Source organism: Notechis scutatus, chromosome Z (genome assembly GCF_049901735.1).
Source record: "Notechis scutatus isolate UNSWTSFEM ecotype Mainland chromosome Z, rNotScu1.2, whole genome shotgun sequence".
In the NCBI taxonomy this organism is placed as follows: Eukaryota; Metazoa; Chordata; class Lepidosauria; order Squamata; family Elapidae; genus Notechis; species Notechis scutatus.
The window spans coordinates 134,892,465-135,036,643 of record NC_142025.1 but is presented as its reverse complement, the minus strand read 5'-3'; the positions used below and the strand labels follow the sequence as shown (position 1 = coordinate 135,036,643).

General features: G+C 40.5%; 3 protein-coding genes, 1 long non-coding RNA gene and 1 pseudogene across 4 annotated transcripts; 3 read left to right on the top strand and 2 right to left on the bottom strand.

Moving 5' to 3' along the window:
* The window catches only part of LOC148129314 (uncharacterized), an 8,518-nt pseudogene extending 3,599 nt beyond the window's left edge, over positions 1 to 4,919 (bottom strand).
* Positions 4,920 to 26,343: 21,424 nt separating this feature from the next.
* Positions 26,344 to 70,992, top strand: SHISA7 (shisa family member 7). The gene is made up of 5 exons (XM_087948064.1): positions 26,344 to 26,769; positions 46,833 to 47,472; positions 52,121 to 52,275; positions 68,493 to 68,645; positions 70,127 to 70,992. Exons 2-5 carry the CDS (start codon positions 46,922 to 46,924, stop codon positions 70,753 to 70,755), a joined length of 1,488 nt encoding a protein of 495 aa, XP_087804190.1. The 5' UTR covers positions 26,344 to 26,769; positions 46,833 to 46,921; the 3' UTR covers positions 70,756 to 70,992.
* An 18,226-nt stretch (positions 70,993 to 89,218) lies between these two features.
* UBE2S (ubiquitin conjugating enzyme E2 S) lies at positions 89,219 to 105,651 on the top strand. The gene is made up of 4 exons (XM_026682371.2): positions 89,219 to 89,681; positions 98,324 to 98,471; positions 99,080 to 99,270; positions 104,819 to 105,651. The coding sequence occupies exons 1-4, from the start codon at positions 89,679 to 89,681 to the stop codon at positions 105,107 to 105,109; spliced, it is 633 nt and encodes a 210-aa protein (XP_026538156.1). The 5' UTR covers positions 89,219 to 89,678; the 3' UTR covers positions 105,110 to 105,651.
* A 7,303-nt stretch (positions 105,652 to 112,954) lies between these two features.
* RCVRN (recoverin) lies at positions 112,955 to 124,329 on the bottom strand. Its single transcript, XM_026682374.2, has 3 exons — positions 123,778 to 124,329; positions 115,070 to 115,181; positions 112,955 to 113,180 (listed from the first exon to the last, which is right to left on the bottom strand). The coding sequence occupies exons 1-3, from the start codon at positions 124,156 to 124,158 to the stop codon at positions 113,089 to 113,091; spliced, it is 585 nt and encodes a 194-aa protein (XP_026538159.2). The 5' UTR covers positions 124,159 to 124,329; the 3' UTR covers positions 112,955 to 113,088.
* A 9,613-nt stretch (positions 124,330 to 133,942) lies between these two features.
* On the top strand, positions 133,943 to 140,540 carry LOC148129313 (uncharacterized). The gene is made up of 4 exons (XR_015745666.1): positions 133,943 to 134,301; positions 135,399 to 135,505; positions 137,968 to 138,044; positions 139,748 to 140,540. It is a non-coding gene; the product is annotated as an uncharacterized LOC148129313 (long non-coding RNA).
* Positions 140,541 to 144,179: the final 3,639 nt, after the last annotated feature.

The window sequence follows — 144,179 nt, the reverse complement described above, 5'->3', positions numbered from 1 at the left end:
AGTAATAACATTTTAAATGATGTCAACAACCTTCACTGCTTTCTTTGAAGGACAACATGGAGCTATTCTCAGTCTCCTTCTCAGTTCTTCTGCTTTCTTGCAAATGATAAATTGTTTTATCTCTCTAATTTTGTGCTCGAGGCCAGAGCTAAATTTCCCTATAGTGTAGGATCATGGAGAATTAGTTTTGTTCTAATGTAACTGTAGCTCCCTTGCCAGCCAGCAGAATAATCTGACTGCTGGAACTTCCACTCAACATTCCCTGAGTAAGATATGGCTCTTGGTCATTTACAAAGTTAGATTACAAAGTTCAGATGGAAACTGAACCAAGACTGCAACTAGCATAGATTATTGTGCTCTAGCAGTCTCAGTTTATCTATATATATAAAAGCCACTCACGCATCATCACAAAATAACCACTCACACATCACAAAATCTCCAGAATCGTAAAACCTACAGACTTGAAATTTGGCACCTATGTTCCTCTTGGCTTCTGGGTACTCACTAAGAAAGAATTTTTCAAAATGACCACCAGAGCATTAGTATTTTGTATATTACTATTATTAATACACTCTGATGCTTAGAAGTTCTACTCCCCCTCCCTACCTGAAAAGAGATCTATTCCAAATGCAAAACACAAGCAGAGGAGAGGAGTTTCGGTTTCAGTTTTAGTTTCACAGCAGCAACCAGCTTTAGTACAGAACAATTGAGCTACGCCACGCCCAGGCTCCTTGCTGTCTCCTTCTTGTTCACACAGCAAATACTATTTCAGTTTCCAAACAGCACTCAACTCACTCACACACTGACAGGACGCTAGCCAGATGAATACTGATGGATGACAGAGGTAGAATCCCCTCCCCTTATTTCCCCCCAAAAAAACTAAGCCTGACCACATAGTTTTGTAATGAAGCACGGGTATCGAGCTAATACTGTAGTTTTATATTTTTCCAGGGTGAAGGGAAGTGAAGTAAAAGGAACCAGAGGAAATATCGGTTTCAAAAGGATTTTGTTTTATATTTATTAGGTAACAAGTGTAGCAAGGAATTTTGCACTAGGACTTTTTGTTTTATTGTGCTATGTCAATATGCAATAGATTTTATTTCTCTGTGGAAGTTTAGTAAATGCTCATACTTTGATCTTTTGTGCATACTGTATATCAGGCAAGTATAAGAAGGTACTTCTTTTATGCAGAATATATTTGTGATCTATAATAATAATAATAATTTGGAACCTTTTAGCATCTCTTCTGAGTCCTGCTAGAAAGCATTTCTTTGTAGCAGACCATTGCCATCTTATGGTCTGCATGAAGTATTGTATTCTCTTTCAGAATGTCTATGGAGATTCTCAGTGATCCAGGTCATGGTTGTCCCAAGGGTGCTTTTTCAAGAGGCAACTGGAGTTTCTGGTTTTTCTTTGAAGACATTTCACTTCTTTTTCTGTCTTCTGCAAAGTGGTGGATTTGTAAGCTGTGCAGGTGCAGATAGATAAATTCAACAAGACATCCATAACAAAGTACATTTATTAGTTCATCAGGTATCCTCATAACTCACATTTGTGATGAAGTTCTTCTTTAATGACCAATCCTTTGCATATCTGCCTTATAGGTAAAAGATGGTTATCTCCTAACCCATCTCGTAGTGATAGAAAGCAGCTGCCAGGAGTTAGGGAATTCAGGCAAAAGTGAGGAAAACTCTCCCAACCCATCGAGGGTCAAATTAGTGACCAATCAGGATTACAGATGTGGTCACGTGACATGAACTACATTTCCCAGGATACCTTTAACTACATTTACCATGATGCATTCCCTTAAGGGAACAGCTCATAATTCCTAAGTAACTATCCAATTCCCATAGACTGGCTGGGACAGCACACTCCCCACCTGGAATTGTAAGAGAATAGAAAAAAATTAACTATAAACTAAGATAAGCAGTAAACAGTAATACTATGAATAGCAGATAACTATATAACTAAGACAAACAGTTAGCTATATAACTAAGAAAAACAGTAAACATTAATAAAGCATCAAACAAAGCAAAGCATGCAAAGCTTGAGGTTCAATCTTCAAGTTCAGCCTCTTGGTGTGAGTCTGCTGGTCACCTCTGGTGGCCTTTTAGGGTGTACAGATACTCTTGGTGGCAAAGGTGAAAGTCTGGTGGTCACTTCTGGTGGCCTTTTAGGATTGGAATGGTACTCTTGCTTCCATGGTGTCAAAGGGCACGGGAAGCTGTTGGAAAGGGTGTTGCGGGTATGCCCGTGTAGAGCATCTTATTGGACGTCTAGTGGTTGTTGGCGGCCGTTTAGGGTGTCCTAGCAAAAGTGTACTGATCACCGGCGGCCTTTTAGGCTGGAATGGCATTCTTGTTTTCGATGGTGCTAAAGGGCATCGGAAGACTGTTGGAATGGATGGTGCCAAGGCATTTGCCTGGGTTGGAGCCTGCATCCAATTGACACTGACAATTCCTATGATCCCCCATCCTAGTGGAGATTTGATGGCCACTGGGCCATCTACAGGGCTGTTGACTGACTCGGAGAAGAGAAAGGCGCATGGGGCATTATTTCCCAGCAAGAGTAGGATATCAGCCTACAGATCTAGAGTGGGGAAGAGCCAGATGCTGTAGGTGAGGCATGCTACTTATGACCTCAGGTGTTGCTGACTACGGTCGTTCGGCACCCCATTGCATTCAAACACTGGTGGCAGTGGGAACCGGGAACTTCCATCCAATGACTCTATGCAGCGTCCAGTAGCTCTCCTCCCCGCCGTGCTTCTTGGTCCATGGCACGCTGATACAGTGAAGGGAAGTTCGTCCTGTTGCACCTCAAAGAGGTAGAAGAATGTGGGTCTGGCCAGAGTGCAGGTGCTTTGAGTGTCTATCCACACGTACATTTTCACGGCATCTTCAGGGCGTCCTTGAGGGTACACTTTGGCTAAACAGATGGGAAGACATGAACGAGGGCATGGTGAGTCAGTGCACAGTGCTGTGCAGTTGACACTCATCCTTGGTTTTGGTTGCGGTTTGGCAATCTGCCAAGGAGCCCTGCATGCTTCTGTGTTATGTTGAGGCTCCTTGTTCGAAGGAAGGCTACGAGATCTCTGCAGTGGCGGCTCAGAGTCTGGATGCAACACGGTCAGGTGCTGGTCACTATTGCATAAGTCGCATTGCACCTTGGCTGTGCAGTACTTGGACAAGTGTTTGGATTTGCAACACTTGTAGCAATATTGGTACTCCCTTAGCAACTCTTTTCATTGGGTCAGTGATTTTGCTGCAAACCCAGTGCAGCTGTTCAGCGAGTGACGAGGGTGGTGCATAGGACAAAACTGTATTCTCCTTGTGTTCAGAGATCTAAATTGGGTTGTATCTGATGAGTCCTCTCCCCAACTGTGAGTGGAGGAGTCGATATCAGTTTTATGGACAACCATGAAGGGTCTTTCTTTGGTAATGTGCATAGGGCCTGAGGGCGATATATGGTTGCTGTTGTATCTTCTGTCATTAGGACTAACAGCTCTGAGTCCACGGGCCTGGTGTGTGTTGCAGACTGTCACCTGGTGACACGAATTCTTTAAGAAGTGTGAAGGGTATAAAGCGGTGGTGACCCTTGGCCATGAAGGTGTCAGACAACTGGAGCCACTTTTCAAATAGCACCTGCGGAAGTTTTCGAACAATTTTGTTCTGCGTGTCAACATGATCGAGACAGGTGAGTCCCAGTAAGTTGGGATCCCATTGTGCCATTCTCAGCTGGACAAGTATGTTAGCGAGGTCTATGATCCGGTGAGGCTTGTCAATAGGAATTTTAGGAAAACTGTTGAGGCTATCCAAGAGTGTTGCTTCTACGTCCCCGAAAGTGCCATACAGTTCGTCAAGCCTTTTCCATGATAACCGTAGGGCAGTGGCTGGGTCGTCTAAGTGGGATGCATAAAGTGCCCTTGGTATGTCAGCAGACTGTGGCCCTAGTTATGCTATCAAGTGTCCGATTATTTCATCAGGGTTCAGGCATGCTGCCTGAATGGGGCACAGGAAAAGTTTCTTCCATACTAGATACTCGCCGCCTGGCTTGTCAGAGAATTTGCGAACTCTGTTGGTGTGCAAATTTAGCTTTCCACTTTGTACAGCCAAGTTTCTCCAGTAATCTTCAGCATTTGCTGAGTTGGGAAGAGGTATTGACATAGAGGGTTCTTTCCCTGGATTCTTGTAGGGTGGGTTCAGGTTGTAAGTCAACAACGGGTTGTAGTCTTTCTCCCAGTACTTACAGAGGATGTCGTTCTCCCATACTGAGGATGATGGTCGAGTGTCATGCTGCTGTGTAGGCTGGGCATGGTTACCTTGTGGTGCCTTGGAGCTGGATTGGTGTTGAGGTTGTGGCAGGAATGCTGCTGCTTGTGGATTAAGTGTGGCAGTTGTCGTTGATGGCATGTCGACTCATCGAGAAGTCATTGTAAGCACTGGTGGGCTAAGTTGCTCAGCCAGCAGGGCATGAGACGTTGGAGCAGTGTTGTTGATTCTGGGAAGAGAATCTCGGACCTTAGTACGTACAACATCAGTTGGGGAAGGTTTGCTGTTGGTGGGAAGTGAATCTCATACTTTAGGTTGTACAATGTCAGATCTGTAACTGACATGTGGAGTCTGTGGTTGAGATTCATCCCTGTGCTTCCCTGGTTGTGGGAGACTGTTAGGCAACTGAAGTGGTTCCATCTGCTCGTTTCGAAACGAGTGTTGCTCATTCATGTAGGCCTTGACCCGAGTATCTGGGCTCTCTTCTCCCAAGTCTTCGAGGTCAAAGTTGAGGGAGGCAGTGTTGGCCGCCTTCTGCCATGCTGTGGCCCGTGCTGTTTTCGCTGCCGTCTCTCTTTGTCGTTCGAGTAATTCCACTTGGGCCTGAGCTTTGGCTATCGCTGCTTGTTGATTGGCCTGAGCTTTGGCCATTTCTGCCTGTTGTTTGGCCATTTCTGCTTGTTGATTGGCCTGAGCTTTGGCCATTTCTGCCTGTTGATTGGCCATTTCAGCCTTCTGCTGTATACGTAAATCTGTTGTAATACGTAAATCTGCCTCTGCTGCTGCAGCTTCAACTTGGGCTTTACAGCTCGTTTGGCATAACTTGCTGCTTTGGAGGCCTTAGATGTGCCGCTACAATGGGAGAATGATCTGGAAGGATGGTGAGAGCTGGCAGCAGAGAATTGGTGCGAGACACTAGAACCTGCCTGCGATCTAGCCTATTTGGGATGGAGGGAGGAGGCTTTCTTTGAGTGGTGGGAAGAAGCTGCTTGTGATTGAAGACCTCTATCGGATGTGGTCTTCTCCCTTGGTAGTTGCTTCTCCTGTAGCGCATCGAGGAGCACGGCCTGGAGGGAGTTTTTCTCTTTCCAGATGCAGTCTTCATGTTCTTTGTTTGCCTCCTTGAAGCATTGAATGTGTTCTTGGAGCTCTGGTTCTTCCAGGTTCGACTGTATGTACTTGAGCTTACTTTCACTGTCCCTCCACCGTGTGAGATGCTCCTGTAACTCCTTCTGCATTAGGAAGAGTCTCTTGAGGGGCAACTTGCTTTTGGGGGTGTCACAGATCTTGACCAGCTCCTTCCATGCATTTGCATGATGGAGATACTGCCTTTCCCAATCCTCTCTGAAGCGTGTCACCGCGGGTGAGGTAAGCTTCCTATGTTGTCTGAGGTCATAGGCCTTCTGAGGTTTTGCGTCTTCTCCTGAGGGTTGTTTTGCAAGGCACTAATGACGTCCACAATTTGGCTAAATCAACATTTATTAACTAGTAACTATTAGCTGTACAAGTAACCGTAAGAATAACTGTAACCGTGGTAACCGCAATAGCCATTACTGTTGCGAGTCGGTGGCAAGCACAAGCAATTAACTGACGCGGTCTGACAGCTTGCTTTTATATGACTTGCTGTCAGACTGTTCAGCCAATGGGAATGGACTTCAGTTCCTCCTCAGCTCGTAACACCCCTTCCCACCAGTCAAGTGCATTCATAGTCATTCAGATAGGCGGGGCGTTGTCTATTCCGGTTGGACCTACGCAACTCAGCTTGCCAGGTCATCTGAGAATGATGGCCTGCCAGGCTAACATACAATGATGGAAACATCGCTGGACCCCTCCCCTCTGCTGACTCGGACTCAGATGGAGGAACTTCTAAAGGTAGGTCTTCTCTCCTTGGTGTGTCGGCCACTTCGAGTTCGTGTTGTTGTGTATTAGCTGACTCGCTGTCAGACGGGTCCTCTGATAACTCAGCCCAATGCCTCCTTATCTGGTCTACATGTCGGCGCCAAACTGGGCCATCCAACAGAGTTATTATATAAGATTTTAGGCTGGTAACTGCCTCTATTTTCCCTGGCAGCCACAATGGATTACCTACAAAATTCCACGCATAAACCAAATCCCCCACTTGGAAAACTCTAACGCCACTAAAAGAATTTAAGGGAACATTTGGGGCATAACTGGGGTGGAGTCTGTCCATATGGTTCCTTAACTTTCGGCCCATTAATAACTCCTCTGGGGAACGATTGGTCACTGTGCTGGGAGTAACGTGTTGCATTAGCAGGTACTTTGCCAACTTAGAGTGCCAGTCCTCACCCTCTAATCATCCTAGCACTTCCTTGGCGGCCCTCACAGCCCTCTCTGGTTGACCATTAGATGCCGGGTGATAAGGAGTGACAAGAGCGTACCTTAAGCCCCAGCGTACCAAGAATAACTCAAAGTTCACTGCAGTAAACTGTGGGCCATTATCCGACACTAGGATGTCGGGAAAACCATGGGTTGCAAAAAGGCAATCTAACGCTTTGATGATCATCTCTGATGTGGTAGACTTCATGAGGACCAACTCTACCCACTTTGAATATGAGTCCACAATGATAAGGAAGGTGCGACCTTGAAACGGTCCAGCCAGGTCAATATGGACCCTGACCCATGGTGACTTAGCAGACTCCCATTCCCCGGAAGTAGCTGCTGGAGGTGCCGCTCTAGACATTTGGCATGTATGACATGCCCTAATTCTTGTGGTAATATCAGAGTCTATGCCAGGCCACCAAACATAGCTCCGAGCTAAAGCCTTCATACGGGCTATTCCTGGATGGCCCTCGTGCAAGCTGTTTAAAATCTTAGGTCTGAGGATATTCGGAACTATTACTCTACCTCCCCACAGTAGGCAGCCCTGTTGGGTGGATAATTCATGCTGCTTTGCTCTCAATGGCATAAATGGGGCATCTACAGCCTACTCTGGCCACCCCCTTATCACCCAGTGTAATACCTGTAAGAGAATAATATCATTAGAGGAGGCTTTTGTGATATCTGCGGCCGTAATAGGTAATTCATGATTGTCAATTAGTAGTATAGATGAGGAAGGGGCAGGGTCTATAATTTTGTCTGGCAAAGGGCAACGCCTCAATGCGTCCGCATGTCCTAGGTGCTTTCTGGCCCTGTATTGCAAGGTATAGGAGTATGCAGCCAAGAATAATGCCCAGCGGGTCATCCTAGGGGACAAAATAGGGGGACTTTGTTGGTCGCCAGCCAGGAGAGGTTTGTGGACCATTATTAAATGGAAGTGACGGCCATAGAGGAATTCGTGGAATCGTTTAACAGAGGCAACGGCTGCCAAAGCTTCCTTATCTATTTGTGAGTAATTTCTTTCTGTTGCTTGACAGTCTAATAATCTGTGAAGTGGTTCTGCAATAGAAGCCTTGTGCGGAAGAAATGAGGCATAGAAATTTAGGAGACCTAGAAAGGCCTGCAGCTCCTTTTTGTTGGTAGGAACAGGTGCTTTTTTATGGCTGTAACTTTAGAGTCTGTAGGGTGAATTCCTTGGGCATCAATGCGGTATCCTAGGAAGTCCACTTGGGAAACACCAAATTTGCATTTATCTCTTTTTAATTTGAGTCCTGAGTTCTTGAAGCAAGTGAGGACTTGTCTAAGGCGTTGCAGGAGGTCTTGCTTGTTTTGTGCCGAAATGCTGACATTATCAAAGTATGGTATAACGCCAGGGATACCTTGCAGCAATCGTTCCATAAGGCATTGGAATATACCAGGAGCCACAGATACCCCAAACTGCAAACGTTTACACTTAAACGCTCCCCTATGTGTTACAGTGGTTTGGGCCAGAGCAGTTTTTTCAGTGACAGGCAGCTGTTGATATGCTTGGGCCATGTCAAGCTTAGCAAATATGGTGCCCTTTTCCATTGAATGGAGATGTTGAATTACAGGCACAGGATAAGCGTTAGTGTGCAAGGCCTTATTTAATGTGCTCTTATAGTCCGCACATAATCTGATAGAGCCATCATGTTTAAGAGGGGTCACTATAGGGCAGGGGTGGGCAAACTTTTTGGCTCGGGGGCCGCATTGACTTTTAAAATTTGACAGACGGGCCGGGTCAGCACAAGATTTTTGGGAATCGCCCCCTTCCCCCTCTTCTCCTCCTTCCCCTCCCCTCGGAGGCTCCTCCCCCCTCGGAGGCCCTCTGAGTCAGGAGTTGCTACCGCCGGCGCGGCTCCGCGCGGCTCCAGTCCCGCGTTGCCTCGGGAAGGGAAAGGCAAAAAGGAAGAGCCGCGGTGGTGCTTTGCAATGGGAGCAGCGGCACCGGAGGCTCAGGCTCAGCAGCTCCTGGTTTTGCCTTTTCCTTCCCAAGGCAACGCGGGACTGGAGCCGCACGGAGCTGCGCCGGCGGTAGCAACTCCTGACAGCCCCAGCCGGACACCTGAGCGGAGCCGGGGCGAAACTGCCTCTTGCTGCTGCCGGAGCACCGCTGGGTCGCCTCCTCCAAGCAGCCTGCCCGCCCACCGGGCTTCCCCTCTGCCGCGTGGCTCGGGGCCAGGCGCACGCGCCCGCGAGTTAAAAGGAAGCCGAAAGTTGCTGGGAAGTTGCTCGGGTGCTTGGAGCAGGCTTTTAAAGTGCCGCCCGAGCAAAGTTTAAGCCTGGAAGCCCCGGAAATCCGAGCAACTTCCCAGCAATTTTCAGCTTCCTTTTAACTCGCAGGCGCTCGTGCCTGGCCCGAGCCGCGCGCGAAGGGAAGCCCGGCGGGTGGGCGGGCAGGCTGCTTGGAGGAGGCTCCGGCTTCCCCTCCGCCAGGCGCAAGCGCCCGCGAGTTAAAACGAGCCGAAAGTTGCTGGGAAGTTGCTCCGTTTTCCAGGGCTTTGCAAAGGCAAAGTTTGCAGGCTGGAGCATCTTCCCGCCGAGGAGCGGGAAGGGTTCCGCCGGCGGGGCGGGCGGGCTGCTTAAACTTTGCTTGGGTGGCACTTTAAAAGCCTGCTCCCAGCACCCGAGCAACTTCCCAGCAACTTTCGGCTTCATTTTAACTCGTGAGCGCTCGCGCCTGGCCCCGAGCCGTGCGGCGGAAGGGAAGCCCGGCGGGCGGGTGGGCAGGCTGCTTGGAGGAGGCTCCGGGCTTCCTCTCCGCCAGGCGCGAGCGCCCGCGAGTTAAAACGAAGCTGAAAGTTGCTGGGAAGTTGCTCGGGTGCTGGGAGCAGGCTTTAAAGTGCCACCCGAGCAAACTTTAAGCAGCACGCCCGCCCGCCCGCCAGGCTTCCCCTCCGCCGTGCGGCTTGGGGCCAGGCGCGAGCGCCCGCGAGTTAAAGGAAGCCGAAAGTTGCTGGGAAGTTGCTCGGGTGCTTGGAGCAGGCTTTTAAAGTGCCGCCCGAGCAAAGTTTAAGCCTGGAAGCCCGGAAATCCGAGCAACTTCCCAGCAATTTTGGCTTCCTTTTAACTCGCGGCGCTCGCGCCTGGCCCCGAGCCGTGCGGCGGAAGGGAAGCCCAGCGGGCGGGTGGGCAGGCTGCTTGGAGGAGGCTCCGGGCTTCCTCTCCGCCAGGCGCGAGCGCCCGCGAGTTAAAACGAAGCTGAAAGTTGCTGGGAAGTTGCTCGGGTGCTGGGAGCAGGCTTTTAAAATGCCACCCGAGCAAAGTTTAAGCAGCCCGCCCCGCCCGCCCGCCAGGCTTCCCCTCCGCCGTGCGGCTTAGGGCCAGGCGCGAGCGCCCGCGAGTTAAAAGGAAGCCGAAAGTTGCTGGGAAGTTGCTCGGGTGCTTGGAGCAGGCTTTTAAAGTGCCGCCCGAGCAAAGTTTAAGCCTGGAAGCCCCGAAATCCGAGCAACTTCCCAGCAATTTTCGGCTTCCTTTTAACTCGCAGGCGCTCGTGCCTGGCCCCGAGCCGTGCGGCGGAAGGAAGCCCGCGGGCGGGTGGGCAGGCTGCTTGGAGGAGGCTCCGGGCTTCCCCTCCGCCAGGCGCAAGCGCCGCGAGTTAAAAGCGAAGCCAAAGTTGCTGGGAAGTTGCTCCGTTTTCCAGGGCTTTGCAAAGGCAAAGTTTGCAGGCTGGAGCATCTTCGCGCCGAGGAGCGGGAAGGGTTCCGCCCGGCGGGCGGGCGGGCTGCTTAAACTTTGCTCGGGTGGCACTTTAAAGCCTGCTCCCAGCACCCAAGCAACTTCCCAGCAACTTTCGGCTTCATTTTAACTCGCGGCGTTCGCCGCCTGGCCCCGAGCCGTGCGGCGGAAGGAAGCCCGGCGGGCGGGTGGGCAGGCTGCTTGGAGGAGGCTCCGGGCTTCCTCTCCGCCAGGCGCGAGCGCCCGCGAGTTAAAACGAAGCTGAAAGTTGCTGGGAAGTTGCTCGGGTGCTGGGAGCAGGCTTTTAAAATGCCACCCGAGCAAAGTTTAAGCAGCCCGCCCCGCCCTCCGGGCGGAACCCTTCCCGCTCCTCGGCGGGAAGACGCTCCAGCCTGCAAACTTTGCCTTTGCAAAGCCCTGGAAAACGGAGCAACTTCCCAGCAACGATTTTTTTTCAGGGGCGGGCCGGATTGGACAGACCAATGGCAGCGATTTTTTTTCAGGGGCGGGCCGCATTGGACAGACCAACGGGCCGGATGTGGCCCGCGGGCCGTAGTTTGCCCACCCCTGCTATAGGGGTTTCCCATAGCACATAATCTACAGGCTCCAGGTCCCCTTGGGAGATCAACTCATCAATTTCTGTATCCACTTTTGATTTTAATGCAAAAGGGACACGTCGGGGTTTTAATCTAATAGGAGTTACTGCTGGATCTAACGCAAAAGAAATTGGGGTGCCTACATAATGGCCTAACTGGTTGTTGAAAACGTCCTTAAATTCAGCTAATAGTGTCTCCATATCTTGGTTTTGAGTGCAATGTATACCTGTCACTTTAAGCCCTAAAGCATCAAACCAGTCTAGCCCCATTAAACTAGGTAAGGTGCCTTCTACAATAGTAAGGGGTAATTGTCCCTTGAAGTCCTGAAATTTAATTGCAAACTTGGCTGTTCCTATAACTGGTATGTTATGCCCCTGGTAATCTTTGAGAGATAGTTTGCAAGGTTGAAGCCATTTCTTTGAGATGGTCGGAATCAATCTCTTTAGGGTGCCCAGGACAGTATGGATAGAGATGAACCGGTGTCAATCTCCATTGGACAGTCTTTACCTTCTAATGAGATGGTTACATGAAGTTTATTAATGTTCAGCTGTTGTGGAATATTGTTGAGAGTGTCAGTGGAAGATGCTCTAGTCACAGTAAAACATTCATCCCTTTGTTTTTGGAATCTGTTTGGTGGCTGAGGCTGTGATTGTGGTGTTCTCTTTCCAGATTTGCAGACTCTGGCTATATGGTCCTTTCGCTGGCAATTTAAACAAATAGCGTTTCTAAACTGGCAGACAGGTCTTAAGTGATTACCCCTGCAACTTAAACAAACGATCTGTGTTGTAGGGAGCTGTTGTGGTTTGCTCCTTGGGTTCCAGCCTTTTTGTTGCTGCAGTTGTTGGCAATTGGAGAGGTGATTAACATCTTCGTCATAATCTAATAATTCAACAGGGGCAAAACTCTTCAAAATGAACAGTAGCATTTGGTTTAGCCCCTGGATTGCTAATTGTGCCTTGGATCTCACCCGCAGAGAGATTGGACATCTCAGCAGCTTGAGCCTCTTCAATTTTTTAAAGTGGACCTAGGCTTGGGCTGAAGAAGCTGTCAAAGTTTGTCATTCTTGTCTTTTTTTCCAACTTCAGGCTTCCAGTGGGATGAAAAGGGTTCTGTGAAGGAAGCTCTGGCTTCTGGCACTTTATTTGCAGGAGCTCCCATCCTTTCTGGGCCACTTCATATTTTTCTCCCCCCCCCAACCCCCCTCAAATGTTAAACAAAAGAGAAAACCAGGAAGTTTTGGGTTCCATGCATCACAAAGATGACTGGGATGTTAATTCAAACAAAATGTCACCACCAAACCAAGGTTGTCTACTCTGCTGCTCTATATTAATGTTTTTCAAACTTCAACTTCCAAAATCAGCATTTTGAGGATTGGACTCCGCACATCTTAAAATCGCCAAGTTTGAAAAACTTGGTTCTATATAGTTGGGTAAGTAGCTTATTTGACCTCAGTGGGAGCATCAACATGGAGCATAATATATTGCAGGAACATGTTGACAGAACAGAACCAAAGGAATGCAGTGAGATGAAAGTCATAGCAATATAGGTAGTCTTCAATCTACGAGCACAATTGGAACTGGAACATCCATGGCTAAGCAAGATGGCCATTATGTGAGTCACGCACATTTCATGACCTTTTTGCTGTAGTTGTTAAGTGAATTGCCATGGTTGTTAAATACATTACATGGCCTTAAACAAATTCAGCTTTCCCCATTGACTTTGTGTAAGAAGATGGCTAGGAAGTTTGCAAATAGCAATTACATGACCCCAGGATGCTTCAACCATGAGCCGTGGTAGCGCAGTGGTTAGAATGCAGTATTGCAGGCTACTTCGGCTGGCTGCTGGCTGCCAGAAGTTTGGCAGGTTCAAGATTGACTCAGCCTTCCATCCTTCTGAGGTCAGTAAAATGAGATCCAGATCGTTGGGGGCAATATATTGACTCTGTAAACTACTCAGAGAGCGCTGTAAAGCACTGTGAAGCAGTATATAAGTTAAGTGCTATTGCTATTGTAAATATATACTGGTTGCCGAATTTTGATCATGTGATTGGGAAAATGCTACAATGATTGTAAGCGTGAAGATCAGTTGTAAGTTACTTTTTCCAGCACCATCATAATTTCAAATGGTCGCTAAACTAATGGCTGTAAGACAAGAACTATCTGTACCATATCCTAAAACCATTTCTCACAGTGGTGGCGCAGTAATTAAAATGCAGTATTGCAGGGTGATTTTTGATCCTGACCAGCTCAAAATAGACTTAGCCTTCCATCCTTCCGAAGTCAGTAAAATGAGGATTCAGATTATTGGAGGACAACATGCTGACATTGTAAACTTCTTAAAGAGTGCTGTAGAGTACCATAAAGTAATATATATCTAAGTGTTATTGCTATCAATATCATATCTAAGACTGGGATGAAGTATTCTGTCACAGAGGCACCTGGTTTTGTATATGTGTTTGTGTGCATGGATGTAGGTGTGAAAGGAGTCAGTCTGATAAAAGCAGAAATGTATTGTTGCATTGCAAGCCTTGCCTCTTTTGCACGTGTGGTATAACATCATACAACTGAAAGAGGCAGAATTTGCAAACCAAGAACACAGCACTGTTTTTGTCATTTTGGCCAAACGCAGCAGGAGTTTGCAGATATATTCCTGCTCCTATGTGACTGCTTCTCATGATGTTGCCTTCATCTCATCTTCAGTCCATGAGAGAGACAGGTTTAAACTGTCTTGAGCTGTATTAAAATCATGTTTTGCCCCTTAAGCCAAAGGCAACTCTTGGCCCTTCCAAAGTATGTAAAATCGAATGTACTTTGCGGATGATTGTGTTGTATTGTAGCCAACTGACTCATGGGGTGAGAGGAGAGATTGGTACCTACCAGTGAATAAATAGGCATTCTCCCATCTCTCAGCTCCTAGCAGTTCTCTGCTATTGTTCTTATTTCCCCTCCTGGCAGAAAAAACTCCCTGCAACCTGCCAAACAAGTGTTTGATGGTTATGGAGGGGGCTGCCAGGTGTTGGGAAAAGCCACCTCTTCCCCTTTAGCATGTAACTCTCCTAGGCTGTCAAACAGATGCTTAGTAAACTGTGGGGAGATGTGGGGCTTCAAGAGTGGGTTTAGGTTTTGGGCAGGCAGCCTCTCCTGCATCGATGCACAGAGAGAAACAGGTGAGGAGGTAGGTCAGCTGCCTATCAAAACTCAGCCTCTGGGAAGCAAAAGCCAGAGGGTGGACCAATTGTTTTGCTCACTGTGGCCTGTACATTGGAAATCAGGACACCACCATTGAGGGGCAAGCCAAAAGAGGTCAACAGCTCCAGGCAAAGAAGCCAGTGTAATTTCATGCTGAAATTCAAAAAATTCAAGGATAGATGGTGAGCAATTTAACTCCACCTTCCAACTAAAACTGAAAGGCTTTAGAAGTCATGTTACGTTCCTGTTACTTGATCTGTTCCTTTCCGCAGGAGATTCCGCAATGCTTCTTCCAGAACAGCTCTGCAGCTCTGTGATCCCACCATACTGGCCAAGTTTGAGAGTTTGGGGGTTGAGCTGTGGTGTATTACACCAAAGAAGTCATCTGCCTTTTTTTTCCCCCGCTATAGGGAACCTCTGCAGAACTTGCGGGGTGTTTGTTCCCCATTGTGTGTTTGTGTGTGTGTGTGTGTGTGTGTGTGTGTGTGTGTGTGTTGGTTCTCCTGGCTTGTAAGTTTTAATGCTGGAGTAAATTCTTTAAGGAGAATGAGAGCTTGACTTCACTGAAATGGATTAGATTTTGATTGTTCTCTTCTGCCGGGGAAGAGTGGATATGCAAACGACAGATGAAGCACAGTAAAAATGAAACATGGCCTAGCAACTGAAATAGCACCAGTTCAAAAGTGTTTGAAGCTGTGCAAGGAAGGAACCCCGGGAGGAAGGAGGCAAATTTAGAGCTCATGGAATAGAGTTCCTGAGATATTCCGGTATTTCAAAGGGGAGGGGGTCAATTTATTTTCCAAAACACCAGAGGACAGGACAAGAAACAATGGATGGAAACGAATCAAGGAGAGAAGCAACTTGGAATTAAGGAGAAACTTTCTCACAGTGAGGACAATTAACCAGTGGAACCAGAGGTAGCATTCAGCTGGTTCTGACCAGTTCTGGAGAACTGGTAGCAGAAATTTTGAGTAGTTTGGAGAACCAACAAATGCCACCTCTAACCTAACCCCAACCCATTTGTTCTCTGCCTCCTGAATCCCAGCTGATCTGCTGGGTCTTCTTTTGTTGACCTGCACAGGAGATTCAGCTAGAAAGCAGATTAGTGGGGTGGGGAGGGAATGGAGATTTTGCAGTATCCTTCCCCAGCCACACCTACCAAGCCATACCATGCCCACCAAGCCACACCCACAGAACTGGTAGTAAAAAATGTTGAATCCCATCAGAGTGGTGACAGTTTGCCTTCAGAAGTTATGGGAGCTTCATCACTGGAGGTTTTCAAGAAGAGACCGGACAATCATTTGTTTGAAATGGTATAGGGTCTCCTGCTTGAGCAGGGGGTTAGACTAGAAGACCTCAAAGGCCCCTTCCAGCTCTATTCTGATTGATCTGAAATGTCACCCAGGATTAGATCATTTATGGGGAACGATTTTGTCCACAAATGCAATTGTCTTGAGTTAGGATTGGGATTTCTAAGATTCTCAGGAAAATATTTGTGGGTTCCTTGGTGCTCTCTGAGCTTGGCTATTTTCCTACAGGTGTTTCATTACCCAACCTGGTAACATCATCAGTGCTACTTAGTGTTATCTGGTTGGGTAATTAAATGTCTGCAAGAAAACAAGCAAGATGACAGCATCAAGGATCCCACAGTTTAATCCTGAGCTACAACTAATCTCTTAGGACAGTGCTTGTTGGGTAAGTGCTTGTTGTGTAAGGCACAAGTCATTTTCCATGGATCTCAAGAGTACTGAGAGGTTTAGGAAAGTAATAACTAGGTTGTCCACAAATTTTAGGACTGTCATCAAATTATCTGTTGCAGATGGACTGTCTCTTGCTTAATCTAACAGGGAGAGGAGTGACGTTAGCCTCCGTCGACATCTGTCTGTATGAAAGGAAGTGTTTCTGGGCTGAAAACTTGAAAAGTTTTGAATGGCAAAACATTGAGCTGAATCAAATGGCTTGTCTCAAAAGATTTAAAGCCCCAGCGAATTGATTGGATTTATCCCCATCTTCAGTTTTGTTACTTTCTTCAATTGATTGGCCTACTCAAAAAGCCGCCAAGGAAAAGGCTGGTCTCTTGGGTGTTTCTTCTCCAGAAAAAATCCCCAATATGTTTTTTTTATTTTTTATTTTTATTTATTTATTTTATTTTATTTGTCAATTGCTTACAAGATGATAGGTATAAGTAAAAACATAGTTATGAATACATGGATACGTATAAGAAAAATAAGGAAAAATAGAGGAGGAGGAGGAGGAGGAGGAGGAGGAGGAGGAGGAAGAGAGGAAGCAGAAAGGGAACTGGCACTCAATCCAGGGCAGGCGTTACCTAGGTGTCCAACGCCCACATGCCAATGATGGCAAGAAAATTATCCTTTCAATGAAACTTCCTGCTAAGACTTGCCTACTTTACTTCTCGCTATAGGATCTGCTGCTGTGTGCAGAATTTTCTCATGATGAAAAGAAATGGGAGGAGGGGCTTGTGTTCCCCGCAGAGTCAAAAAGAGCTATGCCCAACACCATCCCTGGGATTGCTTCCCACTCCTGTCCCTATGTAGCTCCTTGTGCCAGCATGGCGTAGAGAAAAGTAGGTAGTGAAAAAGAAAAGGGGCCCTGTTGGTTACCGCGGCACTCCCCATCCCCATGGCAACCAGATGATATTCCTCACACTGGGAAACATCAGCTAATTGAGCCCAATTCCCAGCCCCCTTCCTCCAGGCCGGATAAACTTAGGAATGGGGTTGAAGAGGAGGAGTGGAGGGAACAGGCAGCCACAAAGCAGGAATGCCTTGCCTGGCATCACCATGTGGCTGTTTCTGGGTGGGGGCGGCTGTTTATATGCAGGAAGAATGTCATGAAATGCGATTCTGGGCCTTTCCTGTCTAGGAGAGATGGCTGAAGGCCAGGATTAACAAGAAGAAAAGGAGCTGAAAGGAGAGAAAAAATACAGAAATCTTTGGGAAGGAAAAAAGTGCTGGAAGACAATCTCCATTTGGAGATCTGCAAGGGCAGAACAGAGGTGGTTAGGCTGCAGCCATCCCTCCTCTAGCATCTCAGATAATTAAATCTGAGCATTTAATATATAAATATACAGATATTGGTGCTTTTGCTAAGGTTACCACCCTATGGCCTTCAGAGATGATGATGATGATGACAACGATGACGACGTTGGAAAAAGTGCAAAAAAGGTCATTTTAAGATGATTAAAGACCTGGAGATTAAAACATATGAAGAACGGTTGCAGGAACTGGTATGGCCAGTTTAGAGAAAAGAAGGACTAGGGGTGACAGGATAGCCGTATTCTAATATTTGAGGGGCTTCCACAAAGTAGATGGGGTCAACTCATTTTTCAAAGCACCAGAAGGCAAGACAAGAAACAATAGTTGAAAATTAATCAAGGAGAGTAGCAACCTGGAATTAAGTAGAAACTTCCTTGCAATGAGAACAATTAACCAGGGGAACAGCTTTGCCTTCAGAAGTTGTGGGTGCTTCATCACTGAAGGCTTTTAAGAGACTGGACAACCACTTGTCTGGAGGGGTCTCCTCCTTGAGCAGGGGGTTGGATTAGAAGATCTCCAAGGTCTCATTCAGCTCTATTTTGATTGATTGATTGATGATGATGATGATACCCATTCAGTCGTGTCTGACTCTTGGTGATTCTGTGGGCCAGGTCTCTCCACATCTTCCAATCTTGCACTACTTTTGAATTTTTCTATGCTCTGGCTGGTGTCAGCTTGGATGGTGTCCAGCCACTGTGTTGTCTGATGGGCTAGTTTCCTTTTACTGCTAACTCTCACAATGTAATTGCTTTCTCCAGTGAACTCCTCATGACATGGACAAAGAAATTGAGACCCTCTGGGATCGTTTCAGGCAAAACCTCTGGGTATGGCTGTTCTTCAAGAAAGAGCTTAGGAAGATAATAGATCTCTAATTCTCTCTCTCTCTCTCTCTCTCTCTCTCTTACACACACACACACCACACATATACACATATACCCTCCACACACAGCTCTTTATCCAGTCTAGCAAGAGAAGAAGACTCCCATCAGCTTAAGGCAAGGAGCCAAGCCACCTCTGTGAACATCAGGTGCCCTTTTACCTTCCAAGCTGGTATTTCTCCTGAGGCCGGGCTCTTAAGCGACTGATTTTCTGCATCTCAAGTTTCCTCTGAAATGCCAGGGATGCCAAGTGCGCACAGCCTCTCTTCTACAGCCCTGTGGCACAGTCTCCATTTTTAACAAATGCTCAGAAACCACCAGGGTGATGCTGCTGTTTGAATTCAGCTGTGACTGGAAAACCGAATAGTCCGAATAGCAGGAGCCTTGGCCAAATTTGCTGCATTTGCAGACATAGGACCAACATATGAAGAACAGAGGCCTGCCACATGTGCACTGCGACCCACTTTGCCGATGCACAATCCTACACCAAGATGCTTGCAATCTAATGCAACTTTCACCTTGTCTTTCACATGGCTCCTATAGGTAGGTGATAGGGGAAGAATGTATATATAACCTTCTTCAAAATCCTGGTGAATTTGACATTTCAAAGGAATAGATGCTGCACGAACGAAGGATACGTTGTCCACTAGATTTTGTAAAGAGATACCCAGTTCAGGATAATTATAGAAAAAGGGAGGGGGGAAATGTTGACATTGAAATGGGCCAGCTGTAACAAGTGATCAAGACAAACAATTGTGCTAGTATGAATAACTTGACAGCAAACATACTATATAGCCATGCTATTTCTCTATGTTATTGTTTGGTCTCTGAGTTGCTTAAGGACATGTTTACTACTACCCACCGATTCTATGTTAGCGGAGTTTTTAAAAAGAAGTCTTTTTTTGTTTTACACCCTTTCTTTTGATTTATTCTCCCGTAACACCTGAGGGCAGGACAAGAAGCAGTGGGTGGAAGCATGTCAGAGGGAAATTCAACATGGAACTAAGGAGGAATGTCCTGACACTAAGAACAATTAATCAATGGAACAGTTTGTCTCCTGGAGCTGTGGATGCCCCATTGCTGGAGGTTTCAAGAAAAGATTGAGCAACCATTCGTTCAAGTTGGTAAGAACACTCCTGCTTTGGGTAAGGGGTTGTAATAAAGCCATCCAGGGTGCCTTTATTTATCTATATTTCATATTTCTTAACCATCCATTCCCCTTCCAGCTCTATGATTCTATGATGCTTTCAGCCACTGTTTTCTAATCTCAGCCACTTTAAGATGGATGGTTTCAATGCTGGCTAGGGAATTCTGGGAATCGAAGTCCATCCATCTTACAGTGGCTGAAGTTGAGAAACAAAGCTTTAAATAAAGTAAGGGTCAAGTGAGGATTTGTGTATGAATGTGGGCTTTCAAGTCATCTTGACTCCAAGTGATAGTCTAAACAAACAACATTTTCCAGATATGATTTGCCACAGCTTTCTTCCTGGGGCCCAGAGAGAGTGACCCTCATCCAGTTTCATGACCAAAGCAGGACTAGAACTCATGATCTCCGGTTGCTACCTCAAGTCCTTTAATCGTCACACCAAACCATTGAATACAGGTAGTCCTTGACCTACAACCATTCATTTAGTGACCAAAGTTACAACAGCACTGACAAAAGTGACTTACGATACTCACACTTAACAACTGCCACAGCATCCCCAGCTTGTGTGATCGAAATTCGGATGCTTGGCCACTGCCATCATGTATGACATTTGAAGCATCCCAAGGTCATGTGAAGGTCACCATTTGAAGCCTTCCCAGATGGCATCTAACAAGCAAAGCCAATGGGGGAAGCTGAGTTCCTTTAATGACTGATTCAACAACTGCCTTTTTCAGTATACAGAAATTCGGACCCCAATTTTGGTCATAGGTCAAGGACTACCTGTAATCAGATAGAACTTATGAGACCCTGTATGATACAGTGGTTAAGTTGGTGGACTAGAAGCTTGGAAATCCAGGATATATTTCATTCTCAGGCCCAGAAACCCAGAGGCAATCTCTGAACCAGTGAATCCTTCTCTCTGATGAGGTTTTGTATATATAGATAGTCCTCGACTAAAGTCTAAAGACAGTTGTTAAGTGAGTTTGCTGCATTTTACGACCTTTCTTGTCAAAGTTGTTAAGTGAATCACTGCAGTTGTTAAATTAGCAACACGGTTGTTAAGTGAATCTGGCTTCCCCGTTGACTTTGCTGGTGAGAAGGTCACAAAAGGGGATCACGTGACCCCAGGGCACTGCAACCGTCATAAATATGAGCCAATTACAAAGCATCCGTGTTTGGATCACATGACCACGGGGATGCTGCAATAGTTGTGTGAAAAACAGTCATAAGTGATTCTTTTCAGTGCCATTGTAACTTCAAATGGTCACTAAACAAACGGTTGTAAGTCAAGGCCTACTGGTACCACTTTGAGCTCCCGAAGGAAAGGAAAGAGGTAAAAAATCTAACTGATAAATTAATCTATTTGTTATGTCAATATAATAGCATTCAACCCCTCTTTCATGTTTTCTTTTTCAAAGGCAGGAGTCTTAGATTTGTCTGTACCATTCCATCTGGATTCATGCAGGCTCACACTAATTTGAAAATTAATCTTATCAAATATAAATATAATTTTATTAGTTCTCAGTCAAAAGGGATTCATCGTTCTCCCATCAGCCTGCTGAACGTAGGGATAGAATGTACTTTGGATAGGAAAGGGAGTGTCAGAAATAGGAAAAAAAAAAAAACCAGGTAGTTTCACGCTCTGTGAAATCCCAATGGATTCCTAGCAGATTCCAAGATAATGCAGCAGCCCCCCATAAACAATATGTTCCCATCCCTTCTCTCAAGGAAAGGTCACCCAGTGCCAGTCCGCAGTCACTTTCAACCTCTAATTCTCAAACCTACATATATGCATAAAGGATTGTGTCCGTGTAGGGGTGTATATGTTCGTGTGTCTTTCTGTATGTCTCGTGTGTGTAGGTGGACATTGGTGATTTTTGTTTTATACCTTTCTTTCGATTTATTCTCCCTAACACCTGAGGGCAGGACAAGAAGCAAAGAGTAGAAGCTGTGATTAACATTTATATGTATTTATATGTTAGTGTGTAGGTATATACATATGTATGTTTATAGCATATCTTTATGTGGGTTATGTATGTGTACAGTTTTGAGAGCAGGCAACAGAATTTCATTTTTAATGTGTGCTAAGTTCCACAGGAAAAAAATGTCAATAAAGATTATCTTATTTTTGGAACCAAGGACTGTCACCCTGTCTTGTGGTTTTATTAATTCAATGTGCCAGTGTTGGCATGATCCTTCCCTCTCATTCTGATTTCATTTCTGGGTGCAGAAAACCATCTGTCTGGGGAATTCTGGGAGAAGAAGTCCACACATCTTAAAATTGCCAAGGTTGAGAAACACTGGCTCTGTGACCATTTCAGACCAGTGCTGCATTAGATGCACCATCAATCCGGATGCCCCTTCAACTCTTTCTTGAACCAAGAGCGATAACTCTGAGGATCATGTCTGGTTCTTCGTGGCAAGAGTTATTAGGATTGCATTTGTGCTTTGCGGCTTGATACGAGACTCCTGTAATGCAATTCATGCAACTACTGAAGCAATTATAGCACCAGGCTGCTGGCTAATTCAGGTCCTAACTCAATCAAGGTAATTGCTTATGTGCTGATAAATTTGTACTATATGAAATTTACAACTGCCAGAGATTCTACTGGGTACAATAATTAGTTTTCAATCATCTCTTTTCTCCGTGGGGACTATTTTAAAAAGCAGAGATAATAGTTGTGGAAAGCAGTGTTATTTCTACCTAATATTCTGAAAACTGGTAGATAAATTCTGTGGCTTCCTGATCACTTACCTGGGAGAGAGATACCTGGACCATACATCCTGATCTTTTCTCAGACTATAGGTGCCAACGTTTCTCTCCCTCCCCAGAAATGCACTGTGGTTACAATAATTGGCAGATCATTGAAATGCAACAGGTGAAGTCTCCCCATCATTGGCAGTTCTTCTCCTCTAGGTAACTGGTTCATATGACAAAACTGCTGTGATTGATATGAAGTCTTTTCCTCTAAAGCTGAATCAGTAATTGAAATGTAATTGAAAACCATTATTCCGTATCATGCTCAATCAGACAATATCACATGTCCTCTGTTTATTTTCTTCTCAAGGCTAAACTTTCCTCATTCCTTCTTGCTTCCTTACTAAGATCTATTTCTAGTCCTCTGATTTACTTTTTCCATATAATTTAAGTGATTTTGATTTTGGTTTTCCTGATACCCTCTCCGTTGTTCTAGGCCAGGGCTGTCAAACTACTGGCCTGCAGGCCAGATGCACCATGCGCTAGCCATGCCCAGGCCCGGTTTAGTGAAGGGGGAAAAAGTCCCGATACATCACATGATGGCACCATGATGATGTGAGTTTGACACTCCTGTTCTAGGCTATATATGCCGTTTCTTGGAGATATGGTCAATTTTGCATGTGTCTTTTTTGTGTCTTTAAAAAAACAACAACTAGTGATGATATTGGTTTTTTGGATTCTTTGTTAACTATGTTTCCCAATTAAAACTGTTTGCAACTGAGCTTTTAACACCTGTTTTTTAAGGAACTCCCTCACATTCCCTTGCCAAGGAATTAAAATCATTTTTAAAAGTCTAAAATATGTATTCAATTCATTCCCTAGTCCCTTCAGATCAAGTATTCCCAAACTATGTCATTACTTTCATCATTATTCCTGTGACTACCACTTGGTAGTACTTACTAAGCCTTTCTTATTTGCTGAATCTTCTTTCCGAAAGTTGTCAGCAAGACAAGTGAAAACTTTCCTGGAAGACCCATACTTAGCAAAGATTATTTTCTTAACATAATTTAATTTCTTCTTAAGAAATTAAAGTCCCCATCTTCAGCCCTTGCCTTCTACCAGGATGAACACAATGGTTAGGAGAAAAAGAATCTGACTTTACATTGGCTAGGCAAGTAAAGAGTCTACGACTTTGCTTCATCCCTTCTAACCCAAGGAGCTACTCAACTGATGTTGACAACTTCCCCGGGACTAAAAGCTAAAGAATAGTAGCATCCAGCCTCTGTTGACAAGTGAACTGAGATACAACCCCTGCAATAAAAAATATATATCAAGCAATAAATCCACCTGGTCAAAACACCACCATCTCCCTGTTAAAAAAACAACTTGGTGAAATACTGATGTGGACACAGGAGAACAGGAATTGTTACATTTCTCCAAGCTTCATAGAATTGTAGCATTACAAGGAAGACTTCTGTTGATCTGCAACTGAACTAGAAGTAAATTGGTTCAGCTGCCCAAGGGCAGTGATGTCAAAGAATCCCAGGGGAGCAGATCCAACTTGCAACACTGCTGAAGTCCCTTGTAGGCATGATCCTACAGAGTCCCAAAGATGCTTTTTTCAAGAGGCAGTTGGACTTTCTGATTTTTCTTTGAAGATGTTTCACTTCTCATCCAAGAAACTTTTTCAGTTCTGGCTGGATGGTGGGGAATGGAAGGATGAATGCAAATGAATGCTGGTCAGAGGTGGTATTCAGCAGATTCTGACCAGTTCTGGAGAACCGGTAGTGGATATTTTGAGTAGTTCGGAGAACCGGCAAATGCCACCTCTGAGTGGAGATTTTACAGTATCCTTCCCCTGCCACGCCCACCAAGTCATGCCCACAGAACCAGTAGTAAAAAAAAATGGAATCCCACCACTGATGCTGGTCATTTGCATTATTTTAGCGATTTCATTAAGGTCACCTGGAGGTTTATTTTATCATGGTCACCTGAGTGGTGCAAATTGGTGGGGACCCTTCTTCTCCAGGTGATCTTAACAACCCACTAAAAGAATGCAAATGACCAGCTGTCTGCAAGGAGTATGATCCTTCCATTCCTCACCATTCAGTCAGAGCTGAAGAAACTTCTTGGATGAGAAGTGAAACATCTTCAAAGAAAAACCAGAAAGTCCAATTGCCTCTCAAAAAAAGCACTTTTGGGACAACCATGATTGGGATGGTTGGATGCCTGATGGTTGGATGACTGAGAATCTCCATAGACCATACAGAGGTTACAAAATAGCTGCCATCATTGGGACCCAAAAAGTAGAGATGTGGTGGCGCAGAGGTTAGAATGCAGCACTGCAGGTTAACTCACTGCTCACTCCAGCAGTTCAATTCTGAGTGTCTCAAAGTTGACTCAGCCTTCCATCCTTCCAAGGTAGGTAAAATAAGACCCCAGATTGTGAGGGGAGGGCAAAAGGATGACTCTGTAAATAATTTAAAGAGGGCTGTAAAGCACTGTAAAGTGCTACAAAGCACTGTGAAGTGGTATATAAATCTAAGTGCTATTGTTATATATGCAAGATAGCACAGATTTCATACCGTCAATTCTTCCCCCGTGGTTTTGGCAGATATTGAAAAATTCCTTCTACAAATACAATCTAGTGAAATATCTGGTGATGCAATGAGGCTCCATCACTGAATTTGCCACTGGCTCTTTTGTCTTTTGAAATGCAATCATCTCCTTACTTTTGTAACACTTATGCAACATAACCTTCCAATATTCATCATTCTTCTTCCTTCCAGATTCTCTCGCACAGTGGTGGGGAACCATGGTCCTTTTATGACTTGTGGACTTCCAACTCATTGAGTTGTCCACAAATCATAAAAGGGTCATGGTTCCCCACCCCTGCTCTAGCTTAATATAAGCATCTTCTCATTGTCTATGGAGCTTCTCAATTATCCAGTTCATGGTTGTTCCCCAGATGCTTCTCATCCAAGAAGCATCTTCAGTTCTGAACTGAATAGAACTGAAGAAGCTTCTTGGATAAGAAGCTAAATGTTTTCAAAGAAATCCAGTTATCTTTTGAAAAGCACCTTGGGGGCACCCTTCTTGGTGTGGCACCGATATTATGCAGTGGCTGCTCCCAGAAAACTTGCCTATTCTCAGCTCTTATTAAAATTTAACGACAACCTTATTAACTCTACTTATGCTGAAGTTTATTTATTCTTGCAATTGATGACTCTTTTTCGTTGGATGATTAATAAGCCATTAGTCAATGTTGTTCTTATGAACTGTATCAGTGAAAATGGAGGAGACATATAGATTCTGTTCTGAATGACAGATAGTTATTTTTATCTATAAGATGACTTTGGGTGCATTGTAAAAAGGTAGCATGTAAATTCATTTAAAAAATAGAATGGATTCATATTGTTAAATATGAAGCTATATAAAACAGTAAGCCACTGCAAAATGAAGATGCCCTTTTGTTATTTTAATATATAGTTTCCTTAGGTTCTCATCTCCTTCCACTTTCAGTATAAACACTCCATCTTTACTTAAGGAGATATTCATAGCTCTACCATTTCTTTCAATACTTTTTTATTACATCGAACCTACAATTTCTGATTTCCTAACTCCATCAGTCACAGCAAAACCCTGTTCTTTTGAATTATTTATAGCACATTTGGGGTGGTTTAGTTTATGAATTTTAGAGATTTATTATTTGCTTTTCAAGAAAGCTCAAAATGACAGCAAAACCCTCCCAAAATATGGGGAGGGGGGGTAAGCAGTGTAAGACAGCAACCCAAAAAAGATTGGCAGAAACAAATACAAAACAGTATAAAATCAATCAGCAGAGGAAATAAAACACCATCTGCTTTAAAAGTCTGGGAAAATTACAGAAGAAAAAAAAACTTTGCTGGCATCAAAATTACATTAAAATAGGTGCCAGTTAGTCAGTGACAATCAATATGGATGCAACACCCTTGCTTTTTCAAATTTTGGAGCAAAAGGAAATTTGTGCATGCAGAAATTTACAAGAAAAGCTAAGTCATGCTTTTGTGTGTGTGTGTGTTGTAAAAGAGGAGGTTAAAAAAGACACCAGAACATATATTCAGATGCAAACTGTTTCACTCTTTTCCTCAAATGCAAGTGCTGTTTTTTGTGCATGCAAGAATACATGGGAATCATTCATCAGATCATCCATAGTCAGACGGGAAAGTCCTCGAAAAACCAGTATTTTCAAGGGTTAGGATTATTTCGAGAAAAGTCCAAGCAGCCAGGTATGTTAACTAAAACTCCAGGGTTTCCTGGATCTCCTGCAGCAAACTTTTCTTTTTTCTATACTTTCACAGAGTAGAGACAAGGGGGAGAGCTGAAACGTGGATATATTGGGTCTTCTTTGACTGACAGCTATCCCTGCCCAATCCTAGGCTTTTACATCTTTCTTTCTTTGCCCCATCTTCTGCTGGATGTTCACCGGTTTTGTTAATGAATGCTCTTCCCACTCACCCTTCTCCACTCCTTCGGGACTTGAAAGCAGTTCAGAGGAAGACACGCAGGTTTGAGTGAGGGGCTGCAGTTCCCGTCGAGTGCATTTCCTTCACCAATCAAAACACCTCGCTTGCCTGCCATCCATCCAATGGAATTCCTCGGGCATCTTCTTTAATTCATCCCTTGCATTTCCTTTTCAGAGTGAAATTTCGTTTTTTTAATAGAAAGCACCGGCTTTGGAAGTGGGGTATTTTCCCCCTCCTCATTAAAGTAAAATGCTTCCTTCTTGAAGGTGGAGAGGAACATCTAACATTTCTGGTGCTTCCCCTTGAAATCAAACAGCACTCAGGGGCTGCAGAGGAAAAAAAACCCTACACCACAGGGGAAGTATTTTGAATGGGATTCTTTTTTAACAGATCAAGCAAGGTAAGGTTTTGATTGCTACTCCATACTACTGGGCAACAATATCTTTGATAACCCGGGTTAGGTGTTCTGGGTGTGTCAAAACAGTGTAAGAGAAGGAGACTCCAGAAAGTTAGGTGTAGAAGTATTGGTGGGATGGTGTTACATATCAAGAGTGCCTTCAGATTTGATGATGTATGCTTGCATGTGTCAAAGTTACAAGCAGGTGTCCCCCCCAGAATTTGGGCACACTTATGTGTCTTTGGCACAAAATGCTATCGTTTTGCCTTTGATTTTACTGTCTTCCTGATTAGCAATGTATTTACACAATCAGAACAATGCGCTGTCTCAGTCCTTTTTAAAAAAGAGACTTTGGGAAGAGGAAGGGGGATTATTCAGTCTGTGCTAAAAAGGAGCTGACTATTGCTTTCCGGTACCTATTCTAATGCAGCTACACCCCAGTTTGGTGTATAAGGCAAATTCAGTTGTGGGGGAATTTGAATCAGAGCCGTGACAATGCTGTTGGGATGGTGTAATAGGATGGGATTCCTGATCTAATGTGTATGATGGGACAGTTGTCATTCTGGGGATATTAGCTTTGCATAAGATTATGTCAATATGTGGGGATTTGAGAGGGGGCTGGCTGTGAAATTAATATTTTTCTATCCACTTGTTCATATTTAATTCTCAGTCGAGCGTGATTGTGTATGTTTGTTCTCCTTTTTTATGCCGTTGATCTAGGTAGGTCAATTATTAGATATGCAAATGTGTGAGAGAGGCTTTTTTTTTTTTTTTTGCTGCTTGGGGCTTTTGTAATGTATCCGTATGCCTATGTAAGAGTGTGTGTTGTATTGCTGCAGTTCTGGGCATGTGCCAGTTCCTTTGTGTGGGTATGCATATCAAATCATAAACTGTGCATTACACTTCCTGCTGCTTTGTATCCGCAGCAGCTTGTGTGTGTGACAGGTTGTGAATGTGTTACTTTGTATACTTGTGTGCCTTTCTAATATATTTGAGAGTGTGAGGCAGTTTCAAAAGATTGATACCTGTCCTTTTCACACATGAGAATTTCTGATTATTGTACAAATCTTCCTTACGCAGAGTCACACTCACTGTTTCTCGCATATATGCTGAATGATGATATAAGATGATCTTATATTTCACAGACTGGCAAAGCCAGCACAAATTAAACCATAGAACTACCTTTTATTCCTATCTCCTCACTCCCCCCACTTTGCAACTATCCAGCAGAAAATGGGTGCTAGAAATGAATTTGAAACATACACATGAAAGCAACCATTCATGGCTATTGCTTAATAAGCTTTCATCTACTGAAGCCTGTTTCCTGAGTCTCCATTTGAAAAGGGTTGAGTATGCATATGCATAGACTCTGAATGTATTCTCACGTGTGAATGTACATGTGTGTATGTGTACATCTAGTTATGTTTGTGCTTCAGGCACTAAGATTCCTAGATAATTGCTGTGGGACTATGGGATGGATTGCACAGGTGGGCGTTTGGGCATGTGTAAGAGTACAATGCACGTGGCAGAAATTTGTGCCGATCTGGGTGTTCAAAATGTTCGTGAGTGCATAACGATATACCTGAAGGAAAAATGGGTATCCTCATGATTCTGCATGCTGAGGTAGATTCGTGCTGAGGTAAAAGCAGATTGGTTGTGTGTATGTGAACAAAGCAGCTAAGTAAACCCAGGACCCAGAAGCAGTGACAGATAGCAAAGATAGGCCATCCTTGTTCACAAAATTGTCCCAAGAGGTGGAGGTGTGTTGTGAGGAAAAGTTGTCAGGTGTACCCCAGGTAATTGTGGGCAAAGGGTATAAGAAGATGAAGGGAATATGGAAAGTGAAGCCAAAATAAGATGTACAAGAAAGTAAGACAGTGTGGTAAAACAATAATATGGAACAGGTTTTGAAGAAAATACTATATTAGCTTCCAATAGCTACAAAAGAAGATTTGGGGATGAGATGGTGTCCTGAAGGAAGCAGCCCATCAAACAAATAGTTTTCCTGTGCTTTCTCAAAGGATGTATATTCAACCCCCCCAACCCCGCTTTTTAAAGGGTGATGCAGAAACCTCTTGTCTTTTGAAGTTCCCGTAATGGGTTTATGGAGGGAGAGATTGCTGGAATTGCGAAGAAAGGATGGTAAGAAGGGGGAGGAGAGAATGGACTCTGCAGTTTCCATGGCAATGTTGCCATGGAAACAGCAAGGCTGCCTGGATCAGCCTCTCAGATGAATGAGGACCACTTATAGGGGAAAAGAACAGGAGAAAATGGGGTGGTAAAGGAAAAAAATGAGTTACCCAGCTTTTTGGAAATGGCTACAGGGAATTTTGCAGTGAGTTTCTGAAGTTTTGGTCTAATTTCTGAGGTTCCATTGGTTGGCAGTGGGCTTGTGCATGTACTGATGGAATCAAACTTTTAACACATGACATTTTGGGATATTAGCTGCCTTGCCACTGGAAAAATATGGGTGAAAATAAAAATCTTAATGGCAGAATGTCCATCTAGGCATCAGACCCTAGTTGGTCATATGCATAGCGACCATTGGTCCTTCGTTATAAAGGACAGTTCTTTAATTATTTATTTTCTTGGTTTTGCTTTTGAATTTTCCTCTGTAAAGCAAAGTTATAAACATAAACAACTATTTTTTTATCCTTATGAACCTCTCTCAGATTTGCCCCTTTTTCAAGTTTGTCTTTTATTTTTTCCAAGAAAATACGATCATTGTAGACATATGCCCAATGTGATCTACAGCATTAGAACAGTTTGCAGGTCAATATTTCCAAGATTATCAAATAAGAAATATTCCTGTCTTTGTTCTTCTGGTCAGTTTACTTAAAATCATACAATGCAACAGCCTTTTATAAGATGAAGATTTCTCAAAGTAGGTTTGAACTAAAATTCCCAGAATTCCAATGTGTGTTCAGTGGGGATTCTGGGCCTCATTGCTACTCCAGCACATCTCTAAGGTATCAAAATTCCCTTAGCATTTACTTTGGAGTAGGCTTATGAATAATCTTCTATACAGTTGTACTGATTCAGCTTACAATAGAGCTGTATGAGTAACTGTACCATACATTCTTTTTAGCAAGAGTGGCGGAAGCAAAGATGTCTGAAATTGCTTGTTCTGATAATAAATTACTTCTCTTTTGTAGCCCTAGCAGAAATAAATAGCTTGAGGTGTTTAATGTGCCAATATAGAGTACATCTGATCCATGGGGCAACGAATCTCAGTTGATTTGTAGCTTAACTAAAGTTTGGTTGATGAATAAGTGATAACTATTGATATTAATCAAGGCTATTATTTCAGAATGCACTTTCATGTTTTTTTTAAAGCTCTGTTGTTTAAAGCTCTGTTGTTTATGGTGGGTTTTTCTTTCTTTGTTTTAACAAAATCAAATGAAAAAACATTTTAAAAATAATCTTTTTTTTTTAGAAATAATCAAGTTTGTCTTTTAATTTGCATCCCTTCAATATTTAAAAATAAAAATATATCAAAATATTAGTATAAGAGTATAAATACAGTGAAAAATGCTATTAAATATTAGCAGATTATAGAATAATTCAATATTTTATGTTTATATTTCATGTATTATGGAGACAACATGATTGAGAATATATAGGTAGCAGGAGTTAATAAGAAAGTATAAATTCAAAATCTAGATAGTAACCTGCTAGCCTGCTGCATTCCAGAAATTTTTTTTCTTGTGCTATAAGCATTTAATTGAAAGAGTACAGTTCTCTTTTATACCTCCATGATTTTTTCTAGTATATTATTTGAAACAGCCATCAAAATAAAATTTGCATGTGTGTCTTGAATTAAATTCAGCGCTATTCGCTTACATGTTCCTATGTACCCCAAAATCAGCTAGAGTCACATACAGTACACATACAGTACATAATATGGTTTATTTGGTTTTGTGTCAACATGTTGTGTGAACTCAAGCACTGCGGGTTTTTTAACTATTATATCTTATTCCAAAACCATAGGCAAATCGTGACTTAATCAGATGTAAGCTCACCCATTAACATTCATTTAAAGACTTGGGCCATGTCATGAGCAGATGGATTCGGACTGTATTGACTGGAATAGGACTGTGGTGAGGGACATAATAAACGGATGGTACATCCTAATTATTTAATATGAAATCTTTATTCTCTTAGTCACTATGGTGCTACAAATCCAAATTTTCACCCCAAACATTTTAAGATATTTATTTTAAAATATATAGAAACAGCAAAGATTCCAATCTGCATACAAGTTCGGGAATGTAGAAATGGTGGTAGTTACTGTTAATTAATTAGCCTGAAACACCATAGTGTGTTATTATGAATTGACGTATCTGGTGGGAATCAGTTATTCTAAGGCAGAGAGAACTGTTCTGTAAACGTGAAATAAATGTCCCCAACTTTCACAAAGAAGAGAATAATTGATTTGAAAGGAAGGGAAGGAAAGACCTACTATTTAAACCCCATGATTGCATTATATATAGGCCTAATAGCTCTGTTCTGCAGTAGGCATTTATATGATTTCTTTCTCAGTGGAGCAATTTATCTAACTGCATTGAATTTGCGAAGCTTCTACTATTATCAAATGCAATTTTTGGGCAGTCGATATTTATTGCCTGGTGTGAAGTCTGACAGCTTCTCATTGTGCCTGTGAATTCTCCATTTTTCACATTGCACCTGGCTAATATGACTTGGAAATTGGAAGTGAGAATGAAATGCACTTTCCATGTAATAGCCACAAAAGTCTACTAGGCACACTTTAACTAGATGATGATAATTTCAGATTTGTAATGTACCCGTAATGCCTGAGCATAAGCCACCAATTCAATAGTGTTTTACAGGTCTAGTTAAACCATCCTTTCTCTTGTTAATACATCCCAGAAAGCCCTTATATATATATAAAAAGGAAAGGGACGTTCTCTCTTTGCCTTTTAAGTTCTCATTTGAATAACTCTGACTTTCAACCAGATGGAGAGGAAAAGATAGGCACCTGCTCTATCAAAGAAAAAGCACACAGTGAACTGCACAAAGGCAGACACATATTTCCACACACACACACACACACACACACACACACCACACCACACCACACCACACAACACATGGCTATGTAGGAAAGGAAGTAAGGGAGGAAGTCAAATAAAGATCACATCATACATTGGAATGGACAGAACGCTGATATATAAGACTAAATAAAAATTCATGCAATTAGAAACTCTGGGACATATTGACTTTTTAAAAATCAAAAGTATTTGCAGAAAAATACAGGATGATGCAATGCTATCTTACTTGATATATGTAAAAAGTAAATGTGAAGTAAAAACTAAAGGCATAGATACCATTCACAGAATTGCAGCAAATGCTCATTTTTTCCCTCTCAAATGTCTACCAGAGTATACTGATAGTAAAGAATATTTATAGCTCAGAACTGTGTTGAACTGCGTTGCAGGTCCTTGGTGCTCTCTGAGTTTGGTGGTTTTCTTGCAGACATTTCATTACCAAACTAGATAATATAATCAAAACTCCCACTTCTATCATTGCCACATTTGGGTGTCAAAGGCTTCAGAAAGCACACAAATGGGACAATGGATGACGTTACCCAGATTGGTAATGAAATGTCTGCAAGAAAACCAGCAAGCTCAGAGAGCACCAAAGACTCCACAGTCCACCAGAGTTTTAGGCCATTATAAACATAATCTCAGCTCTATGGTTTAGAAATCAGTACTGCTGTACTCACACTGCAGAGACAAAATGCCAGCAAAAAGGGGGGGGGGCAGAGGAATTAGTTAGTTTTAAATCCTCATAATTGAAAGGAGAAATAATCCAAATTCTGTAAAAAAAGAATTATTCTGAAGAAATTGGACCAAAACTGATGCAAATTATCTGTATGAAGAACCTATGAATTATATCCAAAAGTGGTTCAAAGTTTTGGGTGCCCTTATTTATAAAGCTCTTAATGAGTGAGAAACTGATGTGGGATGAAATAAATAATTTAAAAAATACCCAAGAGAAATCTAATTCTGAATGATATCACTACCCTTGTGTCTCAAAAATGAAGTACTACAAGTGCTTCATCTTCAATGTTACAAATGCCTCTTCATACAGTGTCACAAATGTGAGAATGAGATTCATTGTGAGTAAATTTAAATAACGGAATTCAGGTTTACAAGATGCATTTTGAAGGATAAGAGCAGTCACATTTTTATTTATACAATGCCTAGCAATCTTAATCTGACTTTAGTCACCAAAAAATTTACTAAGCACCAATGTACATGCCGGTACATTAGATCTAAGGGCCAACTGAGGAAAGGTATTTCTTTATTTTGCCTGGTGGAATCTTATTAAGAAAAGAATAATAGAAAATAGCAGTAGAACTTTGCTGCAGTAGATCTATGCCTCATATGTTAACATCTCCAAGTAGGACTGAGATCTCCTAAGTGAAAAGTTGCAAATCCACAACTAGCGTAGATATTGTGTAGTAGACTAACCAAGAATCTGACTTACTATAAGATAAATTCTTATGTTCATATATACTTGATGTTACTGTGTGTGGTTGATTTAAAAGTCACTGGGATGAAATTACGATTTTTGGAAGTATGATATTCTTATTATCTCTACTAGACATAAGAATACAAAATTGCAAAAGTTTTGATTTTTTTTCCTCCCTTATGCAAGTTATATCAGGGTTAAACTATAATCCCGTTAGATGTACTGGTAGGACTTACTGCTCAGTAAACATATAACAGTATATGATCAATGGATCAATTCCATACACAGGTAATCCTCAACTGAACAACAGTTCATTTAGTGACCGTTCAAAGTTACAACGGCGCTGAAAATGTGATTTATGACCATTTAAAGACCTATTTTAGGGGTTATAGCAGAAAACATCCCAACACTGCTGCTATTAATCGAAAACATCCCAACACTGCTGCTATTAATCAAAATCAGAAAGTCATCACACTCCATTGTCTCTGTCCACCCTCAATTCAGTCCCCCAAAGCCATGTTTTCTACAGCTTCCTGAGAGTGTGAGAGCATGGTTCTTTTATTTTCTGGGAAGCCATTCCATAAGAGAAAACTTTCCATAAGATACTGTCCTTCAAATTCCCTCTCCTCACACCTCCCAAGGAATAGAAATTACCAGCAACTCTGCAGGCATGTCTTGAGTAAAGAAATTCTGTTTGAAGTAAGCTGCAAAAAACCAAGTCTATATGTGAAGGTCCCATTGAACTCATTTATTTCTAATGATGCCTATGCACAAGAATCTTCTTAACCAATGGCTATCTTGCAGCTAGGTAAGGGTCAACAGAATTTAAGGGAGATTGGTTTGCTTGTGGATACATAGGGATTCTAGGCTGATTCCTCTTTTAACTCCACCCACAATTTCTGTCACTCCTTCTCCTACATAAGCTAACTCAAAGGTAGCCAAGCCCCAGTAGATCTTTAAAGGTTAACGCTGGTTTCTTGGACTGTACTCAGAATGCAAATGCCGCAAACCAAAGTGTTCCTAGGCAAGCTTCTTAAGACTGCATCTGGGATTGTTTGGCACATTCAGTACTGATGATTTCAGAATTATATCCCAGCATTTATTACTGGCTGGTTGTGCTGTCCCAGCCAGTCTATGGGAATTGGATAGTTACTTAGGAATTATGAGCTGTTCCCTTAAGAGAATGCATCATGGTAAATGTAGTTAAAGGTATCCTGGGAAATGTAGTTCATGTCACGTGGCCACATCTTTAATCCCGATTGGTCACTAATTTAACCCTCCATGGGTAGGGGGAGTTTTCCTCACTCTTGCCTGAACACAGCCTCGTGGTAGCAGCTCTAACCCCTACCTCTACGACTATGGGATAGAAAGATTAATATCATGCAGCAGCTTCAATCATCATGGGGTTGAGGCTCTATCATCTTTTTACTGTTCTGTATCCTGTACAGATGCAGATAGATAAACTCCACAAAACATCCATAAAAAAGTACATTTATTGGTTCATCAGGTATCCTCATAACTCACATTTGTGACAAAGTTCTTCTTTAATGACCAATCCTTTGCATATCTGCCTTGTAGTAAAAGATGGCTATCTCCTAACCCATCTCGTAGCGATAGAAAGCAGCTGCCATGAGTTAGGGAATGAGAAGTGAGGAAAACTCCCCCAACCCATCGAGGGTCAAATTAGTGACCAATCAGGATTACAGATGTGGCCACGTGACATGAACTACATTTCCCAGGATACCTTTAACTACATTTACCATGATGCATTCCCTTAAGGGGACAGCTCATAATTCCTAAGTAACTATCCAATTCCCATAGACTGGCTGGGACCGCACATTGGTGCTGAACACTCCTGAAAAATCCTGAATCATGTCTCTGACAGACATTGGTTTCTGAAAGCAGGAGATGGTGCTATGTCCATTCCTATCACCTCTCTTATGCTTGTGCGTGCGTGCGTGCGTGTGCGCGCACACACACTCACACACACACACACACACACACACACACACACACAGGCATTGCTTGCCAGGGGCCCTTCACAAGCCTGTTTCCTTGATAAAGGCAGTAAGGCCACACGAGCTAGCTACACTGCTGGGGAAACACGTGGGCAGCTATATCAAGGAAGCTCAGGGGGCTCAATAATGCTAGAGATGTTCATTGTAAAATGCAAGCTTGTGATGTCATAGAATGGAATGTGAGATGATCACTCCTGGGTCTTTTGTGCCAGTGGGATGGGGGCAGGTCAATCAACCTTGTATGTGTTGTATTTTTGTTTTCCAGTTTAATCCAGGATTTTCTGCAGTGAAACTCTGAGAAGACTGCTGCAAGATTTTTGTTCCCTCCATAAAAACCTGACCTTTTCTGTAATGCCTTTGGCATAATCCTTTAGTTTTCAGCAGCTGCATCTAGAAGACAGTGTACAATGCTGGGTGCCTCATCTTGCAAAATGTATTGCAAAATTAGAAGAGGGGCAAATGAGGACAACTCTAGTCAAAAGGGGGAGGGGCATGTTTCTGTTGAGGAAAGGATGAAATATACAGGATTTTCTGGCGGAAGCACATATGTGCATCTTCAATACAATTTTACAAATTATTCCTGTGCGTTGCCAGTGTGACAAACCATAAGGTTCTTTTTCTCTCTTTGTTCTGTTGCTGTGGTGGAAAATATATTCTGAAGAACTGGTTCTCTCATTACGCTGAGCTAGAGTGGATGTAAAACATTTAAGATGAACATATTACAACTTTGTATATATGTAAATTTCCTTTGGCAAGATCCACATGTAAGCTACAGACTCTTAAGAGGTGGGAGCACCCAAACTAAATTTGATTGAAATTCCCTTACATCTCAGTCTGATTAAAATTAAATACCATCAATAATAACCACGGCTTGGAACTGTAATTAATAAATTCCCCCTTCTGTCACATTAAAATTCACAATTGTTTAACTTTAGGAGATACTTGGGAGCTTCATCTATTTTTTATGGCCATGCATTGGTTTGATCCCCCGGGAATGTCCGTGTGCTAGAGATATTCTGTGTGCTAGAGATATTCGTTGTAGAATGGAAGATTGTGAAGTCATAAAATGAAATGTGAGCTCATCACTCCTGAGTCTTTTATGCCAGTGGGACAGGGATAGGGATAGGAATAGGTCGAACCTTGTAAGCCCTGTATTAGCACTAACCAATAGCCAGAAATAAGTGACCCAGGGGAGAATAAAAGGACCACTACTTGCATGTGCTCCATGTAAGCTGCTGATGGAAAAAAAGCCCTCTTCTTTATAAGCAAACTTGAAAATACTGTTGACTGCCACAATCATGAAGGGAAAAAAGAGCCAGTTTGGTATAGTGGTTAAGGTACTGGATTAGAAAACAGGAGACTGTGAGTTCTAGTCTTGCTTTAGGTATGAAAGGCAACTGGGTGACTTTGGGCCAGTCACCAGGAGTTCTAGAATCATAGGGTTGGAAGGGACCTTGCCCAACTCTCCCCACCTCAAGGCAGGACCTTATACCATCCCAGTCACATGGTTTTCCAGTCTAATCTTGAAAACTTCCAGTGATGGTGCACCCATAAACCCAGGGGGCAAGCTATTCCACTGATCAATTGCTCTTATTGTCAGAAGTTTTTTTTTATTTCTAGCCTGGATCTGTCTTTGACAAGCTTCCACCCATTATTTCTTGTCCTGCCCTCCAGTGCCTTAGAGAATAAGTCAACCCCCTCTTCCTTGTGACAGCCCCTCAAGTATTCGAAGACATCTATTATGTTCTCTCTTAATCCTTCTTGTCAATAGGGTAGATGTACCTAACTCCCTCGCCCGTTCATCATAGGATTTAGCCTCCAGACACTTTGTCATCTTTGTTGTTTGCTCAACTCCCACCTTAGGCATGAAAGCCAGCTGGGTGCCTTTAAACTACTAGTCACTCCCTCTCAGCCCAACTCACCTTACAAGGTTATTGTTATGGGGAACCTAGGAAGGGGAAAGAAGGAGTATTAGATATGTTCACCACCTTGAGTTATTCGTAAAAATAATAACGACGGAATACAAATAAATAAATAGGATTTTGCAGCTTCCATCTTTTAAGGAAAGTCGATTACTGTACTTATGAGCACCCCCACAAATGCTAAAGGAGCCAGGCCAAAAAAAAAAAACACCCCACTTTGCCTTGAAAACTTCCTTTGTAACACAAATGTTTTCCCTTTTGAAAATTAATATTTGTTTTAACTTATTTGATTTTTTTTTAGGTCACCAATCTCAAACATATGATTCTGGGTCCCTAACAGAGGATTAATAAAAAAAGATAAGAAATCATTAAAAAAAACCAAGTATTTTGAAATGATACTTTTCAGCGTGCAGCTTGATGGAGCCAAACAAAAATTGGTATCTACACATCTGGGGAGCTCAGAATTTTTAAGCAAATCTTCTGATAACCTACTTTTTGAAGAGGCAATCATTTGAGGCAAGTAACTTAGTTTGGTTGGTAGGCTGGCCATTAAAAAGAGAGTTCCCATTTTCCTTAGCCATCACAAAAACCTAAAATCAATCAGTTACAGAATAATCTCCAAACATCTGGAACACTACTTGAATGCCACTGATATTGACCAAATCACCACCAGTCAATTGCAAAGGGCAGTTTTACTTGGAACAGCTTACATCCAGCAATCATATCTCTTAACATCATCAAACAACATCTGCTTATCCCAAGTTCTTGAAAAGAGCTTGATATGTGGATAGAAATGTCAGATCCAGTCTAAACAACTTAAACATTCTTAACTGTTGTTGAAGAGTAACTAATTTAACAAAAGAACTTGAGCAGCCTTTCCTTCGAAGAAAAGGAGTGGCATTAGGAAGCTTTTGCATTTTGGGAGTGGGGTGAAGGGGCAAGTTAAGGATCAGCATTATAGCAATGTGAGTATTAATATTAGAGACAGTGTTCAATGGAAATTGGATACACATAGATGTCAGGATTTCTATATGTTTTTATGATAGTGTATCTTAGAGGGAACCAAGCTGGGGAAAACCAGATTGTGACAATGCTAGTTATTAGATATTAGCATTCCACTAGATATTTAATTGCTGAAACCAATAAAATAGTACATTGTCATTTACAAAGCTAGCAGCATTAGCCTATATTGGCTGTGTTAATTTTACACAATGCATATATATGAGGTATGGAGGTACAGATACACATTTGGATGCACACATACTTTCCAACATTTTCAAGATTGGCACCCGTTCAGCAGTGTGCTTATTTGTGCGTGGGTACAATTGAGATTGGATGTGTGTGTTAAATTTAACATCAGAGATGGATTATTCATGCCAATCGTGCAACTGTTTACTAACAAGATGTTCAAAAGCAATAAAATAGTTTTGAAGTTAATAAAGGGATTGCTGTGGCACTCTGTGGTTTGGGGCTTGCTTTAATACTGTACCAAATATGAGTTGCTGAAGGCCACAGGGGAAGTGAGCAATTGCTATTGAATCCTGCCTACTCTATGGGCTTCTGGGAGGTGGTTGACTATTGTCTTCTGTAAGAAATCAATAGAAAAGAGTAGCTAATGTTCTTTCTTCCTTTATGGCTTTGTTATTTACTGATAGATAAACTAGAGGTTATAATTTTCTACACGTATCAGATCTCAGCTGCAAACATTTGGATGACTTTTAAGTGGTCTCAAAGTGGTCGAGAAAATTACTTCTTATGGCCATTTAGTGGTCATCCAGATTTTTGCCATCAAATGTGGGAACCCTAACCTTTTCCATATTCCACCTGTTATTGATACGCTTTGCCAGAAAGAAGTAAAATAATCTTTGTTTTTATGGCGTCCAAGTGTGGAAGTCCATGACCTCAGAAGACTATTAACTTTTCCTTTGGTATTATGATGTCCACAAAACCATTTTGTATTTTGGCAGCTTATATTATAACCAATCTTCTGATCTTTGATATTAACCCCAGCTCTTTCCCTTTAACTGATTTTAATCTGTGACTTCTGTAATTTAATTTAATTTCATCTCATCTTGCTTTTCTGTTCAACCAAGTATTCCAGAGGCCTAATTAAGCTAAGATTCAAAATATAGAATAAAAAAGGAAGAGGGGAAACAATTAAAATTAATAATAATAATTCATGAATCTTGGATGGTCTCCTAAAAGTTGCCATGTGTAATATATTTGTACAATGTACCTTATATAATAAACCCCAGAAGGTTTTTTTAGTTTTTTTCAATAGCCTAAAACCAATAATTTATAAAAAAAAAATCAGTAGTTTAGTTTTTAAAAAAGGAAAAGCATTAGAACAAACATTCAAAATCTGCTCCCAAAAGAGGTGCTATCCAGAGGTGGTATTCAGCAGGTTCTGACCAGTTCTGGAGAACCGGTAGTAGAAATTTTGAGTAGTTTGGAGAACCAGCAAGTACTACCTCTGACTGGAGATTTTACAGTATCCTTCTCTTGCCACGCCCACCAAGCCATGCCCACCGAACTGGTAGTAAAAAAATTTGAATCCCACCACTGATGCTATCTGACAGATTTTAGAAGAACCATCCTCAGTTCTCCCCAATATAAAGAAAATTCCTCTTTTCAAAAGGAATTTACATCTTAAATGTTAATAAGCCCTTGGTTAAAACAATCTTTGTTATTGTTTCTAAAACTACTCAATTTTAATAAAGTGTGCTGATTAATGAGAAGTATCTTCCTAGCTGATCATTTTAAAAGAATTGTAGCTCCAGAATACAATTTAATTTAATTTACTTTAATTAAAATAACAAATAGTTTTAATTATTTTCTCCAGATTAAACTGGATGCACGTCCTGTTAAAATCATAGGTACAACGGGAAGCTGTCATATCAAGTTTGACTATTAATGCACCAAGTTCAGTATTGTCTGTAAATTATCTGATGCAATGGATGTATGGATGTGAAAATAATGTCTCAATTATCAAGATAGCTGTGTTTGTTGTGAGAATTGCAAATTATGCACCAATGGTTAAAAAAAAATGCAGGAACTAATCCAAGCAATTGCTAGGAATTAAGCTGCCTGACTAAAAGGCATACCCCCCAAACACCCCCCAAAAAGCATTTTTCTGGTATCTTTACTGAAATGGATAGAAATGGAAATGGATAGAGAAATATTAATATGTGCCTATGTTGGTAGGACAGTCATGGTTAGTGTTATTCTATGGCAAGTAATGCATGTCAGAAGATTAAAAACCAACAACAACTGCGTGTATGAGTGTGTTTCTGTCCATAGGGTATATACAATGACAGTTGACTATATAAAAGTAAGTTGAATGCACAGGGAATGGGATAATTAAGAAACACGTGTGGCATAACAAGAAGCAATAGTGTCAAGAATGAATAGCGCTAAATGAATGTGAACTGAATACCAGAGTGAATGACCATTATGAAAAAAAGTACTTTCGAGTTTTTCATATACTGCAGAGAGTATGAATGGAAGATCAAGTTGCAAAGCAAACACATGAATGGGTTGAGAGCAATGAGAAGACAAAGAAAGAAGTGGCAGGGATGAGTTAATGAGACCTTCAGAAGGAACAAGGAGTTTAGAGAACAAAAGGCAATGTAAAGTATGAGGTAGATGAACATAGTGGAAATAAGGATTGCTTTTCAAGCATAGAAAAGTACCTGCGTGTGTGTTTGTGTGTGCATGTACTTGTATGCGTGGGTGTGTTTAATTCTTCTACACTGCCCAGAGTTACCTGGGTAAGATGGGCAACTATTTAAGATGTACAACTAAAAAAGTTAATAAAATGAAAAATTAAGTGCTGTTGGTGTAAACTTCTTTCCTCCTTCCCTCCCTCCCTCCCTTTTTACACTGAAAAGGAACAATGTTATGCTATTTATGTGACACTAGAAATTGCCCTTGTTCTATCATTTTTTTCACCCCTGTCAGGAGATACAGGGGTCATTTATATATAAAACTGGATGGACATTATGGGAACTGAGGCTCTACCAAGTCCTAATAAGGGAGCTCTGGATACTCTACCATATAAATGTATCTACTCATCCATTCCTGATATCACTCCTGATAACTTGAACTCCAGGAAGATATTCATGAAGAGTGTCCAAGCACTCAGGTAGCAACTGTACCTCTAAAAGTACAGTTCATTTGAAAGGATCGTGTTGCAGTAAAATACAGCAATTAAAAATGCAATCAGGAATTTATATGGATGTATCCATACATTTTTGGCTTTTGATTTCAGTGAAGAACAAAAGAAAAAATATGGACGCAATGTTACATTAATATAAGCTAAGGCAATGTCTCTCAACTTTGACCATTTTAAAGAAGTATGGACTTCAACTCCCAGAATTCCTGCTGGCTGGGGAATTCTGGGAGTTGAAGTCTACACTTCTTAAAATGGCTAAAGTTGATAAGCACTGTGTGTGGGCTGAGGTGAGGGGAAAATGAGAATGGGGTAGGCTCCAATAGATCTGCTGCCCTAGTTGTCTCAAAGACCTAAATGGGCTCTACTTAAAAGCCAAGAAAATGTTTGTGTGGGAGATATAAGAGAAACTCTGGGGAAAACTGGAAATGTAGTTCTTTGGCTAGAGGGGGAAAATGAGATGCTGGTAAGATTTCAATTCTGATCCTAATCCCCAGCACATTGCTAAGATTCCACTTTGCTGCCTCATGCAGTGTTTCATTATTTGTGGCAGCCTTTCTCCTCAGTTAAAAGCCAGGAAACCGTTTATGCTTTCAGCTAAAGATATATTTGATAACCATAATGACCAATGACAAGCTGGTTTCCAATTGCAGCTCAAAAAAAAAAAAAAATCACCTTAGCCATAATTGGGCATGTAAAATGTCAGACTATGTCAGGCCATGTAATATTAGTTCAGTATTCCTGTGGCACCTACAATATTGTGCACCCATTTCTTTACTCATTCAAAAGGCCAGCACATTTGTGGTTCCATGAATAAATAGATGTGTTTCATTTCTGCACTTAACTCTCCTTTTTCTCTCTCTCTGGTGGAGCTTATAGTATGGAGCAAATTGCTGATGGCATTCAAGCGAACTCTTTGCTCAATAAAAGTGTGTGTGTGTGTGTGTGTGTGTGTGTGTGTGCGCGCGCGCACACACACACAAAAGGAGTCTTTTTTTACCAGACAATATAAAGAGATGCTGAGATTCTAAAATGAATGCAGAGAAGAGCAATGAAGATGATAAGGGGACTGGAGCAGTGGTGGAATTCAAAGGTTTTTTACTACCGGTTCTGTGGGCATGACTTGGTGGGCATGGCAGGGGAAGGATATTGTAAAATCTCCATTCCCACCCAACTCCATTGGAAGGTTACTGCAAAATCCCATTCCCTCCCCGCCCCACTAACCTGATTTCCAGCTCCATTCTCCTGTGCAGGGCAACAAAAGAGGAGCCAGCCGATCAGCCGGGACTCAATGGGAGGCAGAGAATAGATGGGGGCAGGGCCAATCAGAGCTGGTATTTGCTGGTTCTCCAAAGTACTCAAAATTTCCACTGCCGGTTCACCAGAACTGGTCAGAACCTGCTGAATACCACCTCTGGACTGGAGGCTAAAATATATGAAGAATGGTTGCAGGAATTGGGTATGTCTAGTTTAATGAAAAGAAGGGCCGGGGTGACATGATAGCAGTGATCCAATATTTGAGGGGCTTCCACAAAGAAGAGGGGGTCAACTTATTCTCCAAAGCACCTGAAAGCAGAATAAGAAGCAATGAATGGAAACTAATCAAGGAGATAACCAACCTAAAACTGAGAAATTTCTTGACAGAACAATTAATCAGTGGAACAGCCTGCCTCCAGAAGTTGTGGATGTTCTATCACTGGTGGTTTTTAAGAAGAAATTGGAGGCTTCTGAAGTCCCTTCCCACTCTGTTATTCTGTTTATATATATTATGATGCTAGAGTTTGGTTTCATATTGTTTCATTCTATTTTATAAGTCCCTTGGAGACACTGGTAGTGAGACCATAAAACTACAAAGTAAACGTCTAAACTGAATATATTAGGAGGTGGGGCCCTTGGTTGCTCTTTGAGCTTGCAGCTTCCTTGCAGACATTAAATTATCTGTTTTAGCTTGTTTGTCTGAATTGGTAATTCATTGATCAGGGTAAACAACAGCCTAATCAGGGAACTACCAAGATCACTCCCACCAACACTGACAGGGAAAGCCACTTTGTATATAAACAGGGACTAAACCCTACTCCTTTGTAACACTGATGATGTTACTTATGTGGGTAATGCAATGTCTGCCAGAAAACAGCCAAGCTCAGAGAGAACCAAGGAGCCACACTGTGAACTGCTAGGGAGGGGCCATCTTAATCCACTTCCTACTTACCAGACCGCCCAGGCTCTGCTGCCTCTTTGTCCTCTTGAAAGCAGCCCTCCTTTCTGGGACTCCAGACTACCTTCCATCACAGATCTCTCTCTCTCTCTCTCTCCTATCTGTCTGTCTGTCTGTCTGTCTGTCTGTCTATCTATCTATCTATCCCTGCCTGCCTGCCTGCCTGCCTTCCTATCTATCTATCTATCTATCTATCTATCTATCTATCTATCTATCTATCTATCTATCTATCATCTATCTATCTATCTATCTATCTATCTATCTATCTATCTATCTATCTATCTATCTATCTATCCCTGCTTGCCTGCCTACCTGCCTACCTGCTTATCTATCTATCTATCTATCTATCTATCTATCTATCTATCTATCTATCTATCATCTATCTATCTATCTATCTATCTATCTATCTATCTATCTATCTATCTATCTATCTATCATCTATCTATCCCTGCTTGCCTTCCTGCCTATCTATCTATCTATCTATCTATCTATCTATCTATCTATCTATCTATCTATCTATCATCTATCTATCTATCTATCTATCTATCTATCTATCTATCTATCTATCTATCTATCTATCTATCTATCATATCTATCCCTGCCTGCCTGCCTGCCTGCCTTCCTGCCTATCTATCTATCTATCTATCTATCTATCTATCTATCTATCTATCTATCTATCTATCTATCTATCTCATCTATCTATCCCTGCCTGCCTTCCTATCTATCTATCTATCTATCTATCTATCTATCTATCTATCATCTATCTATCTATCTATCTATCTATCTATCTATCTATCTATCTATCTATCTATCTATCCCTGCCTGCCTGCCTGCCTGCCTGCCTGCCTATCTATCTATCTATCTATCTATCTATCTATCTATCTATCTATCTATCTATCTATCTATCTATCTATCTATCTATCTATCTATCTATCTATCTATCTATGCATCTATCTATCTATCTATCTATCTATCTATCTATCTATCTATCTATCTATCTATCTATCTATCTATCTATCTATCTATCTATCCATCCATCCATCCATCCATCCATCTATCTAGTCAATCATGTTTTAGATAATAGATATAATTAGAAACATGATTAAGAGTACATGAAATGGGTACAAATAACAGGGGACATTAGGACAAGGATGGTGCTTTTATACACACCCCTTTATATGATGAAGTATTGTAGTTAAGATGTCATTTGATTAGGTGACTCCAGAAAAGCATCCTGCTTTTATCTGAGACAAAGCTGTTTGCCCAGGCCTCCTATTTCCCGGAAGAGATTCTGTATATACAGTTGCATTAATCAGGGTGGTAAAATGAAAAGAATTGGAGAGCAGGAACCAAAATTCACTTCTCCAGGTGGTATAAAATGTCAAGGAGGTTCCACTGATTCGTATTTTCTTCTTGAATGAAGGAGGTTGAGAAAGCATAGAAATTTATAATGTCTTGGAATGATCAGTTTGAACAAGAATTACAGGGATATTATCTTGAACCTTCTCTCGGCCTCTTAAGCTTGATTTGACATGTATTTCAGCCACTAGTTGACGTATCTCAGTCAAAGCAACTGAATAAATGACTTGAAAAGAAGCTGGCAAAATGACATTATCCAACATTAAGGACTGTAAGAGAGCTACAAATACTTTCTTAGAAAAGGAAGGAAAAACACAACATATTGAGTCTTATCGTTCAGAATGGATAATACTTAGTGATTATGACGTATGTACATCGTGTGTGTGTGTGTGTGTGTGTGTGTAGTATATATAAACAAAGGTTTGAAGATGATTGAGTTGACTTGATTGACTTGATAAAGAAAACCACATTCATCAAGGCATTTATGAAATAACATCTAGTCTATAATTAAATAGCTTGTAAAGAGGGGGATGATTTAATAGCTTTTCTGTTTTCGAAAATGAATTCTAATTTATCTTTTTTTTTAAAAAAAATGCTTTAATGAGGTGATTTTATTTAAATTATTAATAAATTTTATTCACTTATTTAAAATATCCTGAGCTTCTCTGGGAGCATGAGTGGTAAAGAAACATTTAAATTAAAACTTTGTTTTATTCTGGTGAGCATGCTTATTTCTTTCTTATTGAAGAGTTTGAATTTGAATTGTAATATATTCATTATAGCTTTATTGACCACCTTGAGAACTACTTTAAGTGGAAAGATAGCAAGAGAAATCAATACATTCCACTTCTAATAGAATCTCCCAATGAAATAGACACTATTAGATTCAGATGCTGTTCAGAAATGCAAATAACTACATTTCTGCTTCATGCTATATGGATTTTTAAAAACAGTGATTTGCTGAATAAGCCTCAGTAGCTTGATTTACCTTGATTCATACTGGCTCAGGAATTCTGGGTGTTGATGTCCACAAGTCATAAGAGGGCCGTGGATCCTCACCCCTGACTTATACCATAAGTCATAGCAACTGAATTCAGACATCATGCTAAGATTAAAGCAAATAAACCATGTTGTGCAAAGAGCATAAAATATTCAATTATTATGGAATTTGCTACTGAGAGTTGCTATCCTGATTGTGAGTTGAGTTCAGCCATTCCAAAATGATGCAGTTCAGATTTGTTAAACCAGAATTGTCATCCTTGATGATATCAGGTTGAGGGAACCTAGCATTCATTTTAAGAGATATTGATTTGGAAAATTTCATGAGGGAGAAGCTTATCATCATCAGTTGCTCCTGATGACTCTCTCATAGCTTTCTCCAACCTGATGCCCTCTGATATGCCCTTTGGGAAGGTCCTGATATTTTTGGAAGACACTAGAGAAGGCTAATCTGTGCTATTGGTACAGGTAATCCTTGACTTACAACTGTTGGTTTACTCATCTTTCAAAATTACAACAGCACTGAAAAATGTGACTTATGACCATTTTACGCAGTTAAAACCTTTGCAGCCTCCCCATGATCATATGATCAACATTCAAATGTTTGGTAACTGGTTCATATTTATGACCGTTGCTGTGTGTCCCAAGGTCATGTGATTACCTTTAGTGACCTTCTGACAAACAAAGAAATGGGGAAGCCAAATTCATTTCACCACTGTAGCAAGAAAATGGGGCAAAACTCGCTTAACAAATGTCTCATTTAATAACAGAAGTTTTGGGCTCAATTGTTGTTGTAAGTTTGAGGTCTACTTGTATCACACTGAAGAGCATTTTGCATTCATTCCACCAGGCTTTTCTTAACACTCCTTCCTTTATCTTTATAGGGTTTGCTTCTCTTTTATAAACTTTCTACAAGGTCCATCAAGTTGGCCAGCCTGGCTTGAGCTTCTCAGCCCCATACTTTCCCCCCATCATGCATCAGTTGCTGACGGTCATGCTCTATGCATTCCTTGAAGCCTTGGCTGGGCACACGGCCTTAGCTGTAGTTCAGGCACCACATTATACAAACCAGAGTTGGGGACTGCCCAGCCTCCTAGCCCACCTGAAGCGCTTGACCTCACCAAACTCTAACTCAACCACGAGCACAAGCAGCAGAATCCGGCCCTCTGAAACATGCCAAGGCTACTACGATGTCATGGGGCAATATGATGCGGCCTTCAACTGTACCACAGGAGGTTACCGGTTCTGCTGTGGCACCTGCCAGTACCGCTTCTGCTGTGACGATCGATCCAGGAGGCTGGAGCAAGGGAAGTGCCGTGACAGCCCCCAGTGGTTTGCAACCACCATTGCTGGCACAGCCACAAATGGGCCCGATATACCCAATGGGAGCAAGCAGCAGAGCAACAGTACCGTGTATGTCATCTGCGGCGTCATCAGCTTCACCTTAGCTGTGGGAGTCGGGATCAAGTTCTTTTTCAGCAAAGCCTCCAGGAGACCCCATGGGAGAGAGCTCAATGTGCCCAGGTAAGGATACAAGCTGCAGAGAGGGACCCAGAAGTATTCTCAGTCATTGATGGAGGGTTAGATACTACCCTTTAGTTGCTTCCAAATCTAAAGGGTCTCCAGATTAAGGTTCAATGGTATTTTTACTTGCTGTTAAATCTAAGTGCAAATGGAAACCAGCCTATTGCAAGACAGCCTATTTGTCTAATTTAGGGAGACCAATACTTCCCACTTGAATTACCAGCAGCTTTTTAAGATGTAAGAAAGTGTCTCTTTCACCACATACTATTCAGTTACTTGGACTTGAGACAGTTGACCTTCAACGTTGTGCTCAGTCTCAAAGCTGTAGTCTCTTCCACAAACCAAGAATTTGTAATGGGATATGAGAATAACCTTGAGGAAGAGGTAGAAGAGCTGCAGCCCAGGCAACAGTCAGATAAAAGAAATCTGAGTCCAAAGCAGGAATGGAATTTGAGGAAACATCTCAAAGATGACCCTCTTAGTTTTCTTTGGGGGTAAAGGCAGGGAAGGTGAAAATAAATTCAGTTGCAAGATTCTCTTACCATCAATGTATAATAAAATTAATTTTAGCATTCACAACTTTGATGTCTGTCAGGTCTATTTTGAAGGGCTGAATCAATTTTGCACTCTTGCCTTTATCCTAAAGCAGGGGCGTCCAATCTTGGGAACTTTAAGACTTATGGACTTCAACTTCCAGAATCCTTTAACTATCATGGGTAATTCTGGAAGTTGAAGTCCACAAGTCTTAAAGTTCCCAAGGTTGGACACCCCTGTCCTAAAGAGAATTAGAAAGGATCAAGTTAGTGATGCTTTCTCAAATTCCATTCTGACTCTTCTTTGGGAATAGATATCTCTTTCCTGACCATTGCCTTGTCTGTAGCTCTTCTTCCTACTCAAGGCAATTCTCACAGTCCATTGCAAAATTTAGTTACCTATTCCTGGCTGCATTTTGTTTTCATTTCATATGAGTAAAACGAAAACATGCCTCTTTTAGAAATGTGTAGGCTTATCACTTAATATTAAAACAATTACAATGGAGGGAGCTAATTCTTCTCTCACCACTACCAACCCTTTTTCAGCAAAGATTTGCTTCCAATGTGCACCAGGCTTGGATAGGTGAATTATAGATGGGTGCCTCATATTTTATTGTGCCCCACCTGCCCTCATTTATATGGAAATGTTGGTTGAGATCCATAGATTATTGAATTAACACATTTTCTGAATTACCACAATAAATTGAATCATAACCTAATCATGAAACCATATGTTAAACCATGAAAAATCAAAAACAAACTCCAATCAAAGTTAAAATAGTTGAGCAAAAGTTCTGGAAATGCAGTTGCTGGTGAAAGAGATTGAATGAATTGGCCAAGCTAGGTTCCCATCAACACCAAAGTCTACCAAGATCAAGTGTTTCTTAATCTTGGCAGCTTTAAGATATGTGGGCTTCAGCATCCAGAATTCCCCAGGCAGCTGGTTTCAGGCTGGCTGGGGAATTCTGGGAGTTGAAGTCTACATGTCTACAAGTTGCCATGATTGAGAGACACTAATCTATAGGCTCAGAGAAGCAGGGTTGAAAGAACTAGTATGTTCTAGAGCAAAAACGGATATTCTTGAGATGTATTGAATTATAAATGGTATCATCCCATGTAGCTGTAAATGAAGTTGCAACAGAATGTACCTATATAAGTGGAGATTTGAGGAATATATATACAGTACATTCTAATGATTACACTCATTGTAGGTGAGAGCAAAGCCAACAATTTTTTGCAAACTGAATGGGCTTGCTAGAAAATTCCCCAGAACCTTGTGTGAAGTTCTGTACTACAATATAAAGAGTGATGAAAGTGTCAAGTACCAAGAAAAAATTGATAATTAAAATTCTGAACAATAGACAAGCAGATCTATGCTACAATGGGATTGGATGAATTATTTCTTTGTATTCATTTGAAGTCTTCCAGAGGATAGAGAACAAGTTGCTGTCTCCTTCTGTGGGACAGTATCAAAGAATTGCACAGCAGGTGTCCAAATGCAGTCAGAGACGCTGACCTGAACTTATAGTTTGATATAAATAAATATATTTTACATCAATATATGCAGCAAACTAGATAGTCAGGCACATCACATCATGAGGTAAATTGTCAGATAAATCACAGAACAGCATACAGAGAAGAAAAAGGCAGGAAAAAAATGGAAATTCCCCCTTTACACCCAGCAACCAATCATAATGTAGATTGCCTCATGCAGGAGCCCGCACTCTCTAACCAATCAACTACCACTGTGTGTCCTGGCCCATTATCCACTTTACTATTCCAGCTATTAAATTTAATATCTTAACAGACAGTTCTTCACTTTTGAAGCTGTTCACTTGCCTTCATCTTCTTTTGTCCTCCAGGCAAAATATACTTGCTTGCAGAACATGTCTCCTATACAGGTAGTCAGGGGTGGGACCAGTACGCACCTATTCGCTAGAACCAGTTGTTAACATTCTAAGCAGTTCGGAGAACCGGTTGTTAGAAGAAATTACTGGCCTAATCCTGTAAGGAAGGCAGGAAGGAAACATTCTGGTGTTGCTTACAGAAACTGCCTCTCCATTAACCCTTATTACATTCTTGGCAGGACTAGACTTCCTGTCTCTGGAACTTCTCTGGAGTTTTTTTCCCCTCCTTTGCTGGTACTTTGCTTGTGTGGAGTGACCATTCAAAGTTACAATGGCTCTGAAAAAAGCGACTTATGACCATTTTTCACACCTACAACTGTTGCAGCATCCCCACAGTCATGAGAGGCCAGGGGAGGAGATGCATGCATTGATGTGAGTAATATTGAGTTGGCCACACCCAGCCAATAAAATGACCACCAAGCCATGGCCACCCGGTCACATGACCACCAAGTCACATGCACCATCTAAGCCACGCCCACAGAACAGGTTGTTAAAAATTTGAATCCCACCCCTGTTGGAAGGTTAAAGCAGCAGATACAGATAATCTTTGATTTACAACTATTTGTTTAGCCTCCATTTAAAGTTACAACAGGACTGAAAAAAGTGACTTATATTCCTTCTCCTGCCAACCCCCAGGGACGGACAGAGAGAGAGAGAGAGACAGACAGAGGGAGGCAGGGAGGGAGGGAGGGAGGGAGGGAAAGAGAGAGAGGCAAGAGAGGGAGAGAGAGAGGGAAAGAGAGAGACATAGACAAGAGAGAGGGGGAGGGAAAGAGAGAGAGAGAGAGAAGAGACAGAAATGAGAGAGGGATAAAGGGAGAAAGAAAGAGACACACAGAGAAATACATGTTTAAAAGAAAATAGAAAAATGGCTCTTTGAGTGTTTAAGGTTGCAGATCCTGGGTTAGGCAAACATCATGGTCATTAAGTGAAGCTTGTGGTCATTAAGCAAACACTGGTTATTTAGCAAGTCCATTTTCCCCAATGGGCATTTTTAACTGGAAACCAGGGGGAATTGTTGGAAACTGGCAAAAACATATAAAACCTCAGTTACAAGACTGTGTGGGATGTTGTAACTGGTCATAAGTGTGTGTGTGTGTGAGTGTGTGTGTGTGTGTGTGTGTGCATGCATGGCTGTCAAAATCCCCAAAACAGGTAAACTAGCTCTGGGGAGGTCAGTGTAAATTAGAACACTTGCTAAGCAACTGGCCATTAAGCGAGAATCACTTATATTTGGTTTGCCAGTCACATGGCCTACCTAGCCATGTTCACCCCAGTTACATGACCCACTAGCCACGCCCAGTCAGTCACATGACCACCAGATCACTCCCACCCAGTCACATGACCACCAGGCCATGCCCACAAATTAGGCCACACCCACAGAACCGGTTGCTAAGAATTTTGAATCCCACCCTTGCAGGTAGTCCTCGAGTTACCGCAATTGAGCCCAAAATTTATCTTGCTAAGTAAAACATTTCTTAAGTGCCCAATTTTATGACTTTTCTTTCCAAAACTGTCAAGTGAATTGTTGCATTTGTTAAGTTGGTAACACAGTTGTTAAGTGAATCTGGCTTCCCCATTGACTTTACTTGTCAGAAGCAAAAGAGGATCGCATGACCCCCCGCCCCCTCAGGACACGGCAGCCGTCATAAATATGAGTCACTTGCCAAGCATTTGAATTTTGATTATGTGACTATAGGGATGCTGCAACGGTCAAAAGTGTGAAAAATGGTCAAAAGTCACTTTTTTCAGTACCTTTGAATGGTCACTAAATCAACTGTTGTAAGTCAAGGACTACCTGTATCTTTGACCAAAAGCATTGCCATTCTTTAGAGCTATTCGAATGTGTCTATCGCTTTTTTTCATGGGATGCTTGGGACTGGACACAGTACTAGACATAGAAGGGCTTAGGTCTTGAACTTATTTCCTTTTAAAGCTCCCTTTAATATGTATTTTTGATACAAAACCATTTTGCTACTCTCCTTCCACAACTTAGTGTTCCTTAGTTATATTTAAGTACATGATTTTATGCTGCATCCCATTTAGAGTGGAAATATGAAAGGCATGTATTCGAAGAGTTTTGGTCAAACAATTTTCCCATCAACATGCAGGTGGTTCTCAATGCATGTTCCAGGTTCCTCAACAGAACCCATGTGTACACTTTATGATTTCCCTTCCATGAACATTTGCCTTCTTTTTTCTGGCCAGGGCTTTGGTTGACATTCTCAGGCATCAAGCAGGCACCACCTCATGTTCTGAGCGCAACAACAGCCTTGTGATGAACTCAAACTTTCAAGACAATGGTTCAGCTCGTCCTTCGAAGAATCTGTACAATGCAGTGAAACCTTCTAAAAGTAGCCATGGTAAGAGAATGATATGTGGGGCTGCTGGGTAAGAGAGTGACTTTCAAACTAGCTACTTTATCAGGTAAGCACCTTGTCCAAAGGCAATTTTATAGTGAGGTACTTGTGAACTATTGTTTACTTTGCTGACCTCAGGGGACCAGTGATTTGATGCTGTCACTGGTATTGATCATTTTAAATATTGGGGAAAGGGCTTATTTCAGCAGCAAAAATAATGCTACAACAAATATCTTGCTTCTTCTATTTGCAAATAATAATAATAATAATTATTATTATTATTATCATCCTCCAAAACATACTATGAAATTATATGGTATGATCTAAGAGTGAAGATGCATGCAGTAAGGCAGTATTTTTTCAACATTGGCAACTTGAAGATATGTGGACTTCAGTTCCCAGAAATGCTGACTGGGGAATTCTGGGCAGTTGAAGTCTACCCATCTTCAACTAGCCAAGACTGAGAAACGCTGTAATAAGGGATCTCAAACTCAGGCATAGTAAGGTAAACATCTTGGCCTTTGCTTCTTGGAAATCATTTTCAAGTTCTCGATTAGGCTGCAAAAGTACTGATAAAAATAATTTGCATCAGGAATAGTGTGAGTGATATAGCTTGTTTTCTAAACTAAGAAGAAGCTTTGAACTGGCCAATGGTCAAAAGGATTCTTTTTCCTTTTTATAACACTATAATCAATTTGGCTGTAATACCAAACCATGGTTTGTACAAACTGAGAAATATCCAAGAGTAGGTCATGATATTTGAACCAGCTCCATCTTGCACAGCATGGAAAAGCCATGAAACAAAGATGGAAAACACAGGTTTCAAGAAACATTCTCCTGGATGTTGGTTCACTGTTGAATCAAACATATCATCAAAGAAGTCAAAAAAAGTAAAAGTTTCATTGTTTGTTTGTAGACCTGGCACTACCATGGTTTGAAGTCTAAATTCTGATGAGAACAAATATGGGTTATTAAGATCCAAATGGAAGATCTTTTCAAACCTCTTTGGAAAAAAAAGTTAGATAAATGTTACTGACAGCAGAAACGACAATATATCTACACAATGCAGTACACTTTACTAGAGCCATTGAGACAACTTTTTGCCAACTACCAGCACTCTCCTGCCCCCGTGTTTTGTCTCCATCCTATCTCCAGATCCTTCCCTCTGCAATTTCCCCCTAGGAGTATCTCGTGCTAAGTTCTGCAAGTTGGAGGTTGCGGCGTTTAAATTATATATGTATCAGCAGCAGGAACTAAGCTGCAAAAAACTCACGGGGAAACAGCCTGTTTGCCATGACAACCAATTCTAGCTGTCTGGCTGTCTTTGTGCTGGCTCAAACATTAATATTAGGGTAGTGAAGAGGAGGAGAGAGCTGCATTCAGACACAAAATTGCTCCTTTTCCAGGTGAAAAGGAAAGGAAAGTGGGGTTTTCTGTTCAAGGACATTGCACTTTCTTCTCAGAGATGTTAAGAGTCTAGCCAGTGAATCTTGACCACAATCATTCTAATAGCAAACTCAGATAGTGAATGCAGACAACACTAGCCCAAACAGAGCCACAGACAAACGATAGGAAGGGCATCAGCATGCATAGTTGACCCCAAGTTTTGTAGGAGATAGGAGTGGGGTAATGTAAAATCTGCTATCCAGGTGCTGAAAAACGCCCTGATACTGTTCCTTGTTTTCTGTGTCTTTGTCTTCTCTTTGTCTAACCTATTCACAGTAAGAGGAAAGGGATGAGAGCACCAGACAAGACATGGGAGTCACAGAAAGTTGTCCACTTTTTTTCCTCTCCGCTAAGCTGCATACCTGTTATTTGCTCTGTAAACAGTAGTGTTTAGCTTTAGCTGTGGTGAAAAGAATCCACCAGTGATTTCTGCAGATCACATTCCTGCAGCACGTGCAATCTAGGAAAACAAGTTTCAAAAGGAGACCTAATAAGATAATTTCCCTTTTCAGAGAGTGTTCTGAGCACTGCCATGTTTGGGCACAGACCAAAAGCTGCAAAGAGGAAGACCAAATGCATTTGGGTCCCCTCTGATTTAAAGCAGGAGGGATTGATACCCATATTACAGAGCTGATGCTTTGAAAAACCTGAATGAGATGACCTCTAGTGGCCACCTTCGGGAACATGCAGTGTGGCTCCATGCTTGCATCTCTTTTTTGCCTTGCAGATAACATGCATTACAATTACATCCATTTGAACGTCAACAGCCCTAAGCACCACACAGGCACTCTGGGTAAGTGTCCAGTGGTGTCTGATCCCTAGCTAGCGACTTATGCAAACAGAAAATGCAAACAATGTTGGGAAAGTCCCATCAAATCACTGATTCATTATATACCTTTTCATACATTTATCATTCAATTTACACCCAGAACTGTGTTTGTATGTAAATGGGCCTATATATTCTGCCGCTACTTTTCAGCTAAAAAGTTCCCTAAAGTGTTATAAACATACACAGTCTTTTACAACCACACCCTCACACCAACAGTGTATTTAGGAGTCCTCAATTTTCTGCAATTTATTGGAAGAATAGGAAATTATTGTTGGCTATGGCTAACCAACAAGAATTTACCATAAGGCAGTGCTTCCCAAAGCTAGGTAAATTACTCAAAATTGCGTAAAATTGGTTTTTCTTTGGATAACAACACATGAATCCATTACTGATCACAGCAAGGTCATTTTGCCACATTTGCTAAAACATGTTCAAAAATCTCCCTAAGTATTCCAAATTATGATGAAAAATTAGGGAAATTATAATGGTAATTTAGTGAAATGAGATAAAAATAATTCAGTGATGTTGATTTTATAATTCAGGTAGTCCTTGAGTTACGACCATTCATTCAGCACTTGTTCAGATTTGGATGGTGCTGAAGGAAGGGACTTGCCATTGTCCTTGAAATTCAATAAGACTTTCTGATTTAGGGTAATGAAGGAAAAAGTTTGGGAGGCGCTACGTTAAGGAGAGTTTATATGCTGGGTTTTTGCTTTCATATGCTGTTTTATTTTAAAAAGGAGGCTTAAGAATTCCCCTGGATCAAAAGGTGATTCTGAAATACGCAGTTTAATGCTCTTCCCTTTGTAATGGGGGCGGGTCACCAAATAGAGTAGGCAGAGTTGAATATGGATGTTGAGAATAGAAATCTGGTACAAATTGTGATGGAAAAAAAAAAGACAAAATTGCAATATCATGATCCAAATCTCGGTCTTTTCTATTTGTGACCCAAGGCCAGATGCAAGTACTGTTTTATGTTGTGATCATCATGATCCTTGTTTGTCATTTCCCCTCTTTCGGTTCTCACAGGCACCTGTGATTTGAAGCAGAAAGTTAAATCAGTTATCCAGTTTTGAGGGTTACCATCAAAAAACTTTTGAGAAGTTGAACTTAATTCCTGGAGACTAGACAGACATGTCCATGTTATTTTAAGTAGAGCCTTTTTGGATCAAAGCCCTGGCCAACTGAGTCCTGAAGTCCTTTCTCCCAGTGGCTAACCAGCTGCACAAGGAAGTCCACTAGTCTCCCAGTAGATGGCCTCCAGAGGCAGTTCTACTGTCAACAAGGCAATTGATCCCCATGACTTTCCAGGAATTAGTCCAACCACTTCTGGAGGCTAATATTGGCTGCACCCCATCTTGTGGCAGAAAATTCCAAGGTTGAATTGTATACAGTCAAAAACAAAAGGGGGACATAAGAATGAAATGTATAGTTTTGTACATTTAAATTAAATTATAATTATTTTAAAATTACCTAAAAAAGAAATCAGGTCACCTCAAGACTACAACTAACACGCCCTTGGGTTTAAAAGCATGACATTGGGCTTCGTAAATCTGTTTACTTCCTTTTGCTCTAAATTGTTTTATTAAAACTTCAACCAAATGCTCATTAAGAGACGGCACTACAAAAATGGAAGAAAATTCTATTTTAATAACAATCTTCCTCCAAATGCCCAATGACTGAGTGAGTGCCCCTATAACTACAAAGGAAGAAAAAAAAAGTTAAGGGTGTATGTTTTATGTGTCTACCTTCCTTCACTCTGACAAATTCCTATTCAGACAGACACACACCCAATTATACACTTACGCATAGACACCCACACATGGCTGCATCATGAAATACGATAAGCCAACACATATTAGGAGACAGGAAAAATGAGACAAGGAATATGCAAATTCCTTGGAAGTTGTCTATCTTCACTGACACCCATTCCTGAGGGTGGAGGTCTGATCAATTTCACATCATTGATTTGGTCCAAATGTGGACATTCAGAGGACCAAATTTGGTCTGCCTCTGCTGCCAACTGACTTATCTAAACCAAGCCATGTTTTAAGAAAGGAAACACCATGAAATGACACTACAGTGTAATTTAATATGGTTTAAAATACAAAGAATCTTCAGCCACTCACTCTACCAGGGGGAAATATCTCCCAATAGCTGCCAAAAAATGTTAAGGTTGATCCTGACCAGCCAAAACTTGTTATAGCATGAAAAGGCCAGGTTTTTGTTTTTTTTGGGTAAATTTTATTTGAGTTTTCACAAAAAGAAAGAAATACAAATAAAACATCTTTTTTGAAAGCAGCGTAATCCCGGGTTACATTTCTTCGTACAGACACAAATTCAAGTTCATGCTCATTTTTATATTCTATTCCATATTTTATTACTATTTTACATTTTCTACATGGCTTCTTCCCTCTTTTAATTTTCTCAATTTTATTTTATTTATTTCATCTCAATTCAAATCATTATATTTATATTTTTTGTCTGCCCTGTTTCAATTGTCTATTATCTTTTCCCATTAAACAAAATTTCTCCTGTAGTTACTAATTGGAGTATGACGCCTTTATATCTTTCCCCTAAAGCTGTAACACTTAATATAATACATAACTTCTGTTCGGATTCTGCTTGGTACATTCTTAGACTACACACAGTATTCTTGGAAAGAGAAAAAAGAAAAAGAAAAAATTATAAATGTATATAATTAGGACAACAGTCCATTCCAATTCAATTCTATCATTAATATTAATATTCATTAAAGTCTTAACATTTTTCACATTACTTTTCAATTAAATATCATAATTCTATGGGAACAATTATAAACTTTCCATAGTTAATTCCCCCCCCTCCACTTATCTTTTATAAAACATTGACTAATTAAAATGTTCCCGTTCCTTCCTAATTCAATTTTCTCATTTATTTTATTTCATTTACTTTATTCACAAACATTTCACTAAATTACACCAACTATTTTATCCCTCATTCTAATCATATGTTGTTTCCAATTTTCTAAAGTTATTTCTATTACAAATATAACAATACAATCTTATATACCTTTACAGAATCCCTTTTTCAGTTAGATTTTCACCCATTATCCCTAAATAACTCCTGTTTCTTTATATCTTGCTCCGGACCTTTGTAACTTCCTTTCCTTCTTCCCTCTCTTCTTTTCTCTCCCCTTTTTACCCCTTTGTCTCTCTACCTCTATTTCCCTCTTCTGTATTCCCCTTTTCTGTTGCTTTCCAGTATTATACTTATTTTTTGAATTATTTTTCTTTTCTTTGGTTGTTTTTTTAAGTCTTAAATTCTCCATCCTCTTTCCCCCCCTTTCCTTTTTCTTCCCCACATAGAGTTACTTGTTCATTAAAGATGGCTTCTTCTTTGTCCCAGTCTTCTTGTTTTGCTGTCTTTTCTTGTTGTTTCTCATAGTTCCAGATCTCCATTTCTAAGAATTGAAAAATAAGCCAATAGAACCCTTCCCTTCTTGTGCATCTTCTTTGTACTTTTTAAGTTCCATTTTCAATTCATCCAAAAGTGATGCCATTGTAGAAATTTTTAAACAACCACCTGATTGATTTTAGTCATTCAAATATAATAACCAAAAATCCAAAAGTCACCAAGTAATCCAAATACACGCAAGCTGTTTCTCTTTGCTCTTTCTTTTTTCCCCCACTTTCTCTTCCTGGGGTTACTATTTAGTTGCAAAGTTTCAGTTAAAATGTATCTTTTAGAAGTCTTATTAAAAACTTTACTTTAGATTCTTTTAAAGTCCAGGCAGTCTCCTCCCTCTTCCAGATCTTGCCCTTATTCTTTTTCTCTCCCTTCCTGCTTATAGAAGAAAAAGGTTTTAATGTCCAGAAATTTTTATTGTCCCTTTGGCATTCAGTTATATTTTCAGCTTAATTGCCTATTGATACCAAAGCGGATTTTTCCAATTTCTTAGTCTCTTAGTTGTCAATATAAGAAAGGAGAGAGAAGGAAAAAAAAGCCAAACCTTTCCCTTTTCACTTTCTTTTGCTGCTTCCGACTCTTCTTTGGGAACAATGTTATTTCTTGTAAAATTTAAATTCCAGGGTACCTTAGTTGTTGCTTTTTCAACTTAGCCTGGTCAGCCAAAACTTTCACTTCTTATCTTCCTCCTGCACGTTCTTTTCTGGTTGAGTTCTTCTTTGAGGTGGCCATTTCTGACCACCGCTCCTACTGCCTTCGGGAAAGGGAGTAATGGCCAGCTGAGGAGGAGAGATGCAGCTCTCCTCGACCCTGCTGGCAGTCTCTCCCCTCTTCACCACCTCTATGGGGTGGCTTAGCCCCGAAACCAGCCGGCTCGGGGTGCTCCAGCGGCAAGCCCAGGCAGAAACCGTGCATGATCGCGGATTCCTGTCTGTTGTCGAAGAAGTTCAAACCGGAAGTCCGAAAAAGCCAGTTTTGTATCACTGGAGCAGTGTTTTCTCAATTTTGGCAGCTTTAACTTGTGTGGACTTCAGCTCCCAGAATTCCCTAGCCAATGCTGCTGGGCACTGGGAGTTGAAGTCCACACATCTTTGCCAAGGTTGAGAAAATGCTGCATTGGAGGCTATGTTCATCCAAAAGACCAGGTAGATGCTGGTACAAAACAAAAGGGGCAGAGTTGTGTGTAAACAAGGATCACATAATTTACTTCCTGCCTGCTACTCATGATAGTCACAGAGAATGTGACATGAAAATTTTTATATTCTGTTTTTGCAGCATTGGGAACTGAGTTACGATGGAGATATGAAGAACAAGAATTGCAATCAAACAGATTACAATGGACCTACTATGTAGGTCCAAAGTTGCAGAGCACCATTGTCAATATTACAATAGCTTAGAAATATTACAATTTATCTCCTTCCTCCCCAGCTCCTATTCGAATCCTGAACCACTCTTTGCTACAACTAGCAACTGTGGAGAAAAGAAAAATTTGAGTAGGAAATGGGTTTCAGGAATGATTAAACCCTCCTCCCATCCCTGTAGTACAGGCCTGTATCAAGCCTTCCTATCCTATGCCTTCTTTTTCAGTGGAAAAGGTGTGATGAATGCCAAAAATTGGACACAAACAAATACTTAGGGTAACATGTAGTTTGCCTTTCCTGGAGGGACACAGAACCTATTCTAGCTGGTTTCTGGGGTGAAACCCCCTTTTCCGAAGGCAGAAACAGAGTAAACACTAAATAAGTGTAAATGGTACCAGGGTTTCCATCAGTAAGATAGATGTCAAAAAAGTGCAGATAAAACCACAACACATGTAAAAAAGGCTGGGGCTTTGATTGCATGGTTGTCAACTACCTTGATTTTTTACTCCCTCCTTATGCACATCCCTGGAATGATAGGACTGCACAATCCTATTTATGTTTCTCAGGAATAAGCCTCACTGAGTTGAATATTCAAAGCTACGTGAGTATGATAATAGAGCACAGGCCTTAAATGTCACTAATCTTTTCAGGAATAATGGCAGTTGAGATGTCTTGATTGTTTCCATTTTAAGATGCTATCACCTTGTTGAAGCATCCTGCTAACAGGACATAGAATTATTTCTTAGAATATGCTGGTCTATAACCATAATAAAGATTTTGATTTGATTATTTCTCAGAAGTCGATAATGTGTGATCTTCCACAGCTTAGCTCCTAGCACCATTCTTCACGGCTGATTCTGATCGAAGCTACTATGAGTTTTAGTTTAGCTACATCTGGAAGCTGACATATCCGGTGTAAAAAAGTGAGCTAGGCTTGAAGTCTGTAGTAAAGAGATGGAGTAAAAAACAACAAAAACAGAAATTACAATGGCTTTCAGAGGAAAGACGAGGTGGCACGAACAAAAACACAGAAGTTGGCTTGATAGAATGACCCTTCCTTCATGGCAGTTAGGTTGCAGCTCAGGAATAGAAATTAATCCCAGGTTTGTCTTAAGGTCATTGATCCTGGCAACCAAGTTGTTTTGGCAAAAGGGAAAATGAATCTATATCTCATGTAGCCAAATGCCAAGGCTGGAGGTTTCCTCTGCTCAAACAAAGCTTGTTTCAAAGCAATGGTTTGTACTTGCTAAGCAAGGTGAGAAAACTTTAGCAGTTTCCTGCCTGACCTTTATGCCATATGGAGCTCATTCTTGCACAGCTTGTAGGATTGAGTGCTTCACGCTGAGATGGCCTGGAAGGAATAGACTTCCTCTCTTGCAGCTGAGGTAGTGATTCAGTGACGGCACTGGATGAGACCCAAGGCTGGATTTTGCCAATGCCTTGGGGGTGCTTTTGGGAAAATTGGAGTTTTGGGTATATAGAACTTATTTTGGTTAATCTTTTGAAAACAAGATTGGACCAGCTAACCTTCAGATTATAGAAATAGTCCTTGACCTATGACTGCAATTGAGTCCAAAATTTGTGTTGCTAAGTGAATTTTGTCCCGTTTTACAACCTTTCCTGCCACCACTGTTAAGTGAATCACTGCAGTTGATAAGTCAGTAACACAAGTGAGTCTGGTTTCCCCGTTGGCTCTGCTTGTCAGAAGGTCGCAAAAGGGGATCGTGTGACCTTGAGACACAGCAACGGTCATAAACACAATAGAACCAGTTGCCAAGCATCTGAATTTTGATTATATGATCATGGGGATGCTACAGAGGTCGTAACTGTGAAGAACAGTCATAAGCCACATTTTTCGGGGCCATTGTAATTTTGAACTATCACCAAACGAACTGTCGAGGATTACCTGTATCTTATTTTTAAACAAAGACCAGGGGGTTATAATTCGGTAGGTCTAAACCTGTCTTCCCAAATTTGATGCTCTCCAGGTATGTTCAACATTAATGTTCCATATCTCCAGCTAGCATTTTCAATATTTGTAAATAACATTCACCTATTTTACTGTCATTATCTTATTTTTCTGCCACCAGGTGAAATACTTAAAGCGTTGGCACACAAGCAAGTATCTCCCATATATCCTAGGCTCAGCTTCTTTGATGTGCATTAGCCCAATGAAGGAAACTTGGTGTGTCTCTTTTTTGTCTCTACTTTCTATCGCAGGGGTGTCAAACTGGATTTCTTTGAGGGCCGGATCAGGATTGTAGTTCTCCTCCATGGGTCAGTGAGGTGGGTGGGGAGAGAGACAGGATGGATGCCTCCTTGTCAGAAATTACTCCAAATAACAAAAACTTGGATCGGGAAAACACAGAGATTTTATTTGTAAGGTTAAATCAAAGCTGATAAAAGTTTAAAAGCTGTTTGCAAAGAGCAGTAGGATCTTAGCTTATCTCAACATGAGGTTTGAGCTAAGAACCACACCTTAAGATTTCAATACATTACGTTTTATAGTTTTTCTATCCCGACACCCCCATGCCCCTCCTACATCGGATCCAGTGACTGAGCACAGCTAATCCGAAACGCCTTATGCCGACCACATCATCTCCTTCAACACCTCCCAATGACTACCCATCACATATTTTGCCAACATGGCTTTTTCTTATCTTACTTGTCATTAAGGAATGTCCCTTCAGCAGGGCCTCTTTCTAACGGTCCGACAACAAATATTTATTCCTAACACCACACTTGTGACATATTAATGTTACGTTCAGCCCATCTTCTTAGAACAACATAATGATTATATGCATTTCTAACATATTCACCTATGCAAAGTAAAAGTCTGGTAAACTTAAGCAGATGCTTTGAAAAACAAAATCTAACTTCAATTGTTCAAGGAAGTTAAGGTAATGTTTATCTTCTCCTATTGTCCCCCTAATTGATCACTTTGGTCTTTTGTTATGTCAAATGTGTGTGTGAATTGCTTTGAAAGTTTGAGATACCTACCAATTCCTGGAGGAAATAGGGGTGGCATTACTTGATACAGGAGGATTAATTGATTGCAGGTACATGTTTAACAATGAGTAAATGCATTAGAAAGTATATTTACGTCAAGATAGCAAATGTCTATAGAGCAAATGTCTTCTTAATGCTATACTATACTATTCTCTTCACCTATATTTTATTTTTGAATTTTCTTATTTCTAATATCCCGCAGCACCCTACCAGCCAAAACGGGGTGCGGGGGGGCACATGCAACCTTCCCCGCACTGTTTTGGTCAGAAGAGGCACCGCGGGCCAGTCCTTTGATATTTCTAGGCTGGCCCCATGGACCAGGTCTAAGTACCCTGCAGGCTGGATGTGGCTCAGGGGTCTTGAGTTTGACACCCATGTTCTATCGGAATCTTTCTGAATCTGTGCTGTGCTGTTTGTGTCCTTCCTATAACCTGTTGCTGTTTGATAAGTGGGCTTTGTTCTCTTTGTTTGTTTTAAATTGAAAACAAACCCACTTCTGTGTGAGGATGTCTTATGTACAATAAATAAATGAGTTTCAGACAAACCCTAACAAGATCACAAACTTTGTACTTGCAGTTCACATATAGTAGTCCTTGACTTATGACCATTTGTTCAGTGAAGATTCAAAGTTTTGACAGCCTGGGAAAAGGTTACTTATGACCCTTTCTTGAAGTTATGACCATTGAAGTCATGACCATTTCTTGAAGTTATGACCCATAGAAACGAAATGTGATAGCAATTTGACTGAATGGCAATCTACTCACATTTATGATGGTTGCAACATCTTGAGGTCAAATGATTGCAACTTGTTAGCTTGCTTCCAACAAACAGATCATTGGGGAAACCTGATACTCTTAGCGACCATGTGGTTCATTTAATGACCTCATTATTTGCTTAACGACTGCAGTAAAAATAGTTGTAAATTCAGATTCACTGATTCGGTGACTGAGGTTCCAGTCCCAGTTGTGGCTGGAAGTCGAGGACTATCTATAAACAAATCTGCAGTAGTTTTCCACAAATCAGTTTTTGCAAGCTTATTCAAAACATTTGCTGTGTTCAGTGGAGTGTATGGGATCAAAGCCTTAATGAGGCATTTGCTCTATTTTCTGATAGCCTATTAATAATTTCTTTTTCAAACACTGTTATAATAAAAATAAAAGCAAATGAACAGAAGGCTAAGAGTCTTTGAGCAAATGGGATCACAAGGTATATTGAAAGATAATGTCAGTAATGCTGAGCTTGGATTCAAAAGTATTTCAAGACAAAAGGGGCTATAAGTTTTTTAAAGATGCTCTGTTGCTTTTTCCCTGTTTCCTTCTTCAAAAAAAAAATATATTTGCTAGAGTCAATACTGCTCCTAACAAAATCAATAGGCTTATGATGTCACTGGCTTCATCCATGCAGTCAAGTTCTCAGTTGGGTCATCAATGAGATAAACATTTCTGGTAGTTGACTCTGGATCATCCTCAACTTATCACATTCATTTAGTGACTATTCAAAGTTACAACAGTACTGAAAAAAGTGACATGACCATTTTTTACGCTTAGACCAGGAATGGAACAACTTGCCACTGCCAACTTGTTGCAGTCAACTTGCCATGGCCAATTCACTGCAGGAGAATTTGGCATGGGACAATTTAGCAATTTATTTAATTATTTAAAATAAATAAAATTTATTTTAATTTTTGCCATTCACATTTCATTCTGTCCCTCCTTTTGCATTTTTTCTTTAATTATTCTATTCCACCATTTCTTTGGTATTAGTGTAACTCTTGTCCCACAGCAAGATGTCCTGCAGTGAGTTGGCCATGGTGAATTGTCATAGAACCCTTGCAACACATTGCAGCATCCCCATGGTCACATGATCAAGATTTGGATGATTGGCAACTGGCATGTATTTATGACGGTTGTAGTATCTTGGGCTCACAACGAGCAAAATCAATGGGGAAGCCAGATTCACTTAACAACCGTGTTACGAACTTATCAACTGCAGTGATTCACTTAACAACTGTGCCAATAAAGGTTGTAAAATGGAGTAAAACTCAGTTAACAACTGCCTTGCTTAGCAGTGGAAATTTTGGACTCGGTTGTGGTTGTAAGCCAAGGACTACCTGTAATTAATTGGTAATTAATTGGTCATTTTCATGTACTTTTCTTGGCAACACTGCAGAAGGGTTCTTTCCAACTTCCAGTCTGTTATTTTGGTTCCCTATCCAAGTATGAACCTGTTTTTTTAAATAAAAAAAATGGCATCTAACAGCAGGCATTTTGCAATGATTATTTACTAATTAACAAGCCTAACTGCTAATTATATGATTAATGTCACAGCACTTTTGAATTTAGGAGCTGAAGAGCTGAACAAATCTTCTCTTCTCTCTCCCCCAGACCCATCCTTTCCTATGAGAGGAGGATTCCATTTACTTATAGGCTACTTTCGTGTTGTGGCTGGAATTGGGAACAAGGTGAAGAATAGATGAGTGAAAAAGTGGATAAGGTCTGGGGAGAGAGAAGGGGATGTGTTCATTTATTGGAAGGATAGATGACCTTTGAGGCTGTTAAAGCTGTGCCCTGAAACACAAAGAAAATGGTTCTAAAGGACTAACGCAGGCTTGCTCATCCTAACAGAAATAGTTCAGTGAAAAATATTTTTTAACATGGCTGCTGAGACATTTATAATGAATCACAAAGTTGCAATCATAAATGAAGACCAGTCAGTAAGGAAAGGGGACAAGCAATTTCTCATGCTGAAAAAAAAATGAGTTACTACAGAATCCGCCAGAGGAGACTAGAAAATAGGTAATTAAAAACCAGTTGGTAATGCTGAATTGAGTATGAAAACAGCTGATTTAAAAGGAAAGTTTCACAGCTAGTGCTGAAGAGCCCTGGCACGCTGCACCCCTTGCTAATTTCCCTGGTGGCAAAAGTTATATTGAGTTTTGATTAAAAGCTCCCCTTGAAAGGCCTGTGAATCAAAGCTCTCCTATGGATCAAACTGTCAGATTAGTTCATTGGACCAAATTGAGCTGGTGTTTTTGGATCAATTCAAAGAAATGGAGGATTTATGCTATTGCATGTTCCCTTTTATTAAAGTAAACAGCCGAAGCAGTTTGCTGACTTGAATTGCCCAGTCAACTCACCTCTTTGAATCAAATTGCACATTGGGATGAAGAGCATTTGGAAGCTACAGCTGGTGCTTTCGGAAGCTACAATGGGCAATTTTGGGGCTCCTAGAATGACCCCAATAACAGCACTTCTCTGCGAGCTGCATTAGTTACCAGTCTGCTTCTGAATGCAATTTAAGCAGGCTTGGGCTGTTACCAGTTCGTTGGTTTGGGCGAACTAGTTGTTAACTTTATGGCCAGTTCGGTGAACTGGCAAACCCCACCGCTGGCTGGCCCCGCCCACTGCCCTCCCAGGAGTCCCTGCACAGTCCATTTTGGATCACAGGTAAGTGCAGGGCCCATGCGGATGCTCAGGGAGGGTGAAAAACGGGCCTCCAGAGAGCCTTCGGAGCCAGGGGAGGGCGAAAATGTCCCTCCCGCAGTCTGATTTTGCTCCCAGGGTGGTGCAGGAGGCCGACTAGGCCATGCCCATCATGGCCATGCCCACCCAGCAACCAGGCAAACAACCAGTTAAATTTTTTGAAGCCCACCCCTCAGGGGACGGATTCAAATTTCTTAACAATCGGTTCTGTGGGCATGGCATAATTTGTGGATGTGACTTGGTGGTCATGTGACTGGGTGGGTGTGGCTTGGTGGTCACGTGATAGTAGTGTAATAAAAAATTTCGTTTATGTATTTATGTTTTTAGTATCTCTTCTGCTTTTATGATTAATAAAAACAAAACTTATACTAAAAATTATTAAAAATTAATTTTAAATATTTTTAGTATAGGCTTTGTTTTTATTAATCATAAAAACAGAACAGATATTAAAATAAATAAATGCATAAATAAAAATTATTTTACTATTATTGTTACATGTTAATACTTCTTTTGTTTCTCCTTTGCTTTTTCCTATTAGGAAAAACATGTCAACATGTAACAATAACAGTAGTGTAACAAAAAATCATTTATGTATTTATTTATGTTTTTAGTATCTGTTCTATTTTTATGATTAATTAAAAACAAAACAGATACTAAAAAAAAAAAAATACATAAAGAAATAAAAAAAGCAACTTACCAAACATTAGGCAGGCAAGTTGGCGGCCAGCTACGCTGGGCTTCTCGGTCAGAACTAGTCTTTGGAGCTTGCTTCAGTGAGGACGGCTGGGCGGCCCGGGATTTGGCGCTCAATCGGGGCTAGTGGCGGCAGTGGCAGGAGGAGGTAGGCAACTGGCAGGGCTTGCTGTTTGCCTCCTCGCTCACCAATCGGTGATGGAAGGCCAGGCAGCAACGGTACGGTGGGCCATGGGTGGGAGAAGATGGCGGCCAAGCAAAGATGGCCAAAGATGGGAGCTCGGCGAGGCAGGTAGCAAGGGCGGCTGGGCAGCCTGGGAGTCGGCACTTGACTGGAGCTAGCGGCGGTGGTGGCAGGAGGAGGTAGGCAATCGGTGGTGGAAGGCCAGGCAGCAACAGTGTGGTGGGTCGCAGGGGAAAGATGGCAGCCAGGTGAGGCAGACAGTGTCGACGAGGGCGGCTTGGCAGTCCAGGAGTCATCGGGACTCAACCAGGGCTGGTGGTGGTGGCAGGTGGACGACCGGGGCTTGCTTGGAGGTCTTGCTTTTCAATCCGCATCTTCAGCAATGATAGCCGGGCGAGGCAGGCAGGCTGGGTGAGGCTGGGTAAGTGAGGCTGGGCGGGTGAGGGCAGCTGGTGGTGGTGGTGACCGAAGCTTGCAGAGCCTTCACTCACGCAATCGCTGCCTGCCTGCCTGGCACTGCTGCTGTTGCTGCAAGCCATTGATGGCGGTGGGTGGGAAAAGACAGGAAGCAATGTAGCGCACATGCACTATAAGGAGTGACTGAGCAGGGTGGAATGGGGCGGGTGGGGGGAGAATGCCGTTAACGATTGTTGTGCATGCGCACGATGTCACGCATGTGCGATAAGGACTGACTGGGCAGGGAACGGAGGAGCGGGTGGAGAGGGGCAGAGCCAGCCAGAGGCTGAACCGGTGCAAACTGGTAGAATCCCACCCCTGCCACCCCTGAATTCAAGGTGTTGCTGATCAACGTTAAAGCCCTTCATGGCATGAGTTCAGGTTACTGGAGGAACCATCTCACCCCATGGTATTGGCCCATACCACTTGGGCCAGCAAAGGAGACATGGTGATGTGGGGCCCATCAGCCTTATTATTTCAGCTGGTGGGGTACAGGAGGAGGCCCTCCTCTGCTGTTGCTCCTGTCCTCTGGAACATCTTGCCACCTAATGTGAAATTGGCCTCAACCCTCCTATCCTTTCGTAGAGGGCTAAAGACATGGTTCTGCCAATTGGCCTGGGGCCCCAATGAGGAAACCTCACAGTGGAGGTGGTTGATCGGGTTACGACATATCTACCTCCCCACCCACTCAGGCTCGCCCTCCCCGTGTGCCCTTAGGTTTTAATGTAGATTTTAATTATTTAGTTTATTGAAAAAGATTAAACTATAAAAGGCCAACATATTTAAAAACAAACAGACAAAACCCACAACAAAGAAGACATTAACAAAAATTGCCGTAAAAAGAAACAACATATATGCACATAACATCTTTTGTAATTGAATGCTGATTGGTATAGTGCAACAATTTTGGTTTCCCACCCCTTGCAAAACAATTTTATGTTTTAATTGTAAATATATAGACATATTTTTATGACTGTAAGCCGCCCAGAGTTATTCTATGATAAGATGGGCAGCCATTAAATTTTATTCAGTTAAAAAAAATAGGTTTTATGCATGCTATCTCCAATTTGAAGTGGGTTTTGGGTGTTTTGCATACCTCAATGAGATATCCTTGGACGATCTACACGGAGACCATGAGAATGGAACAGAATGTGAAAACTGCCATCTGGATTCTGCGTCAGAGCAGAATGAAGAAATGACTTCCATTCCAGACTCAAGGGCTAGTGTGAAAGCAAGTAAAGTAAAATGCAGCAAAAATCAAGTCTACGTAGACTAACAGATTTTTTTCTCTAATTTCTCTGCTCCCTTAAAAGACTGGCACATGAATGATACCCCAAGCCATTCCTCAACCAAATACAATACCCTCAGCTGCTCTCGTTCATTTCATAATCTCTCCCATCTGCCTCCATCCTACGAGTCAGCCATCAAGTCAGAACTCAACCGTTACTCCTCACTCAAACGATTGGGTAAGTTGCATTATTTACAAAAGGAACTGAGGAGTAGTTTTTTTTTTATAGAAGGTGACAAACCTTCTTGCAAGACTATTCCTTGGGATTAGTAGCTCTTAATAAGTGATGTAACATATTTCTTCTCACTTATGTACTTGTTTCAAAATCTCAGTCTTTGACTTCTATTCCTTAGGTCCTACCTTTCCACAGTTTTAGAATTTTAGCACCTGAGCCTTAAATTGCCACATTGAAATTCTCCAGATAGTTTGTGTGATTTTTCTGGCCTTTTGTGTAGAAGGAGAGTATAATTTATCATGCCAGAGGGCATTCTGACCAAGATACATATTAGAAATGGTTCCATTCAGATATAAGTGAAAGGGAGTGTGTGTGTAACATGGATGTGTGTTTCTTTTTTCATAACAAAAGAACTATAAATGAAAAATACTCTCTCTCACACACACACATGCCTAGTATATTTCTTTGTGATCAATTGTTTCAAGCAACTTTCTCCTCATTCTTCCTGTGGTAGTGATGGAACCCAGAAAAATGAAGTGAACAAGGAAAATAGTTTTGTGTCTTTGACTTTTCAGTGAGAGCTGCGTTTGAGGAGATCTTGACCTCTGAATTAAGGCATCCTAGTCATTGTTTTAACTTTCTATAGTGCTCTGTAAAAATCTACATTTGGTGCTCTAGAGTATTATGGGATGTTTCCAAAGAGAGCACTGAACTGCCACCAGTTAACTTGCAGCTGTCAACCTGCTGGTATATGAGAATGAGTCGATTGGATGAATAGTACATGCAGTAAGTCCTACAAAGATTTCAATCTCACCAGATTGCTATGAGTTTACCGATCTTTCTATATCAATGGAACAATCCAGTAGATAAATACATACTGCATTCCAATCACATTTAATGTGGCCAGCTAGTATGATCCCTTTTAGACCTAAGCTGTAGGATGGAGGAATACTTCTAAAGTACTGCAATACAATGTAAGGCTCCAGAAATACAAGTAATTCCCAAAAACCTTAGATGCATTTTCCAGAGAGCTCCAGCAACTGTCATCAAACTGCAATTAGTAAGACAGAAAACAGAAATTATGAAATGATTTCATTTTGTTTTACTATAAAATGAAATCAAATCCACATTTGATCTAACCACTGCTTTTTGCATTGTAGTTTCTGGCACAGCTTTTAAAAGCCAAGTGGGACCTTCAGCCCAGAAGACACAGCAGACATCTGCTTCCTAAAGGGATCTATACCTTTGGGATTGTTCCTTCTGAGAGAAGGCAATCTTGCTATAATCTGAGAAAGAATAAAAAGAGAGCCATTGACAGGATATTGTATTCTGTTCATGCTCCTTAAAATGGAAGACATGGCAGTTCTGCACTAAACATAAGCTAACTATCTATGTCTCTAATGTTCCTTTCTCCTGTTTTTAAATCTCACCTGTCCATCTCCCCATCATCCACTGACATCTCACTTTTTCTCCATATTTCTCAGCAGCGGAGAAGGACTTGGATGAATTCTATGCCAAGCGGAGGCACCTTGCTGAGTTGACTCGAGGGACGCTGCCCTTACATGCCATGAAAATGAACTACGATAGGGATAGCTACTCTGAGAAGTCACACAATCCACGACGGGTCATGTCACAGGAACACATCCTTTCAGATGGTGGAAATGGAGGGGGAAGCTACCGCCCATCACATTACGACTACACCATTCCAAGAGATCGTGTCATATCTCACGAGCGCCTTCTCTCCCGGGAAAACTTGCATTCTCAGGAGCACTTGCTTTCTCCAGAGCGTCTCCATCAACATACAGGTCCCTTCCAGGAGATGCACCTGGGCCATCAGAAGGCTCTTTCTCAGACCAATGTCTGTGCCAGTAGCACTCCCATGCTTGACCACCATCACATGATGATGAAAAACTCTCATCCCACGTCCAACAATTCCCCCAAGGCAACTGCTCCTTGGGAGACCAGCAGCAGTAGTAGTAACCAGGCAGCTGCAACCCGGCGCCAAGGTTTTGCATCTAAGAGGCAAAGCACCATTGATCAAGTCCAATTTATCCCGGGGCATCACCCAACCCAACACCTTCCTACTGGCAGCAAGAATGAGGTCACGGTGTGAATTGTCCCTTTTCCCTAACTCAGGTTGATTGGACTTTCCAAGGCCATATTTCTCTCCCTTTTTCTGATCCACCCCACCCTTTATTTGGTGCTCACTATCTTTTCTTGGGGTTTCCCCCCCTTGTTTTAAGTCTTGTGGCCTCCATCTTGGTTGATGTCAAGTCCTAGCCTGGTCTTTGCTAATGGCACTATCACAGTCTTCACTGACTTTTGATTGGGTCCATTTGACCTGCCAGGTCCTGACAATCTTTGATGATGTTATTGGCTGCTGATATTTAATAATATCAGCATTACAGCTCATGTTAAGATGGGAGTATATCAAGGCCTGCTTGGTTTCATAGAAGGCATCAATTGTGCAGTACTAGTCAATTTTTGAAGATGTCAAAATTAGTTGGGTTCATACAATTAATACTGCTACTATAACTTCCTGTGTCTATTGACATTATTGCTGTTCAGGTTTGATGACATCAAGGCTGAATTGATTTTTATTGATCAGGCCTATGGATCCTTCCAAAGCCATGAAGATAGCTTTGCATAAGATCAGTTACTAGGCCCCATCAACCTTTGATTACAATATTAGTTTTGTCCATCAACATTTGATGGCATCATTGCTCTGGGTCTTGTCTCAGATTTTTGAAGACTAAAGACATCACTTGTGGATTTATGAGGTTGGCATCCTTTGCCTCTTACAATTCTAAGCGCTGTGAACATTGCCAATCTTAGTGGATGCTCAATTGACCAAGTGACACCATCAACACCATCAATGGTGTCAACACTGTGGATTCTATCAGCTGCAATTCATATAAGCGCTGTGGGTCGTGTTGACCTTTGATGCCCTCACCATCAACCTCTGATGGTATCAACACTGTGGACTTTTGATGACATCAACACTGTCTGACTTATCAGTGGTAGGTGTTATTGGAGAAAGAGATTTGTTACTGTACTGGTTATGATAGAATACTGTAGGGTATCTCATGTAGGTTCTATAGGGTGATGGGCAAAATCAGTCATGTTGATGTTGGAAGAGGCCATATCAACATTTCATGATAGTACTGCCAATCTTGATAACTAAGAATCCTATCAAGGTTCCAGTGCCTGTCACATCTTGATGATTTCAGCACAATGGACTCAGCCAATAGCTACAGATTTCAAAGTAGCCAGACTTGGCAACGATGTTGACTTTTAGTGATTTCATCACTGTACACCTCACTCATCATTGTTGACATCGCTGACTGTTTTTCAGCTCATCCACTTTGCATGAAGCCATTTCTATGGGGCTTCATCTTTTGGAGCTGGTTAACAACTTGGACCTGGTTCATATCAGCACTTTTATTGGAGACACCTGCCCTTAGTGGTGTACAGATGAAGGTTATTATGATCTTCTGATGATCTAGCTATCGCTTTGCTCATACAGAGGTAAAGTGAATAGATGAGACCCTTCCACCTCTTCCTCTTCCTTCTAGATGTGCTGAAAGAAGGGAACGGTGGCCAACTTATCCTGTTGCCTCCAGTAACAAGTCTGGTCAGTGCTGAAGGTAAAGGAACTGGAGTATCACATAATACACAGCCCTTTGCCACTCTCATTCTATCCTTGTGTTATAACGTGTCCATAACTCTAGATAAAGATGTAGGGCACAATCAAGTCCACCCATTCTGCTGTACATATCTTTATATATTGCTTGCATTCCATCGATTTTTGTAGTGCTTTTTATTTACCTTCCCATTACAGGGGATGTCCATCCATATTGAATTTGTGAGTGTAGTTTTTTTTAAAACTCTGGTATTTCAAATGCGATAATTACAAATAAACTTCATAGTAACCTACCTGCTTTCTTTCCAACTGTGCATCCTCTGTGATGCTCAGAATGCTTTAAAAAAACCCTTTCTACATTACATATTTTGAATGGTCTGTTCATTTTTTAAGCAAACAAAGATGTAAAAAGTATGGCAAACATCCAGTGGGCCACGGTGTTTCTTTAAAAGTAAAAATGTGGAAGATAAAAATGATTTTTAAAAATAAAATCTTCCCCTAACCTTAAATTAGCCCTTTGAAATATATATTTTATTTTGTGGATAATTTTGATAAAAGAATGCTTGCTTGGTTGAAATTTTGCTTTCAGCCATTACTACTTTCATTAGTTTAAAGTAAATATTCATATTCAGGCTTTTCTTAAGCAGATCTTGGGCAGACAATGAGATCTGAATTTTAAATAATAGTTTAATCATCATTGTACTTCTCATATGTATTTCTAATGCAAGAGAAAAGTACACAAGAATTTGTAGGTTGATTACTGTCCAGTGTTGGGAATTATTCTTTGCCATATTGAAAACAGAGGCTACTTCAGATGTATCACTGAACCATATTTCAGCAATATGAGCCTATATGGCTCTATAATTATCAACCTTTCTTCAGTTCCATTCATTCCCTTCAGGACAGCTGGTATAATAATCCCAGACTTGTTTGCTTCTCTTTGAGATTAACCATAGTTTGCCATATTTTCAAAGCAGAGTAACAAACTATTGAGTTGCAAACAACCCAATTGCAGATCATAGTTTATTTGTATTTTCACTCACTAGAGTTTAATGCTTATGTGGCATAATAAATTCAGGCTTAATTGTTAACTATAATAGTGGCATAGATCACACCTAAATCAAGAGTGGCCAAACTAGATGATTATGTACAAAGCAGAGAAACTAGGTAATTTGCTTTGCCAAAGGAAGAGAGATAGAAAGAATGGAATAGATAAGAGAACAATAGTTGTCTTTTTCTTATAATGCTACATGTTGATGTAATGTTATGGTGTATGCAACCATCATTTAAATCTTCTCATTTCCCCTCCCTTGTGAAAGGAATGAGTGTGCAGTACAAACATGGCTTCTTCAAAATCTTGGAAAATATTTTTAAGTGTATAAGTCTGGTATCAAGGATAATGATTTTTTGATGTAATTCCCCTCTCCAAACCCCCATTACAGGTAGTCCTTGATTTACAACCATTAGTTTAGTGACCTTTTTGAAGTTACAATGGCACTGAAAAAAAATGACACGATCGGTTTTCACACGTATGACCTTTGCAGCATCCCCATGGTCATGTGATCAATGGTCATGGGGCAGTTGACAATTGGCTTGTATTTATGACTGTTGCACTATTCCATGATCATGTGCTCACAATTTGTAACCTTGCCAGCAGGCTTCTGATGAGCAAAGTTAATGGGGGAAGTCAGATTTGCTTAACAACCTCATGATTCATTTAGCAGCTTAAATTACTCGCTTAACAACTGTGACAAAAATGGGGCAAAACTCAGTTAACAACTGCCTTGCTTACCATAGCAAGTGAAATTTTGGATTCAGTTGTGGTCGTAAATTGAGGACTGCCTGTACTTTTCTTAGTGTTGATTAAGACTGCCAAACCAAGAGGGGGAGAGGAAACAAACTTTGATATATTGAATGTATATTTATTCATGTGCTCCCCTAAACCATTGATGTTGTTGTTTTTGTGAAAAAAGAATTTTGCTAAAAAAAAGTGTCCAAAGTAAATAAGTCCAAAACCTTGTCAGGATTTGAAGGAAGGCTATCTAGAAGGCCTGGAAAACTTCATTATTTCATAGTCCATTCATTTCTTAAATGTAAATTGATTTTGTTTGTTTGTTCCAGGGCTTTATTTTTATCACTTTATAATCTTCACCAACATATCTTCAATCTTTAATAGTATTTTAATGCTGTCTCTTTTAACTTGTAGGAGGTTAGGGAACCTTGTCCATTTTGAAATAATCTATACTGTTGGTCCCTATTTTCCCACCCACTACCTCCTTCCCTGATGGATTTTGTACATACAACAGGATCAATCTATAATATGGGGTGCTTTAATTTACCTTCTCTTCTTCCTCAGAGGAACCAGATTATGAGCTTGCTATTGTCTAAAGCAAACATGGGGAACGATGGTTGCTTTATGACTTGTGGACTTCAACTCTCAGAATTCCTGGCCCAGGAATTGTGGCATTTGAAGTCCACAAATCAAAAAAGGGCCATTGTTCCCCACCTCTGGTCTAAAGCCATCTATGCTCATTCCTGCCTCATTCTTTCCTTCCCCATCCTGCATTCCTCCTTTCCTCTTCCCAAACTCAAATCAAGGGCTAATGACCCCCATTTTCACCCTTCTTTTGGGGGGTGCTGGTGGGTTATTACATTTTTCATTTCTGAACTTCTTAAATGCAAAACCTTGAGGGAGCAATGGAGGACCTAATTTGCTAAAAGAAACAGAGAAGTTTTCAAATTTGACTTTGGGGATTCTGGAATAATGCTTTAGACAGATATGCAGAACTCCTTTCATCCTTGGGCCAATTTGCACAATTTTCCAATATTAAGAGTGGAGCAGAATTAAAACAATCTTCAGTATTTAGCAAATTGCTATGTTTTCATTGGCCAAGGTTCTTCTTAATCAAGAAAGTTTGAGAGTGGAAGGATACTCATTAATGTCAATTAAAACTTTCTTGTTTAATTCAATCTGTCTTATTGCTTCCTGATAAATGCTATGAAGGGATCGGGAATGAATAGTCCATTAATTTCCTCTTAAATAGCTTATCTTAATTGATCATTATTATTTCCTTTCTGTATTTATCCAGTGCATGTCTGAAGGGACCAAAAATGCCTTTAATTATGGATTCCTTGTCATTGTTTTTGGATTGAACTGCCCATATTTCTCTTTCTTAAAAATACAACAACCAGATAATAATGAGAGGAAACCAGTATTTAAAACTTCACATAAATGACTGATGAATCCTAGTTTCAAAATCTCCAGATCTATCTTCATTCTTATTTAAATCTGATAATCTATCATATAAGTTGAACTAATGGGGTTGTCATTTGATGTGTCATAGAAACCCAACCCTCTGGAATGATTTGTGGGCTAGCATGTTGTGAACACAGCTTAAGCTGTTGTCTAGGACAGTGATCCCCAACCTTTTTGACGCCGCGGCCCGGTACCGGCATCAGCTGGGCGCCGCGCCCGTCCCGGCATCAACTGGGCGCCGCCATCTTTTTGACGAAAAAGTGCTTCCGGTGACCTCACCGAAGCACTTTTCATCAAAAAGATGGCGGCGCTAGCGCTTCCGTGAGCTTTTTCGGGTAGAAATGGCTTTCTACCGGAAAAGCTCACGAGCGCTACGCCGCCATCTTTTTTTGATGAAAAAGTGCTTCTGGTGAGCTTTCTACCCGAAAAGCTCACGGAAGCACTTTTTACCAAAAAGATGGCGGCGCCCAGCAACCAGCAGCCCGGTAAGACTTGTTCCGCGGACCGGCGGTTGGGGACCCCTGGTCTAGGATGAAGCTTGGATCTGCTAGAATAAGAAAAGTAATTAAAATGTTGAATTAGGATTGGAGGGGACCAGGTTCCAATGTCTAGCCAGTCACGTAACTCACTAAATAACCTTGAGGTAGTCACTGTTGCTTAGTCTAACCTACCTTTTTAGTTTTCATGAAATTAAAGTGAAGATGAGGAAAGATTATTCTAGCTTCCTTGGTTTGGGATTGCTTAATTTGTGCAGGAGCTGAAAGTTGTGATTTGTATCTTAATAAGTAAGTACAGTCCACACAGGCTTGGTTAGTTTATCATTCATTGCAATCTGGTACTCTCGGGTCTACTTCTGCTTTATTTTCAGAAGAATGCATATTTCCATTCTGATCTCTTGCTCTAGTTTTCCTGGTGTAGACTGACCTCTGCCATCCTACCACCTCCTCAGAATATGGATTGCATGCCTAGGATAGTGTGAGACAGATGAAGAACACAGGGCACCTTTTGTCTGTGATGGGTTCTTGTATGGAAGGGTTGAATGACTGAACATGATTCCAAAAAGGACATTTGAAGCTCTCTAATCTTACACGTCTAAGAATATTGCTGGCTCAGTCACAGTCTAACTGAAGTTGTACCAGAATCCCACCCCCCGAACAGCTATAGAACTGAAGTATTTTAGTGTCCCATTCTTACATTGATCAAATAATCGCATCTGCTGGCTTTTTTCTCTTCTACAGAGCTTCAGACACCTTGATACTGTTTTCAGTGTGTTGGGTAGACAGAAAGAGGGATTGTCTTCAGGTTAGCTTGGGACACAGACAGAGCACTAGAAACTAGCATCATGAAATTTTCATGAAGAATGGCTTTAGTAATGAGGTATCAGTCAGTCATATCTGGAGAGTTTAAACCATGGAAATTCCCCTTTACCTATGGATAAGGACATGAGAGAACATTTGCTAGTTTTAGTTTAAGAAGCCATAAGATAAAAGCCTGAAATGAACATATGTATGAATTGGGTTTCAGCATCTCAAAAGTTCTTAAATCAAACTTTTTCCCCAGTGTTTTGTTTCTGTGGTTTATTTAAAAAAATGTCTTTCTAAATTTTTCATGCATCACTAGGGCATTTGATCCATTAAAATATGAATGAATCAGATAATCCCAAAGGTGCTTTTTGAAGAGGCAACTGCATTTTCTTTGTTTTTCCTTGAAGACATTTCACTTCTCATCAAAAAACAGTTTTTCACTTCCTGAAGTAATTTCTTGGATGACAAGTGAAACATTGTCAAGGAAAAATAAAGAAAGTCCAGTTGTTTCTTCAAAAAGCATCTTTGGGACAACCATGAAATAGATGACTGAGAATCTCCATAGATACTCCTTTCTGATAATATCTCTATTTAAACCCATCCTCTGAATTCTAGCTCTGTTTGAATACCGAAATTCTGTTAAGAAGGCATTTGCAGAATTGCTCTTCCCAAAAGATAAAACATGGAAGAGACAAATAAGGGGAGTAGAATCTTGTATGTGAGAAAGAATGTGGGATTTAGTTAGGATATGTCTGTTGGATAAAAGTTATTATCAGGAAAAAAATGAATATGTGAAGGAGGTTGACTGGTTTTGTTGTGGGAATGTATGGGGAAAAGTTATTTTTTTTCTCTTTAAGGAACGTGTGAGAGAAATTTGTAAAAGGGGACATGTTATATTTTCTTTTACTGAAAATAAATGAATTACTAAATATGATTTCTTTTCATGTTGGTTGAATGAAGCAAGGATGGCTTTGTCCCCAAAACTAATCTATGTCTCACTCCTTCCATGGCTTCTAGTATTATTTCATGATTTGGGATGAAAATCAAAAATATATTCTAAAGAACACCCACTGTAGTTGAGATTACACACTGAGAAATCTGTTATCCTTTTGAAACTTCTCCCTTAAAGGCATTTTTTCCCTCAGTTTCCCTTACATTTCTTTTAAAGCTGAATTACTGAATTGGTTTCCCTTTCTGCAAATAGGTTGGAAATTTTATATTTGTAAACGTGTTGATTTTTGCATGTACCAGGAATTTTGATCCTTCCTCCTTCTAGAAATGAGTCCATTGTTATAAAATTGGGGTGGCATTTTAATTTAATCCTTCTTCAGATGGATACTTCTTCGCACTAAAATGGATTTGGGCAACTGAGAGCCAGTCTGGGGTAATAACTAAAGATGCTGGGATACAAACTGGGAGGAAATGAATTGCAGGCCTCCCTTAGATAGAAAGGTTTGCTGGATAACTTGGTCTTTCTCAGCTCACCTCACTTCACAGGGTTCTGATTTTAGACAATACAGAGATGTAAGCATTAGATTTGTATGTTATCCTGAGTTCAGCAAAGAATAAAGGCAGGATAAAAAAAATCTAATAAATAAATGTTTTTGATAGTTATGTACAGTGGATAAACTTCTAACAGCCCCTTCTGGGTTGCTTTTCTTCTTGGCATGCATATTCAATAGCTGTCATTTGATTACATTTGTTATTTTTATTAGGTTTGGGTTCTTTGTAGATGAAAAAGAAGAATCATGTAATATATATATATTGAACAGCATCTAAGAATCATTGGTGTCTCTTTATCTTGGGCATCATTTAACAAAGGACTAAAATTAGCCATATGCATGATCATACCAGTAAACCAGATGGAAGCTAAGTAGACATAACCGTATAGATTATAGATGGTTGGGAGGTGATGGTGAATCCAGTAAGCTTGTGATTCCATAGGTGGATTTAACTATTTGTTTAGCACTCTCTTCAACTCCCAAATTCTCCACTTCATCTTTTGTCTTCCTGAAGGTCATGTCTGTCCAGAAAAGTTGAGATTACAATAAGGGGCATGCTGGCATATGCAGTGGTTGCTCAAATCAGTGTATTCAGTGTGCTGTTGGGTTTCTAACAATACCACATAGAGGTTATCTTACAGGGGGTAAATAGTGATTGTAGAGAAATGAGCTCACAATGACTTTTTACCACAATAATAAAAAGGCATTGTTGCAGATCTTTTAACCCCAAAACCTTTGGCAGATGGACGATTACTAATGCTACTAGGCAAGAAATGTTAGGCAGTTTTTCCATCTACTCTTATTAGATGAAGGAAGGTTTGAGCTTGTGTATGGGTGCATAAGTGTATGTACATAAAGATTGGAAGAAGCAGTGGGAAAAGATGGGGAAATGTTTCCATAAATGGAGCAGGGAAAATGCATGTTCAAAGCCTAGAAGTATCTCACTTCTGCACGCTATTGAGCATGAGTATATAACATTAGAACAGGATGTCTTCAGAACAATATGGTGTCTTAAAGGCTAGCTGATTGGCTAGGAGGCTGCTCATGTGCTTGGAGCAGATATTCTTCAATCTGTTTTCACAATACATTTCAAGTTCTTAACATTTGAATATTTCCCTTTGAATTTTGTTTTCTTTTTGCTAATTATGTATTTTCCTAATAACTCCTTCTCCCCTACTATGCACAAACTTTATTTTGCAGCATTTTCACTGGTAAATATTTTTCAGTGATACTGTATCCACCTGAATTAGGCACCATCCTGCTTGCTTCCGGAGAAGCTTTGGATGACAACCACAGCGACCTGTGGGGACAGAAACATAATGATGGTGATCCAGCTTCCTTCTATCAAATGTTTCATGAGTTTTTCTTCAGATTTTAAATGGAAAACATCTCCAAACACTAAAATCACAATCTTCTTTGGTGACTTTCCATTGAAAATAGACTGTTGGTATAAGACAGCTGCTTACCTCTTTTCTTCCTGCCATTGGTTCAGGGGTGCATTAAAAAAAATCCAGATGGTGACCTCAACCATGTGATTGAAGCCCTATCCATGAAACATCTATCATAGTACCTATAAAAACAACAAAGTTTTCATCATGGCATGGCCGCCATTTTGATCTTGTTTATTTCTCCCCATGGACATCCTTGCATTGGTTTGTTCAAAAGGCCCCCAGTAGCCTTCTTCTCCACCCTGGAAAAAAATGAGCTTCCTTAACTGGAATGTAATAGGGCATTTATAGGAAGACAGTTTGGGAAAAGAATAACAAAGAGGACAACATGACTGCTTAGATTCATGTCTAGCCGAGGTGTAGCCATCTCCCTATACTGTCCCCACTTGAAAATGTGTGGCACACAACAATCCAGCCCCTGATTTAGAGTGCAATTCTATACACACTTCACTCAGAAATAATTCTCATAAGGTTTGGTGAGGTTTACTCTTGGAAGAGTGCAAATAGAAGTCCATAACCATAATTGAAGAATACGCAACACTTTTAAAAGCAAACCTATGTGGACATGAATACAAAAATTGAATGGAATCAGCTGTTGGAGCTGCAAGTGATACTCCTTAATATTTGACTTTGTTTTCCCCGGAAGCCCAAAAGTTGATGTTGTTTAAAGACTAGATCCATTTGTTATCAAGTTCCTCTTGAATTGGTGTGATTTCGTTTTCAATAAACCAATGTTTCCAGCTACTTCTTGTGGTTTTTTTCCTCCCCTCCCCCCTGTGTGGTCAACACTACGGTGCTAAAATTCATATCTTTTTGGATTAGTAATTAAAGATTATTTAGACAATGGATTGTTGTTTGCAATAATCCATTTGTCTTGCACCATGAATTGTATTTCTATACTGCTGTAACACACACTGGGTTTCATTATGAAGGAGAGATTTTTGAAACAACATTAAAGATGAGGAAATTGATGATCAATACTGTACATTCATACATGTTTAAGAACTGTGTTTGTATATTTGCTTTTAGACCTAAAACATAATGAAAAAGAAGAGCTGATAATTTGCTTTTTAAATAGGCCATGTATCATTTATAGACAACTTGGTAATTTTATATCTTATCTTAATGGCCTTGTGTTAGAAAGGGACCTTTGAGATTACTGCATATTTTAATTGAGAATAACAACTTTTTTTTTTCCTGAAAAGCATATATAGTGTCAATAATAATAGTGAGGAGGAGGTATAGATAAGTACAGGTCTTTGACTTACATTGTTCATGTAGCAAACATTGAAAGTTACGATGGCACTAAAAATTACTTGCAACTAGTCCTCACACTTATGACCATTGCAGCATCCCCACGGTCACATGATCAATATTTGGTCACTTGGCAACTGGCATGCATTTACAACAGTTGCAGTATCCCAGGATCATGGGATCACCATTTGTGAATTTCCCATCTGGCTTCTGACAAACATGAGGTTAACCACCACAATGTTTATTTCACTGCAATGATTCAATTAACCACCACGGCAAAAGAAAGTTTTAAAACTGAACACAACACATTTAACAACCTTAGCAACAGAAATTCTGGTCCCAATTGTGGATGTAAGTTGAGGACCTGAAGACTTATCAGTAGGCAAACAGAATGATAAGTAAAAGTATCTCTTTAAATATTCCAGAATTCTTATCCAAGGTCATGCTGGCTAGCCCAGACCATCTGCAAATTATACATATCAGTCAGAAACTTTGAAAGTTCTTCCAACTGACAAAGAATTTCCCAAGACCTTTTAGAAACAATTCAGCTTCATCAGGGACCTGAGAAGACTTTCTTAACTGTTCCAGCATCCTGTGGAAATCCAGGATGAGAGACATTCCAAAATTAGCCAGGCAGTTATCTCTCTACATGTAACTTCTTCATCTTTTGGTACTACACAGCTTACATTGGGCATTAAAATTAAATGTTTTGCAGAACTTGGCAGTGGCAATTGGTAAAAACTCAATTCCCTATTCTTCCTGCAATGTTACTTCAAGTCTTCCTCATTTCCTAACTTCAGAGTTCAGATTATATAAGAACAGTTATATTTCTTCCTGATAGACAGCCAAAATTCAAAATCAGCATTTTTAAAAAATCCATCTCTTCACTTCCACAAACCTCAAAAGTGTTGGATGTCTGCCAAATACAGGATTTTCTGACATCACATATTGTAAAGATTTAGGAATAAAAAATGAAAACGTAGTTGCCGTATTTATGCTTCGGGCTGTATTTATGGCACAGAGTCAAGGAAGATGGGTAAAAGCTTAGTTCTTTTTCACAGAGGTATTCCATGTTAATAGATATTGACAGTCATATAATACACATGGTAATCTTAGGTGATAGGGCACATTTTTCTCTCCACACCAGTCATCCTTTAAAGAAAAAAAAAAGTCACATGATAAAATAGCCCTCATCAAACCATGTATATTCAGCTCATGCAATTGACCGGATCTTTATGAAATATTCATATTTGAGATGATCTCTTTTTTAATTCAAATAGGGCAGGTTCTACTAATACCCATCTCCATTTCTCATTAACATGCATGATTATCTCTCTGAGCCAGCAATTTGCATCCATCATCTTATTAATTTTCTTCAGCAGTTTGGCTCAGTTGGGGCTGCACTTGAGATCCCCCTCCTCCCTGCCAGCTTCTTCTTTAATTCATTAATATTCAAACTTGCTTTTAGCAAGCTGTCAAATATAAAACCCCAGGGGTCTGATTAAGTCCCTCGGGATTTCTTGCACAGCCTCTGGCACCTTTTGATATTCCATCTGATGCAGTGATTTACAGAATCAGAAGCTGAGCAAAGGAATGGTTGGCAGAGAAAGGCTGGTGCTCTGGGCATCAACATCTGATCCTTCCCCTTCCCCCTTCAATTGTGCTTAATGCCTATTAAGAAGAGCCTGAATCATGGACAGAAAAATTTGCTGAAGACACCAGCCATGACTGAGCCTGTACCTATAATTGAGAACTTAATTTCTGCTCAGTTTTCCTGTACCCATCTCTCTCACTGCTTCCAACTGGGCACCGGAACTGTTCTCTGTACATTTGTAGTTCACACATTTGACAACGCCCAGGTAAGTGCCAAGATTTTTCCAGATGTAGGTAGCCCCTCTAGAAATGATCCATTTGTCAGAGAAAGACTGTAGGAAGAGAATTGGAAGGAGAAATGGTCCTGAATTAAGGTGGAATTCCATTAACAAACACCCCACTCCTTTGTAAGCATAGAGCGATAGTGCTGGTTAAGTTGATGGGCTGTAGCTTATAAGTATTCACTGTTCTACTTTTGAGGAGGTTAATCATAGCCCTCTTCTGTTAAGAAGTCCTGGTTAATTTACCTTTCATAGCACCAACTAGCAATATTGAGTGGAAAGTCTGGCCAAGTTTTCCATTTCAAATAATACCCAAGAAATGATAAATCAGGAGCATAGTGGAAAATTAGAATGGATAAAATACAGTTAATCCTTGAGTTACGACCACATTTGAGCCCAAAATCTATGTTGCTGAAACAGTTGTAAATTCTGTCCCATTGTATGACTTTTTTGCCACAGTTGGTAAGTGAATCATTACAGTTGTTAAGTTAAAACATGGTTGTTAAGTGAATCTGGTTTACCCATTGATTTGCTTGTCAGAAGGTTACAAAAGGTGATCACATAATCCCGGGACACTGCAATCCTCAAAAATATGAGTCAAGCATTTGAATTTTGATCATGTGACCATGGGAATGCTGCAGCAGTCCTGTGAAAAATGATCATAAATCACTTTTTTCAGTTCCATTGTAATTTCAAATGGACACTAAATGAATTGTTCTAAGTCAGGACTACCTGTATTCGATTCTCTCTCCTTTTCTCTAAATTCGGGCAAGGTAGAAGAGTAACTAAGTGAGTGGCCAACCATGATAATAGCCTGAGTGATACCTTCTACAAAAGGTATCATTTGTAGATGACCAGTAGATGGTTTAAACTATTTCTAATAGTATTGCATTATTCTTAAGATATTACACTTCAAACTTAGGGATGTTTCTGAATTCATCTGTGACAATAGGGGCACAATTAGCTTTGGTGGACCTCTCGCTAACTTTGCCTGGTGCTCAGCTGTGGATCTACTTGAAGAACCTTGCAAATATTACTGTGATGTAGGTAGCCCTGCTCTTGAAGCCAGTACATAAATTTTAAAAAGTTTTGCTGTGGTACGAATACTTAGAATTCATTTCCTGGGCCAGTTAAATAAGTTAACTTAGGAAATACTTCATGGCTTGGGACCATAGTATCTGCAGAAATAGTTATCCTCATAAACCTAAGATCATCTTTAGAAAATCTGTGCCAGGTGCCCTTCCATGGGGAGATGTAATGAGGGGCTGCCCAGAAGTGGGTCTTTAGTAAAAGCCCCCCAGTTTTGGAATGTTCAACCAAATGGTAGCCTCTTCAAGTCCTGCTGGGCTGCTCTATCATGGTGAAGGGAATATTCTTGGGAGGTTAAATAAAATGTGCCAGGAAGGTATGCCAAGGGTATTTATTCCCAGTGTGGAAAGGGAACTTCACGAAGACAGTAGTGTCACTCAAACAGGAAAAGCCCAAAGGGAACATCAGGCCAGCCATAAAACAAACTTACATAGGAAAAGGAATCAAATAAAAGGTACTAAAGAATCCCTATAGACAAAAGCCTAAGTAATTAGGAAAACTAGACAAATAAGAAAAGGAAACCCTTACAAACACAGGACATACCAAATAAGCAAAACAAACAGACAAAAGACACAAAAAAATATAAATTACAAAAGAGACAGACAGGAGATTGCCACAAAACAAATATGAAAAAAAAAACCATTATAAAGCTAAAAGAGATTAGGAAAAACCGATAATACAATTTAACCACCCCACGGAATTTGCCTTCCGCACTCCGCGGAGTTTGCCCTCCGGTGGGAATAAAGACAAACTCAAACAGAATTTGAAACATTAAGCACAAATACAAACCTTCACACGAAATCAACTCACAAAGGGAGAAAAGGGTATAAAAACCAGGGATTTACCATAAGAAGCCAGCTAGCCCAGAAACGCAGACTTCTCGCTGTCCACCGCCTTCCTGAAAAATAAAAAGATCCAGCTTTCAAGCAGTTGTCCGTATCCTTGCGCCGGAGCTCTCCCAGTGGGAAAATCGAATCCTTGGAAGAAAGGCATTTTGACACCTTTCAACACCAGCAGGGTCACCCAAAGTGTGGAAATCATCCTAGTTGCCCAGCTAAAGCAAGCAAGCGCCTACTGTATATTGGAGAGCCGGTACAGGAAGATGCTGGAAACAGAATGATCACTTTAGTAAAATGGCAAAGGCACCAATTCACATTGCTGAGAGGGCAGCAGTGTATACTCATGTTTTTTTTAATCAAGAACATCACATTAAGGGAAAATATAAAATGATTAACAATACAGATAGCAGTTAACTTACAGCAGTTCATTTAGTGACCATTCAAAGTTACAACGGCACTGAAAAGAATGACTTATGAACATTTTCCACACTTAGGACTGTTGCAGCATCTCCATGGTTACACGATCGTAATTCAGACACTTGGCAACTGTCTGATATTTATGAAGGTTGTGGTGTCCTTGAATCATGTGATCGCCTTTTGTGACCTTCTGGCAAGTAAAGTAATTGGGGGAGCCACATTCACTTAATAACCATGTTATTAACTTAACTGTGGTGATCTATTTAACTACTGCGGCAAAAAAGTCATAAAATGGGGCAAAATTTGCTTAACTATTGGTATTTCACTTAGCAACTAAAAGCTTAGGCTCAGTTGTGGTATTAAGTCAAGGATAACCTGTGTAGTCCTAGACCAGTGGTGTCACTCAAGGCCCGAATGTTGGATCCAGCCCGTGGGGTGCTTAGATCTGGCCCACCCTGGAAACAGCAAAGGACTGGCCCACAGGGCCTCTGCCAATGAAAAGGGAGCTTGGGAGTTGGCAGAGGGCTGCAGGAGGATATTGTGGCTGAAAATGGAGCCCGGGAGGGCTTGATGAGTGACACTGAAGTGGCCACACCCACCCTGGCCATGCCCCCTTGGCCCCCCGAGGTCAAACACAACCTCAAATGAAATCGAGTTTGACATCCCTGTGGTAGACCCATCAGGGCAGGTGGCACTCAACAGGCTACTGAGCAGGAGCTGAAATCTCTTGGTTTACTAATGGTGTTTATGACATTACTGGATTAAAAACTTTTGGAAGTCTAATTGCTATATTGCCATACAGGTAGTTCTTGCTTTAACAACCCTAATTGGGATCAGAAACTGTGTTGCTAAGTGAAGAGGTAGCTAAATGGGAAATCATGAGACTGTAACTGCGTTTTCCATCCAGAAAGGAAAATGATCGCAGGTAATCCATGACTTATAACAACAATTGGGACCAGAACTTCCACCACTAAATGAAGCAGTCATTGTGAGCCATCACATGACCATGGCCAATTTTACAAGCAGTTCTTAAGTGAATCATGTGGCTGTAAAATGAACTTAGCTTCCCACATTGATTTTTTGTTAGAAGCCAGCTGGGAAGTGCCTACCATCCCTGTCCTATTGTTTCTTTTATATATTTTTAATTTTTCTTATATGTATCCATGTATTCGTAAGTATGTTTTTATTTATACCTATTATCTTGTAAGCGATTGATAAATAAAATCAATCAATCAATCATATGACTCCAGAATGCTACAACTGTCGTAAATACAAACTGGTTGCCAAGCACCCAAATTGCAATTGTATGACTGAAGACAATTTGCAATGGTTGCAAGTGTGAGAACCCAGATAACAACATGCTATATGATTGTGGAGAGACACTGAGCCCGGCCATTTGCTGGTATGTTGGCTGTTACCAGAAGCACGTACCAATGATTTATTTTTGGCCAATCACAAGAAGGTGGTTTTATTCTGGCAATTTAAATTTTGATCTAGACATGGCAGAAGAAGGGGAAGAACTAATTGCAAGTTACTTTTTAGTGTGTCACAACTGTTGTCACAACAACTGCGAACACAAAAAAAATCAGGGTAAATCAAGGATTGTGGTCAGTTTCAAACTTTCACTTTTGTTTGCCTAACTACTCCCGTCCTTTGGAATTCTTGAAAGCCTGATTACTGTCTTACTCACATGAAAGCAATGCAATTATTCTGATGCTATGCAAACATTACAATACTCACTTGAAATATCTTCCTTTGTGGACATCGAGAAGGGGAGTGAAGCAAGTGATTTGTGTAAGCAATATCTCCTTTAAAAGTCAGTATTTGTAGCTCAGGGTTAAACTGTGGTGTTCTTGGTGGGCTCTGACCGTGGTGGTTTTCTTGCAGATGTTTCATTACCAAACTAGGTAACATTATCAGTGTTAATATGGAGATGGGATTGCTCTCAATTTATAATCTAGTGCAGGGGTGTCAAACTTGCATTGTCGTCACATGACGTATTGGGACTTTTTTCCCCTTCACTAAACTGGGCGGAGGTGGAGCCAGCACGTGATGCATCTGGCCCATGGGTTGTGAGTTTGACACCTCTGTTCTAGTGACTAGCCCTTTTAGTGTTAATAGGAGTGGTCCTGGTTTAGTTGGCTGTTTACTGTTAGCTTTTTTGGCAATTCCTTGATTGGGACTTCCTTTGCTTGCTTCCTTGTTGTTAGTCTAATGTTAATCCTGATGGTAATCTCTGCTCATCTGGGTGTTGCTTGCTAGTGAGGTGTTTAGATCATTTTTGTTCCCCCTTTAGCTTGTTGATTGTCTCTTTTGAATGGTATGCAGATATTGTTTATGCCAATGTACCTGTTAATGGCTGATTTGTAAGAGCCAGACTTCCAGGAATTCTCTGGCATTTTGGACTTGGCTTGATCTGGGAATGGTCACAGATTTTCAGCTGAAACTATGGTTGTCTGTATGTTGTGAAATTATGGAGTTTTCATCATCTGACTTGCCAGTGGGTATTCATGGATGTGCACATTTTTTTCTTTGCCTGACCCTTTCCACTTGCAATCATGTTGGTTTTGATGTGCAATCTATCTTCTTTGCAAGTAGAGAAGAAAAAATATTAGCACAGGACAACATGCACTGACCATAATAGTAATTGTGTGACTGGGATGCTGCAAAGGTCAAAAACTGACCATGTCAGCACCATTGTAATTTTGAACAGTCGCTGAATGAGTGGTTGGTAAACAAGTACTATCTGTACAAGAAAAGGAAGTCTGAAGCTGCAAAAATTATACTGGGAATATGGAATGTAAGAAGTATGAACAGGGAAATCTCAACACAAAGAAAGATTAAATGAACAATTGTAGACATTTTAGACATCAACAAATTGAAATGGACTAGGATTGAACACTTTCAGAACAGATCAAAACTATTAGCACATGATAAACAATGAACAGCATAGCTTTTATACTGTAGATAGGAAAGGTATATTACTTGGTTGGCTACAATACAATCTGTTTTTGATTATTATTAATTAGACTTTACTATGAGCATCATTCATTTTTTTAAAAATTGTTTTTTAAATTAAAATTAAACTAGGAAAGTGGATCTGATAGTCTCAAACTTAAGGTTAATTATATATTATTTAAATGCAAGAGTTGGTCAAAGAATCTTCAAACACCGTGCGATGAACATCTGGCTTCAAGTCTTGCTTTGCATAATTTGTGTTGCTGTGAGATATTAAAAGCTGGGGATGTGCTCCTCAATGTAGCGTAGCAGACAAACGACTTTCGAACTTCATCCGTTTTGCCCTATTGCCGCCCTTCAGGTATTTTAAAATTCAACTCGTCCCATTCCCAAAACGCCCTGAGGATTCTGGGAGTTGTAGTCCCAGCGCACAGGAAGGATGAAGAAATCCTATTCAGAAGGGGAGACACGTGTAAACCCCGAATGGTTGGGCCTGTGCAGTGTTTTGTTTTGTTTTTCCTGTCAATACCTCATAGCATCCCCCACCCTGTGCATTATTATCAGTACTGTATCAACATATTTATTTTTTGTTCTCAGTTTTAATTAGATGCATCTTCTGTCTGGTGGGCGGGATTATTTTTTTCCTTTGACCAATTAAGACCCTGCCCGCTTTGTTTGAATAAGAGGATTAAAAGGCTTTCCTCGTTGGCCACTTTGTCGTCATCCATTGGCTGCACAGCCACCTGAATTGCGATTTCTTACGCGAGCGCCTTTCGGCCACACTTGCATTCTATTGGCAAAGCTTCCCATCAATCGAACGATTTGAAACCCGCCCCACGTTTAAGTCCTTCTTTACAACCGTTAGTAGATGAACCACCTTCCCTTTAAATGCCGCTTTCCCCAAGCGTTCATATTCAAAATCCTCCAATCAAGCTCCATGGTTCCGCCTCCCCACTACGCCTATCCCCATTGGCTGCCGACTGTCGCGGACATTGGTTGTCAACGGTTCTCAGCGAGGAGAGGACCCAAGGAGGGAGGGGAGTCTACCGGACTCCCTCCGTTCTAACGGGCCTGATTGGGTAGCCCGGGTTCTAAAGGGGTGTGGCTGATCTTGACCGAGGGTTATAAAAATCGTTTGTTGGTCAGAGGCCACCCTCCTTAAAGTGAGGGTGGCAGAGTTGAGTTAGGGGTGGGGGGTGTCTCACAGAGGGGAAGCAGGAGGAGGAAGTAGGGGGTTGGCGGGGTAAATAACCTAAATATATATATTTGCAAACTTCCTAAACAAGAAGATCCAGCATCCACTCGAAGGGAGGGCTGTCTGAACCCCCAAGTCAATTAAGGATAGGTTCCTTGATCAGAAGGGATCTAAGTATCGATTAAGGCGCGTATGTGAGCCCTCCAGAGATCAGGGTAAATCGCGCTACTTTGCAACCTCTGTGCAGACCCAACACAATGGTGAGTGGCTTTTAGTGCTGCGTGTACTTGTCCACTTGTTCGAAGTTTGAAGCTTAGTCTCTGGGACTCCCCAGAACTTGGGTGGGTTTACATGAGTAACTTTTTGGGATGTAGGTAAACCTTAACGGATGGTGAACTTGAACTCTTTCCCCAAAGCAGAATCTGGAGAGCTTACATGGTTGTGCTGTTGCAGGCACATGTGCAAGTGCAAAAATCCAATAGCATGGCGTGAGTGTCTTTCTATGACCGAGTCTATTGCTACAGTACTAACTAGGGACCAAAATTGCCAGTTGCTTTGTGCAAGTGGAGTGCGATCTTTGGGCCTCTGGTGAGCACTAGATTTCTACACTGAAAATGTGTGAATAGTTATCAAAGTTTTATTTTGGGACAGGGTGGTATCTTGGATGCACAGCACTTCAGTATTGGATGCAGAGCACTACTGTATGTTGGAAGTTAAATTGAGTAAATGATGTGTGGGGTACATAATAGTATTGCAGGAACATTGGACCCAAATAACTGCTTTTTGAGATGTGGCATGGATGCCAGTTTTTCTGAACATTCTGTTAAAATTTTAGATCTCTGCAGCTGAAATAGTTTGAAGAAGGTTAATGTTTGGTTTAGACACTATGGGCTATCCATAAAGTATGTTATAGGTGTCCTAAAATGAGGACTAATAGATTTGAGAAACAGTTTCTGCTCCAAGGCAGTAATTGTCTTGAATCAAACAGTGCATTTGTCATTTACTCCTATTATTATTATTATAATAATAATTTTTAAAACTCTAGCGTGATTGTGATGTGTTTGGGGCACTGTGCTGGAGTAGCTTTCAAATTTCATTGTATTCGTGGAATGCAATGACAATAAAGGTACTCTATTCTATTCTATCTATTCTATGTCACATTTCAAACCAATGTTTGAAATTACTTTGCTTCTTAATTTCTTTGTTCTAACTTTATTGTTCCCTCTAAGCTCTTCCCCTGAAACATACTTCCCCTGGCGTATCTTATGGTTAGTTCTTATGAAAACATATTTTCTGGAGACTAGAGGATAATATTTTAAAAAACCACAAATACCTATACAGGAAAGTAGATTTCTAACCATTAAAAGGAAAATAGATTTCTAAACACTAACTACATAAATAAGTTTGATTTTTCTGGAATGCAGTGTTATTAGGACAGCTTCTAGCACATCTTTATAGATACAGACTGTCATATGGAAAAATGTTAAAGTGGTGTGCAATTTTCTTTCTTTTTGGCAGGCATCTAGATAACCATATTGTATTTTATATAGTTTATATAGTCACTTCATAAGTCACGGACATAAGACAGGTGCATCATTTCTACCATCATTGGTGATAGGTTGTTGTACTGTAACATTTTTTTTATAGTCGGTCTCTGAAGAAAATCAGATTTTGTGGGCACAAAAGATTCCTAAGGAAAATAAGTAATAAAAAATACTGTTGCTCCAGCATCAATAGTAGCTCTGTAGAGTATCCTTTTCAAGTGTCAAACTCTATATTAAGGTGCTGCTTTTCATTAGTGTAGTTCAAGGCCCCAAGAATGTGTGTAGCTGTATTTACACTTTGGCAAAGGGGTATTTAACATAAACCCACGGTTATTATATTGTAGTAAGTGTTTCCTCACCATCAGACATAATAGCTTTTGTGTCTATGATAATGAATTAATGTGGAATTAAAGATGTAGAAAAGGAGGCCCATGACAGAGATTAACCATGGCTGTTCTTGAAATGGAAGTAGCAAACTTTCAGAGAAAGCAGAAAGGTACAGTAGGCCCTGCTCCTTTCCGTATTCTATTTTCATTTTAAAAACTAGTTTAACCACTTCTCAAAGTGTTAGCCATCAAACATTATTTTGAAAGAGGAATACCATTTCAACTGTCAAAAACATGTAGTTTGTCTTGATTTGTCAGAAAGATTAAAAATGCCAATGTCTGAAATATTTATTTGAGATTCTAGAACTGATAGTGAAATATAGTTGGATGTACCTATGGTGCAAGTGAGATAACTGAGGGCTGTCTATAGTCTGATGTCACAAAGTACAGGAAGTTTCCCTTAGTAACTCTTGTCTTTTATATGCTGTCCATTCAGTGTTTGCAGCCAGGAAAATCCCTTGAATTTTTTGTGATCTTCTTATGATTACATATAATTGACAGGTGTCCAACATTTAGTAAAAGTAAACATGACCACAATTGAGCCCAAAACTTCTGTTGAGACATTTATTAAGTGAATTTTTCCAATTCTGACCACTATTCAGTGTGAGAGATAGGTGGGTACAAGCTGATTTTCTTTCCACTCATCACTGCAATCCAATTTTTGTGTGGTTGGCAGTATGACACATGGATGTCTTAAGTTTTACACTTTCAGATGGTGCTCGTGGTAGCTTGCAATACAGTTGTTAGTAACACAGTAAAGTCCTGTTCAACGGTTGGCCTGGCTGCAGTTTGACTTCCCCCTCCCGTTTTTTTAGGAGTTCAGTGAGGGAGAGGGCAATCTCAGTGCATGGATGAACTAGCGGTAGAAGTCAAGTTTTTTCAAGTTTTTATTTTAAATTTTGTTTTTTTTTTAAGTTTTACACTGAAGTCAGATGTGGGACATTTAAAAACACTATATAAAATCACAGGATGAAATATAGTGCCTGAAAAAGTGACGGATTATGAATACTCTGTATTTGTTTGAAGGAAGAATCTCTTCTCTCAGAGGTGTGCAAAATATTTGGCATTTTAAACATGTGGCATTTAAAATGAGCAAGTGATAGTCTGACTATTTCAAATATTAACTATTATGCAAAATAGTGTGTTTCAAATGGTAAATTACTGTATGTGCCATCCCCTCGTACCCTCTCATCCACACCCGCACAAACAATCCTTTAGTCTCATGGACGTCTCAAGAGGTGAATAATAAATTAAATTGTTTATGATCATTGATTAATAAGAACCTGTGGGACAGATTTAAGTTCAGAATAAGTGATTGACACAAGAAAGAATTTGAAACGTTTTTCCCCTGATTCTAATCCAACACTTTAATACAAGAATAGGGTGCAATTTTGCAGCCTGACAAGCAGCCACTTCACAACATGGAACAGGCAAGTGTAGCACATGACCTCATCACCACATACAACTTTCTGCTAACCAACTATAGCAAGACTTCTTGGATGCACCTCCATTCTAAGCATTGACATCTTACTGATGTCATTGTCAGGAGAAAAGACAGGCATAGTCACTAAGACCATGTGTGGTGCCAAACATTGGACAGATCGCAGGTTCATTGTCTCCAAAATGAAGTCCACGTCTAATCCAAGTGGTGATCACTAGGAAGCAAGACCATGAAAATAATTAATGGGCCCAGGATGAAGAGCCCCAGGATAGTTTCAGCACCGGCTGAAGACTTAAAACTAAGCTTGCTGACCTACATCTTGCTGGCAGTGTTGAGGTTCAATGAGAATGATGAAGAGGTACAGGCTTTACTTCCTGAAAAGCATCGCCTTCGTCTTGTCTATCAGAATGACTTATCAGCTGCCAAGAAAAATGCCTTTATCAGTATGTGTAGAATAGTCCAGAATAAACTGCCCAAAGTACAAGATGCCTGGCTGAGCACCAAGGCAGACAAAGTATAGGGATATGCTGAGGAAAAAAACTTGAAATGGTTCTGTGAAGGCCTTAACACTATCTACAGGTGTCAGTCTCGGGAGTTTGCCCCGCCTCAGTGTACTGTAAAACTCATAACAGGTAGTCCTCAACTTAGTACACAACTGAGCCCAACATTTCTGTTGCTAAGTGAAACATTTGTTAGGTGAATTTTGCCCTATTTAACACCTTTCTTGCCACAGTTGTTAAGTGAATCACTGCAGCTGTTAAAGTAGTAACACGGCCTCCCCATTGATTTTGCTTGTCAGAAAGTCACAAAAACCTAATCACATGATCCTAGCACACTGCAACGGTCATAAAGATGAGTCAGTTTCCAAGCATTCAAATTTTGACCATGTGGCCATGGGGGATGGTGCAACGTTTGTAAGTGTGAAAAACAATCATAAGTCACTTTTTTCAGTGCCATTGTAACTTTGAACGGTCACTAAACGAACTGTTAAGTTGCGGTCTACCTGTGTAGAGAAGGCTCAGATCCTGCAGAGATGAGCTGGACACTTTAGAACCATCCTCAACTGACTAGGTTAACAGTGAGGTGATAAGCAGGATTCCCCAGGTTGACACCAACAAGCTCCATGGATGACCCACAATAGCAGCTGAAGTCACAAGTATCAGCCAGCTTTCCATTGACAAACGCCACCCCTACAGAGGTATATGAAATCAGTGGTCGTCTATTTATAGAGAAAATAATTGAGATATTCCAGTATTTGAAAGCAAGGATCCAGTTCTCAGGAAGTTAAAGGTGCATCCCATTGTATACTTCTCCAAAAGGAAAGGCAATTGACGAGTATGCGATAACCACTGAGGAATCTTGGTCCTCTGCAGAGGTGTGTTGCCAAGGTCAGGAGCAGAATCATGAATTCTATACAACTTTTGTTCACCTCATGAAAGCTTTCGATACCGTCAGTTGCCAAGGCTATGGAGGATCATGGCAAAGTTCAGCAGCCCCACTGTATTTAGTCAGAAATAGATGGTCCTTAATTTATGACCAGTTGCTTAGCGACCATTTGAAATTCTAAGTGACCAATCTGAGGACTTACTGTATTCAAAGATCTGACAGTTCTCTTCCCTCCCCCCTCCATTACCATACTTCAAGCATTCTGGCAACCAAGTTGCATTTATAGATGTTTGCAACATCCTACAGTCACATGACTCCATTTTGTGACAGTTTTGCCAAAACCCGACATTTACTTCCAGTTTTTGGCAAAATCAGCTCACAGCAAACTATGGGTTTCCTTTAATGACTGCCACAACATCTGAGTTAAGACCGTAATGGGCAGGTTCCATTACAGTTTAACTTGACTGTAGTACCGCAATTCCACAATGGCAGGATGGCGAGAGGGTTGGATGGCAGAGAATCCTCCAAGGTATAATGGATGCACCCACCTGCTCCTCATACGCAGAACCCAAAATCACAAAAGGGAGAAATTATAGGCAGCAGACCAGTTTGATTGTCTTGGCAGCAACCTCTCCTCAGGGATGATTAGTTGATACAGAAGTTGACTGTAAAATAGCAAAAGCAAGTTCTGCTTTCAATAGGCTGCACTCTACTGTGTGGGAGCATTGAGGAATTAGTCCAGGAACAAAAGTCCAGAGTCTGCAGAGCCAAAGTACTTGTTACCCTTCTGTGAAAACACAGGCTGGTTATTGAAGGCATGCAGGAAAACTCAACCATTTCCACATGTCCTGGCTTCGCAGAATGTTAGGCATCAGATAATTAAAGTACCAGACATTGAAGTTCTCTCTAGAGCAGAGATTCCCCTCCCTCCTGGTCCATGGACCAGTAGTGGTCCGCACCATGCCAGAAACTGGGCCACTCAAACAAGTGAAGCCCATCCGCGGGATGCAGGCACCTCATGAAACCACACCCACTCTAGTCTTCTCCACCGAACTGGTCCCTAGTGCCCAAATAATTGGGGAATACTGCTCTAGAGCAGGCATGTCCAGCCTTGGCAATTTTTAAGACTTGTGGACTTCAGCTCCCAGTATTTCTCCATTAGACCAGGCCTGCTGAGGAACTCTGGGAGTTGAAGTCCACCAGTCTTAAAGTTGCTATGGTTGGATACCCTGCTCTAGAGCAAATCTACCATCAGTCTACATACAACTGATGAGCCAAGGAGCATCCTTACGCCATATTAGAGCGTACCCAAGCAACTCCCTTTTGAGGAACTCTCTTGAGAAACCTGGAGGACAGGAAGAAAGTTACAAAGATATATTAAAGGCCTCCCTGTAGTTGCCTGACTTTGATCCAACCACCCAGGAACACAGAATCATTCTACCTGGCATGGCCTCATCTGTAATGGCTGTCAAGCTTATGAAGTGAAATGTGCTTTGAAAGCACTACATAACACGAACTGCGCAGATCTAGAGCCACCAGTGCAAACAACTACAGTGTCTACACCTGTTTGCCCAGCATGTGCCAGGACATTGTGCCCTAATTAACATGACCTGTCATCTTTGGGCACATCATACTTAATGTGATTAATGGTGTTGAAGTCTTTATTGATAACAGTGCACAAACAATTGAACACTGACCTCCTTCACTAACCTATTTTTAGGAGAATAATGTTACAATGATTATTATTATTAATTAATTAATGCTCCTACTGCTTTATTATTTACAGGTAGTCCTTGACCTACAGCAGTTCATTTGGTGACTGAAGTTACAACAGCATTGAAAAAAGTGATTTATGATCACTTTTCACATGACCATTGTCGCATCTCCATGGTCATGTGATCAAAATAGCAATGGAAATTTTGTGCTCAGTTGTGGTTGTAAGTCAATGTCTACTTGTATTTAGTAAATTTATGATCACCATTTTAAAGTAGGCAGCTTACAACAACAGCTTTAGTACTATCCAATAATATATATTCTCTTTTTTATTCAGTCCTTTTAAAAAGTTAAGTGAGTTAACATTTCTTAGTGCACAAACTTAACCTTGACCAGAAATGTGGACCGTAACAGAGGGGTCTGTGTACTAGCAAAGTCCTAGGGGTTCAAAAAAATATAGTTAATGTCTATCCATCATTAGAAGTTCTAGTTGCATCTTGGTTTGAAGTTTAGGTGGACTTTTTTGGGATTTCATGGATTACAAATCAGGAATGTAAAATTGGTGAGAAATACTGATTGTGGGCCAACTCTACAAGCATATGAATCACTTCCCATTCTCTTCATGTAATTAGACGCTTATTTGCTATTTAGAATGAGGTATAGTGCTCTTTTGCACCAGTGTTCTTTTAAAGTTTTCATTTTCTTTTCATTAATAAAAAGAAAACATCTAAAATATCCTTGCTCTCCAGTTCACACATAGTTCTCTTGTTAATTATACTGAAACAAGGGCTTCCAATTACAAGAGGCTACTAATTCTCACTTGCTGGAATGAGCAGGTGAGTTTTATAATTAAAAGTTTGTTTAAGGTTGCATGTAAGTTATTTACATGTCTTACAAGATGAGCGGTACAATTTAATAGGTAAAATGAGTTCCCTGGGGTTTGGAGGTGGTAATAATTTAAAAGTAAGATGTTCATAAATAAATTTTGCCTTCCATATATAGATGGTTTTCAACTTAGAACCATAATTGAGTCTGGAATTATGGTTGTAAGTCCTGCTGGTTAAATGGGTTGCCCCATGACTGCCTGATTATACAATCATTTTTAGGCACTCGTTGAACAAATGCAGTGTAAATGCTGCTATTGTTAAGCAAATCCATTGTCCACAATGGATGTTTTTTTGCTGGAAACCAGAAGTAAATACTGACTCCTAGCAAAAGAAAGTTGTAAAATGTGGTCATGTTTTGGGTCCCTCGCTGGCTGCGAGTGCCTAAATGTAATCATGTGACTGTGAGAGGGGCAACCATCAGAACATTGAACCTGGGTCATAAGAAGCTTTGGAGAGGCCTGTCATAACTTCAAATGATCACTAAGTGACCAATCGTAAATCCAAGACCACCCGTATCAGGCAATTTGTTGCTGAGTGTTGATAGGGCAGATTGCATATTGGAAATGGATGTCCCATATTTCATGAATTATTTAGAACTACTACATGGAAAACCCAAATAAACTTGAGAAGTGGCCATGCACATTACTGCTTGGGTGGGTTGCATCCAGATTTCAAGAGTGAAGCATTCTGATTCTTAATCCAAAATGACAAACATGTGGGAAGTGTCATTTTTCCTAATATACTTAGAGATGCAACTCTGGAATAAGATGAGAAAGGGGTCTTCTGACTGAGGGGGGATGATGCTGAAATGGACCTACTGAACCCTCCCTCTGTCCCCCTCTCTATCTCCCTCCTTCCTTCCTTCCTTTCTTGCATTCACAGTAGACAGCTGGAGTTGAGAGTTTATTGGTAGAGATTTTAACAGTCAATTCCTGAATTTACTTTGTAAAGTTGCAAGCTGCCTATTGATATCTTAGATAGACAAGGAACCCGGGAGCAGGTATCCATTCTAATAAGTGAGTAGAATAGAGATGTTATTTCTTTTGAAACAGGTTCTGCCTTCTCCCATCTAGAGGTGGAGGCTCTTGAATCTGTTGGTCTCACTTAATGTTTTTTTTTTATTCCTGAGTCAGTCTTAACTCCTTCAAAAGTGGTAATAGACAAATCCACATCCTAAAGAATTATCCTTAGAGGGTGCATATGAATATAGATAAAATGAAACATTCACTTGAAAATGTATTTTAAAAGTATGCTTTGATCATTTATATCAAACAGCCTTATACATTTGAATAATTAAAATGTAGATTTTAAAAAATCTGTATAAGCTTTGCTTTCATAAGTATTCTTTGAAGAAGACATTGCTGTCCAAAATGTATTAAGTCCAAAGTAAAGATGTTACAGTGTCATGAAAAGTTGTCTTTCTTTTGGGTGTATTTTGGTCAGTGCTGTTTGGAGCATTTTGACCCTTGCTGCATCCAGTAAAATACTCTTTTATATGAGAGCTACATTCTTTCTTTTATTCTCCCATCTCTCTCAATTCTTCAGAATTCCAATGTTGAAAACCTGCCTCCACATGTGATCCGGCTGGTCTACAAGGAAGTCTCAACTCTAACATCAGATCCACCAGAGGGCATCAAGGTGTTCCCCAATGAGGAAGACATTACAGATGTGCAGGTCACCATTGAAGGACCCGGTAAGAGAGGATTACTTGAAAAGGGTTCATTTTGAGGGATTTCTTTTAAGGGTTCCATCTCAAGATTGAACCGTAGTGATTACGCTGCTCTAGTCAAAGAATCAAACTAGAGAAAGCAGCCTGTCTTGAATTATTGGTCAATAGGAAGGAAAAAGTTGGATGTTGGAAATGTGAGCCTTACTCAAGAAGATATTCCTCATACAGATTATATTCCTTCGATTTATGACTGGCCATCATGGTTGTAACTCATGTTGGTTGTAAAGAGAGTCAGTCACATAGCAAACATGATTTCACTTCCTTTTTTGTGTCAGCCATTAAACGAATCTGTGGTCGCTACGTGAATGCCACAGTCATTAAGTGAACCATTGGTTCACCATTGGTATTGCTGAAAATCGGAAATGTTCTGGTTTTTGGCAAAACTGCTATAAAAGGTGATCCCAGGAGATGATCTGGTTGCCGAGTGCCCAAAGTGTAGTCATGTGACCAGAAGGAGCAGCCACTGGAACTTCAAATCTGAGTCCCCTAGATAGCTTCATTGGAACTTTTTGTAAGTCAAGGACCATCGGTGGTGATAAGACCTCTCTTTTTTTCCCCCTTTCCCTTTGTAGAAGGTACTCCTTACTCTGGTGGCCTCTTCCGCATGAAGCTGATTCTCGGCAAAGACTTCCCTGCCAGTCCACCAAAAGGCTACTTCCTGACCAAAATCTTCCACCCCAATGTGGGTGCCAATGGGGAGATCTGTGTCAACGTCCTCAAAAAAGACTGGAAGGCAGAACTGGGCATCCGACATGTCCTGCTGGTAGGTAGTGTTTTTAACTGGGTAGATCCCAGGATGGCAGATAGTGGGCTCCAAAGTAGTTATTTTATTATTCTTCTTAGGCATGTGCAGAAACAATAGGACTACATATACATACAGTCCTCAACTTGCTATCATAATATCCCCAGACTGACTCTCAGTGTACCAGGAAATTTTACAGAAAAAATGTCAAAGAGTATTTGTCCGTGTATCTGTCAACTCAAAACAATGTGGATCATACAGCAAGACAGTGACCCAAAAGCATGTAGACTCGTATAGTCAGAGATGTATAAAGCTGTATAAAGTTAATAGTTTGGAAAGCCTTGACCTTATTTGTTTGTTTATTTAATAAATTTATATGGCCAGCCATCTGATACGTGATTCTGTGTGGCTAACAATTAAAATCAATGGAAATAAAAGCAAATAGCGACCAAGAGTGAAAAAAACCTAAATAACATAATCCTATAAAAATGCAGAAGGATGTGAAGCATGGAGCTCATGTGAAGAGGCCCACAAACATCCCTAACCTAAAGTGTTCTGTGCGGAGGAATAGGCTAAAATTCCTCCAAACCCATGTGCAGTGGACCAATTGACAGCGATTGAAAAGATTTAACTACAGTTATTGCTGCTCAAGGGGACCACACTATACTGAAAGAAAGGTTCACAAACTTTTGCCACATGCCAATATATTGCCTTTGATAGTTTTCATGAATAAACAAATGAACAAGTACTGGCTTAGATAATTGTTTAGCTGGTTTTTCTTTATCTAGTTTTGGGGCTTTTGTAGAGTTAGAGAGCATATTTTACAATATATTTATGTAGAAATAATGACAATTCAAAGGAGTTTGCGAACATTTTAGCGTGCTTATGTGTGACTTTCTTCAATATAGCTCATGGAAAGATTTGGAAAGAGCTACTGAGAAAAAATATTTCCTAAACTATACAGCTAGTCCTTGAGTTCATTTAGTGACCCCTCAAAGTTACAGCATTGAAAAAAATTACTTATGACCATTTTTCACACTTACAACTGTTGCAGCCTCCCCGTGGTCACATGATCAAAATTCAAATGTTTGGCAACTGACTCGTGTTTATGACGGTTGCAGTGTCTAGGATTATGTGATCCCTTTTTCAACCTTCTGACAAGCAAAGTCAGTGAGGAAGCCAGATTCACTTAACAACCACATTAATAACTTAACACACTGCAGTGATTCACTTAACAACTGTGGCAAGAAAGGACATAAAATGAGGCAGAATTCAACTATCTCACCTAGTAACTGAAATTTTGGGCTCAATTGTGGTCAAGTCAAGGACTACCTATATTTTTATTTTTTTTCAAAAAATGTATAGCAAAATGCTCTCAGTTTTGGGAGGCAGAAATGATATTTTGTTTTTCCCACCTAGTTTCCAGATGAAAAAAGCAGAGAATGGGTGTTCAGTATTTACAGACAGCTATTTGGAAGAAATAAAAAAGGAGGACAGGGTTGCATGTAGAAAGAAGCGTTTGAAATAATTTAAGTAGTGTTTTAGTTAAGAGACTTTGTATTATTGAATTAATTTATAAGATGTGGTCTGGTTAATTTCTATGCTGGTCTGTTGCAGCTTTGCCTTTAGGAATGAAGAAGAGTGTAAGTGGTCTTAAACATTTCAAAATGGTGCTTCTGAGCTTTGGTAATTTGTAGATATGTTTGCATTTAATTAAACACTTAAAAGCCACACGAATAATCAACTATAAATTTGTAAGTCATTTGTAAACTGCCAGGCATTCCTGGAGATTCAATGGTATACAAATGTAATAAATAAAAGAAAACCAATAGTCATTGGTGAACTCCATTAAGACCAGCCAACGCAGCTCGCAAAGCTTAATTCCTCATTCTTCCTGCTACTGGTGTGCAACAAGAGGGGAGATTTAAAAAGCCATGTTTTGTCCTTGTCCAACGTTTATCTGGCTTCTTCCAGCACACTTTTCCAAGTCCTGCGTTTTCAGTTCTAAAATCCCGGAGCTAAAACCGAAACGTGGCTTGGGGCCATGGGATGGTGTCATTGTCTGTACAAAGGAAATATATGGCCACCGAAGGCTTGGATTCAAATTTTAGGATTGGAAACAGTAGTGTTGTAGAAGTCATGATGCTCCTCACACTTGATAAGGGAAGAGAGACAGAGGGCTGGTTTAAAACCAATTAGAATGGAAGAAGCTTCTTGGATGAGAAGCGAAACATCTTCAAGGGAAAAGAAACAAAGTTCAGTTGCCTTTTGAATAAGCACCTTTGGGACAACTGTAACCTGGATGACTGAGAATCTTTAAAAACATTTAGCTGATTTTTCCTCAGACTAGAAGGGGTATGGTTTAGTGTGCTATCGCAAACCATGGATGGGGCCCAGTTTCTGGCATGCCACAGCCCAGTGCTAGTTCACAGACTGGGGATTGGAGACCCCTGATCTACCATGTTAGCTGTGTGGTTTCACAAATGAAGTGTACTTTCCTGACAAGATAGATTCTGAAAGGGTAATGCACTTGTGAATGTGCACTTTCTTGTTCCTAGCTAAAATGTTGCATGTTTTATCTTGTTTAACTCTTGATTTTTGCAATTTGTACAGGGGAAATTGTTTTATAGGGGAAATGGAAACTTTTTAAATGTAAAATTGTGTATTCGTTTTTTAAAAAATAGTTGAGAATTACCTTAGTGTATATGGTTGTATGACCAATTATGCTACTGAGGTAAACCTTATTGTTCCAAGAGAGGAAAATGGAGTAGCAAATACCATGTTTCCCCAAAAATATGACCTATCCCAAAAATAAGCCCTAGCCCAATTTTCACGGCTGTGCCTAATGTAAGCCTACTCCAAAAATAATCCACAGTCTAGTTGTACGAGGTGGGGAGAGGCGCAGATGTAAAAATCAAGTTACAGTGGGAGTTCAGGGACTGGAGCTGCCCCAGGCACACCACACTTACTTACCTTAGGATCACCACAGCCATGCCTCCCAAGCTCTGACACCTATCATATAAGACCAGGTTCTTATTTTGGCCCAAAAGAAAATAAGACTGGGTCTTATTTTCAGGGAAACAGGCTAGTATGCCATAGAAATGTAAAGATATGAGGTGAAGAAAAAACATACAGCTAAATGTATTTTACATCAGCATCTCCATGCCATTGGTTTTTGAAAACCATCCTTCCTCCCTCTACATCCATACGTTGCCTTTTGTGTTTTAAACCTGCCAGCTTTGTCTTTTTAAAGCTCTTATCAACTCCTTTCAGCTATAACTTCCTTAATCTTTCCTCTCAACTCAAACTTTCCTCATGCACATTGGTACCTTGATATGCTTTGAAACCCATCAAATTTGGTACTCAACGCATTTTGACGTGAAAATTTTGTCCCAGTACTCATCACTTGTTTAGTACTCAATGCACAAGCTAGAATTTATTGGTGTCACCTGCTTTGTGACTCACTGCCTTATGGGAAAAATTCTTTTGCTACTCATTGTGCCTCCCAGAACCAATTAACAATGAGTACAGGCAGTCCTTGATTTACAATCATGATTGAGCCCAACGTTTCTGTTGCTAAGTGAGACATTTGTTAAGTGAGTTTTGCCTCAGTTTACAATCTTTCTTGCCACAGTTAAGTGGACCACTGCAGTTGTTAAGTTAGTAATACAGTTGTTAAATGAATCTGATTTCTTCATTGACTTTACCTGAACGTCAGAAAGTCACAAAAGATGATCTCAGGACACGGCAACTGTCATAAATATGAGTCTGAATTTTGACATGACCATGGGGACGCTGCAACAGTTGTAAATGTGAAAAATGGTCATGTCACTTTTTTCAGTCCCGTTGTAACTTTGAACAGTCACTAAATGAACTGCTGTAAGTCAAGGACTACTTGTACCAAAGTACTAGTGTACTTGTTTTGTGATTTCATCTTCATCCCTTCTGTATCACTAAACAAATTCTGTGTACTTCATTCCTACAGATCACTCCCTTTTGTATTCAGTCCTCATCCATTCTTGACTCTCTCGATCAATCACACACACACACACACACACACTGCACCTAACTTTAATGTTTGTGCAATTCCATACAATAATCATGCTCTCGAGGTTATCATTTCAGTTCTTTCACCAAACCTTCCTTCCTGGCAACTGGCCAGATACTATCCACTATTTTACTACCAGAGTTCACAAGCTTTCACATTTCTCCAATCATTTCCTCATCTTCAATAAACACTACCAAACTAGGTAGATTCACCTGCTTGCTCATGGTTCTTTTTAAAAATAAATAAATAAAATACACCATTTAAGAATAACCTGCAATAATTTGCCTCGTTTTTCTTGTCAAACATAACTGCCTTGGTTTTTGATGCCTTGATTTTTGGATCAGACTCCTTGGGGTACCATACAGCTTCCTAGCGTTTGCTGCAGATCAATTGTTCTTAGCCACCCAGGTGGCCTTGTCTGCCTACAAAACTGCACGTACATCCACAGCCCCAACCAGTGCGCCTTGAAATGTTGCCGTAAGCATTCTTTGTGTATTCATTTAGAAGTACATTGCGAACTGTAGCTTTATTGCAGTCACTATGATTTGCTGAAAGGGAAAATCGCATTTGCACGTCCCCTGCCTTGTATGGGTAGTACTCGGCTTACAATAGTTCATTTAGTGACAGTTCAAAATTACAGCGGCACTGAAAAAAGTGACTTATGACAGGTTTTCACACTTAACGACCATTATAGATACCCCGTGGTCACATGATCAGAATTTCAAAGCTTGTCAACTAACTCATGTTTATGACGGTTGCAGTGTCCTGGGGCCATGTGATCCCTTGCAACCTTCTGACAAGCAAGATCAATGGGGAAGCCAGATTCGCTTAACAACCATGTTATTAACATTAATAGCTGCAGCAATTCACTTCACAACTGTGGCAAGAAAGGTGACAGTAAAGTGGGGCAAAATTCACTTAATAACTGTCTCGCTAAGCAAGAGAAATTTTGGGTTCAACTGTGGTCATGCATTGAGGGTTACCTGTATAAAGCTGCATTGTGTACCTAGAGGTCTATGTCTTGTTTGGCCAGTGACCATTCCTTCAGGAATCTCTGTTGGGGAGTCAGAAGATCATAAGCTCCTCAAGGGTGGAAGTCAGGCTAGTCCTTGGAAGGAATGGGCAACTGGCCGGTATCTGTCTTCCACTGGCTATGAATGTCTGGCTCTTGCCTGAGGATTCTTCCCTGTTCCCAAAGGTGCTTTTTCAAAAGGCAACTGGACTTTGTTTCCCCTTGAAAACATTTCGCTTCTCATCCAAGAAGCTTCTTTAGTTCTGTGACTGACTTCTTTTTTGTGGCAGCCATTAAGCGAATCTGGTCATTACGTAAACATCCCAGTCAGTCAGAACTGACAAACTTCTTGGAAAAGAAGCGAAACGTCTTCAAAAGAAAAAGAAAGTCCAAATGCCTTTCGAAAAAAAAACATCTTTTGGGGGCCACCGTGACCTGGATGACTGAGAATCTCCACAGATTTCCTCCCTCTTGTAACTCTTCATTTCCTTATTTTGCTTCTGCTCCAGACCATCAAGTGTTTGCTGATTCATCCCAACCCGGAATCCGCCTTGAATGAGGAGGCAGGGCGCCTCCTGCTGGAGAACTATGAGGAGTACGCTTCCCGAGCACGGCTCCTAACCGAGATTCATGCCCAACTCTCCTCTGGCTTGCATACCAAGAACCCTGCTGAGCCTTGCTCGTCTTCGGCAGGTGCTTCCGGGGAAGGTCCCATGGCTAAGAAACACGCAGGTGACAGAGACAAGAAACTGGCTTCCAAGAAGAAGACTGACAAGAAGCGAGCTCTTCGGCGGCTTTAGGGGATTTGGGGGTGGGTGGGTTTGAGGGTCCGAAATAGGTGGGTTGTGGGCATTGGGGGTTCCATAGTACATTTTAAATCTCTCCTCTCTCTTGCTCTGCCACCTTCATTCTGAGGCTGCAGTCCAACTTTGTCTTGCCCTTGTCAGATTTTTCTTCTTTTTAGTCTTTAAGTTATTTAAATTATAAAAGCAGAAAAATCTATTAAATGCCTTTTTTTTCCTAAGGAGGGCTCTTAATGTACGGCTGTGCCATCATATGAAGCATAGCGGGGACCATGTCAACGGTACCTGGTTCCTCTCTTTAAAATGAAGACCTTCTTGAAGCCCAAGAGGGCAGAACTCAGTGGAGGTGGGAAGGGATATCTTTTGCTCTTTGGAAGAAGATTGAAAAAAGCTTGTATTTTCATTTTAAGAGAAGAAAACATCAAGGAGAGAAATTAGTGTGATTTATAAAATGGTACAAGGGAAGGATATGATGACTTCTTAGATTTCACTTTATCAAATTGCTTCATACAAGATAAAGAAAATGTTTCTTCACCTAATACCTGAATCAGAAGTTTGTTGTTATGATTTTTAGATGTGGACATGAGAGCAGGTATATTTTTAGAGGAGAGAATATATGTATCTTAACGACACAGCTCAAAATGAGATTCTTATGTTTCGGGCTTGTGTAGATCTAGATGTTCAGGCAAGGGGAAGCTGGAATGGCTGTTCCGGGAACATTTGCTTGGCTATATGGCAGCTTGCTGGAACTGAGTGATCTCTGTTTGTTGAAGGGCAAGTTCATGCATTTAAAACATGGGTGTCTTAAGCAAAGAAAATGGTCCTCTGGGTCATTTTAGTGCAGGTGATTTTATGATAGCCCTCAGAAGGGCTTCCTGAGAGATGGCTGGCCAGAATTTCACAGTTAAACATTAACTTGCAATGATTAAGCTGATTTGAGAACTTGCTGGCCACAGAAGGTGTAGTTCTGTGCCAGAGGTCCAGGAAAAGATGAGCAGATAGGCCTATAAAAACAACCGATGTTCCTATTTGCCCCATCCAATCAGCGCTGAACAGCATCGGGTAATGTATCCTGCTTAGAAATCTAATATTTATCACACTTGGTTTATTTGTAGAGTGTTTCTGTGTCCATTCAGTATTCAACAATTCAGACCAGACTCTTCGTCATTGCCTACAAGTGCCATCACAGAACGACTCAAAATCTGCTTGCCCCTGTCTTTCTCATTTTATTACCTAGTTTTTACTGATGCTTAAAAACTTTTATATATAAATATTTTGTGGAATTTTTCCAAACCAGCAAGTCCATCGAAGATTTTTTAACCTATTACTTTCTGAAATAAATATCCCATATAAATGGAAACAAATCAATAAAATTAGAATTTCAGTACCATTTATTCAAAATAAAGCAGAGTGTACAGGTTTAGGGTGCTGATTCTTTTGAGATGGGTGACATAAGAGTCAACAGTCACTTCAACAGTGACATGGGTGACATAAATTAATAAACATCTTTATGTATCAAGAGTAGAAGGAGTAGGACTTTTGAGTCTTATCTTCAGTATCAGATTGATAGTGGTGTTTCTCACTGGGAATTCATACAGTCCATGTAGGGATATGACTTCAGTTGTGTCAAGAATGTTGAGGTGATTCCTGGTTTGTCCATTGGAACCTCTTGTCGTCCTGTAACTGCAAAGAAGTTTGTTCATCATGCTTAATTAAGTGTTGTGTCAAGAAGTAAGTATCCTCCCAGTTCAAGCTGGATTCATTTCCAGTTTAAACACGATGTTCCCTTGATCAGGCTCATCTGCATGGGAATAGGTGAAGCATACCAAGAAATCAAAATAATTTTTCTCACCACAGTTTATGCTGATGTATAATGGCAAAAGTTATTTTTGCTACCTAGCTTGCAATGCTTCTCCAAAGGGCCATTGCAGTGCAGGGCCAGAAATAAGCAGCTAAAAGGGTCCCAAAGCAGGAGCCATTGATCAATACATAATGTTGGGTTTTGGGGGGGGAAAAAGATGAGTTTTTCTCAGTCAAATGCAGATCATCCAATGAAAACTGAACCACCTAAGATGCAATAGAAAATGCTTTTCATGCAAAGAGTGATGATGGACACCGAGTTAAATAATTTTAAACTGAGCATATGAGATTTGGTCCCCCAAATTTAAATTTGGGGGGATGGAAACCAGAAGTGATGTAGAAAGGGTGAAGATGTAAAGTTGGGGGATTGTATGGTGAGACTTGATTTTTTTTTTTAATGGTCTTTTAGTGTTCTGTTCTGCATAGTTCCCATTCAAAACAGCTGGAAAAACTCAACTGTACTTCAACAACCATGGATGCTCGGACTTCCCAAAAGTTCAATCTCTGTGCTGCATCCTCCAACCTAGATAGGTTTAAAAAGTAGGGAGAAATACCAGCGGTTCTGCAACTGCAAGATCCAAAAATGTGGATATCTATCTTTCTGAAGGAACGCCTGTATTGAGACCAGGGTTGTTGAACTTAGAGGCCAGCAGATGGCACTGCTGCATTTTGTGTGTATGTGTATACCTGTTTAGTCCAATATTATGCATTTTGAAGGAACTAGAGGTCTAGGCTTTCTACCCTGCAGCAAAACAATGGGGAAAAAATTACATTTCTTAAGAACCTGCTTGGTGCTGTTTTGGAATGCGGTATTGTTTCTCCCACAAATCCTGAGTAGTACAGAAAGCAGTTAGAAACACCAAGAGATCCTTGGCCTAATGAGTCCGTTGCATTGCCTGGAGCCTTAGTTTTAAGCAGCCCAGCCTCTCCAGAGGGTGGGAGTACAAGGGGAGCACAGGTGAGGCTTAGGCCTGGGTGAGAATCCAGCAGTATCAGCTAGCCCGCGTCCATCTCCTATTGGTGTAGGTAGAAAACATTGCAAAGTAATACGGACTTAGCTTATCCTTCTGTCCATGAGTCTCACCTACGCATGAATGTGCCTGTGCATATATGGTCTGCCCTACTATGCATGGTCAGAGCAATAGTTGTCCCACTTGATAGGCAGGGAGGGAGGGGATGTTGACAGACCATAAAAACACTATGGGTATAAATTAGGGGATGGGATTCTTTGCCTTGTAGGGTTGCATTTCTGTCAATCCCCAATTAGATGGATCAGATTAAGAAATCCACTCCATAGGAAGGCTAAAACTGCTCTGATTGACTATAATAACGATCTTCCCAGTATGATTGTACTATACCTCCTGCTTCTTGTATCTCAAGAGAATTTAGGGAGACCTTCATTCATTCAATGAATGAGGTAATGGTTGTTGCATATTTCTAATAAGTTCATCTTCCTTGTTCTCTGCCATTCCCTTGGAAGTCATTTTGTTTCTTTCCCCAGCATCTGTCAGATACTTGTTTGCTTTTCTCCTAGTGACATGGGCAAACGCAAAAGTAAATAAAGGGGGGTGGTGGTGTCTGAAACTACTTCCTGATGGCTTTTTAGATGAATTTTAGGCCAAAGACCATGATTTGTTTGCTCCCATTCAAATGTTCTCCCCTTTAATCCTAGCTCCTTGCTTTTAGGCCCTTTCTCTGGATTACCAAAACCAAGCCTCTAAATCTTGAGTTCAGGATCTGCAATTTTCTTTCTGCACCTCCCAATAACAAAATATCTCTTTTAATTCCCCCCCTCCCCACCATTTAATGAACCTAGAACCTGAGATTTATCTCCTGCTTTCTGAGGCCTACTCAAGGCCATATACTAGTGGTGCTCAAAACCAAACGCTCTTCATGGCCCTACAAATGTATATACTTACTATTATCTAACAGGTGGGCGACTACGGCCTTTTTACAACCTATGTACTTTTAGCTCCCAGAATTCTTGTGCATAGCTGGCTAAGGAATTCTGGGAATTGAAGTCCAAAGGTCATAAATGATCTTCTAAGCCTGCAAAGTAGTCTAGGCTTACCCAAGATCCTCTTAATGAGTTTCTCTCTCCAGTCCTAATTCAAGATTTTTAACTGCTGTTTTCCGTAGGTTTAATCCAATTTCAATGGAAGGTGCTTTGAGCCTGGAACGTGCCCCTTGAATTCATTCATGTACCTTTGAGACCACAAAGGATGAAATAAATTGAAATGAATTCTGGGTAGATTTGAATCTTGTTTGCCATATTTTGGAAATGAAACGCCCATTGTTTGTGCGCTCTTTTAGGGCAAACGCTTATGTTCCATTTTTAGTCTTTCCACCAGGTGGTGCATATGGTCAAAGAAAGGGATGAAGAAGTTTTATTGTATTAATTCTTTCTCAGTTTTTTTTAAAGAGGTGTCTTTGGGCATATGCAAGATGGAGGAAGGAGGAGTGGTAGGAGTGCTGGTGAGGTGGAATTTCAGAGTGGAAAGGATTGGCTTTGTGTTTTCTCTCAACCTTATCTGACCACAACAAGCTCCTTACAACCATATTTACTACGCACAGGCAGATTAGTGCGGATCAGCTCTTAAGTTGCTTACATTTAAAATTCATTGGAGGAAGATGGGACAAGCCTGCTTACTAATTCCTGCCTTACCTATGAAATCTTCCTTGTGTGAGGACAACATAAAGCTTTAGAAAGGCCCAAATTAGGTTAGCAAACAGCATAAACTCAGTCCTTCAAGGGCAAAGGGAAAATAAAAATAAAAGGAGTTGGCTCTCTCCATGTTGAAAGTTTTACTTCTTCTAGATCCTTCAGCTGGAAGAAACTAAAACCAAAAAAAACCTGCCCACATCTGGTATTTGCAACTGCAAGGAAACAACCATGAGCTAAGCTGGTTTGTTTATTTATGTCAGAAGCGTCACAATTAAAATAGGGCATACTCTGACAAATTTAAAATATAAAATTAAGCTGGTGAAAATAAGGCAAAACTACCTTTAACTTCTTTAGATCTGGAAAAGCTTTGCCTGCTAAATTTTGGTGGCTTCTGATGTTGCTGTTGCAGATCAAACTCAGATTGGTTGTGTGAGTGATCCAGTGGTAGTTAGGATAGTAACATTCTTGAGTGTGAATGGCATTTAAAGCAAGGAGAAGCAGAACGTTGAGATCTTGTGGGTCTTTGCTGATGAAGAATGGAAACTAATCCATTTGTGGTGTTTGGGCTCACTGGGTAGCCCAGTTTAAAGGGTTAGGGTTAGAGCTCCCAAGCTGGGTGAAGCCCCCCCCCCCTCAATCAAAATAGATGTTTATGTTCTGAGGAAATACAACATCCAAATGCCTGCAGTTGCAACTGAAAATAGTTGCATTAGGTCCTTCCATGTTGGCCCATGCACTCTCTCTTTGCAATCAACACAGCCTGCTGGGCTGCCTTTCACAAGACGTGATCAATCCTGACAGATTTTATCCCCTTGATGCTGTCCTTGGACAATGTTAGAAGAGGCTGGGGGTGGGGGAATGTAGGTAATCTTTGACTTACGACTACCATTGAGCCCAGAATTTATATTGCGTGAGAAATTTGTTGGGTGAGTTTTGCCCCATTTTACGACTTCTTGCCAGATTTTGTTAAGTGAATCGCTGCAGTTGTTAGTCACACAGCTGTTAAGTGAATTTGGCTTCCCCACTGACTTTGCTTGTCAGAAGGTCACAAAAGGGGATCCCATAACACAGCAACCATCATAAACGTGAGTCAGTTGTCAAGCATCCAAATGTAAATCACATGACCATGGGGATGATGCAACAGTCATAAGAGTGAAAAATTGTCATAAGTCACTTTTTTCACTGCTGTTGTAACTTCAGGCAGTCTCTAAATGAATGGTTGTACATTGAGTGTCTTAATGCCAGGACAGCTAAGCAGAGTTGTCTCAGTCGTGGGCTAGAGATGAGGGGGAGGCAATGTCATCAAGAAACAGGAGGGAAAAAAGGCATTACTGGGTTACGTTTGTGCCATGGTGAGATTAAAGTGGAGAAAGGCACTAAATCAGGAGTATCCAACCATGGCAACATTAAGACTTGTGGAATTCAACTCCTAGAATTCCCCAGTCAGTCATGGGCATAACATGCTGGCTGGGGAACTCTGGGAACTGAAGTCAACAAGTCCTAAAGTTGCCAAGGTTGGATATCATTGCTCCAAGCCTTTTCCCCCTCAACTGGCTGTTTTCCACATGTTTGACACAAGGAGTCCTTCGTCTTCAGCCAGCCCTTTGCCAGAGGATGGGGTGCAGTCCAAGATATCTAGAGGGCACTCAGTTGAGGTAAATTGTCCTAAGAAGCCATCATACAATTTTATTGAGTAGCTTATGGCGTGATTCTATAATAACATAATTTGCATTGTTCCCTAGAAGTGAGCATGGTGCAGCACTATTAAATATTCTGTGATAGGCAGCCCACTGTTGAGATACCTTGCAGCTACCAAATATCCACTGTCAGTTGATTTGTGAATATTCTCCTTGGTGAATATTACTTTCAACTCGGCAGCCTTTATTGAAAAACACACATCGATTTTGAATGTGTCCTATTTTATTACATTAAAGCTCTACACCCACCCCTGAGAAGTAATCCATTTCTTAAATAAACAAGAAATAATGCCAATGTGAGAAATGAAGGGGAAGGAAACAGAAGTGCATAAATATCTCCAGAATGATGGGTATATCCAGGCTACCTGTTCTGCTAAATAAAGCTGGAGGGAAGATTGTCAGTGCACGTTTTAAATGCACCGTTGGGAAGGAAGAGGAAAAGAAAATTAATCTTTAGGAGAGAAGGTTGCCTATGCTGATAAATATTTCACATGTGCAAAAATATCGATCCAAAGAAATATATCAGAATTTAGAAGGTGAATCCCATTGGTGCGAATGCTACTTACTTTTCAGGAAACATATTTTGCAGCTTAGCTGTCAGTTGGGACCGGTAGCATTTAAGGGTGGATCAATGTGGTCTGGTTTTGCAGGTAGTTCTTGACTTAATGATCACAACAGAATTTCCATTGCTAAATAAAATTATTCTTAAGGTAGTCACGCTTGATTTTATGACCTTTTTTTTGGTACAGTTGTGAATCACTGCAATTAATCTCGCAGTCGTTAAGTGAATCTGGCTTCCCTCATTGACTTTGCAACTGAGAAGGTCTCAAATGGTGTTCACGTGATCTCAGGACACTGCAGCTGTCATAAGTCCATGTCAGTTACCATGTGTGTCCGAATTTTGATCACGTGATCCTGGGGATGCTGTGATGGTTGTAAGTGCAAGGACCTGTCAGGTCACTTTTTTCAGTGCCATTGAAACTCTGAATGCTTGCTAAATGAATTGTAAGTTGAGGTTTACCTGTATATGATTTCAACCCTCCAATATAATGTGCTTCTGTATTTGCTGTTTGAAAAATGGCAGCTAGGGACTTCATTGGTAAGTGTGGGCTCTGAAGTCACAAGAAATGGAGAATGGAGCACCGAATGTAGCAAGTTAAGACCTATGATCTTTAGCTTATAAATGCTATTTATGTATTACAGAAGGGAAATGTTTCACTTGTTGTATTTGAGTTTTAAAATAGGTTAGGAGATAGTGGACTAATAGAATATTTGTAACTTGTGATTGAACATTTGCAAATCCCGCTCCCTTCTGCCATAAATGTGATGTTACCTAGTTTGGTAATGAAATATCTGCGAGAAGACCACCAACCTCAGAGAGCACCAAGCACCCTACAGATACTGGACTTTTCAGGTGATTTCTGGAATGAAGAGATCTCAGTCCTGCAGTTTATCATATTGCTATTTTCTTTCTTTCTACAAATAATACAACTCAGGGTCACAGTTTCCAAAACTGCTTTCCATCCTTCTTTGAAAAATTCTAGAAACTGCAAGATTAAATATGGGTTGACTGCGACTGCTAACCGAACTAGTAATGGTACTAGAAGAAGAAAAAAGGAACACTCTTTTGGAGTTGTATTTTGTCTTTCATATGATACACAAATAGAAACATGTATTGAATTCCCCCTAGCTGTTCATTGCATGCCGCTTTTTCACATCCCTGCCTTTTTGCTTCCTGTCCAACTTGGAAGCTCTTATTTATTTTCCTTGGGGGTATACTGGATGAGGCCCATTATTGCATCATTCTTCATCACTCCCTCAATGAACTCCTTTTCAGCAATTTTGTCTGCAAAAACAAAACCAATGCGTACAATTAAATTATTTAGGTAACATGAAATATAAGGAACGGAGCGGGGCAATGGCCTAGTGGTGAAGACTCGTCTCCCACTTGGAAGGTTGAGAGTTTGATCCTAGGTAGCAGCAAATGTTTATTCTCTCACAAACAGAAAATATCTGCTGCGGACTCCATTTAAGTATCAGGAAGGCATCCAGCCAGTAAATGCTCAGCTCTACCCAGTCACCATGAACCCACCCCAAGTTAAAGGGACTACAGGGTCATGAGCTGCAGTGGCACAGTGGTTAGAATGCAGTACTGTAAGCTATTTCTGCTGCCTGCTGGCTGCTTGCAATTTGGCAGTTGAATCTCATCAGATTCAAGGTTAACCCAGTCTTCTGAGGTGGATAAAATGAGGACCCAGATTGTTGGGGACAATATGCTGACTCTAAACTGCTTAGAGAGGGCTGTAAAGCACTGAAGTGGCATATAAGTCTAAGTACTATTGCTATAATTCCCCTCCCCCCAAAAATATAAGGAAGGAATCATTGGGTTCATTGGTAACAAGTAGAGGTTAAGAGATACGTCATACAAATTATTTAAATGCTTTTAAGCCCAGATTGTTTCCTATTTTTTTAAAAAAATAGATCCTGGATTTTAAATCAGTACAGAGCAAGAGGTAATTGAGTGTGCAACAGAAAGTGGAAGATTTTGACAACATCATTTGGAATGAATGTTACAAACATTCCTGTATTAATTTGTGAACATTTGTGATTATGAAACTACAATAGAGCTATCATATCTGGGCTGCAAAATTTCAGATAGCCACTAGATGATAGCAAAATATCTCTTTGCTTCTTTCTCCATCCTGCTATGGTATGTACTGGTCTTTCAGATTCCTGCAGCCCAGATGCTGGTGTAGCTCTCATAATGATTGCTGTCTTGGAGAAAGGCTGTGTAATCTTGGGAAAAAGTATAAAAATAGTTAAGCTTTCCGAATGGAGAACTCTCCTCCCGTCACCCTTTTTCATTCCATGTTATGCACATATTAAATGAAACTCAAAAGTAGGTCAAATTTTAAAAAGATGGTTGGAGCTATGTTGACTATTTTTATTTATTAAATTTATATGCTTAACTGTGGTTTAACTGTGATTAAGCAACCAAGTGGTTACATATAATATGAGAGCTAATTCTTGACTATCCATAATTTCCTGATAGGCCAGAATAGGTTTTTATTGCACAACCCTGGAAATTTATGACAAGGTGAGAGAGAGAGAGAGAGAGGTCTCCCACAGATAAAAGGTGAGAGACCCTTAAAAGGAAAAAAAAATATTACTTTATATATGGTTCAAGCATGTTGGGTTTTTAATGTTTTTAATTGAAGAAATCAGCCAAAATAATTTGAGTCATTAAGTATCTAGATAGCATGCTCAGTAACTATATGTAACCATTCATATCCCGTAATATTTTTATTTATTAGTGCCTAATTGCATTTTCAGGAGGTATGTTTGCCGCAGAATGAATTGTCAGATCATTTGAGTTTAATCTTTTGCACAGACATTGCTTCTAGTTAGCCTGAATTGGTTCTGATCAGAATCCACTTTCCATGTGGGAAATTTGCTTGTTGCTAGAAACATTAATCAAAGGCACTCCTTGTTACCGAAAACAGGTACTCAAGGAGACCACCTTCTCCTGCTCCCATCAAAAGTTTGGATTATGAGAAGAAGACACGGGTTGTAGTCTACTCTTCAACCACTGAGTGGCTTTGGGTTGTCACTCCCTCAGTTTTTAAAGACAAAATAGTCAAAACTATTATAGAACAAATATGCATTGTGTTATATGTAATGTTATACAACTAATAACAATACGTAGTCTGGATAGGAGATGAAAGGCAAATTTACCAGCATCTCCCTTGCCAAAAAATGCCCACATCTTGTCAGCCCGTTTCTGGGGGGTGTTTTCATCGTCAGGCAGGGCTTTCTGTTCTTCTGGAGGAATCATCTTAAATATTGCCTGGCAGGATAAATGGAAACAAAAATTATAGTCAGTCTTTCTCTACAGCTAAGCTTCCTGATATTCTAAATCTTTGCATAGGATATTTGGAGCAACTGACTCTCAGCAATGGATGGCCTACTTGTCAGAGTTGTTGAAGATCCAGGAGCCCTTATCCTCAGCATCTAATCCCTGGCACCTGGTCCTCCATTGGCCCATATTCTCTAAACACCTAGGGACCCCATGGATAAGGTTTCTGAATGTAATCAGAACAGTAGGTTTGAAAATATCTGCCTTGTTTAGAAACTGTAAAGCTTGGGGAATCATCTAAAAGGACAAGTAAATACGAGGGCAAAGGAAGGTAAAAGGCAAGGTGGAAAAAGGAGGAGAGATTGAGTGACTACAGGAAAATGATGGTTTACAAGCATAGACAAAGTACAAGGGAAAGTTTTTTTTTTAAATCACATTTATTTCCCCATGCTCTTGTTTGCAACCCAGACATAGCAAACTCTGGGAAGGAGGTGCTGGCTTTGTATTCCTATGTCATCAGTTTTGTGCACAGGAGTAAGAATTTCCCAGCTCCTGCAGTGAGATTTGAAACTGGGATTCAAACTGGGAATTTTTTCATGCACATTTAGCATAATTACTGCACCACATTGTTTAAAAACTGATGCCTTTGAGTCAGCTGTAGCTTTTAGTGGTTTAATTGGCATGACTTGGAAGTGGTTTGCCATTGCCTTATTCTACTATGTTGAGTTTCCAGAATACTTTGCGAGTTCTTGGTTGGTCACCCATTCAAAAAAACACCCAGAGGACTCGAAGATGTAGCACTTTTCAGTTGAGTTAGGAAAACTGTATTGGCCTATAGTATTGGCCTATAGTTCTCATTAGTTCAAGATAGGATGGCCAACTTCTGGAGAACTTTAGGTCTCTTGCTTCTCATTTAATACTACTAAATCTAGCTCACCTGTGTATTTAATAATGAAACCATAGTCATTCTTTCTATACAGCTAAGCTTCTTGATATTCTAAATCCTTGCATAAGATACCTGGAGCAACTGATAAGGACTCTAGTAAATGTACCATATCTGGGCTGCAAAAATCCAGATGTTCACTAGATGGCAAATAGTTCAGATATCATATGCTTGAGGTAGAAGAGCATCAATGAATCCACGGAGACTTATCTGTATATTTTTACTTATGGCAGACCTTTTCAACTTGATACCTTTTATATGCATGGGTCTGCAACTCTCATAATTCTCAGCCAGCAAAACTGCAAGTTCTCTAATTACATTATAGATGTAAGTTTTGGCAATTATTTCTATGCTGAAGAGCATGAAATATGGATTCTGTATCCCAAAAGCATGATATGGTTTAGCCTGTTCAACAACACCTTTTCATCTTCCAAACTGAATCTTGATGTTGACGGAGATTGATCAGTTAGGGCTGGTTCACTGAAACTTTTCTCTTGCCACCAGTTATCAATATCTGGTTTTTATATGATGCGGTCATGACAGGCAGTAGTGTTGGATTACATCTCCCATCATCATTCATCATTGTTAATCCTGGTAGACGGTAGAATTCTAAAATATCTGATGCCCAGCCATCTGTGATGCCCCTGTTTTTCTGCTGCTCGTCCATAAGACAATTTCAATCAAAAGATGGAGCACATCTGCTTAGGATCTTACTTAGTTATATCTCACTGGAAGGCCTGTTAAGCATGGAGGTCCCTCTAATGGCTGATATTCTAAAAACCTAAATGTTAATGCCTCATCTTATAAGCTTTATTGAGAGCCTTTCGTAGCTCATCCTCCTCCAAGAATGTTGGGAGCAGAATTCCTGAAATGCCCATCTGACCATGCCAGTTCTGGGGAATTTTCTTGATTTACTAAGAACACATCTGGGGAACATTAAAAGACCATTGTCATATAAGCAAAAACAAGAGCTCAATAATATCCGATTACGACTTGGCTGCCCATCTTGAGGTCACCTGAGTTCTTATCCAATCTTATTTCAGTTTATCCTAGACTGAACTTGTAAACCCTTCTCTGATGGAGACTTAAGATTCTTTACATGCAATTTCCCTGCAAAATAGTGCATCTTTTTAGAATTCCCGTCTGCCATTGCCAGCACAAAATCTGCTGGGCTGCTTACGTATTTGCTCTGGTGTTTTGTAAAGCCTATTGAACCTAATCCTGTGTCTTTGATGAAGCAGTCCTACCATACAAAAGATAAATAGGTTTTTTCCACGTTTGCACACAAGCACCCCCCACAGTTCTTTCTTTCTCACTCCCTCTAATTTGTTCTGATAGAGTTGCTAAATTTAAAACTTTGTATTTGTCCTCCTTTCTGTGCTTTGAATTACAGCTTGACACATACAAATTAAGCAGATCAAGTTGTTTTCTTCACACATTTCTATGCCGTTACGCCTTTTATTTCTGCTTATTAAATGCCTGCTGGTGAAGGTGCAGGAAAATGACCTTGAGGGAGATGATAGAATTATGCCAGTTCTGTTGACAATGGGCAAAACAGCTTTTAAATCCACAACAAACTGATAATATTCTGAAGAGGTTCAGATGGACACCTCCCTAATTCACTGAAAGTAAAGGAGGGGGGTAAAACTTAAGATTCTTTTATTATAGCCACTCTCAATAAAAGTCATATTAATCTTGTGGGGGACTTCATGATTTGGTTTGTCTGTAAGGGCTGACACCAACCTCTCCAACAGCAACACTGTGAGGAGGGTTGGGCTGAGAAGAAAGCAGTTGGGCCAAAGATACCTATCTGGTTTCTTTAACTAAGGGAGAATAAAAATTACTAGTTTCTAGTTAAGGACCTTAATCATGGCACTATACAAGTTTAATGCAGTGTTTCCCAATCTTGGGAACTGTAAAACATGTGGACTTCAATTCCAGGATTCCACAGCCTGGCTCTCTTTTGAATTTCTTCGTTGCTTGAAGTGTTCTAAATATGTACACAGGACATATATGTAGTCTGCCACAAACCGCATATACATTTATTTGGGATAAACTACAGCCTCTATGTAGAATGTATTCCTTTTAACACCAAGGAGGCAAGACATTTCTAGTTAAGGGTGATTAATTGCTTTGATCTTATTTTCATTCTTCAAAACCAAATTCCTAGTGCTTACAACTTTTTAGAAGACTACCTGAAGATGTGATAACAATTTCCACTGGCAGGTGACACCAATCTGTTCCTAATGAGATCCAAAAGTTGTAAATCCTGCCTATGAAAAAGATGCCTAATTGATTAAAAACTAGTTTTGTTCTGGTTACATAATGTGAACTTTGGCTTTAGAAAATTGGGAATTTTTGAAGTGCATTATACACACGCACAATGCACAGCCCTGCATATTAATAAACTAGTGTACAGCATTAGCCTGATGTAATACATCACATTAAAATGAAATAAAACTTGGATTCAAACAAGCGGGTGATAAATGTGCAGAGCTTTAGAGATTAACTACTGCACAGCGTAATGTTTCATCTATAAAATGGAACAATACAGGGCTATTTTAAAAGCAGTACAAGTAATAGAGCCTGCCCATCATAGCCCTAAGTCTTGATGGCCATAAAACGGATCATCCACATCACTGACCAATTTTAATGACCTTTTTTGTGGCAATCATTAAGCAAACACCATGATCATGAAGTGAATGCCACACTAAGCAAAACAATGGTTCACTGTGGGCAGGTTTTGCCCAAAAATGGAAGTATGGGCTAAATATTCATAAAACCTAGTCACATGATGAGGGGGAAATGCTACAAACAGCTGTAATAATTTTATTATTGTAAGCCACCTACAGTAGCCACACAACAAAAAAGAGGCAAATAAATTTAATTATTTAGCACCCAAAGTGTGGTCATGTGACTGGAGGGGGATCCAGCTGTCAGAACTACAGAACTAGGACATAAATACCCGGGGGGGGGGGGATTCATTGTAACTTTGAATTGTCACTAAGTCACTAGTCATAAGTTGAGAACTACCTATATATCTTAAGAGAATACTTTGTTCTCAGTTGTGATTGGCTCTGCTGTCTTACTAAACTGAGTTTAAGCAGTTTAACAAATATATACAGAACAGTGAAAATCTTTGGTTCCTTTCTTACTGTTTGACCTCCTCTTTCTCCCTGTTTTCACATAAATGTTCCTTGAAATTTTTCAGGCTTTCTGAAGATTCCTAAGAAGAAAATATTGGACAGAGGCACTTCCAAATTTCAGAGCTTGTGGTCTGTTATTGCTCTCCCAAACTTTTCCTTCCAGATTTCCCTTAAATGCGATTGTGACTAAGAGTTGCATTTTAACTGAAGAATTTTTGAAGAAGTCACTGATTCAACATACTTGTTTGAAAAAAGGAAAAGGAAAGCGAATTTCAAAATCACCATCTCCCAGACGGTCTGCTCTGCCCCATTAAGCAGGGGTGAGGAACGATGGCCCCTTTATGACTTGTGGTGGACTTCAACTCCCAGAATTCCTGAGCCAATGTGATTGGCTCAGGAATTCTGGGAGTTGAAGTGCACAAATCATAAAAGAGCCATTGTTCCTCACCCCTGTATTAGAGCATTTATGGGGCATCTTTTGCAGATCCTGCTACAGATACTTTTAATCTCAGCAATTAATTTGGCTTTTCCCATTGCTGAATAAATTGTTTCTGAAGTTGAGAGTATCCTTAATATACTTCTCAAAGCTTATTTATTTTTTCAGGTTTTCTAACACCATTGTTTTAGCATTTGTTTTTATTGATTATGGTTTAATGTTTACTCTTTTTTTAAAAAAAGTTTTTGTTCTACCTTGTAACCCATCTAAGAACTGATCAAAACAAGCCTAGCTTAAAACATACATGTATATATAGGCAGGTGAGCATATGTCTCATGCCCCTGGCGAAGACTGACTGAGGGAGAGGAGGAACAGCCGACGGAGTGGAAGTGTGGCTCCGGAGGTTGTGGAGGAGGCTGGGGAAGGGCGGAGGCCGGCTGGGCAGTCAGAGGAGGACCCAGGCCCATCCCCTATCCATCCTAGGACACGCAGGGAGGAGAGGATAAGGGAGAGTTATAGTCTACTCGGGAGGAGAGGGCCTTGATCCTCTTCATGGGCTGCAGCTGTGACAACTGAATAAGAGTACGGACCTGCGTACAGGCGAATGCTGGAAACAAAGTGTGGAAATATCTCTAGTTTATGGTTTCTCTCTGAGTTTGGCGTCCTTCCCAGTGTGTGTTATCTGTGGATCTCCTCCAGCCCTTATCTTGCCTGGTTTGTGTTGCTTTTTCCCTTCTTCTTGTAACTGTTTGTGTGGGAGTTTTTTGGCTTCTGTCAAGAATATTCAGAGCTTGGAAGCAAAGTGAAGGAATAAAAGGGGCTTCACCTGTTTTCTGTGACTGTGTTTGTTTTGTATCCATCCTGGGTCGTCACATTATGCACTGAAAAAATATTCTGAGTGGAAGAACAAAATGGACATCTTAATTTGTTATTAGTTTAGCATCCCGTGTATCTGCCAATTGGATATAATCATTGTGATCAAAAACCACTGGCTAAGCTGAGCAGAAAAAAGACAACCCACTTTAAAAGTGATATGAACAGCACATTCCCTTCAGGTAATAGACATCTACAGAAAGTAAAATGTTTGCTGTAAAGTAAATAAATATAAGGATTTATGAATGAATATAAAATTGTTCTTGAAGAATTCTTGCTTTGTCTGAGATGCACGGCGTTGATAGAAAGAAGAATGGGGGTGCCCATAAATATAATTTGTTGTGAGAACTATGGTAACAACTAGTTTGAGGGCCAGCATTGGGCAATCAGGAGACCATGAATTCTAGTCCTGCCCTTGAGGCACGAAGCGAACTGGGTGACTTTGGGCCAGTCCCCCTATCGCAGCCCTAGGAAGAAGGCATATTGCAAACTGTTTCCGAAAAGTGTGGCTAAGAAAACGGGCTAATCTGGGCAGGGGTTAATATGGACTGGAAGGAAACATACAAAATACAAAAAATATTTTAAAAGAATCTGTTATTGACTTGAAGAATTTAGTTTCAGGATTACTTCTATATCAGGCTGCAGCTGAGCTTCAACAGAAGGAGATGAAACAAAGTGTTCAAGTAATTTTAGCATGGAGTTTGTTGGAATTTTCTCTGTGTCCTAAATCAGGGGTCTCCAACTTGGCAACTTTAAGACTTGTGGACTTCAATTCCCTGAATTCCTCAGCCAGCCTGCCCTAAATCAAATGATTGGGAATTGCAATCTCAAATGAGAAAGCCCATTAGAAGACTAGCTAAGGCTTTGTATTGATGGGAAAAAGTATTTTGTAGCTCAAATATTCTATTGATACAAGGCCTTAGGTTTGGATTAAATGATGGTGCTCTCTAAGGTTGGTTGATTTCTTACAGGCATTTCATTATCCAACTAGGTCATAACATCAGTGTCTTGTATTTCAGTTTAGCACTGGGGAGTACAGCTATACACACTCTGAAATAATATGTACAAAACTTTTTCCTTGAAGTAGAAAATTCTCACAACTTGGAAGAAACTAGACTTGTATATTAATTCTACTTAGTACCCCGCTTCCTTAAGTGAAAATCATTCTAGAATGTGTTATTTTAATGCAGTTTAGCCTTGGCTCCAGGAAGGTTGATGGAGCTATATAGTTAGTTTTTTCCAATTTATATCTTTTAAAACTACCCCAGAAGAACATTGGATCCAAAATATGATTCTGCGAATTAATATAAATCTCAGTTCCATTTAGGATTTGATACAATAACTTTGATCATGTAATGTTCCTTTGTAGTTAGTCTCTCTGTCCCAAGTGTGTAATGGAAATATTTGTAATTTATTTCATCAATTTGTTGCAGAGATTACCAAAGCCAGGAAATATAATTCCTCTTCTTTAAGAATAAATAAACAATATAGCATGTTTAAAATAGGACAAATATAGGCAGTCCTTATTTAGCAACTGCCTCATATATCAACCATTCACGATTGCAATGCTGCTGAAAAAATAACTGCGACAAGTCTTCACATGTATGACTTTTACAGGTCAGTAAAAGCAAAGAATAGCTGAAATAAGATCATAAGCACAGTTGTAGTTTCACTTAATGACCATTTTGCTAAATAATTGAGTTACTGGTCCCAATTGCGGTTGCTAAATGAGGACTAACTATAGCAATTTTTCCATATATTGGTCTATTTTTTAATTTACCACTGTTCTCTTTGTTTCTCCCCTCTATGAAAAATAATAGTAGAAATAATTAGGTCTTTGCCTGATCTGAAAAACCAACATGGTCTATGTATTTTTCATGCCTTCATCTTCTCAAAGTCTCAGGAATTTACTCTTCTGGGTGGAATAACAAAATTGAAAGGACTTCACAAAAACTCTGTGGAGAGAATCCGAGTCTTAGGTTCAACATTAATCTTTGATTGCTTTGTCCTTCTGTGGTTTGTGGTGCACAACTGGGAGGGAATCTAGAAACTGGAAAAGTAGAATTAAAATGAATTTCTTTTTCTTTAAAAAAAACAAACGAACCTTTTTTCTCAGAAAGGAGTCAGCAGAAGATGGTTGACACCCAAGAGGGAAAATTATGAGTGGATTCAGAACTATTTCTATTGTAAGAATTGTGCTCATCCTATTAAATAAGCCCAATAGTTTCACCTCTCCGCATTTGGGACAGGCTAATCCATTTGGGTGCAGGAGACAAGTATTAGCCTACGTAATCCATTAATTTACCACCTAGAAATGGATTGAGAAAGTCACACAACCATTAGCCATTATTCCCTCTCGATGATTACAACTGTCTTTATTTTAGCAATGACCCAGCTTCTTATAAGGATGGCAATTTGTATGGCTTGAGTTGGTCCAGGCAGGATGAGACCGGAGATCCAGTTAAGTTGAACAGGACCACATACTTGAATGGAAAGAATTGGATTTTACAAGTTTCCATCTACAAAAGGAGGCTTATTCTAAAGAATGTAATTCAAGGGGAAATGATGCGAATTTCAGAGGGATCAGACAGTAACAGGAAAGAAATAAACTTTTTCCACAAGCTTTCCTCACCAAAACCATTAAGCATGAATACCCACAGTTATCACTGTATTACAGATAGTCCTTGACTTACGACCACAACTGAGCCCAAAATTTGTTGCAAAGTGAAAAATTTGTTAAGTGAGTTTTGCCCCACTTTACAACTCTTCTTGCCACATTTGTTAAGTGGATCACTGCAGTTGTTAAATTAGTAACACATTTGTTAAGTGAATCTGGTTTTCTCCCTTGACTTTGCTTCTCAGAAGTTTGCAAAAAGAGATTCCATGACCCCAGGACACTGCAACCGTTGTAAGTCAGTTGTCAAGCATCCGAATGTAAATCACATGACCATGGGGATGCTGCAACAGTCATAACTGAAAAATGGTCATAAGTCATTTTTTCAGTGCTGTTGTAACTTTGAACGGTCACTAAGAGAACTGTTGTAAGTCTAGGACTATCTGTATTTGCAAGAAGACATTTTCATCACAGATTGGTTAATGTCCAACCCTTAAGGGTTGTCCCCAAGTCCCAACTCCCTGTCCCTTCCACAGAGCACCACCTCCACTTCCCTGAATGTTCTCAGCACTCACGGCAATGATTTCGAGAACTTCATTCTTGCTTATCTCTCCACTGCGGTCTACATCGAAAAGCGAGAAAGCCCATTCCAGCTTAAGGTCAGTCTTGCCAGATGAGGTCAGATGCAGTGCGATGATGTACTCCCGGAAGTCAAGAGTCCCATCATCATTGGTGTCAAAGCTTCGGAAGACATGCCGAGCGTAGACCTTGGGGTCCGAGTTGGGGAAGAAATTGGCATAGATCTTTTCAAAGTCAGCTTTACCGATGCGTCCATCGGGGCATTGTTTTTTGAAGGCGTCATACCATTTGACCAGCTCGTCCTCAGAGTACTTTGTGTTCATTTTCAGATCATCAAGGATCTCCTTAGAGATCATTCCGCTCTTCTTATTTCCCATGGTTTGGTTGGATGCTCACTTCCTAACACTGCTTCACCAATGCTGCTAGAATTAGCCTTTCTCTCTTGCCTCCACTGAGCTAGTGGAAGGGCAGATGACCAGAATACCTTATATAGGCTGCTTGGGATGGACCTTTGAACCTGCTCCTTGCCTCTCCTAATGGTCATGAATACACCAACGCGGATATCACACATATAAAGGGAGAGACTATTTTGGTTGCAACGATCACAGTTTCTCCAAGCTCCTTAGCACAAAGAAAATCAGCTTTAGACATCACTGGCCTATCTGCCCTCCGCCCTCTCAATCCTCCTAGCCTCCTTTAACAGCTCAACTTTATTCAGATGGTGTCAGGCTCAAGATAAGCGTGGGTGCTGGGAATTTTTTTTTAAAAAAACCCTATGAATGGGGAAAGATGGACAGACAGATAGACAGGCCATCTTTGTCACTGATGTGTTGGTCACTAAAAAGCTACTGAAGTATGTTTCAAATAGTACTTTAGGATTTAATTCTAGGAAGGATGGAAGGGAGGGAGTGAGGGAGTGAGGAAGGAAGGAAGGAAGGAAGGAAGGAAGGAAGGAAGGAAGGAAGGAAGGAAGGAAGGAAGGAAGGAAGGAAGGAAGGAAGGAAGGAAGGAAGGAATTATACACCAGGTTAAATTGTTTCCTGTCATCCTATTAGACCCACATGGAAAAATATCAGTAACCAAGAAATAGCTCCCTTTCTATATTTTCAAACTAACAGCTTTTCATTCAGATAAATAGGTGTTGTTTTCAGCAAAGTAAACTTACATACCTAACAGTAACTACACAAAGACAGAGCTATATTTCAGTGCACACAATCAGTTACTGTATACAGGTAGTCCTCGACTTACAACACTTTGTTTAGTGTCCATTTGAAGTTATGATGGCACTGAAAAAAAAGACTTGGGACCATTTTTCACACTTATAACCTCAAACTTATAAACTTTCACACTTATAAAGCAGCATCCCCCATAGTCACGGTATCAAAATTCAAAAACTTGGCAACTGACTCATATTTATGACGGTTGCAGTGTCCCAGGATCATATGATCCCCTTTTGCGACCTGACAAGCAAAGTCAATGAGAAAATTAAGTTACTAACCATGTTACCAGTAGTAACTTAAAATGGGTCAAAATTCATTTAACAACTGTCCCACTTAGCAATAGGAATTTTGGCTTCAATTGTCATAAGTCAAGAACTACCTGTACATGGCTACTCAAGAAATAAAAGAAAGCTTTGTTGGGTGTTTTTTTATGAATGTGTACCACGAGTAATGTAATTACATACATGAACAAGGAGTCCTCAACTTATTACATGGGGACCATAATTTCCACTGCTAAACAAGGTGCTAGTTACTCCTTGAATAGCCATGGAACAACCATGGGAAAAGTTTATAAAATCAGGCATGGTCATAAGTCAAGAACTATCTGCACTTTAGTCTGCATTCATGGGGAAGAAGGGAGTGTAAATGGAATAAAATCTGTTTAGGATTGAATCTCATTAGAGTACAGGCGATAAATCGGGGAGGCTTAAAGCTTCTCATGCTGGATCTAGAATGTTCTTCTCATTGCTTACACTCCTTCTAATATGCCTCTTCTGAAAAACTGCCTGCAACAGCACTTGCCTTATCGTCCCTCTTACAACAGAAAAACAAACAGAGTAACAGTTGGAAGGTATCTTGGAGATCTTCTAGTGTCTAGTCCATACCTCTGCCCTCAGACCATTCTGGACAAATAGGTTGTCCAATATCTTAAGTGTTTGAGCATCCACATTTTTTGAAGGCAAGCTCTTCCACTGATTAATTGTTGTGCCAAGAAATTCCTTAGTTCTAGGTTGCTTCTCTCCTTGATTAATTTCCATCCATTGCTTCTTGCCTTGCCTTCAGGTGCTTTGGAAAATAGGTTGAACCTGTCTTTTTTATGGAAATCCCGGAGATATTGGAACACCACTATCATGTCACCCCAGTCCTTCTTTCCATTAAGCCAGACATGCCAAATTCCCGCAACTGTTTTTCATATGTTTTCAGTCTCCAGTTCCCTTGTGTAGTGAAATCATGTTTCTCTGGCTCTTCAGTTTGGCCAAGAGACATCAAGATATTCACTCCCAAACTTCCCACCTCAATTTCTGTTAAAGCAATTTTTTGAGGTAATATGGCGTAGTGGATAAGAAGAAGCTCTGGGTTCAAGTCATTCTTAGCCACTCAGTCTCACTTAAATGGAAAAAATGGCCCATTTAAACACTCTCTTAGCAAAGCTGCCCCACAGGACTGTTGTAAGAATACTCCCAAAACCAAATGCTAGATGCATGCTACCTGCAAACTTCAAAGCAGGATGAACATTTTACATATAAATAAAACTTGACATACTCAAGAGGTTAATTGCTTTGGTCCACAGCTAATTTGGCTGTCCCTTGCTACCTTCAACCATATGTTCAATCCTCTTTGCCCTTCCAGATCTGTCAGTAAAGCAGTATTAATGTCAAATGAAATTCATCAAGATTCAGTTGAGTGCCTGTACATTTATGTGTGCTTGTGCGCATGTACAGTATATGCAGTAGAGATAAATTTCCTTTGTATTGTGGAAGGGAGAGGAAAAGACAGGAAGAAAACGTTTCCAGTCCCTGTCTCTTTCTCTCCCTCCCTCTCTTTTTCTCTTCCTTCCTCCTCCCCCTTTCTTTCCTCCTTCCCTCTTTCTTCCTTCCTCCTCTCCCTCCCTCCCTCCCTCTTTCTTTCTTTCTTTCTTTCTTTCTTTCTTTCTTTCTTTCTTTCTTTCTTTCTTTCTTTTTCTTTCTTTCTTTCTTTCTTTCTTTCTTTCTTTCTTTCTTTCTTTCTTTCTTTCCTCCTGCTTTCTTTCACCCCTCCCTCCTTCCTTCCTTCCTTTTCTTCCTTCTCACTCTAGTGGCAGTGGGTCCATCCAGCTAGATTGTTCAGAGTTTTGCAGTGTAAATTCAGCGCCAGGAAAATAAACACAGATGGCTGGTGCTTCATTTAGTATATTTATAAACATATTAAGTAAATTTTACAAGCCAGTTGTAGATTTCTCCAACATGGAGCAAACTCAAAACAGAAACAGACATCAGTTTCACTTTAGTTCAGCAGGCAGGCAAGCAAGATACACAGCAGAGAGAAGCAGTTTCATTTTAATAGACAGACTCAGAGCTCAATATAGCTTCAGAGCTGCAGAGCTTAATATATAGCTATGCCTAGGCTACTTCTAGTTTCAGTTTCCAAACAGTCCTCATTGGCTGACTTAGTTACTATGCCTATTCATTGGCTGATCTTGTTATCATGCTCTATTCCAGTTCATGAATATACTCTGACACTCCTCCCTTCATAACTGGAATAGACATAAATCCAATTACCTTTAATATTCTTCAGATACCTGTATCTGAAGACTCACATTCACAGTTCCCTCCAAATACCCGAGAATCCCTTTTTATACTTAATCCAACATAATTGTGCTGATCCCCACCTGCATCCTACAGCTTTGCTACCCTGTGGCAAAGTCATAGATGTGAATACTTCATGTTCTCCCATGGATTTCATTTCTTTGTCCATGGCTTCTTTCCACTTTACTTGTTTAATTTTAGGTAATGCCAATACTTCTTAGAAGTTCCTTGGTTCATACCATACATTACACACTTTAACTTCACTAGCAGAATACCTGTCAGGTGGAATCCCCTTGTTCCTTCACTCTGACCTGCATGGCACTGACTGCCATTGTGTGTCAACCCTCTCTCGCTTATCTTGTTCAGCTTCTCCTCCCTAAACACTGACATCATCACTAAGTGAATTACCATCACTAAGTGAATTACCATCACTAAGTGAATTACCATCTCTAAGTGGATCACTGTCACTAAGTGAATCATTCCACAAATTTGCATCAATTCTGTTCCAATTTTACTCTGCAAAGCTTGCAGACCTAGAAAACACTATTCTTTTGCTCCCATTGCTAAAGCGATAACTCTTTGAGCCTGGCTCATAGCCCACAAACCTGAGCTTTCTAGCCTTTGTGTTTTATTCCTAACTTTCTTCTAATTGCTTTTGGAATATGCACCTACGGATTGCTTCCAAACACCTTTAAATGTGCTTGAGATGGTTTTCTCCCATGTAGCACTGCATATGGAGTATCATTAATGGAGGAACTCCACAACCTATTAATTAAATAATTAGCAGTCAATATGGCTTCACCCCAATATGACTTGCTTAGACCAGAATCCTCTAGCAGTGAGTCCTTCATGGTTTGCAAGACTCCATTCCATCTTTCAGCAACACCATTCTCAGCTGCTGTGTAAGGATTTGTGCATCTGTGTAATATTCCTTACTGTGCCAACCACTGTTGAAAACCTGTTGACATAAATTCTGAACCTCTGTCAGTTTGCAGCTGACATACGTGTTGTTTATACCTTCTTTCTACAAAGCTTACCCATTGCTTAAATTTCTATAGCACCTCTGTTTTACTCTTTAGTAAATAGCAGAACCCAAACCTGCTATAGTCATCTACAATGACCAGCACATACTTAGCTCCTCCTAAACTGGCTTGCATTGGGCCCATCAAATCTATATATACCAGCTCTACAGCTCTTGTTGTCTGCCTTGTCCTACTCTTGCTTACTGGGAATGCCTTGGACTTTGATGTTTTGCATACTGCACAATTCAAATATGCCTTACATCCCTTTAAATGCAATCCTTCTGCATACTGGTCCATTTTTTGAACAACTGTAAAGCTGGCATGCCCAAGCTTTCTGTGCAAAAGATGAAAACATGAATCATGTTTTGCAACATTGCCAAATGTTTGTGCACATTGAACTTTTTGTTCCTGTAACTTATAAAGATTATCATGCTTTATGCCCTTTGCACAGACAATTCCATTTTCCTTTATAAGACACTGCCCATTTACAAATGTAGTCTCAAATCCTTGCTTGTCTAAACTAGAGACACTCAGCAAATTATGTTCCATTTCTGGCACACATAAAACATTATTAAACCTTGTTTCTAAATGTGGAATTTGCACAATGTCTCTTCCAATGTCCAATGTCTCTTTAGCCTTCTTGCCATTTGCCAAGGCTGCTGTGTCTCCAGCAGTTGCATCCATCCTGTAAAACAATTTAGCATTATTAATAATCATTTGACTAGCCCAACTGTCTATTAGCCATTGATCTCTGCTGCTAGAGTTGACTTTTGGTATTGCAATTTGTCCATCAACTTGTCTGTCTTGCATACTGCTTCTTCTGTCTTGCAAACTGTTTCTTCCTTGCAAACAGTCTTTCTTTAAGTGAGTCCTTTCACCACAGATAAAGCATTGTCTCTGTTGTTGGGCTTTCTGCTTAGCTGTAATCTGATATCCTCTGCTGCTCTTCTCTTCTCTGGAGACAGCCATTCTATGGAATTTTCCATTCTGCTCCTTGGGTCCCCTTCTTGGGAATTTCTTCTTGTGGCTAATTAAGCTTTAAGGGCTTCTAAATGCAGCTCCTGCTCTGGTTTGCATTCAAACACAGCAGAAATAATGTCCCAAGTTTCATCTAGGCTGTTCAAAACTAGCAACACTTTCTGAGATTCAAAAATCCTATCCCACGTTATTCTAACTCCACAAAGTTTGTATATGAACAAAATGCTGTTCCACTAAATCTTCTGGCTGCAAACGAGCTCTTTATAACTTAATAATTGTACAATGTTGCATGCAGATGCACTCATATGAACAGTCCTGAATTTATCCCAGACTTCCTTTGCAGTCTTTAAATCAGCTACATTGATAAACTGATCATCTTCTAAACTTAAGATAATGTAAGCAAATGCTCTATCATGCAGCTTCTGATCTGCAGCATTCAATGGTGCTTGGGGTAGATTTTCAACAATATTCCAAACCTCTTTAGCTTTTAGGAAAAATTCCATCTTTGCAGCCCAAATAATATAGTTCTTCTGACCCAAATAGGGTAGAGAGCTCTCTTTAATTTTTTCAGCCATCCTGCAAAGCCTTGTTTCTTACTTTTAAAATAGGCAGTCTCTCAGCTTTAATTACAATTCAGTCTTTTTCTGGGCTTCTGGGCCCATAACCTGTTCAGAGTTTTGCTGGGTAAATTCAGTGCCAGAAAAATAAATACAGATGGCTGATGCTTCATTTAATATCTTTATAAACATATTAAATAAATTTTACAAACCAGTTGTAGTTTCTTCAACATGGAGCAAATTCAAACAGAAACAGACATCAGTTTCACTTTAGTTCAGCAGGCAGTCAAGCAAGATACACAGTAGAGGAGAGAAGCAGTTTTATTTCAAGAGACAGACTCAGAGGTCAACATAGCTTCAGAGCTTAATATATAGCCATGCCTAGGCTACTTCTAGTTTCAGTTTCCAGACAGCCCTCATTGTCTGACTTAGTTGCTATCCTATTCCTTGGCTGGCCTTGTTACCATGCTCTATTTCAATTCATGAATATATTCTGACATAGATGGCCAATGTTTCACTAGAATATAGTTCAGCATATCATCAGCCAACTAAATGGCTTATGTGTATAGAAAGAAGTACAACTAATGTTCAACTTACAATCATTCATTTTGGGTCTGTTCAAAGTTACAATGCCACCAAAGAAAGGAAATTATAGGTAGTTTTCGACTTATGACTACAGTTGAGCCCAAAATTTATATTGCCAAGCAGCACAGTTAAGTGAGTTTTGACCCATTTTAGGATCTTTCTTGCCACCATTGTTAAGAGAATCATTGCAATTATTAAATCACTAACACTGTTTTTAAATGAATCTGGCTTCCCCATTGACTTTCTTTGTCAGAGAATTGCAAAAGGTGATCCCATTACCCCGAGACACTGCAATCATTGTAAAAACATGCCAGTTGCCAAGCGCCCGAATTTGGATCATGTTAGTGACGCTGCAACAGTTTTAAATGTGAAAAACAGTCGTATGACATCTTTTCCAGTGCCGTTGTAACTGCAAATGCTCACTGAATGAATGGTTGCAAGTCAACGACTACCTATATGAGAGATCCTCGCACTTATGACTACTGCAGATCCCCATACTCATGTGATCAAAATTCAGATTCTTGGCGACAGGCATGTATTTACAATGATTGCAGCATCCTAGGGCCATGTGATCATCATTTGCAATCTTCCCAGCTGGCTTCTGATAAGCAACATCAATGGTGAAAGTTGGATTCATGTAGTGATCATGTGATTCACGTATCAACTTCAGTCATTTGATTAACAACTGTGGCAAAACAGGTCATAAAATTGGGCATGACTCCCTCAACAATTGCCTGTCAGGTTTCCAAGTGATGAAACTCATTTAAAAAGAAGTGAGCAAAGTCTATCTGCCAAAACAATTTTTTTTTTATTTAGGTAAGCATCAAATTGGCAAAATTGTTGTAATTCCGGATCTGACACAAACCAGAATTACACCACATAATAATGGAAATTAGAAACAGCCCCAGTTGTCAATTTCAGGCTCGATACCACCTTGCTTAGCAACAAAAAATTGTGGTTCCAATTATGGCTGTAATTTCTGGACTTTTATTTATTTAGCTTATGGTGCATGTTAGCCAGGGATCACCAAGGTGGCTGGCTGCCTCTGTGAAAGGAATTGTTTTGTTCCAATTGTGATTGTAATTTCTGGACTACCTGTAGGCAAGTGACCTTGTAAATCTCTCTCTTTCATTACAACCGGTGAACAGAAATTCTTCTACATTGTAGGAGAAACATCTGTGGATCCATTTGAAACTCCTTGAGGTTCTGCTGACTGATCAGAGCTAAAGACCCAGCCTTTAGATTTCAAATCTCCAACTTGTGGAAACTTCCACACTTAACTATGTGCTAAGGAACTTCTAAATTTGGTGACAGTTTTGAAGCAATAGATGGAAAGTAATCAAGGAGAGAATCAACTTAGAACTACAGAGAAATTTCCTGACAATTAAAATAATTAATCAGTGGAATGATACAGTTCTACAGAGGAATTATTAAGTCTATCATCTGCACCTCTATAACTGTCTGGCTTGGTTCTGCAACCCAACAGGAAAGACACAGACTTCAGATAATTAGGACTGCAGAAAAAACAATTACTACCCGCCTGGCTTCAATTGAGGACCTGTATACTGCACAAGTTAAAAAGAGGGCTGTGAAAATATTTACAGACCTCCTCACATCTCAGACATAAACTGTTTCAACTCCTTCCCTCAGAACAACGCTATAGAGCACTGCACACCAGAACAACTAGACACAAGAACAGTTTTTTCCCGAAAGCCATCACTCTGCTAAACAAATAATTCACTCAACACTGTTCAACTATTTACAAAGTGTGCACTACTATTACTGTTAATCTTCTCATCACTCTTTATCACCCATCCCCTCCCACTTGTGATTGTAGGAGTGTAACTTTGTCGCTTGTATCCTTACGATTTATATTGACTGTTTCCTAATATGATTTGATTGCTTATTGTACCCTATGACTATTATTAGGTGTTGTACCTGATGATTCTCGACTCTTGACGAATGTATCTTTTCTTTATTTATACTGAGAGTATTTACACCAAGACAAATTCCTTGTGTGTCCAATCACACTTGGCCAATATTCTATTCTATTCTATTCTATTCTATTCTATTCTATTCTATTCTATTCTATTCTATTCTATTCTATTCTATTCTATTAAGTTGTAGGATCTCCAATACTGGAGGTTTTTAAGAAGAGACCGGACAGCCATTTTTCTGAAATGTTATAGGGTCTCCTGCTTGAGCAGGGGGTTGGACTAGAAGACCTCCAAGGTCCCTTCCAACTCTGTTATTCTGTTATCTCCTTGCTTACAGCTTTACAAAACCTCCAACATGATCATAGTTCTAAAGCTAGATTTGCAAACATCTTAGATAATTCAACTTCATTTCCACATTCTACAAAAATTAGGATGTGATTTATTCCGCAGGTTGTGAGAACAGGGAGCAAAATGAAGCAGATGAAATCCCAGATGTAAGTTCAGGTCTCTGGAATTTCTAGATTTGATCTGGGATCTGGTTTATACCTGATCAGCCAGAACCAGATCATAAGCAGAAAACAGGGGGTTCTATTGTAATTTCAAACTGTTGCTAAACTATTGGGCCTAAATCAAGGACTACGCATATGGAGTTGGAAGGAACAGTGATAATCTAGTTAAGTTCCAAACCATTTTAACCAGAGGTGTCCAATTTCGGCAACTTTAAGACTTGTGGACTTAAACTCCCAGAATTCCCCCAGCCATCCCCTTGATTTAAATCATCCTTGTGAAGTGGCTGTTAGGATCCTTAATAATCCTCCAGAGAGGAAGAGTTCACCAATTCCATATCTCAAATCCTTGCCTTTGCTGTACAAATCTTACCATCAGAAAGGTTTTTTCGGCCTAGTATCTAGGCAGCTGTAACTTTTACCCATTACTTCAGTCTCCCCAATGGCCGTCTCACCTCACTCAGGCCAGGCCCAACAAAAATGAAAAAATGGTACCTTTTTATAAAGTTTAAGATGAAATTCAAACCATACTGCTAACTTTTATTCTTTTTCTATTTAACATTTCTGCCCTTTTCACTCACTCCACCTTTTCCACCGAGAGCTTTAAATCTGGATGCAGCTTCTATATTCTAAAGTCACTTGGTGCTCAGACTGTTTTCTTCAGCTCCGAAGAATTCGTGGAAGCTTATCAGGGGCTCTCTCAGAAGAATGTCAATTTACATTTATAAATTACAGGTTATTGAATGGAGTCCGCCAATTTATTTACAGCACTCTCTGGCTGGCTGGGTGTGTACCTACAGTGGACAATGTGCTCCATTCCTCTCTCTGTGTATTGTATCCAAGTTTCTCTGATGGCCACTAAAGTTACAGGAACTCCTTAATTGCCACCTTATCAGTCCATCATCCGTATTCCAGGATGATTGACACAGAAACCAGGGTGGGGGAGCCGGGAACCAAATTTAAGATCTGCAGCAGCAGCAGCAGCAACAGCAACAGCCAGGCTGGCAGGAGAGACCAACTGAGTTTTGTCTGGTGCTGAGTTGAGTGGAATCCAAAGAAGACAGAAAGCAGGATCGTGACTAGGCGCGAAGGATCCGGAACAAATGGGAGGGAGATAATTTATCTACAAGGAATACTGACTTGTAGCTAAGGTGAGTAAGAAAGAGATGGACAAGAATTTGCTTAGGAGTTATCCTAAGATTTGCACATCGCAGCAAAGGTTACCCTCCAAATTGGGCTGCTATTGTATCAGGGTGTGTGTGTGTGTGTGTGTATGGCTCATAGGTTGAAGATGCTGGACAGCTGACAGCTCAGGTTTGAGACCTGAGCTCTGTGCAATGGGGTGAGCTCCCATTACTTGCCCCAGCTCCTGCCCACCTACCACTTCGAAGCATCTGAATGTGAGTAGATAAATATGTACCACTTCCGTGGGAAGATAACAGTGTTCCTTTGACGTATAGCCATGCTGGCCACTTAATCAGGGTAATTGTCTTCAGATAACGATGGCTCTTCAGCCAAGAAACTGAGAGGAGCACCATGCCCTCGAGTTGAACATGGAAATTTTTACCTTAATATATCCAAGGGGAATGGTTATCGAGGGGTAAAATTAAGTTAATGGTACCCATTCTGCCCTTTAGCTCTTTCTGACAACTTTACAAAAGGTGTGAGGGTGGGAGGATGTGTTTGATCTTGAAGATTTTGTGGCATGCTGGTGTGATCACACTTTTGGTACTTCTCTGCAAATGAAAGGGATGGGGAGGGGGAAATGTGTTTAACTTACTTTTCAGTGCAAAAAACATACCCAGTTCTGGATTTTCGAACCCAAATGCAGCCTTTGTTTGAAATGTCCAGGTCTCCAAATTTTGCGGTGTACTTTGCCAACTGTTAAAAAAAATGTGGATTCAGGAAATGTCTATACAAAATGCATAGTATCATGAAAATAATATACGCGGTTGCATAAATTAGGAAAAACATTTGCCCCAAATACGTACATTAGGCAACATTGCAAGTAAAATATGGTTGTTCGGATGTTGGCTCATTTGAGGATATTTCAAATTGAACATCCCACTGAACTATAAAGTTTTGGGCCAGTTAATCTCTTTCAGAGCAACCTGTTTTATAGGATGGTTATTAGGACAATATAAATAGAGTCATTTGGGGTAGTGGTTAAGGCACTAGGTTAGAAACCGGGAGACTGTGAGTTCTAGTCCTGCCTGAGGCAGAAATCTAACCAGTCACTCTCTTTCAGCCCTAGGAAGGAGGCAATGTCATACCATTTCTGAAAACCTTGCTAAAAAAAAAAACCTGCAGGCACTTATTCAGGCAGCTGCCAGGAGTAAAAAAACTGTCTTGAAGGTACAATCAATCACTCAATCAATCAATAATAAAATAAAAGATATATAAATAAGGAAGGCATCTTTTAAACCAGCTTGATCTATTTGTAACATCATGAAATACTGAAACTGACAGATCCTCTAATATCAAGTAGATGATACCCATTCTAATACCCACTAGATCCTCTTGGATTTTGTTGTTTCTATGATAGTACAATGAGAGTTAATGTGATCAGTTGTTGAACTGGGCTCATCATTCTGATGCCAGCATTGTGTTTACTTTCTGTACTACAAACTCTATATTTTTGATGATGGCACTGCAAATGAGAATATATTTTTTTCTGCAGAAGTCAGCTCACTTTTCCCTTTTCCCTTGGGTTTCAGCGGATGTTCTATGTTGCTTAATTTTACCCTTACATAATTATCTGCCAGTATCATGGAAGGAGTAAACATTTTAATTTTTAACCCCTTAAGACACAATTTTTAAAGGTTTTTTGCAATAGTGGTTTGCAGTTCTGATAGTTGCTTTTATTATTTATACGTGTTAGCTATTTGTGCAGAGAGTATTTAGGCATTGCAGGCAATTACAGTATTTCAAATATAGCAATTGCATGATGAAAATACAAATATAGGTTTCTTTTTTTTTTCAACGTCAGTCTGAGAATACTTTAAAAAAATCCTTAAACTGAATTACTACTGCTTACAAAAAATCAAATATGCAGCTGTCCATCAGTGCATCAACTTGCCTCAAAAATATTACTTTACTGACTCGGTCTGTAATATAGCTATCAAGGACTTCCTTTTATTTGCTTTATTTTTTCAGATGAACGCCCTACACAATTAGGTTGCTAATTAACTAGAAGTAAAAATAAACAGGCAATCTTGAACATTCACCTCAGACAACAGTGGAAAGTGCAGAATTAAGCTAAATCCTCTGAGAAGGATTTGCAAAATCTAAATTTAATATCTGCTAATGGCTGTCACTGTGATTGTTCCGAATCCAGAACTTTTAAATTTTTTGACTATTCCTCTTTATTTCCAGCATCCTTTTTGTTGGGGCAGTTATGAATTCAGTCTTTTGTCTTTTAAAAGCATTGTTTTCCGTTTGCAACCATGAATTTCTGTTCACAGGCCAGGTGAGGCTTTAAAAAAAATAATCCCTGGCCTGTTGTCAACTTTCTTCCATAACTTCATCTATCTTCCTGGCTTTTCTTTTAAAACAAAACCTCCACAGTTTCCCTTGGGAAGGAATGGATCCCACACCAGGTTGCAATCTCAGCTGAAAAGATTATTGAATAATGTCATCTTGAGCTCCTCTCTGGCAGAAAAAAGCAATTTTCTGTCCTGTCTCCTCCTCCCATCTCCCAAATCCCTTCTGATGATAATTTATCTCTCGTCCATTGCTGAATAAACTTATTACATGTATCCACTCAGCTTGTCCAAACATTTTGATGGTTAGCTAGACAGACCAAAGGCAGACATATATCCTGCGTGTGTGGAAACATTTTCAATACACAGTCTCCAGCTTGGAAAAACAAATGCGACCCACACAAATAAAATCTGGAAATACAATAAGCGGGGGTGTTGAAAATGCTTCCAGCCTCCTTTACAACGCCACGCTTGATTCTTCTCGTGCTTAATGGGGGGAAAAGTTTTGATTTGCCTGAGCTAAGTATGCCTTATATGTTATTCTCTAGAAATATTGAACCACTGTGGTACTCTTCTGCCTGGGGATGCCTGAAGTTGTAGTTTAGGTATCAGTTTGAGGAAAGCTTCTTGGAGTCGATATCTTTAAACTTGCTTCTGAAAGATTAAAATTGCACAATGTATGTCAGATCCTTTCATGGATCGCATTGTAGAAACGGGCCTCCAATAAATAGTCTTACGAATTTCCTATCTTTCTTTTCCTGACCTAAAGCGAATAGCTTAAAATCCATCAGCATATTACACTCTGTCTAGTTCAGTATTTTCTAATCACGGCAACTTCAAAACATGTGGACTTCTACTCCCAGGATTCCCTAGCTGAGGAATGCTGGGAGTTGAAGTCTACACATCTCAAAGTTGTCAGGGTTGAAAAATGCTGATTTAGAAGGTCTTTGAGCTTTATGTTTTATGGAGTCAGCCAAGCTACGAAATAATGCCAGTCTGCATTAGTGCTATATCACTCTTAACGATGGCTGAAGTGGTGCTATAAATCGCTAGTGTGGAACACTTTTGGCAGTAAAAATAAAAAGACAGTCGTAAAAGGCCTATGGCTGATCTGTCTTCCAACATTTGGGTATAATAAGGAATCCAAAGGTTCTCAAGAGTGTATGCAGGAGGGGTGCTGGTGTCCAAAAAAAGAAGAGCCATGGAAAAGTAGAACCCTGGGTGCCATTTTGACTTTTTTTGAACCCCCCCCCCCCCATGACAGAGGCCTCTGAATGCCATCAGGGAAAACATTAAAAGGGGCAAGCCTCACTTTTTCTCTTTTTTCTTTTACAGTTTCAAGATCCACCCGTTAGAGCCATCCACTACTGACAGAATTGTTTCAAAAGAGTGCCTCTGAGCATATAAGCTGGGTTTGTGGTCCTCTCTTATCTATAACGATTGTTGATGGCCCTGAGTTTTATTGCACCTGCCTGACACATTTGTCCTTAGCAATGTTTTGTGAGCTGAGCGGCTATATCTATACGATGAATATAAATAGAAACATGGATGGATGGATGGATGGAAAATAAAGAAACCAATTTACTGTTTCGGACTCTAAGAATTTGATTCTGCTCTCGTAACTGATAGCAGCTAAGAGATCAATCAATCAATCAGAATAGAGCTCGAAGGGAGCTTGGAGGTCTTCTAGTCCAGCCCCCTTCTCAAACAGGAGAATAAACTTATTACATGTATCCTATACTATTTCAGTTAGGTGGCTGTTTAGTCTTTTCTTAAAAACATCTAGTGATAAAGCACCTACAACTTCTGAAGGCAAGCTGTTCCACTGGTTAATTAATTATCTCACTGTTATGAAGTTTCATCTTAATTCCAGATGAAACATAATTCCAGATAAAACACAGGAAGCAATTCTGAATCCAGTCAAACCATTATACTCTATCTTATTCACAATCTGTCATTTTCAGTGCCTGCCATGTTATCAGGGGGCAACTCTTCCCAATTCTTCTGGAGAGGAGAAGGGCAAGCACAAATATTTCTTCCACCTTCAGCCTAATTCCAAGCCTATTTTCCAACTTCTCAGTCTTGCCAACTTTGGAGAGTAGTTTTTCCCCCTTCAACCCTCCTTATAGGTAGTCCTCAACTTACAACCAGGGGTGGGATTCTACCAGTTCGCACCTATTCGCTAGAACCGGTTGTTAACATTCTAAGCAGTTCGGAGAACCAGTTGGTAGAAGAAATTACTGGCCTAATCCTGTAAGGAAGGCAGGAAGGAAACATTCTGGTGTTGCTTACAGAAACTGCCTCTCCATTAACCCTTATTACATTCTTGGCAGGACTAGACTTCCTGTCTCAGGAACTTCTCTGGAGTTTCCCCCCCCCCTCCTTTGCTGATACTTTGCTTGTGTGGAGTGATCATTCAAAGTTACAATGGCACTGCAAAAAGAGACTTATGACCATTTTTCACACTTACGACTGTTGCAGCATCCCCACAGTCATGAGAGGCCAGGTGAGGAGATGCGTGAATGATATTGAGTTGCCCACACCCAGCCAATAACATGACCATCAAGCCATATCCACTCAGTCACATGACCACCAAGCCACGCCCACCACCTAAGCCACACCCACAGAACCAGTTGTTAAAAATTTTGAATCTCACCCCTGCTTACAACCGTTCATTTAGTGACTGTTCGAAGTTGCAGTGGTACTGAAAAGAGTGGCTTATGACACGTCCTTGTGACCATTGCAGCATCTCTATAATCATGTGACCCAAATTCGGGTGATTTGTATTTACTATGGGTGCAGGATCCCAGGATTATGTGATCGCCACTTTCTGCCCAGCTGGCTTCTGACAAGCAAAGTCAATGTGGGAAGCTTAACAATTGTGTGATCCATTTAACTATCATGTCAAGAAAGGTAATAAAAGTGGGTGTTATTCATTTAACAACCACCTTACTTGGCAACAGAAACTCTAGTTCCAACTGTCGCTATTATTCAAGGACCATCTGTATTTCAGTTTCCTGGTTAAAAATAAAAGAAATCTGGCCTCCTCTCTCAAATCAAATCTTTATTACTGTGTTAGATCAGCCTAAATCCTCTCTTCTGTTTTCCTCCACAGATTTGTAACTACTATGGCCCTGCCATCCACATTGCCTTACGACCGTGTAACGGTGAACATGGAACGGGAAGAAGTTTCTCTGGAGCGCACCAAATCCCAGCTGGATCCCCGCCTCATAAGCACCACCACCGGCAGCGTAGAAGACTCTTGGCACAACTGCCTGCTTCCTTTTGAGGTGCTGGCCAGCATCATTGGCCTAGTGACTACGAGTGTCGCTTGTGCCGGTAGTTTCTCTGACACCACCCTGACTGTTATAGGCGGAGTCCTGCTGGCTGTTGGGCTTCTCGGAGTGACCATAGGCTGCATCTGGCAGCAGTACAAGAGGAGGAAGCGCTGTGGCAGCTGGACCATCCTCACGGGTGAAACGGAAGCCAAAAAGCCAGTTATCTGAAGATCCAGAACCAAATCCAGAACCAGACTCAAGGTGTCTTAACCTAGGATAAAATCTCATTTGGCCTCGTTGGGCCAAGCTTATTTCGAACTAATTTGACTACTTTCAGAATTGGTCCCACCATTCTCGTTTTCTTTTAGATCAGTGGTGAGATTCAAAAAATTTTACTACCAGTTCTGCAGGCGTGGCTTGGTGGGCAAGGCCATGTGACTGGGTGGGTGTGGCTTTTTTTTTTTTTGGCTTTTTTGCCGCCCCCACCCATTTTTGGGAGCTTCCTAGCCTCAGAGAAGCTTCTGGGGGCGCGTTTTTGCTCCCCTAAGGCTCCTCTGGGCCTCTGGGAGGCAAAAAATGGAGGGGGGGTGAGCTCCTCCCTCCATTTTTTGCCTTCCTGGGCCTCAGCAAGGGGAATCCGGCACAGCTGATCTATGCACAGCTGATTGTCGGGAGGGGAAAAAAAAAGAAATACCTTAGGTCAGGCGGGCGGGTAAGCGAGCATCAGGCAGGAGGGCGACTGGATCGGGGGCGTGGCCAGCCAGAACTTACTACCGGTTCAGCGACCCATGCCAAATTCTTGCTACCGTTTCGCCCGATCCAGTGTGAACTGGCTGAATACCACCACTGTTTTAGATTAAACAAAAGCAACAATAAAATCAAAGAAGAAGGAACCAAAAGGCATACAAGAAAAAAAAGGGGGGGAACTTGAAATGAACATATTCAAAATAAACATAAAAGGATTCTAGTATCACATGCCCAAAGACTGAAAAGATAAGAGGCCTTCCACTCTGGAACCTACTTTATAAAAACAACTTTTTAGCACCAAATGAAATACAGGTAGTCCTTGTTTAGAGACGGCCTTGTTTGCAGTTATGATGGCGATGAGAAAGTAATTTTGCCATCCTCTCATTTACAAGACTCTTTTGCAGGTCTATAAAGCAAAGAAAAGTAGAAGTTCTTAAGCACAGTCGAAGTTTCACTTAGCGACCGCTTTGCTAAACACCAAATTGTGCTTGCTAAATGAGGACTGCATATATGTTTTTCTTTTGCCATTGTATCAAAAAAGAATTACATATTTGTGCATATTTTGTCAAGGTCCTTTTGGGGTAGTTTCTGTTTCAAATCACTGCAAATATGCATTTATGCGTCTTGTGCTCACACATGCATGTGTATCATTCTCAGTAACCTGTCCCTTCCTCCTTTTCCATTGCAGTGATGGAGATCTAATTTTCCCAAAAAAGGGAGGTGATTGGATAAACTTCACATTCCTGGATAAAAATTTAAGGATTGTTTATGATTATTAAAGATGTTCCTTTGGGGAAAAGAATCTCTACTTTTATTTGCAGATGATGCTGAGTTGTTGGTCAAAAACTCAAAAGATTCGCAACAAATGTTAGATAGACTGCAGAGTGAAACAAAGAATGTGGCTCTAGCAATTAGTGAATTGAAGATCAAGGTATTGTATTTGATTGGGCAAATGGAATGAGTGATTGCAAGTTGTATAGAAATGGTGAAAAACTAGAGCAATGTTTCTTAACCTTGACAAATTTAAACTGTGTGACTTCAACTCCCAGAATTCCCCAGCAAAAAAAGAATGAATAGTTTGCAGGAAAGAGAAAGATGGAGAATGTGATGGTTGGTTGGAGTTGATAAGATCCTCAAAAAGAGAAAGATGACAATTTTAAAAACAAAAGGCAAAGTATGAAGAAGTGCACAGACACTATTTTCATGATGGTTATGGGAAAATATATAGCTAGTCCTCGACTTACAACTATCTGTGTATCCCCATGGTTACCTGATCAAAATTTGGATGCTAGGCAACTAGTATATATTTATGATGGTTGCAGTGTCCTGGGGTCATGAAATCAACATTTGCGATATTCTCACAAACAAAATTAATGAGGAAGCCAGATTCACTTAATAACCATGTTCCTAATAACTGCAGTGTTTCACTTCACAACTGTGGCAGGAAAGGATGTAAAATGGGACAAAATTCGCTTAACATTTTGTCTTCCTAACGACATAAATTTGGGGTTCAATTGTGGTCATAATTCGAGGACTATCTCTAGCAAAAGGAATTGGTGCAATCTAGCTTCAACTGTCTCCTCTCCTCCCTCCTCCCTTTCCCCTCCCTCCCCTCTTTTTAACTGCATCGCTTTATGTTTTCTTGCATGAGGGCGGTTTGTACAGGCTGAACCAAGCCAGTGCATCATTGCTCCCACCAATCACTTGTCAATCCGAAGTAGCACCATCCAGGCATAATGGGGCTGAGCCCTGTGGCTGGTGCTTTGCAAAGTAGACCTTAGGGCTAAAAATTGGCCCGCACATTCCAGTGAGGGCAAGATCCCAAGAGGAAAGGAAATTCCCCCCCTCCCTCCCAATCCTGGGCTACACAGATAGCCTTGCATAAACTCCTTTGGGGCTGGCGCAATCTCTGCCATCTTGGTGCCCTTTTATAAACAGCCGGAGCTTATCACTCCCTTTATAGAGTCTCTCCCAGGTCAGCGCATTGTTCCGAGAGCACGGCCCCATTTCCTGCTGATGAATGACACGCTCTCCAGGCTGGCGGGGTCTCTGCCTAGAAGCTGTTCAGAGCAGAAGGAAAATCAGAAACACAAACATCCACCCACATTTTTCCTTACTGCCCCTTCCACCCTGGCAGGCTAGCCCAAGGTTCATTCGGTCACTGCATTGTATTAATTGTCCAGCTACGTTCCCAGACTGTAGGTAGCTTCTTTCAGCTTTTGCAGGTGCACCAACATTTATGGATGGTAAATAAAACCATCCATAGGAGGAGCAGGAAGAAATTTTAATTCAATTTTAACTCTTTCTGCTGGGAAAACTCACGTTTCTGCTGCTTAGTTGGTGGTTTGCCTGCACTATAATAACTTCCTAGAATGACACAAAGGGCCATAACCTATTTTCCTAGCCTGGTGCTTTTTAGCTAGACTGGCCTGCACACCTCCAAGCAGCTTAATTTCCATATAATATGCTTCTTTTGCATAATTATGATATAGCTAAAGTTGTTTTCAAAGGAACACTTTATTCTTAAGAAAGGATTCTAGAAGAAAAGCAAGGTTCTGTAAAATCAGTGGTTGCACGATTATAGCATATAGAAATGCAGTGATCTCAGGGAACTCATCCTCATCTGAGAAGAGGAAGTCTTCAAATTAACTTTACAGGATTGTTGAAAAGATCATTGTTGGGTAATGCAGTGGGAAATACTTTAAAACATTGCATTAAAGATGAAAATCTCCCCTGGGTCATAGCTCAATTCCCGGTGGATGGACACATCAATATACAGGTAGTCCTTGACTTACAACAGTTCATTTAGTGACCATTCAAAGTTACAACAGAACCGACAAAAGTGACTTATGACCATTTTTCACAGTTACAACCTTTGTAAGCATCCCCATGATCATGTGATCAAAATTCAGATGCTTGACAACTAATTCATGCTTTATGACCATTGCTGTGTTCCGGGATAATAGGATCACCTCTTGCAACTTTTCGACAAGCAAAGTCAATGGGGAAGCCAGATTCACTTAACAACCAGGTTACTAATTTATCAACCGCAGTGATTCACTCAACAACTGTGGCAAGAAAGATCGTAAAATGGGGCAAAACTCGCTTAACGATTATCTCACTTAACAACAGAAATTTTGAGCTCAACTGTGATCGTAAGTTGAGGACTACCTGTATAGGTAGTCCTTGACTTACAACCATAATTGGGGGTAGAATTTCCATCGCTAAGCAGGCAGTTGTTAAGTAAGTTGTGCCTGAATGTGGGCTTCCCCCATTGACTTTGCTTGTTGAAAGCAGGCTAGGAAGATTGTTAAGCCTGGATTCCCCAACGGGTGTTAAGGAAAACAAACTAAACAGAACGTGCAGCGAAGTCAGATAGGAAGACAGGTAAATGTGTGAGATAAGTTTTCTAGTTAACACGCAGTAAAAATACAGATACGCTTGTACTATCAAAAATATAGTTTATTCCATTTAAGAATTATAGCATAGTCAAACAAATGGTCCATTAGTCATATATCAATT

Coding starts and splice junctions, on each gene's coding strand:
- SHISA7 (XM_087948064.1), top strand. CDS start 46,922: ATGCATCAGTTGCTGACGGTCATGCTCTATGCATTCCTTGAAGCCTTG. Junction 47,473..52,120: donor AGAGAGCTCAATGTGCCCAG/GTAAGGATACAA, acceptor TTTTCTGGCCAG/GGCTTTGGTTGACATTCTCA. Junction 68,646..70,126: donor CTCCTCACTCAAACGATTGG/GTAAGTTGCATT, acceptor CATATTTCTCAG/CAGCGGAGAAGGACTTGGAT.
- RCVRN (XM_026682374.2), bottom strand. CDS start 124,158: ATGGGAAATAAGAAGAGCGGAATGATCTCTAAGGAGATCCTTGATGAT. Junction 115,182..123,777: donor AAGTTCTCGAAATCATTGCC/GTGAGTGCTGAG, acceptor TTATCCTGCCAG/GCAATATTTAAGATGATTCC. Junction 113,181..115,069: donor TTTTGGCAAGGGAGATGCTG/GTAAATTTGCCT, acceptor TTGTTTTTGCAG/ACAAAATTGCTGAAAAGGAG.
- UBE2S (XM_026682371.2), top strand. Junction 98,472..99,079: donor GGTCACCATTGAAGGACCCG/GTAAGAGAGGAT, acceptor TTCCCTTTGTAG/AAGGTACTCCTTACTCTGGT. Junction 99,271..104,818: donor GCATCCGACATGTCCTGCTG/GTAGGTAGTGTT, acceptor CTTCTGCTCCAG/ACCATCAAGTGTTTGCTGAT.